The 144,179-nt window shown below is 40.2% G+C and overlaps 1 protein-coding gene across 1 annotated transcript in view; it reads left to right on the top strand.

Moving 5' to 3' along the window:
* The window catches only part of pxylp1 (2-phosphoxylose phosphatase 1), a gene marked incomplete at its 5' end in the record, with an annotated part of 12,880 nt that extends 11,041 nt beyond the window's left edge, over nt 1-1,839 (top strand). The window contains one exon of the mRNA XM_038272081.1: nt 128-1,839. Coding sequence (XP_038128009.1) covers nt 128-1,152 — 1,025 coding nt within the window. The remainder of the gene's footprint in view (nt 1-127) is intronic.
* Between the last annotated feature and the right edge of the window lie 142,340 nt (nt 1,840-144,179).

Genomic DNA, 144,179 nt, shown 5'->3' on the forward strand with positions numbered 1-144,179 from the left:
TTTTTATCTCGGCTGAATGTTTTAGTTTCTTCTTTGCTGCGAATCAATGAATTTCTTTGGTTTCGCTGCAGATTTATTTTCTCCTGAAACGGGAAAACCTTAAATCAAGCTTTCGTCTTTCCTTCAGGCGTGGTGCAGCAGCTGATCAACGGGCAGATCCTCCATCACGCCTACAAGCATCACGGCCTGCTGCCCTCTGATTGGTCGCCTCGCCAGGTTTGGATGGAGACGACGGGGAAGAGCCGAACCCTCCAGAGCGGGATGGCCTTCCTCTACGGCTTCCTCCCAGATTTCAACTGGACCAAGTTGACCGTGCGTCACCAGTGGAGCACGTTGTTCTGCGGCGCGGCGTGCGGGTGCCCTGCCAGGAACCGATACCTGGAGGAGGAGCAGAGGAGGCAGTATCGCCTCAGAGTGGCCGACGCCAACCTGGAGAAGACCTACGTGGACATGGCGCGGACTCTAGGCGTTCCGACCCGGCAGCTCAGAGCGGCAAACCCGATGGACTCGCTGCTCTGCCACCTGTGCCACGGCCTTTCCTTCCCGTGTGTTCCCAGCGGAGCCGGCGGCTCTGGCGGATGCCTGACCGTGGCGCAGTTCGCTGTGATCCGCCAGCAGCAGCTGGACAACGAAGTAGACAGGAGAAGAGTCGGCATTTACCGTAAATACGCCATCCTGGCCATGTACCCGTACCTCAACAGGACTGCCAACAAAATGGAGCGAGTCGCCAAGGCCAGCAAGGCCGGCCAGCGGCCTGCTGCAGGCGGGGAGGAGGTCTTCACCCTCTCCTCGGGTCATGATGTCACCATGGCCCCGCTGCTCAGCGCCCTAGGACTGGAGGAGGCCAAGTTTCCTCGATTCGCTGCCAGAATCGTCTTTGAAATGTGGAAAAGTCCGCCTACCACGAAGGGCCCGGTAAAGAAACGAGGGAAAGGAGAGAGGGCGAATTTGAAAGATGGCGAGGTGTTCATCCGAGTTCTGTACAATGGCGAGGATGTGACCTTTCACACGGCTTTCTGTCATCCCGCATCCCGCCACATCAGCCAGCCGCTCTGCCCGCTGAGAAACTTCCTCACCTTCATCAGGAAGGACATGTTCAGTATCCTTAACGCCACTTCCTACAAAGACGCCTGCTTCAAGCAGTTCGAGTGACGGACGGAGAGCGAGGGCGCCATGTTTTTGACGCCGCTTTACATTCCAACAGATTGAAAAAACGCACAATCAACCGACGGTTGTGGTTTACCGCCCAAACATTTCAGATCATCACGTAATCGTTTAATCAGCTGGTGTTTCTACTAAGACCTTCAATAATGGATCGTTACCTCAGCAGGAACTGAAAGGCACTTTATTCTTTAACGTAGAAACTAAAGGAAATATTTCTTTTTCTTTTTGTTCTTCAAGCTCAGAAAAAAGCTGCTGAAAATGTGTTGAAGAGAAAAACTGCGACATAAATACGGTTCTGGCTTGAAGCACTGAGTTTTTTTCTTTTTTAACATTTCATCTGATGATGTTTTGTCATTAAAGTTTTCTTTCCTTAAAGGAAAAGTCAGCAAGAAATAATCAATAGATCGTTATTTATACCTAAAATTAATAAGTTCGCAGTAATTTAATAAATTTAGTGTTAATCAGTGATCGCAATAAAACATTTTTTTTTTTTTTAATCAGTCTGGGAGCGGCCATTTTTGCCCAAATTGTTAGTCTAGAAATCACTGAATGGCTTCATTCTAAAATACATTACAGACTGGTTGGCAGTGGATCGACAGCCAGACCTCTCAGATCTACTGGATCTGATCTACTCTGCAGAACCAGAACCAGCCATGAGAAAGCACCTGAAATAAAACCTTTAAAGGAAAAGTCCGGTCAGTCAATAATCAATGGATTATTATTTATACCTAAATCTACTAGTTTGCAGTGATTTAATGGATTTAGCGTTAATCAGTAAAAAAAATAAAAACAACCGGCCATTTTTGCCCAAATATAGTAGCCCCTCCCTCCTGCCATCTTCCAGCAGTGACGTCACGGTGCGGTAAGCCTAGCGCCATTCTCCCCGCTTTACAAGCTAAATCAATGGGAACTACTAGACACATCTGCAATCAACAACAATTATTGAAGATTTCCAGAGGACTTCACCATTGAAATTCACCAGAGCTATAGTGAAACTGACAATGCCCACGTGCATGGCAGCTGGATGCTGGAATACATCGGGTAAAAGTGAAAAAAAGAGTTATTCCACCTTTCTGATTCCTGATCCTCCACGGACGGGTTGGTCGTTGGATCGCCAACTTGAAGAGGGAGGATTTGCCATCGAACTTCTGGCCAGAGAAAAAACCCGTAATATGTAGCCAACATTTGGAAGAAGAATGTTTTCAAGATGACTTGGATAATAGCGCGTTGTGACAAACACCAGATACAGCACTGGGACTTGATCAACAGCCGATACCGCACCGTGACGTCACTAACCAGTAGGTGGCAGTAGTGTTCTTTGGCAAACATGGATGCCTCCAGTAAAGCACATTCACATGAAAATTACTCTGAATAAAAAAAACAACACTTGAACAGGATGTAATAAATTCATATTTAAAGAACTTTTAGAAGTTAGAATTCTGAATCTGAGCGAACTTTTCCTTTAAAGTTGGTTTATGCTTGAAGCGTCCAGGAGGTCAGATTAGTTCTCATGTGGATGTAATTCACCACCTGCAGTTCTCCTCTAAACCAGAGGGTGGCAGCAATGATACCATTTTAAAGAATGTCCAACTTCCACATTTTAAAGTTAGTTTATTAACCAAAAGCTGACTATAAAACAACAGCAATAATTAATTGCAATAATACAACAGATTAAAGACTTTCTGCTCCTCTAAGATCAGTTTTAAGGTTTTTTTTTCTCTGCAGTCATTTAGGAATCCTTCATGTAAATAAAAATAAAGATTAACTGCTCAGCCTATTCAATGTGTATTTTATTTCAAAGCATAAATTAATCGAAACGGTACAGAAATTTCAGTGACTGTAGTCTGTAGGACCTCATGAACATCTGGATGTTCTGCTTCATTAGTTTTCCTGTTGGTTTACGGTGACCAGGAACCGCTTTCAGCTCCATTGGTTCCCCGCCTGGCCCCCTCCCTGAACATTTTCTGGAACCGCCACTGAGGACGAGCTCCAACTCCCGTCTATTCATCTCGACACTGCAAAATCTCAAAATGAGTAAAAATGTCTTAAATTAAGGGTATTTACCCTTATTTTGAGCAGGTAAATAAGATGATTTGCCAATGGAATGAGTATTTTTACTCTTAAAATAAGGTATCTACAGGTGCTGGTCATAAAATTAGAATATCATGAAAAAGTAGATTGATTTCAGTAATTCCATTTAAAAAGTGAAACTTGTATATTATATTCATACATTACATACAAACTCATATATTTCAGATGTTTATTTTGTTTAATTTTGATGATTACAAATGACAACAAATGAAAATCTCAAATTCATCATATCAGAAAATTAGAATATTGTGAAAAGGTTCAAAATTGATGGCCCCTGGTGCCACACTCTAATCAGCTAATTAACTCAAACCACCTGCAAAAGCCATTAAATGGTCTTTCAGTCTAGTTCTACAGGCTACACAATCATGGGGAAGACTGCTGACTTGACAGTTGTCCAAAAGACGACCATCGACACCTTGCACAAGGAGGGCAAGACACAAAAGGTCATCGCTAAAGAGGCTGGCTGTTCACAGAGCTCAGTGTCCAAGCACATTAATAGAGAGGCGAAGGGAAGGAAAAGATGTGGTCGAAAAAAGTGTACAAGCAAGAGAGATAACCGCACCCTGGAGAGGATTGTGAAACAAAACCCCTTCAAAAATGTGGGGGAGATTCACAAAGAGTGGACTGCAGCTGGAGTGAGTGCTTCAAGAACCACCACACACAGACGTATGAAAGACATGGGTTTCTGCTGTCGCATTCCTTGTGTCAAGCCACTCTTGAACCACAGACAGCGTCAGAAGCGTCTAAAGAGAAACAGGACTGGACTGCTTGTGAGTGGTCCAAAGTCATGTTCTCTGATGAAAGTAAATTTTGCATTTCCTTTGGAAATCAAGGTCCCAGAGTCTGGAGGAAAAGAAGAGAGGCACTTCATCCACGTTGCTTGAAGTCCAGTGTAAAGTTTCCACAGTCAGTGATGGTTTGGGGTGCCATGTCATCTGCTGGTGTTGGTCCATTGTGTTTTCTGAGGTCCAGGGTCAACGCAGCCACATACCAGGAAGTTTTAGAGCACTTCATGCTTCCTGCAGCTGACCAACTTTTTGGAGATGCAGATTTCATTTTCCAACAGGACTTGGCACCTGCACACAGTGCCAAAGCTACCAGTACCTGGTTGAAGGACCATGGTATCCCTGTTCTTAATTGGCCAGCAAACTCTCCTGACCTTAACCCCATAGAAAATCTATGGGGTATTGTGAAGAAGAAGATGCAATACACCAGACCCAACAATTCAGAAGAGCTAAAAGCCACTATTAGAGCAACCTGGGCTATCATAACACCTGAGCAGTGCCACAGACTGATCGACTCCATGCCACGCCGCATTGCTGCAGTAATACAGGCCAAAGGAGGCCCAACTAAATACTGAGTGCTGTACATGCTCATACTTTTCAGTTGGCCAACATTTCTATAAATCCTTTGTTTTTATTGGTCTTCAGTAATATTCTAATTTTCTGATATGATGAATTTGAGATTTTCATTTGTTGTCATTTGTAATCATCAAAATTAAACAAAATAAACACCTGAAATATATGAGTTTGTATGTAATGTATGAATATAATATACAAGTTTCACTTTTTAAATGGAATTACTGAAATCAATCTACTTTTTCATGATATTCTAATTTTATGACCAGCACCTGTAGATAAAATGCACTTGAAATAAGACAATGCGATTCTTTTTCTTATTTTAAGTGTAAATTGTCTTGTTTTGTTGGCAAAGTGTCTCACTTAAATCCTTAATTCAAGAAAAAATGCACTTAATTTAAGAAGAAATGACTTATATAGATTGTATTTTTTTGCAGTGGATTTATTCCCTGGATTGCTGATTGCCTGTTGGCAGTACGGGGTCGAAGTGAAGCCACCGGCCGCCATATTGGTACTCCCTAGTTAGACCAGTCGCCAGAGATGGGAAGTAACGAAGTACAAATACTTCGTAACGAAGTACAAATACTTCGTAACGAAGTACAAATACTTCGTTACTGTACTCATGTGGATTTTGCTGATATTTTTACTTTACTACTTATTTTTATGGCGACTTTTTACTTCTACTCCTTACATTTTTACACAAATATCTGTACTTTCTACTCCTTACATTTTAAAAAATTGGAATGTTACTTTAGTTTTGAATCATTTCAATGGAGTTACCGTTATTATTTTTCACGTCATCAATACCAAATTCAATCTAATTGGATGGGAATCTACGTTGCATTTGACGCACCACTACAAGATGAATCGACAGATTCGGCGGTATTCATTGGCGGCAAATCATTGCAGCTTGGTGGCGGTGGCGTTAGCATAGTAGCATGGACGATTGAAAATGAACACAACGGAGATCTAGTCCTATTGGCAGACATCCATTTAAAATGTAGGCAACGGCATGAAAAAAGTGGTTTCTACTTTTACTTTTAGACTTTAAGTAAATTTACAAGCCTGTACTTTGTTACTTTTACTTGAGTAAAGAAGTTTAATCAGTACTTCCACTTTTACTAGAGTATTTTTTAACACAAGTATCTGTACTTTTACTCAAGTACGGAAAGTGAGTACTTTTGCCATCTCTGCCGGTCGCAATGTAAACAATAAGTGCGCCACAGCATTGAACAATGATCTCATTTTCAGGGGGATTTAAGACTTTTAAAATAAAATAAATTCATCACTTTGACACACATTTGCTGTTTCATAGCATCAGTAAACTACTTTTAACTTAAAATAAAAATAAAAAAGACCCATCACATTGCATAGTCATAGTGTTCATGTGTATATATTGTCTTTTTTTATTTTAAGTTAAAGAAGTTTACTGATGCTATGAAACAGCAAATGTGTGTCAAAGTGATGACTTTCTCCTTATATTGAGTTACTATCTCATTATAATGGAATTATTATTATTATTATTTTTTTTTTACAGCGTGGCGGAAAGGGGCTTCCATAGATAGATGCCACTGAGGTAGTTTAAAGTTTATTTTTTGTACAAAACTAAAGGGATAAACGTGTTTTGACTATAGATTCGCTGGTTTAGAATTTTCCTCACTTTAAAACTTGGAAAGTTGAACTGAAATGATTTGGGAAAACTGATTTGCTTAAATCATTAAAGTTTATTATCTCATAATTAAAGAGAAAAGTCCTGTGAAGTAAATTTAATATTTCTATGTAAGTAAAATATTTAACATTTTAATGTATGATTTGATTCTCTTGATTGAACTTATAAGCGAATTTTAAATTGAAATGTATTGATATAACATTAGGCTAATGATATGAAACCTTTTTACACAAATAAAATAATTATCCAATACCTGGAGCTGTTATATTTACGCATCCAACCATCAGCGGTTCTAGACAGGGGCCAATGGGGGCCAGAGCCCCTGTAGATCATGACCTGACCCCTGTTATGGCCCCTGTACTGAAGACATTACTCAAAGAAATTCTAATGATGATGCGCTGGAACAGATATGATTGCTGATAGATCCTTTGGATCCATTTCCTTTTTTCTTTAAAAAAATTCTGTTTAATAATTTAAAAACAGTAAGGCGATAGCTTCAGTGGTATTGAGATAGGATCCCAGTTTTCATCTGCTAAATGTTTTTTTCAAAAAAAACAAAAAAAAAACAACTTATTTTTACAGCTGAATTTAAGGGACAAAAACCACTTGAACAGGATGTAATAAATTCATATTTAAAGAACTTTTAGAAGTTAGAATTCTGAATCTGAGCGAACTTCTCCTTTAAAGTTGGTTTATGCTTGAAGCGTCCAAGAGGTCAGATTAGTTCTCATGTGGATGTATTTCACCACCTGCAGTTCTCCTCTAAACCAGAGGGTGGCAGCAATGGTACCTTTTTAAAGAATGTCCAACTTCCACATTTTAAAGTTAGTTAATTAACCAAAAGCTGACTATAAAACAACAGCAATAATTAATTGTAATAATAAAACACAAATAAAGACTTTCTGCTCCTCTAAGAATCAGTTTTAAGTTTTTTTTTTCTCTGCAGTCATTTACGAATCCTTCATGTAATTAAAAATAAAGATTAACTGCTCAGCCTATTTAATGTGTATTTTATTTTAAAGCATAAATTAATCAAAACAATAAGGCAAGGCAAGGAAATTTTATTTGTAGCACAATTCAGTACAAAGACAATGCAAAGTGCTTTACATGATTAAAATACAGGAAGATAAAACAGAATCAAAGCAATGGGCTCTATGCACAGCTCCACTACTTCCTGAATTTAAGGCAGTGTGGTGGCTTTCAATGGTAGAATGTCAAAAAATCAGGACACCTTCAGTCGATCATCTGATTGCCCCAGGACGGGAGAAGAAGCATTTATTTTATAGATCAAATTGACATGCTGTCCTCAGTACAGGTAACACAGCGCTGAAACATCTGAACAGAATATATCTGTCTTTTCTCTCTTGCAAGTTCTCGACTCACATACCAATCCTCAGAGCATTTATAGTCTCATCTTTCCACTATGTGTATGCACATGCACAACGGAATATTGCCGACATCTTACTGGAATTCACATGTGCAGATTTGCGTCAAAGTCACTGCGACCCTCAAGGAATGTTTATACATGATGTTCTCTCTTTTTGCCAAACCCCCTCATGCAGCCTAGGAGACCATGCTGTTACTGAGACTTTCGCTGCTGAGACAGTGTACAGCCATGCAACAAGTCTATATAAGGCAAATAGCCTGCTTCAACATTCCCCCCTGTAGTTCATTGCAGATGAAGTACTTTGTGATGTTGCATGGTGATGTGAATACTACGCGACTAAGTGCACTTACATGTGTTTGAAATTTAAATGAAAAAAACAAATCTTAGTGAGACCGACACTGTGTGGAATGGGTGTGAGTCGGGAAACATCACATAAAATGAAAATCAAAAGAGTGACTTTGTTAAAACAAAACTAAAGTGAATAATAAAACAAGAGAATGTTACTGAACCTTCAAAGAAAGATCATCATTTTCACATGGCCATGATTCGATTAGTATGGGATCGAAAACCCCTTTTTCGTCCTGTGGGCATCTTTCTCTTTCATTTCATACTCATTTAAGAGGAAACTATCCCATCGACCCATGCTTCCCCCAAACATCCAGCCTTCCTCCGGCGTCGGCCGCAGCACAAATCGCATCTTGACCATGCTACTCACGATGATCTGTGAAACCAACACTGTTTGAACCATTCAACCCAACCTTGATATTACTTAATATGTGAAGGATGACTTTTCAAAACACTTCAAATAACTCGAACTTAGTCATAGTGTGTCGTAGTATATAAGGCTAGGTAAATGAAAGAAAAAGGAAAAAATTAAGTAAGTCAGTCAGTCAGTAGTCTGAGTCCCCTGTCCTCTAAACAGCCGCCCATGTATAGCTTACCATGTAAAATAAGAAGACAGCAATACAGATTATAATGCAGAATAATAATGGCATAATACAGATCATAATGCAGGATAATGGAACGTTACATCCATGTTGTCATCAGGATTATTTTACTGAATACAAAACGATTTATGCTGGTGATTTCTTCTTTTCTGTGAAAATCAAAAATATAGTTCTTTCACTTCAGGGACTTGTCCTTGGCTTTAAAGGCATGAACACAGGATCACCGGTTCCCGCCTTTAGTATTTAGTATTCCTGAATTCAAATCTTAAGGTGCTTTTCCAGTTGTAAAGCCTGTTTTTATTCAGTGTTTTACTGTTAGAAATGTATTAAGAACATGTGTGACAATCTGCGTTACGTATTGGAGACAGAAATTATGATTAACTTTTCAACTTATGTGTGTAAAGTTTGATTTCTAAATTAAACTAATCCTTGATCTTGCAAACTCTGCAGGGATAAATTTTTAACTTTTACTTATTATACTGTTCATCCTCTTATCAGATATTATTTGGCATACAGATAGCCAGGAATGTAACCTTTTTAAGATTGTACGTTTCGTCTTGGATATTCATAAACAAGTTAGTGTGTCCACTTTAACCTTAATCATTCCTGTAGTTCTCTGCCAAGCTAGAAAAAATAAAAGGTTGTCTTCCTGTGGACTTTGAATGAGTGTGTGTGGCAGTGCACAGAAGTTGTTTAATCAGACTGGAATGTGGAGTGACTGTTTCCTCTCTCCATGAAACAACCAAGAGAGAGGCGGACAGAAAAAATGTCTTTCGAAACACAAAGATATTTGAGTAAGTATTAACATACTTTATTTGGCTTTGAGCTAGAACTGTATTTAGTCTGTTTTAGCTTCTATTCTGTTTTAGGTCTTTTGTCATCTGCATTTAGGATTCTGATTCTATATTAATCCTTAGTGCAGTAAACAGTTTTCATTATACGCTTCACGTAGAATCATCTAATATAATTATGCTTTATTATCTAAAGCATAACTAACTTCTTAGGTCTCTTAATATAATCGGTTCTTCACTTCTTGAACCACATCTCAGTCTTTGGTTCTGTTTCAAGCATTATTTTTTAGTTTCCTCAAAAGGATAACTCCCTCATATATTGAAGTAAATACATGTTGCTTTTTACCTTTAGGATGTAAGAATTTTATTTAAAATCCAAGTAACATTTTGTACAAAAACATTTCAAACATTATTCTCTATTTCTATATCTTACTGAGTAAACAGCTAGTCCTGATGCTGGGGGAGAGAATATCTCACTTCAATAAACGTCCTGGATTATTATTGTGAAACTAGTCTGAATGTTGATTTCTTAGTTTTACTTAAAGTTTTTACAGAGGTACATCTAGTGCATTATTTAAGGATTCATAGAATCTCTTAGAATCTCTATTTTATGGAAATTTATTGTCATTAAATACTGCATAGGCTTCTGTTGATTTTCTTTTTATTTATTTATTTATTTATTTTTATGTTGTAGACAGTCTTAATTTAAGTTTTCCTGATTTATTTACTTTTAGCAGCTTCTTTTGCATTCTCTGATATTTATATTCCATATAATTACAGGTAAACATGTTAATCTTACATTGTACTTTGTTCCTAGATAATCACTAGGAGGTTCTTGTTAAATGTTTCTATTTAATTAATTTGAATCATGACCTATTCTAACATAGTCACATAATTTTCACGTGTCTCCATCTTCTGATTTAGTTCTTAATACTATAGACTGTTTGTTTTAAATCACTGAATTTGGGACCAGTTCCAAAGTATTAGCAGCTGAGCTCTATGTAATATCCATAAATAGTTTTCCTACCTTACTATGACATTTGGCACAAACCGTGAGTCTTCCTTCAGAAAAGGTTTCAGGTTTAGCAGCGTCTGTGAAGAGAAACTTAAAGCAGAATAATTAGTACGTTGTTAATGCAGAATGTGCGATTAAAACCTGGTCCACATTGTGTCCTGCATTAAGGAGGCTGAGCCTTTGTACTTAAAATAAAACTGGTCTGGAAATGTTTGATCTTTTCTATTCAAACCTGTGATCAATTAATACATCATATTTATCAACCTTAACAGAGAATATAGACATAATAAAGAAAACTGATTTCTAATATTTGAAATAACATCTGTAGATTCACTGTTGGCTGAATCTTTACAAATCATAAATGGTGTTTTTTCAACTTAACTGTTCCAAAAACAAACTAAAAGTAAAAAAGGTTCAAACAGCATCCCATAGGATTCAGGATGTAACCGTTGTAATGATTCACATAGTGGCAATTAGTAACATATTTTGAACATTTTGAAGCTTAATAATTACTGCTTATAGTTTTCCCAATTCTAATTCAGTCTTTGTAAAGTAAACATCAGCAGGTTTACACAGAATGTCAGTGTGAGTTCTGTCCCCCAAAGCTGGAAACAAGTTTTTCTAAGATGAACAGAAAAAAGAAAAGGAAAGAAAAGAAAGGACAAAATCTTACTCTAATGTTATTAACTTATCTAAATCTCAGTGTTACTTAATTCTAATTGCATGAACTGATCAGCATGTTTTCTCTAAGTCATAAAATGTCTCTGCTAAATGTGATATGAGATATTCTTCCTCATGCTGGTTCTAAGTCTCATAATGTTAGCAAACTTCACATCTGTCTATATTAAATGCTGACCATATTTTGTTAAGCGTTTGTTTTAGAAAGTATCTGAACCAGAACGTAATGCATTATGATGTTACAAAATAGTTTTGCTATAAAGAAAATCATGACAATCAAAAGGTTTGGAATGCAAGTTTATATTAAGATAATCACAACTGCTCTAAGACGTTGATTACAAATTTTGATTGTATTTAGTTTGCAATAGATGCTTTAGAATTAGAAGTACAGTTAAACCTATAGGTTGTTTTGTAAGACAGAATAGATGTTATTTTAGACACCATGTAAATGTTTTGCTGATCTCTGCTGTTGTACATAAATAAACCATAATTCACTTACTCTGACCATAAAGCTGTGTTAATTTGAGTATCTGATGTGTTTGGCTTTTTGCAGTGTTTGCTTCACGTCCAGCAACCAGCGACAGAAACATCTCCTATTTTGGCCGAGCTTAATAATTAATTGAAGTTTTATTGATCTCAGCAGTGGCTGCCATTGTTGGGCACCAGAGAGCAATCAGGGTTAAGGGTCTTGCTCAGAGACCCAGAGTGGCAGTCTGTGGAAGAGGGTTTCGAACTCCAAGCTCTATGCCCCAACCACAAGGCCAGCACTTCCCTCCAAGCTTTCCATGTTAGCTGCAGCACTTTCTAGTTCTGCCAGTGTTCTTTGCTCAAGCCGCTTCGGCTAGATGACCGTGATTCATCCAGTCTCCGCCTCATTCGGTCTCGGCTGCACGGCTTTAGTTCAACAGGCTCACCTCGGCATTTAGTAATCAGCTGGTCACAAGTCTGGAAGTCTCTCATGCAGCTCTGAGCCCCCCTGGGCTCAAGGCACCGTATCCTAAAATTTCAGCCAAACTCATCAAACTCCTATGTCTACATACCATTTTTCATTACTGTGTAAATAATAATGCATGTTTTTTATGACATTTTATGTTTAAGACAACCACAATACTGTTTTAGGTTTAATTAAATTCTCCATGTAAATAATTTGCCTTGTTAATTGTTTTATGAAAGAACAATTTATAAATCATAGTTTTCCAATAGCAAAACCCCTTTCCAACTTTTGCTTCAAGGTGTTAAAAGGACTTCATTTTATTTATCTCTTACCTCTAATAATTGTTGAGTTGTATTTTGTCTATCAAGTTTCATGAAAAGTTAATTACCTGAAGAAATCCTTAGCATAAATGTAACTTGCTCTTTTTGAAAATTCCCCTTTAAGTATTCTTAATAATTAGTGTTTCACTTATTCACTTAACTACAGTAAGACCAACATAACTCAGGAGTAATCTAATTCTGTCATCTATGTGCAAAGGAAGGATTTGTCTAATCATGTGGGGTTTATCATAATCAAATATAAGCTGCAAAATCAGTCCCTTTACATGCCGTACACAATATAATTCTAGTGTAACAATCTGTACATTTTTTCAGTTAAAAATGCTTCTAAACCCTCGGGCCCTAATTCTATTTTGATCGCCCCTGTGTTCACTCTGGTAACTGTGCTTCTCCTTCTGCCTCTCAGCGAAAACAAGCAGCTGTGTGTGAGTCAGGCATAATGTGTGTGTGTAGAAAATGTGTGTGTGTTGAGTTTCCGTTTGCCTTGGGACAGAACTGGGGGGGTTTACAGCACTTTTAGTACAAATTGATTTTCTAACCTTTAGCATGTTAATTTCAAGACATAGTAGGATGTAAATATATTAATCAATATATTTCTTATAAAATCGACCATAGTTTTTCACTTTTTATAAACATTTGAAAAAGAAGATCAACACTTTGCATAAATTTCAGCTTCTCTCAAGGTTCACCTCCAGAAATCACAGAAACATCGATAGCATTTGCAAACCAACATAAACAAAATATAACTAAACCCAAACACTTTATAATCGTCTAGACCAGATTATTCGTATTTTCTTGAGCAAATTATTTGTATTTTCTTTTTAGAAAGTCTTGTCATTGTTTGTCTTGTAGTATTTTCTGATGACTTTGGTCCTACTCATTACTGAATTACTCAAAATGCATCTTAATAGTAATAACGTGCAGATATTGGACTTTTTCAGCAACAGGTTTCCTGCATACCTTTCTCATCATATGTCCGGACGTGGATGCATAGAGAGAATCCAGTTCTTCATGGGATTTTATGCTTATTGCCATATTAATCTATGTTTTAACATAACTGTAATCTAATTATCTGCTGTTTAATTCTCCTATTGATCTGTTTATACTGAAACATAATAGAACAAATATTTTATACCCCAGACAGACATGATGACATTGAACAAACAACATAGAACAGACAGACAGACAGAGAACATAAAGACAGACAGACAGACAGACACATGCCGGCTTCGAACATAATTTTGTTTATAATAATATATAGTCCTATTTAACAGATACAGAACGTCCTGGCATTTTTAAGCTTCCAGCATGTGTGTGAGCACACACACAGACAGGCTCATAGGAGGAGGAGTGAAGAAGAGACGGGAGGGGGCTTTTACTAAAAAAAAATTGTTTTGAAGCTTTTAACTGTTGTCTTACAAAATTTGAAACTTCTCTTATTTCCACTGTTTATGTAACAAATTGTTCTGTAATAATTAACAACTTTTCAACCAAGTATAATTAAACATTGGGCACAATTAAACCTTTTCTGTTAGAACAAACGACTGGACACCTATTTTTCATGCAGCTCTGCTATTAGAAAATGTGACGCAGTTTACAATTAAAGTGAAAGCAGACGTCTTTTGCAGATATAAAGTGATCACTTTTTTCCTTTTGTTTAGTCTTTTATGTTTTTAGACTTATTTATATAATTATTTGCACTTTTTATGTTTTGTTTCCTTATTTAATGACTTTTATTACCTCCTTTTATTTTGACCTCTTATGTCCTCTGGGATACTTAGGAGAGGTTATTAAACATCTCTACATTTTGTAGGGAATAGATCTTACTTTAGACTGTTTTCAGTGTGATTAAATTACAGTGATTAAGCAGATCTGATTACAGATTCTGGAAGGAGGTTTGAATTTAAACAGATGTTTTTAGTGTACATTTAGATTTCAAACACACACATTTCAAACGGCACCGGTCAGACAGAATCACACAGAGCTCTTTGGACATTCATACCATTAAATGCCATGGCAATTAATTATTTGTGCACATAATTCTTTAACTTCATAGACCCAAGCAGCCAATATAAACTAATTTGCATGCACTTTAAACTCTTTTTAACAACTTTTGGTCTAACATCATCAACACAGAGCCAAACTGCTCTCTGTTGCTTCTTTCTCCGGAGATAAACAACAGCAACATACGAGATCTCAATACAGTCCCTCTGGACTCAGGCCTATTTTTCAACAACAACAGCCCTTCAGGCTCAGTCGAACTGCAACTCGGCGACATGTTCTAGGAAATAGAATTCCTCACTAGAATGAGATATATATAATAGTTGCATCATTCATAATGATACATCACTTATAATCCGTGACCGCCAGTTTCCACCAATTTCTATAAAGTTATGGTGCAATCTCGCTTCAGCAGATTACTATTAATCATCCAAAAAAAAAAAAATCCGAGCCAGTTCTTGACAGCTACTATTTATCTCAAGATGCCAATTTATGCTGCAGCAAACATCCGGTGGCAAACAGATAATCGCCTGATACAGTTTAAATGTCTGTCCAGCTTCCAAACAGCTTAAGTGATCTGCTTTATATCAGTCATTAAAATAGGAGCAAGGGATTTAACTCACCGTCTCCTGATTAACCCGGTTCTTTTCTCAGCCAGGCCAATGCATCAAATGTGGTGGCTTTCAATGGTAGAATGTCAAAAAATCAGGACACCTTCAGTCGATCATCTGATTGCCCCAGGACGGGAGAAGAAGCATTTATTTTATAGATCAAATTGACATGCTGTCCTCAGTACAGGTAACACAGCGCTGAAACATCTGAACAGAATATATCTGTCTTTTCTCTCTTGCAAGTTCTCGACTCACATACCAATCCCCAGAGCATTTATAGTCTCATCTTTGCACTATGTGTATGCACATGCACAACGGAATATTGCCGACATCTTACTGGAATTCACATGTGCAGATTTGCGTCAAAGTCACTGCGACCCTCAAGGAATGTTTATACATGATGTTCTCTCTTTTTGCCAAACCCCCTCATGCAGCCTAGGAGACCATGCTGTTACTGAGACTTTCGCTGCTGAGACAGTGTACAGCCATGCAACAAGTCTATATAAGGCAAATAGCCTGCTTTCCTGTCTTTCATTACTGGACAAACTGATTAATCCAGGTGTGTCTGGCCAGTTACTTAGGTCATACACACCTGGATTAATCAGTGCATCCAATCATGAAAGACAGAAACAAAGGAGCTGCCTTAAATTCAGGAAGTAGTGGAGCTGTGTATAGAGCCTATAAGGAAAAAAATAAAATAAAAAATGCAGAAACAAAAGAAGAATATTAAAAACAGTTGGAAGTTTTTGTTAGATTACATCTAACAAAAATTAGAATAAGGTAATAAAACTTATTTTTATAGCTGAATTTATCAGTTTTTCTTGAGGTCTAATTCAAATTTTAAAGAAAACGGTAATTTTAACTTGAATGAAGTCAAAAATCTGAAAAAAATCCAAAATTATGAACGTATATCGACCCAATAAGACAGAATTTTAATAAAACCTAAATGAATAGAAATTTCACTTCATGCAGCTATATTAATATATTTGAATCCCTTGCTCTGTTTTTTATTTCATATTTTGTTCTGTGCACACGCTGGCCCCCTCCTGCCCCCCCCGGTACATTTAGACAGATTAGACTTAAACAGATTTATTTTGTAATTTTGTAAACACGAGTGTAAACAAAAACAAATGTAGTTTAGAACAGCTCCAGATGATTTCACGTTATCAAGTGCAGCCTTGAAAACAGTAATAAACATAAAAAAAATAAAAAAATAAATTAGTGGGTCTAGAACCGCCTCTGCATCCAACAGATCTGAAGTTTTAATATTTGTATATGTATTCTGTATATTTAATACATTTTTTTAATCAATACATACATTTAGCAACAGTTATTCGATCTGCACTTTTAGTTTCTACTACAAGAATTCATGTTTTGTTACCTAATTTAAACCGGATGAGAAATAAAATGATATAAATTAGTTTTCTAAAGAAGTAGCAGCAAAAAGTCACAAATATTCATTTAAAAATATCTTAGCTCAAAACTATTCAGAAATGATTTTTCATTTTAGCCAAAGCTGGATTTTTAATCAAATTAAATTACTTTAATATAATTTTATAAAGCTAAATTAAATTATTTTTAGATGATTGAAACTGTGAACTAAAGAACTAAAGAGAAAACTAAGAGGAGATTGCTTTTTCGTTTTAATGTCCATCCCTGCAAAAAAAGTGTTCTAATTTGAATTTAGACTTCAAAGTGGTGCATTTCTAAAGTATAAGATATATAAATAAGTTCATGTCGTTCCTGAATTTATATCATAGATCAGTTTATGTATTTAAATTGTGTTAATGGAATAAAATAAAACTTGTGATGGGGTTCTAATTCCCTGCCCTGCTGGATGTGGAATAATCACCTAGTTTTCAGCCACTAGATGGCAGTCTAGTTCCACAGACCTGGGCCATTGGTCCAATTCAATCAGTTACCCACTTTGTCAACATTGCTACAGGGAAGCAGCTCACTGTACATTAATAGAAATGTAAAAAACCTTTTCTCCACCAATAGACGAGTCATGTGTCATCATCATTAGAGGAATAATGCAACGCTGACAACAGATCTATTGTGCAGCTCATTTTCAAAAGTGCTTCAGTCTGCTCAGCCTCCTTTTTCTGATTCAGAGTCCTCCAAATCAGGAACGTATTGACTGAAATAATGCAATAACAAGAGCTGCTCCATAAATTACGTTTGCAGCGTATAGATGTTATATCTATCCTGGCAGAATGGGCGTACGGTCCAACCTGGTAGTGGAAGAAAAGAAGGATCCTGCAGAGATATCACTAATGTGAGCCGTAGGCAGGGCAGGATTTATCATTAAGCAGCTGCTTGGGGCCCCCAGTTCATGGGGGCCCCATAAAAGTCTGTTTAAATGTACGGTTAATACAACTATTCCTTATTTGTGCACATTAATGATGTTTTTATAAAAATCTTTTAGTTTAAAAAGCCATCAGAACACTTATAATATTTTGTCTTCAGTGTCCACCATATTGGATCAGTCCATTTGCTGCACATGTTCAGAAAGGTCCAAACAGACAGCAGCAAACCATTTGAAAACAAACCATGCAAAGAGCAGTGTTGCCAACTTAGCGCTTTAGTCGCTATATTTAGCCACTTTTCAGACCCCTCTAGCACTTTGATTTCTAAAAAGCTCCTAGCGCCAAATCTAGAGACTTTTTTCTGCTGCTGGAGACTTTGGAGACAACATCTAAAAGCAGCGAACTCTGCTCTCCAGAGCAAGTAGATTGGTAACCCCGCCTCCTGCTCTCCTCTATCTTGTCTGCTGTCATGATTCATGCAGCTATTATTTCATCCAAATGAAAAATGGAGAACAGATAAGCAGATCATGGCTTGTCTACAGTGAAAAGAAGGACTGGGTTATTTACTTTGGCCTTTTTGGAAACAAAGGAAGGAGCAATCAGCTAAGTGAGAATGGGCTTAGGGAGGGACAAATCCTAGAACAAATACTGGATGTCTATTCTATTAACATTTCTCTATCTGGAGAATGGGTCTATTTTATTTGTTGTCTTCTCAGTTCAGAGGGCCCCCTGCCTGTTGTTGCCTAGGGCCCCAAATTTCCTAAATCCACCTCTGGCTGTAGGGCAAATAAATACGTTTAGTTTGGGGACAATCATGTTGAACTAAACATAAAAAAGAAATAAACTCACCGCTGCAGCATCTGCCAAGCTTAATGTGTTGTATTTAAAATTAAAACAAAAAACACCAAAGTTAAGAAAATTAACAAAGGTCTGTGCAAATGTAATCACCTTGACTGCTGTTTAGTCCAAGCTTCAAACTTTACTTTTTGTTCTAACTCATAGATTGGCTCATTTTATCCTCAGTTTCACAACAAACTGACAAAAAGAAAAAATATTTATCTATTTAGATCAATATTCTGACATTAAAGAATGCCTGCACGCTGTAGAACTATTTATTTGTGTGTTTTATCTGGGAAACAGTAACATAAACAAATTATGCAAGTTACCATTGTCTTGTAGGTATGGAGTGAATTTTTTTCCATTAATTGTGTAAGCAAACATGTTTGGAAATTATAAATATAGGAATTCTAGAAGTTAAAATTTTTGATTAAACAATGGTTTTGGCTGTTTTTTTTCTTATATTTCTGTAATTTTATTTCTTAAAATTTCTATTTTACAAATTGAGTTTTACGAATTGCTTTCTTCTCATATTGCGTTTTGTAGATCACATTTTCTTGACTTTAAGCCCGATCCGTACTCCCGCTCTTGACCAATAAAAATGTTGTTGCTGATGAGCAGCAGTCCAATAGAAACACGTCTTTATTCCTCACTCTAGACGGATAAAGAACGTGATTTGAAAAACGCAACTTGTAAAGAACGTAATTAGTAAAATTGAACTGAAAAAAAATAAATTTGCAAAAAAATTATAAATTAAATAATTTTCAAAAATAAGATATGGGAAAACAGCAGAGAAACTTTATTGATTCAGAAATTTCATTTCTGAAATTTCTCAAAATTCTATTCAAAAATACTTTTTCTTTGCTCGCAAAACAATGGAACAAACTTTGCTCCATACGTGTGAAAGCCCCGGTCACACTTTGAAGATTTAGACCGTTTAAGTTATGAGTTTGCTGAAACATGCTGCAAAAAATTTAAATCTTAATAAGTCAATTTTTCTTAAAATAAGTGTATTTTTTCTTGAACTGAGGAGGTAAGTGAGACACTTTGCCAATGGAACAATACAATTTACATTTAAAATAAGAAAAAAACAATCGCATTGTCTTATTTCAAGTGAGTTTTATCTAATTATCTTATTTTAAGAATAAAAATACTCATTCCATTGGCAAATCCTCTTACTTACCAACTCAAATTAAGAGTAAAAACACTTAATTTAAGACATTTTTACCTATTTCTAGATTGTTTTTGCAGTGCATGCTGGCATGTGTCGACATACAGCGACGTGTCAGTTACTCATAAGTCGTAGCATCTAGCTTATCCAAAACCTCTGAATAATTTGAGCATAACTTATGTGTAACTTATCAAGAACTTCTCTCCAAAGCATATAAACGTATTTGACTTCCCCCAAAAAAAAGTAAAGACAAAAAATCCACTGGACTTTGTGTCATGATGGGTTCTCTTAGAGTAAAGCCCAAGATGCAGAACACACACAGAGGCACTGGTAAAAAGTCCAAAGAGTTTATTTTAAGGCACAAGCACGTGAATAACTGTTCAGGCGGGGGGCTGGTTCACTGGGGTCCGAGCAGGGAAAGGGAGATGGTTGGTTTCAGAGTTCATGAGGGGCTAAGCCTCTAGCTGTTAGCTTAGCAAAGCTAACTAAGATCTGAGCTTCCAGCTCAACTCAGAGAACAACAGGGAAGACACGGGAAATCCACATGGGAACCTCTAGGGAAACTCCACATAGGGGTCGTCAGGTTCCAACCATGTAGGAATCTTAGGGTTGGCTCACCAGGGCAGCTTAGGTTTTCCAAGAGCTTCAGGCTTGAGACTGGTTTTCTGTGATGCAGCTCTCCCAGAGCTGCAGACCAGAGACAGGTTGCCAGGGAGACAGCTCTACCAGAGCTTCACGAAGGGACAGGAGGTTAAGCTCTTCCAGAGCTTCACGAGGAGACAGGAGGTTAAGCTCTTCCAGAGCTTCACGAGGAGACAGGAGGTTAAGCTCATCCAGAGCTTTCACGAAGAGGCAGGAGGTTAAGCTCATCCAGAGCTTTCACGAAGAGGCAGGAGGTTAAGCTCATCCAGAGCTTTCACGAAGAGACAGGATCCCAACTAAGATCAACACTGCGGCGTGGAATCAAGGTTTGAAGGCAGCTTAAATACTGTGGTCCTCCTGATTAGTAGATCAGCCACAGGTGTGTGGAAGGCTCAGCTCAGGAGGACCCACGGCGCACTCTGCTGGAGGCAGAGGGTAATCTCCAGAACCATAAAGAAAAGACAGAGAGCAGAAGAGGATCCTCGGCGCCCTCTGGTGGGCAAGCCTGAGGATCCCAACACTTTGTTTCCAAGTTTGAAGACGTTTCTTTTCCCATCCAGGAAGCTTTTTTAATTCAAAATGTGATTTAGCGGAGTGCGTATGACATCATCCGTGCGCCGGACTGAGCAGGCGGCTACGCTCTACCCGTTCTATTCATTCTAGCTAATCTGAATCTTTCATCTGGAGAGCGAGATCATCTGTGGTAGCAGCACTAGACATCTTCCAGGCATGTGAGGAAAACTAGCAGCAGTTCAGCGAAGAGGAAGAATGAACGGTAGCCGGCGCGCGGATGACATCATACACACGCCGTTTTAAAAGGATATAAATATAAAAAATATAACGGCGGATGTCTGGGGGACAGTGATTCGCCTGCATGTAATGAATGCTGGCGTACCATAAAGAGTAGGGGTGTAAATCACATCCATCATGACGATACGATTCAGTATCGATTTCCTGACCCAACGATTCGATTATTTTCGATACTCAAGAATACACCACGATTCGATTCGATTAATTGGTTAAAACATTTTTTTATCATTTTTTTTTACACCTTACAGGCTAAACAAAGTTTCAAGTTTGAAATAAATCAATGAAAGCTGTAATATCGTTATGCATTTTTTTTTAGAAACAACAGCAAATAACAGAAGTAGCAAAGTTGAATCAAAAAATCCTGCACTAAATCAGTGCAATGCAATACCTCGGCTCCAGACGTCCCCCCCCCTCCACAGACGCTCCACTGCTCCTCTCCCAGATTGTAGCTGACCGCAGACAGGAGGCCCGCTGGTTTTGTTTTTATGACCGAAATTGCGGAAAACAACTCGTGAAGTTTGACCCGCTAGAAGAGCGAGGTGCGCGAGAACGTTGGGACCCTTTTTCCACCTGGATCTCCGCTCTTTTTGGCCCTCATGTCCCTCCGTCGTCGGACTAAACTCGCCCCCACTTCCTCGCCGCCTCGGCCGTATCTAGACCCACAGCGTGTAGCACAGACCACGCTTCAATATTGAGCATAATTTAAAAATGTCTGCGTCAAGCTCACTGCAACACACTGCTGTAAGAGTATAACCAGGAAGCGAGGTAGGAGGGCAAAATAGGTTTAGCGCCACCGCAGCACGGTAGGGAGAATTACGCCCAGGAGCAAATGGATAAAAATAGACCGGAGGGGAAATAAAACATGAATCGATTCTCTTGCGGACGTATCGATGCATCGGATCATCGGCTGTTGGATCGATGCATCGATACAAAACAATTATTATTTACATCCCTAATAAAGAATAAATTATGAACAGTTTAATTTAGCAACCGGGTCAGCTGGCACATGGGGTGTCCATTTTTTTTTTTTTAGGGAGTTGGCAATCCTAGTTGTGCATCATTTCATGGGCATTACTCTGCTGTGCGTTATGCATAAGTCAGGCTGTCGTTAGATATAAGTTCTGGACTCGTTATCAATACTCTATGAATATGCCAGCGCTTAAGGAGATTCTGTGACGTCAGGCAAACGCTGGCTAAATCGGCAAGGTGTGACGGGGCCCTAAAGGGCTGCTCAGCCCATTGATTCTGTAAATCATCCAACATACAATACGAGTTTAGTATTGTATAAAATTATCAGTGTAAATCTGATCTTTTTTCAATTATATTTAGAAAGTGAGGATATTTTGCTTGTTTATTTTCCTGTAGATTTTCTCTGAACAGCAGTGAACGCTGTTTCACCCACGTAAAAAATTCTCGGACTCTGCTGCTGCGTGAAGGTAGACGATGCTCAGAGCGAGTCTCTCCAGCCGGCCACATTCCTCCGTTCTTCTCACCAACGCCTCGGTTTATTTCCCTAACAGCTGTGATGTCATCCTCCCCACAGTGAGATGAAGCAGCAATTTCCCTCCTGCCTAAACTTTGATGTTGCTTCGCTTCCAGCTTCAGCTGATTCACTCAAATCTTTTACTATGAGTGAGTTTGTGGGGAGATAGAATGGAGCCGTTCAGGTGGATTTAAGCCTCCAAGCTTGTGCTGGTGGAGTTTAACCCTGAAACAATGTCCACTTGACCCAGTCTGGGTTTAAAATTCCAGGAAAAGTGTTGTGGAGTAAAGATCAGCTGCACAAAGCCATGTTTGGACAAATTACAGCGAGAGAGATGACTGACAAGTAACATGGTAGGGGAGGGCTGTTCGGGGCAAACGCCAAGACGACAGGGAAATGGAAAGAAGGAAGAAGTAGTGGTTAGTTAGACCACCATTTAATTAATTAAATACATTTATTTTTGTAAAAGAAAGATATTTTGAAATAAATTAAAGAGACAAATGATGGAAAGAATGAAAGCTAAATGTGAGAACCTGAACCTGTCATGATTTGGTAGTGGATAGATGACCCAAAATGCAGAGGCAGGGAGGCAGAGGTGATTTTTTTGTGGGTTTAATAAAAGGTTAACAGAAAACAGAGGCAGGAAATCCAATAATCCAAACATGAAAAACTAAGTCCAAACAAGCTGAAAACCAGGAGACAACTATTCAAAATCCCAAAATCAAAACATGAAAACAAAGTCAAAACAAACCAGAAAACATGGAGACATCAGGGGGGAGTTAAATCTAGAAGAGGAAGGCTCAGAGAGACAGAAGTTAGACGAGGACCCAGCAAACAAGAACAGAACAGAGAGAGTATTTATAGGAGACTGAAACAAAGAGAGGGCTAACGAGCAGATTGGGAGCAGGTGTGCACAGAGCAAGAGAGGGAAAGAGCTAGGGAAAAAGGAGAACACAAGAGGGCAGCAGAGGGCAACAAATAATAACCTGAAAACTGAAAATAACCAGAAAAACTAAATAAGAATTAAACCACTAAGACTATAAAACATGGAGTAAACCAAAACTGAACACTCAAAAGAAAAACACAACAGAACCAAGACTGAAAAAGTAACTAAGAATAAACCAGAGAACACAGCAAATTAAAAATATAACCACTAACACTAGAAAACGAGGAGTAAAGCAAAACTGAACACTCAAAAGAAAAACATAACAGAATCAAGACTGAGACAGTAATTGAGAAAAACCCAAGGAACACAACAAAATAAGAATTAAACCATAAAACCTATAAAACAAAGAGCAAAGCAAAACTCAATATCAAAAGAAAAAGCAGAAACAGAACCCTAACAGAACCACGGTTAATACTGACACTAAAATTACTTTTCTCTGTGCTTTTGGGCAGTTTTATCTGAAAATGGATAATTCAGCCATTTCATTTTGATCTGTTGAAGCACTGATGCATTTAGAAGTTACTGTAGCTCTTTAGGGCCAGAGTTGCTTTTAGACAAAGAGACGGTACCTTCTAAAGTGTTATCAAATTGTTTAACACTTTAAACTCAAAAATTATTATTTTTTTTTTTTTTTGCTGATATTTGTGCAGCGCGTTACAGTCTTAAAGTCCGGTCAGCAAGGAATAATTAATGGATCATTAATCATACCTAATTAATTATACCTAATATGTTCACAGGGATTTAATGAATTTAGTTTTAATCAGTAAAAAAAATCTCTGAATCTAGGAGCGGCCATTCTCCCCGCTTTACAAGCTAAATCAATGGGAACTACTAGACACATCTGCAATCAACAACAATTATTGAAGATTTCCAGAGGACTTCACCATTGAAATTCCCCAGAGCTATAGTGAAACTGACAATGCCCACGAGCATGGCAGCTGGATGCTGGAATACATCGAGTAAAAGTGAAAACTACCTCGACGCCAGAGTGTTTGCCAGTTTTGGGTACTCTGGCCAAGCTGAGTTTTCCTGAGGCAAACTGAGTTTTTGTCTTCCTGAGTTTTAACCTTGTTCTTTTTTTGTCTTTGCGTCTCGGCAGGAATTCACCCTGCAAACTGGATGTTTTGGACCTTCTCCCCCTGGAAGGATCGTCTTGATTTCAAACTGAGCAGGGGATTCAAACTGGAGGTTTGGATCTACTTTTCCCCACGGATTGTTTGAGCTTCACACTGAGCAGGGGATTTATCTCCACAAGAGCCATTCAAGTACCAAGGGAAATCTAAGTTGCAGTCAGCTCCTCCGCTCCTCAAGGAAACACCTTAACCTGGGTAAACCCTGTCGGCCCTCCAACGAGCAAACCAATTTCTGGAACATCCCATGCCGACTGGATTCAGAGAAAGACACCTTTTTTGGAGACGTGAGTCCTGTTGCCTTTTCTGCCTTTAGCAAATCGAAGCTCAAATTTCCCACTGAGCCTGAACTAACACAGAAACTTCCCTTTCACTTTTCAGTCCCGGTTCGCCAGCGTTGGACTGGACCCATCTCTACTAATTTTCAATAAACGTGTTAAACCTACCTCTGGTTCTTCTGAGTGGTTCTCTGCATTTCGGTCAGATCTTTGAATACAATCATTACATTTTTTTGTATATGACTAAATGGATACACGTCCGTTGAGGTAGTTTAAAGTCTATTTTTCATAAAAAACTAAAGGGATAAACAGGTATTGACTATACACTCACCGGCCACTTTATTAGGTACCCATGCTAGTAACGGGTTGGACCCCCTTTTGCCTTCAGAACTGCCTCAATTCTTGGTGGCATAGATTCAACAAGGTGCTGGAAGCATTCCTCAGGGAGTTTGGTCCATATTGACATGATGGCATCACACAGTTGCTGCAGATTTGTCGGCTGCACATCCATGATGCGAATCTCCCGTTCCACCACATCCCAAAGATGCTCTATTGGATTGAGATCTGGTGACTGTGGAGGCCATTTGAGTACAGTGAACTCATTGTCATGTTCAAGAAACCAGTCTGAGATGATTCCAGCTTTATGACATGGCGCATTATCCTGCTGAAAGTAGCCATCAGAAGTTGGGTACATTGTGGTCATAAAGGGATGGACATGGTCAGCAACAATACTCAGGTAGGCTGTGGCGTTGCAACGATGCTCAATTGGTACCAAGGGGCACAAAGAGTGCCAAGAAAATATTCCCCACACCATGACACCACCACCACCAGCCTGAACCGTTGATACAAGGCAGGATGGATCCATGCTTTCATGTTGTAGACGCCAAATTCTGACCCTACCATCCGAATGTCGCAGCAGAAATCGAGACTCATCAGACCAGGCAACGTTTTTCCAATCTTCTATTGTCCAATTTCCATGAGCTTGTGCAAATTGTAGCCTCAGTTTCCTGTTCTTAGCTGAAAGGAGTGGCACCCGGTGTGGTCTTCTGCTGCTGTAGCCCATCTGCCTCAAAGTTCGAAAATTAGAAATTAAGTGTACCTAATAAAGTGGCCGGTGAGTGTAGGTATGCTGGTCTGACAGAACCCCGGCTCTGATGTTATAAATGAAGGGAAAATCTCGGTTTAATAAGTATTCAGAGTACCTATTGCTGAGCAAATAACTGCAGCCAATGTTTATATAGTCTAATCTAAAGGTGTCAACCAGGAAAAAGGTGACGTTCTTTATCCAAGGGGAGTTTCAGAAAACACTTATGTGAGCATAAAACAAAAAGATCTCCCTTATTAGTCTATAGGTCAGTTAATTAGGGTTTCCTGCATGTGTGTGTCCTGTCTACAGTCCTCCGCTGCTGTTTTCTCCGATGTGAGGAGGTATTAAACCCTTTAGGTCAGCAAACAGCCCCACTGTCACACACATCGATAAGAAACTCTGCGTACCTCATACTCTGTATTTTAAAGACGCCTCTTGTTTGATTATCCTTGCTTGTGCACTTGGCTGTCTATGATTTACAGAGATGGGAGAAAGTTCTAGTTAGCTGAAATAATCAGGATTTATGGGTCTGTTTGTGCTGTTAAGCGACCGGCAGAAGGCTCTGCCCCACAGAGGCGCACACTGCTGGACTAATTGCGTTTAGTCATTGCTGCCTCCGGTTGGTCGTCAATCACAAGCTCACTCTTTAAGTTAGGATTTTCACTTTAGTGTTCTTTGCACACAGTCAACCTTTTCTCCTTAAAGGAATAGTACACCCAAAACATGATTAGCCTTCATTTTCTACTCACCCCCATGCTGAACAACACTCTGGAGTACTTTTTTGATATCTCAAATGCATCTGGAGATCTGGGAGGCTTCTTGCTGTCTGCTGACATTCAAATAATGGAGGTCTATGGTGCCCGAGGCAGAAAGGTCCATAAAAGTCCACAAAAAACGTGTCAATATTCCTCCATACTGCTCGTCCAATGTATTCCAAGTGTCCTGAGTGGGTAGCGTCCAGAATTTACTCGAAACGAAGTCATTTAAAATGTTTTTAGAGCATAAACAGTAGTGTATAGGATTTCCTAAAAGCGCGTTCACGAGTCTACGGAAACCGCGGCAGACCAAACCAGATGAAAGTGCGCATTCAGCGTCTGCTCTGCCAATAATGCAAGCGTAGAAGAAGAAATGTGCTGTTTACCTGTGCAAAGAAAGAAACAACGGAAGAAAAATGTCTGAGGACTTCAGTGTTGAGGAAGAGCATGAGTTCTTTGCCGAGCTGAATGCGCACTTTCATCTGGTTTGGTCTGCTGCGGTTTCCGTAGACCGTGAACGCGCTTTGAGGAAATCCTATACACTACTGTTTATGCTCTAAAAACATTCTAAATAAGTAAGTAAGTAAGTAAACTTTATTTGTATAGCACTTTTCACAGACAAAGTCACAAAGTGCTTCACATGATAACATAAAAACAACACAAGTAAAAACAGATAAAATGCAATAAAAGCTATAATAAATAAGGGAATAAAACAACAGGCTATGTGCTTTGGAAGGCTAGTGAAAACATGTGTGTTTTTAGCCGTTTTTTAAAGATGTCCACCGAGTCCAGAGAGCGCAGGGACAGGGGGAGTTCATTCCAAAGACGGGGTGCCACGGCTTTAAAGGACCGGTCTCCTCGGGTTTTAAAACGGGTCCGAGGAACCATAAGCAGGTTTTGACCTGTAGACCGTAGACTACGGACCGACGTATACGGCTGGATCAGACCTGTCATGTAGCCGGGCGCCTGTCCATGAAGGGCCCTGAAAGTAAGGACCAGGATTTTAAACTTTATCCTGGAAGCAACAGGAAGCCAATGTAGGGACTTCAAGAGAGGAGTTACATGGGCTGTCCTATTTGTACGGGTCAGGAGTCTTGCAGCAGAGTTCTGGACAATTTGTAGGCGACCCAGCTCCTTCTTGCTCAGACAGGTAAACAGGCTGTTACAGTAATCCAGTCTTGAAGAGACGAAGGCATGGATGATTCTCTCCAAATCATCGTGAGAGAGGATTTTCCTTACCTTGGAGATATTGCGCAGATGGAAGTAACAGTTCCTGATCAATTGTTTTGAGTGTAGCGCAAGGGACATCCCCTCATCGAAAATCACTCCAAGATTACGCAGACTGGATTTGGCTGAGGAACATAGATCACCCAGGTGCTGTTTAATGTCAGGGATGGCACTGTCAGGAGCAATAATGAGTGTCTCAGTCTTTTCGGTATTCAGTGCGAGATAGTTTTTGTTTAACCACTGCTGAATCCGGGACAGACAGTTTATCAGAGAGTGTAATTTGTGGACCTCTGAGGTTTTAAAGGAGCAGTACAGCTGTATGTCGTCAGCAAAAAGATGGCATGCCACATCACTGTGCTGCTGGATAATCTGGCCAAGAGGGAGGAGATAAAGTAAGAAGAGAAGTGGTCCCAGGACAGCCCTGTGGAACACCATACTGGAGATCTCCCCGCTCAGACATCATGTCATTGACTGCCACACTGAAGCTCCTACCAGCTAAGTAGGAAGTAAACCACTCCAAAACTGGACCTGTCATTCCCACCCAATCCCGCAGCCGGTTTATCAAGATGGAATGGTCGACCGTATCAAAGGCTGCAGACAGGTCTAACAGGACCAGTACCGTACAGCTTCCGGAGTCTGCAGACATCATGATGTCACTAGACACTTTCAGCAGGGCTGTTTCAGTAGAGTGGTGTTTCCGAAACCCTGACTGAAACTTGTCGTAGATGTTATGGGTCTGAAGGAAGGATGTCAGTTGGTTAGCTACCACTTTTTCCAGTATTTTGCTCAGAAAAGTGAGCTTAGATATTGGCCGATAGTTTTTAAGTTCTGACTGGTCCAGGCTGGGCTTCTTAAGTCTTGGCTCTATTATGGCATGTTTAAAGGAGCTGGGGAACACACCAGAAGACAAGGACATATTAAACAGTCTGGTGACCCATGGTCCGACTGAGTCAAAGACATTTCCAAAAAGCTTGGAGGGGAGGACCTCAAGCAAATTAGCGGTGGGGGTCATTTTAGCAGATAATTCAGCAATGTCTGCCAAGGACACTGAATTAAATGAAGACCAGGCTTGTGAGGGCAGTGCAACACTAGCTGAGAGAGAGTAAGAAGAAGGTGGGATTTTGGTCTTGATGTTTCTGACCTTTTCAGTAAAAAAGTAAAGGAAGTCGTTGCTATCTGCTTGGCAAAGCACAGAGGTAGCAGAACTAGCATGAGACACAAGGGAGTTTATAGTGTCAAACAACACCTTCGGGTTTCCTTTATTAGATGCAATCAAATGCTGAAAGTACTTAGATCTTGCTTCTTTCAGCATATCGTTCAAAGAAGAAATGAGGTCTTTAAGATAAAGTCTGTGGACCTCAAGTCTTGTGGACTTGTTAAATGACTTCGTTTCGAGTGAATTCTGGACGCTACCCACTCAGGACACTTGGAATACATTGGACGAGCAGTATGGAGGAATATTGACACGTTTTTTGTGGACTTTTATGGACCTTTCTGCCTCGGGCGCCATAGACCTCCATTATTTGAATGTCAGCAGACAGCAAGAAGCCTCCCAGATCTCCAGATGCATTTGAGATATCAAAAAAGTACTCCAGAGTGTTGTTCAGCATGGGGGTGAGTAGAAAATGAAGGCTAATCATGTTTTGGGTGTACTATTCCTTTAAGGTGTGTCCGCCTTCCACTCGGGTATATAATCTTTAAAAAAGAGCATGCATCACTTCATGTCCTGTAACTCTGATGTACAGCTTACTTGTCTCCGCTGATGTTTTTCATGTTATTACCCTCACTGCTCTATTTATCTGCCTCTTTCATCTTCAGGTTTTACTTTCATTTATACCTGTTTAGGAGCTTGTGTAAAGGGCCTTAGCCAGACTTTAAGAAAAGCTGATTTCACTGAAATATTTTTGTAAAGGAACAAAAATATGAATAAGCCACAAATATTTTCTTCTGAAACTGTACATTTTTATTCTTTGCATGCACTTGTGATTTGGATAATTTTAATATATAATTCAACTATATGGGAAAATAGTCTGCAAGTGGAGAAGATTCAAAGCAGTAAAGTAGACAGCAAGATGCTAAAAGAAGTCTGTTAAACCTGTGAAATGTCATCAAGTGGCAGCAGTTGGCTCCTTCTGTTCATATGGAAGCTTAGTCAGAAACAGATACTCACTTTAATGGGGGTTGTGCATTATAGGTACCTTTGTTATTTGATGGTTTGTTCATGAATGCTCCTCTAGTGATTCAGTGGCAGGTAGGGTTGCCAAATCCTTGAGAAAAAAAGAGGCACCTCATGGGCTACAGAAAAAGCGCAGACATACCGTGCAGTGTGCTTTCTATTCATTATTGCAGACTTTTTCCACCCAGGTATTTGTTTTTTTCCCTTTCCTCCTAATATTTCTGCATCCTTTTTTTCCAGGAGGACGAGCATCGCTATGTGAAGGTGCAGTACCCCAGAAAGCAGAGTCAGCATTTAAATTCTTCCGTTCATCCCCCATACTGCTCTGTTGTCTTCTCAGTGAGCAACACTTGGCTCGACCAATAGGATGAGGGGATTCTGGATCGTTACATATATGAAGAGAAATATCAGCTGTGCTGCTGCCATCAACACCTTTGTTTCTAGATGTTGGAGCTTGGCCTGTTTTCCAGTGTAGTCCTGTTTCTCTGACTGCGACTAACTGGATGTGCTCTCTTCATCCTCTGACATGGGAGCTGGCTCGGAGCTCGTCTGCCTGGCTGTGTGTTTCCTGGACGGGGCCGCCTGTGTGCCTTGAGATGACTTGATGTGAATTGGAGCTATAGATATAAACTAGGGTGACCAAACGTCCGTATTTCCCGGGACATATCCGTATTTCACGTCCTGTCCCGGGCGTCCCGGGTTTTTTTTAGAAAGTGAGGAAATGTCCTGATTTCACTGCGCACGACGCTCCGTGTGACGTAATCCCTGAGCCGCGTCAGTGCGGGCAGCCCTGCTCTTAATCAGAGGCTCTGTTCGAAAACCTAGGACGCATCCTCCAAGGACGCGGTCTACCTAGACTGGATCCTTCGAAGTCCTTGAAAATAAGAAGGCCGGAAGAGTTTTGGCTGTGAACTCGAACAGGTCTACCCTTCGGCGGGTTTTACCGCTGTATGCTCTGTTGCTTAGCAACCGTGAAAGTTGACACACAAAGCAGGAAAAGAATGAAAACCGAGGTTTTCAAAACTGTTTGTTTATTTATTTATTTAAAAAAAAGTTAAAGTGAACAAAGACTACACTCACAAGAATCCAGAGTGGAATAAATGTTCCAACCACCGGGAGCAGGAACAAATAAAAGCAAATGTAATGATAGAAACCTTAGTCAGTTAAATAACCTGCTGCTTTCATTCTGCACATCTCTGGCTACGTTCACACTGCAGCCTGAAGTGACCCAATTCCGATTTTTTTGCCCATATGTGACCTGTATCAGATCTTTTTATGACAGTCTGAACGACACAGATCGGATTTTTTCAAATGCGACCCAGGCCACTTGGATATGTGGTCCTGAATCCGATACGAATCTGATCTTTTCAAATGCGACCTGTGTCTGTACGGCCAGGTCGCATTCATCCGACCTACACGTCATTGATACTTGACAAATGTTACTAAACGTTACTAATCTGCGTCCTACTAAGCGGAGGCGGGAAAAACTAACAACCATTGCGGAAGATAACACAGAGAGCAGTCAATGGAGAGAAAGTGAGGTTGCTGACTTAATTCATATTTGGAAAGATAGCTCGATTCAGACCAAACTCGAAGGGTCTTACCGGAACCGGGAGATATTTGAAATCTGGCTCTCTTTCTTTTTGATCTTCTTAAAAAGATTCCGTTCGTAATGTGCCTGCTCCTGTTGGAGAAGAACTTAAAGAACGCAATATACACTGCGGTATTACGAGTCATGTTTACTTCCGCAAACACTGAGGACGCTTGCTACATGTGACGTCATCGCGTCCTCGAGTGCGCATGCGGGACACTTCGGTTGAACGCTTTCAGTTCACACAGTAGATCACATACAAGTCGCATATACTTGGAAGTGTGAACGGACACGCAAAAAAATCCGATTTCACAAAAAATCGGAATTGAGCATTAAGGCCTGCAGTGTGAACGTAGCCTCTGATGTTGCTGCTATTTTCAAATACCCATTACTGTAAATGTTATATTGTTAAAACACTTTACAGAATTTTATTTTTTATATTTTAACTCTTCCCTATTATGTTATTCTTATACATTTTTCTAAGTTCCTCATTTGTGTGACAATTTTCAATAATCTTTCTGCTGCTGTAAATTTGCCCATTATGGGACAATAAAGGGATTTTCTATTTTATTCTATAAAAGGGGTAGAAAGATATAAGTAAATCTAAACAATGTATCTACAAAATGTATCTGCAAAATCTCTAATATTCAACAGCAAAAAATACTTAGTTAAGCATATTGTGCAAAACAACAATAAAAAAAATTAAACTCCTATAAGATTTATAGTCCCCAGTCTGCAGATTTATTAGAACCTGTCCTTAAATTACAGGCAAACTCATTTACAAAGTAACAGATAAAAACCTGGTAACAAGTAACATTTCCTCTCATCACCCCCCCCCCGCTGCAAGGTGTCCTGGTTTTCCCAAATGAAAATATGGTCACCCTAAATAAACTGAACAGAACTGAATGCTGTCAGCTCATTGGTAACAACGCAGGACAAGGCCAGGAACAAGTTTACCATAGTTTTTGTATCTATCGTGCCCCTGCTCTTCCTTTTCCATTCGCTTTTTACTAACATTGTTTTTTTACTCTCTCAGTAATGCGGGACAAATTGCGTTCCTTTTCCACTAAATACGGGACTTCTATTCTTCCATTTTCTACTTCTATTTCTAAATACGGAACGATTCCATTTTTCAAGGGACAGTTAGCAACCCTAGAGGCAGGAGTTACTAACTAGGTCTCCTGTGAGCTAAATAAAAACTTTTTCAAAGGTTTCCTACATACAACACATGAAACACTCAAAGATGTATTTATTTTAGGTAGTTACATCATTGCTTTCCTGGTCGTTTTTCAAGTCTCTGTAAAAAGTGAAGTCACCCACCGCCATGTTGGTACTCCCCACTCTCACGGAGTCGCACAGTTAAAATGCCTCCATGTGTAGAATTTGGCTGCAAAAAAGAGCAGTTTTCTGGCTCTGGGAAGAAATTTTAGATGTAATGTAACAGTCAGTAGATCGAACTAATCAATAAATCCAATGTCAAATCTATGTGCCGATGGATCCTATAGTATATAATGTAGCATAACAGTCTGGCTATCTGGGACTGACTGGAAGACATTGACTGAGTTAGCCATTGATATTGTGTCTAAAATAGAAAGTAGAGGAAATAGAAAGTAATTCACTGTGAAATGTCAATGCAGAAATGGTAAAGTCGATGATGCTCTCGTTTTTGTAGTGTTTGGTGTATATCTATCTATCTATCTATCTATCTATCTATCTATCTATCTATCTATCTATCTATCTATCTATCTATCTATCTATCTATCCATCCATCCATCCATCCATCCATCCATCCATCCATCCATCCATCCATCCATCCATCCATCCATCCATCCATCCATCCATCCATCCATCCATCCATTTCAGACGGTGGTTGTGGACAAAAAGCAGAGGAAAGCCATTGTGGTTGACAGCAATACTAACTGACTGCAACACCCGGAAAAAGAACATGACAAATTAGAGGAATACCAGGGGCCCAGAGAAGAGCTGGAGAAAACCTGGAATGTCATGGCATTAGTGTTACCCGTGTTCATTGGGGCCCTCAGTGACCCCCAAACATGAGGAGATGGTTACAGCAGATACCTGGAAATACATCAGACATCTCGGTTCAGAAGAGTGCAGTTCTAGGAACAGCAAAGATACTGGCAGAACCCTAAAGCTCCCAGGCCTCTGGTAGAGGAGCCCAGCTTGGAGGAAACGAGGGGTGAAGACCACCCGAGATGGGTGAAGAAGAGTTTAATTAACAGACTTGTACTTGTAATTCAGTTTTTATGTAAAGTAATATGTAATTACCAGAGATGGGAAGTAATTAAGTACAAATACTTCGTTGCTGTACTCAAGTAGATTTTTCTGATATTTTTACTTTACTTTACTACTTATTATTATGCCGACTTTTAACTTCTACTCCTTACATTTTTACACAAATATCTGTACTTTCTACTCCTTACATTTAAAAAAATTGGCTCGTTACTTTAGTTTTGAATCATTTCAATGGAGTTATCGTTCTTATTTTTCACGTCATCAATACCAAATTCAATCTAATTGGATGGGAATCTACGTTGCATTTGACGCACCACTACAAGATTAATGGACAGATTCGGCGGTATTCATTGGCGGCAAATCATTGCAGCTTGGCGGCGGTGGCGTTAGCATAGTAGCATGGACGACGAGATGATTGAAAATGAACACAACGGAGATCTAGTCCTATTGGCAGACATCCATTTAAAATGTAGGCAACGGCATGAAAAAAGTGGTTTCTACTTTTACTTTTATACTTTAAGTAAATTTACAAGCCTGTACTTTGTTACTTTTACTTAAATAAAGAAGTTTAATCAGTACTTCCACTTTTACCAGAGTATTTTTTAACACAAGTATCTGTACTTTTACTCAAGAACGGAAAGTGAGTACTTTTGCCATCTTTGGTAATTACCATAATAATGTAATAAATACATGTATATTACATGTACATCATCAATTTGTTTCGCTCCATTAACACATTAGTTTTATTGCGATGGATTTGTATATTATGTTATATTATATAATTTATAGACTTTATTGACTTCATACTGACCATGCAATTTGATGCGCCTATTTTTTATGAAACAGTGATGACATTATCTTTATTTTTAAAGTCTGAAGTCCCCCTGAAAATGAGAAAAGAATCATTGTTCAATGCTGCAGCGCACATATTGTTTACAGTGGTCTAACAAGGGAGTACCAATATGGCGGTCGTTGACCTCACTCCACCCTTCACCACCAACGGGCAATCAGCAATCCACCGAATAAATAGAGAGCAATAGTTCCAGTCGAGTCAAACCTAACCATGTTATCTACCCAGCATGCATTGTGCAGGTAAAAAAATGGTGATGTGTTTATGAGTTTTTATGTTTCCCAGACAGCAATGTTTAAGTTAATTAGTTAAAGTTAGAGTTTAGTAATGACAGTGTATTAATGTCATCAGTTCAATCATTAATGTATTGATTCATCTATTGATCCAGGCCTCAATTAGCTTCCAAAGAAGGAGCTCCAGTAGGAGAATGATTTTTTGTTAACCTTTATAGACTCTGGCCTTGTGTCAGACTCTGACCCATACTGGGTTCGTCTTAGCCGACTGTTGTTCAAGACACACCAATAATCTTTTATGGAGCACTGCTGGCTGATAAAAGGACACAGGGAGTTTGTTAGCTGAACTGAAACTGCATCAAAGAAAAGAGAGAGAGAAGAAAGGCGGAACAAGCACAGCCGTCACTTAAGTGAGACTGCTCCATGGCTGCCTGCCTAGAAGAGATGAAAGGGTTAATGTCATTTGACAACAGTCAACAGAGAATAAGGACACCCAAGGCTCTCTCTGTCTTCCACGTCCCTGATGCTGTTGGACACGTTTTTATGGCCTGTTTGTTCTGCTTTTGCCACATCCAGCAGCAGATTCCTCCTTTTTTCTTGACTGTTCCTAAGTAAACACGATCTGGGTGTAGCGGTTAATCCATCACTGTGCTGAAATATTTCTCCCTCAGGGTCTTGCAGAGTCGCCGTATCAGGTGGAAGAGCGACGCTTCCTGTCTTTTGTTGTCAGGTTGTCGGCCAAGGGAGAAAGTCTCCCTATTGGCCCCTGGTGGATTGAGCATACACCCCTCAGGCGACGTTATACGGTCCACATAATTCCTGGACGGCGCCACCACAGGTTCTGTGTGTTTCTGTGTACAGTACGTGTGTTGCAATGCATCATCTAACAAACTAAGAAACAATAGCTTAAAATAACTCTTTACAGCCGTCTAAAGTTCTTTAAAAAGCACTTTGTCTTCATTAGACCCAAACCTTTCCAGAAAAGCAAAGGGGCTCAACTCGATGTCATTTTCACACAGCCAGAGAGTGATAAATAGACCGAGAGTAATGGACCTGTTTTTTGTTTTTAATCCAGATGAGAAATTAGAGCTCTGATCTATAAAGCCTGAGCTAGAGTCTCTGCGTAGAGGAAAAGTCTATTTTCTTTCTGTGTATTTTGTAAAACTGGGAAGTAATGTTTGTTCCATTGGTTTTTTTAAACCATAAAGACCATTCGTAGATAGAACTTTAAAAAAGATACTGAATCGTGAAAAACAGGCAATTCAGAAATGAAACGATGAAAGGTTTTGAAAGTCAACATATTCTCATTACCAGTTCGTATGAAATCGTACGAAACGTTCTGCACAGTATTTCGTACGTTTTGGACGTTTTTCTCAAAATAAACTGATAAGTGCGCATGCGCAGCCAGACAGACGAAAAAAGCAGATCCGCGGACGGACGTAAAACTTGGAAAAACAGCGCAATAATCACTTCTTCATGTCTCTAACTACGTTGCTTGCTGTTTTGTGTCTTAGGGTTAGGGTTAATTGTATGTTAAATTCTATGTTATTGAATGGTGCGTAAGATGCGCATGCGCAAGGATATCTTGTCTCGAGGCAAGACGTAAAAATACGACGAAATACGCCAAAAAAAACGTCCAAAACGTACGAAATTATGGTGCATAACTTTTCGTACGATTTCATACACTGAATACACTGTGAAAGTAGGTTTACTATTTTTGAAGATTTTTTTCTTTCAAAATGTTTCAAATATTTTATTTTTTATGATTTCCTCCAATGCTGGTGAAGATTCCCAGTCATCCAGGTCATAGTCATTCCAAAAAAGTAAAAAACAAAATCAATCCACTGGACTTTGAAGACGTTTCTCTTCCCATCCAGAAAGCTTTTTTAATTCCAAATGTCAGAAATAACGTTGAGTTCCAGGCTGTATCCAGTAGCCCAACAAAGCATTGTTTTTGTTTAGAAAACAGGCAAACTGAAACGGACGAACGGGTCCACCCTGTCATGATTTAATTAAAGGTCTGACCCAAAAAGCAGAAGACCAAACAGAGAGACCAGGGAAAAGTTTAACCGGTTTATTAAGAATATAGTGATGAGTCCAGCGCTGCTCTGAACACTGACAACCGGAACTGGAAAGTGAGAGGAAGACACTGCGGTTAGTTCAGGCTCAGTGGGAAATTAGATTCTTTGGTTTGAATTGGAGGAATAGGTTGCAGAATCACTTCTCCAGAAAAAGGATGTTCTTTATGGAATCCAGTCTGTGTGGAATGTTCCAGTGATTGTCTTGTTTGGTGTTGGGCGGACAGGGTTACTCAGACTGTTGCCTTGTAGAAAGCAGGTTCCAGGTTCGATTCCCAGGCCGGGGTCTTTCACCATCAAGTTCTCCCTGCCATTCATGTTGCCCTTCATTTCCTATTTAATTATTCATTTATTTTACTAGACTACATTAAAAAGGTCACTTCACATCCCATTGCAAATGAGATAATAGCGTATAATGCATGTATGCCATCCATTTTCAAGAAGCTCTTAGCACAACGATCACTTTAAATAAACCCATTCTGTATTGTTAAGTATAGTTAGTGTATGTTTTAATGATATTTTATCACACTTTTTATCACACTTAAATTAAATGTTGGAGTGGAGCGAAATCCTCGCTCCGGCCTTTGAATTGAAAACCGCTCTGCACTCCACCATGTTTCTTCCACTCCGCTCCACCGCTCGCTCCACGCTCCGCTCCGCTCACATGCTCTGTTCCCCTAGCCTAGTAAACTAGTCCCACCCGGCCAAAATTATTTTTGCCAGCTAGTGGTCTAGCCTCGATCAGTGCCCGAGGCACTAGAACTGGCGGGCCAATCACAACGCAGAGATGTGTTTTGAATTTCTGGATGCAAAGCGGGCGGGGTTTTTAGGGCGGGAAGATAAAGCTGCGCAACACAACAAGGAAGATGGCAACAACTATTGAACAGTTCTGGTTTGATTCCGCTTTGGAATCAGTTTTGGAAGGATTAGGCTTGGGGTTTTATTTAAACGCGAGCAGGAAGAGGCTCTACGCTCATTCATTTTTAAGGACGCATTCACCGTTTTACTGACAAGCTGTCTGTTTACGCTCCCCCACCAGCTTTCTGTCGCACTTAATACGTCACAGTCAGTTGCTCATTGGTCAGAGCGTTGGCCAATAGGCACAGACAGCGGTTTGAAAAACAACAGGTTGTTCTCATCAACAATCTTCCGATGTCTCCTTCATCAGGGCCACACTAAGGCCCCGTCCACACGAAGTCAAACCCTGGCCTAAACGCACAAATTTTTCACCAAACCAGCCTCTCATCCATACGAAGCCGGCGTTTCGGGGGTCTGTAAACAATCTTTTTTTTATCAGGCCTTCAGAGTGGGAAGACTTTGAAACGCCGTTTTCACGTTTCCATCTTTAAGCTCTAACCGCATTTTTTTTTTTACACGCATGCGTCATAGCGTCGCCTCTAAACACGCATGCGCGACACAGTATCACAACAACAATGGCGCCGTAGTGTGTTGAATGGTTGCTGCTCATGCTACTCACCCTGCTGTCGGGCTTACAACAGAATCTTCTTCTTCTGGAATATCTCCAGGAAGAACAGAGCAATATCGACCACATAGTTCATCACCTGAATTTGACTGAACCACGAAAATGGACCCGCAGGGCAACCATGTATAAATATTACTGCGCATGCCCAACATTTCGTCGCCTATTTTTGCTTTGGCACCACAGCGCCACTTACAGGCCTGGCATACATTTTGCAGCGTTTTCATGCATTCGTGTGGACGATCACATTTATTTTACGTCTCCGTCTTTACGACAAACGTTCTGGAAAATATTAGCGTTTCGTGTTTGTTTTGACTTTGTGTGGACGATCACATTTATTTTACGTCTCCGTCTTTACGACAAACGTTCTGGAAAATATTAGCGTTTCGTGTTTGTTTTGACTTCGTGTGGACGATCACATTTATTTTACGTCTCCGTCTTTACGACAAACGTTCTGGAAAATATTAGCGTTTCGTGTTTGTTTTGACTTTGTGTGGACGGGGCCTTAATTATACATTTAATCTCATTTATCAGGCTACTGTTCTCCACCATGAACAGAGTCCAAAATAAATCTGCATCCAGGCTCTAAATGAGCACCTTGATATGTGCTTGAGAATGGCTTAGTCTCCATTCAAACCCAGGTTTAAAGCCTTGCAGGGCAGCCTAAAGCCCACTGCCAACACTAAGACAGAAAAAAGAAAGAAAAATGGTGAGTTCAGGTGTTTTATAAAATATGGGATTCAGGAAACTGTTTATATACCAAATTGAACAGTTTGTCTCTACTTCAAAAAACACTTTAGATTTTAAAATGGAAAAAAAATTCAATTCTTTCATAAAAGCCTACATTTTATTTCAGTGTTAAATTCTGTTTCAAGTAACAGTTTATAATTAAAAATGTCTTTACTAGTTGATTATTTTCTTTATTCAGACCCCAATGATTTTTAATTGGTTACCGCTGCAGTAGAGAACCAGAGTAAAACCTTTGTTCCCTAATATTGGCAGTTTGTTGCCACTTTCTTTGAGCGTTCGGTAACTTTTTAAGATACTTTAATCTTTTCATTTTTTTATTTTTATAAAACCCAATTAGATCACGGCAGTTTTACAAACGTTTAGTGTTCTGAGTCAATATCTTCTTGGCGCTGTATGCTGGAAATCCCCCCCAACCCCCAAGAGGATAGATCTTGTCAGCTGTTGGTCTTTGAGACCAGAAATAAAGTAAAAACAATGCACATTGTTTGCAGTAGTGCAAAGCCTCTTTTCTTTCTCTTCCTTGCCCAGTATGCTGTGGTTAAATAATCCGTTGCAAGAAGCTTCAGAATCTCCCTCTTTACAGACTTTCAGTCTTTGCCAGCAGAAAACAAGAGACTTGTCCTCCAGGACTGAACTGATGCTTTGACAAATCAGTGCCTCATGTTTTTTTATTTTATTTGAGACAATAATGAGTTTAGCTTCTTTTTAAGGACTTGAGAACTCTTATACATAAAAAAAAAAAACTAAAACAGCAGACAAATCTTTAGAGATCACTTTGTTTTAGCTGCCAAACTATGATAGCTGGCTCATTAGCTGCCTAATGCAGAGCTGGCTGCTGAGAAGAGGCAGCGTAAATCCATCTGTGCTGTCTGTCTGTCTTCTTCTAGGAAGCAAAGTGTTATAAAGTATTTTGTAAAAACAGTTAAAAACAGAAAAACAGTTACATAAAACATTGTTGCTTTTAAAACTGATCTGTTTAGTGATTGGCTCCTGAAAGCAGCGACTCACAGGACAATAACCTTCTCAGGTTGGTTCCATCCTCAAAGTGATCAAAACTGACATGATGGCACGGAAACAGGTCTGCAGAGGGCATGGACTCCTGCTGGTGACATATTGGGGGCCTCATCTTCAGGCATAAATGTTCAAAATGCAAATGTTGTAGTGTGCAGCTGCACATACGATTATTTATTATGTGTGTGCACTTTTAACAGAATTTTGAACTTTAAAAAAACATGTATATGTCATGTTTCTATCGAGGAAAAGAAGCTGAATAATCAAAAATCATAATCAAAATTGTACAGATTTTAATGTTTAGTATCTTACACATGAGGTTTATTACATCTATATGTCAAGAAACGGGACAGATGGACCCATTATTCAAGGTGAGGCAGGCAGTGGGAACATTCTAAATGTTAATTAATAAAAGCGGACATGTGTTTATATATTATATCTGTTTTTTTTTGCTGTTTGTTTACTTTATGCTGTACTTTTGGCCTGTGGGTGAGCACCCTGGAGGGGAAGGGCTGTGGGTTTGTGCGTATGTATATATACATATGGCAGTGTGTATGTGCAGTTTTCTCTTTTAGGGTATTCAAAGTTTCAGGTGATCTGGTTTATTGTGCTGCATTTATGTTGAAATATTGTATATGTGGCATCAGTATTTCTGTTATTGATTTCATTGCTCGTGGCTCAGGGAATGATCTTTTGTTGTATGCTCCGCATATCCATCTGGAAACCTTCCGTTGAAGTAATTTTGGGAAGGGGTGAAAATACTGGTTAGCCGATTGGCCTATGTTGGTGATAGACGGGCCAAATAAACCAATCAGATCAACGAAGCATATGACGTACTAACAGAGCGACGACGAAGAGGAGCCAATTGATAGATCAAACTCTTGCCGAAACCAGTCGGGAGAAGAGCAAAAACATCTTTTCCTCTGAGAAAAGCCTCCAGAGCAGTGTTTTGCTCTTCTTTCAGTGAAGAAATACTCTGTAATTCCGATAAAACTTGCTCGATAGCCACGCTAACGCTAGTTTCATCGGCTGAAGCCGCCATGTTCTTTAGACTGAACTGTCGCGCTTCTCGTTGCGTCACACCTCAACCCGCCTCAAAGCCAACGCTGATTGGACGTTCGTTTGGTTTTCTTCAACGGAGAGTCTCCAGACTGATTACGAGTGAAATCTTGAAAGCTCGCGAGATCAGGATGGTCTCACGAGGCTGGCAATTAATGCCATGCAGTCTGATACATTGTAGCCACAGCTTTGTTGGGGCACGCCGACCAAAACAACGCTGCTGTAAACAGGAGCTACAGGTAATTCTGAATACCATCAACACTTTGCCAATGCGAGTCAGGAGTCTTGCCTAAGAATGAGCTTGGATTTGGGACCGACTACTGCAGGATGAACGTTAGATCCCGCGCCATGCCATTTCATTAGCGCATCTGTTTGCAGAGATAAAAGTTGGCAGAAACTCTGCTAATTTTTCATGTTGAAATCAACACTAAATAGAGATGCTTAGTTTAGAGCTGCTTTGCCGCAGATTAGCAACAACTCTTTGGATGAACTAAATCTTGCATGGGTGAATTAACACTACATTCAAAATAGAACACCAACACTGGAAATTTAATACATTTGATTTTTCTTTGGAGGTAAATGCCTTTTTATTCTGACTCAGTTTTCTATTGGACTTGTACTTATTTATTTCTCCATAAGGTTTAGAATGTATAAATTCTGCATAGACTGACAATGATCTTTAAATTTGTAAATATTTCTAAATATTGCTGCTTCCTCCAAAGTGGATTTTTCATTGGGTTAAACTTTGTCTCCAGGATTTGTGCTGTGAAGCTGATGCGTTTTGTCATTCTCACTCCACCCACAGTGATAGAAGTGAACTTTTGTTAAAGTGCGACTTTGGTGTGAAAGCCATCTGTGGGAAGGCTGTTCCACAGCAAGGTGGGTGTTTCTTCTCCTGTGATTTTTCTGCAGCCACTTTGGTGTGAAAACAACACAAAGGCCCTGTGTTAGAATCTTTGTACATTGTGTTTTGGATGCATAACAGATGGTTCATGTTACAGAGGAGTTCAGGTGAAAATGCATCTAAAGGACAAACCTTCCTTTATGTTACAAATGACTGATGAAGTGAATATTTCAAAATGTGATTCTAGCTAAAGCCCCTATCACACCTTGACGATTTAGAGCGTATGCCTAACGTATGGAAAATCTGGTAAAAATACTGGCATACGTTGGATAAGTTAAAGGAATAGTACACCCAACACATGATTAGCCTTCATTTTCTACTCACCCCCATGCTGAACAACACTCTGGAGTACTTTCTTGATATCTCAAATGCATCTGGAGATCTGGGAGGCTTCTTGCTGTCTGCTGACATTCAAATAATGGAGGTCTATGGCGCCCGAGGCAGAAAGGTCCATAAAAGTCCACAAAAAACGTGTCAATATTCCTCCATACTGCTCGTCCAATGTATTCCAAGTGTCCTGAGTGGGTAGCGTCCATAATTTACTGGAAACGAAGTCATTTAGAATGTTTTTAGAGCATAAACAGTAGTGTATAGGATTTCCTAAAAGCGCGTTCACGACGCTACGGAAACCGCGGCAGACCAAACCAGATGAAAGTGCGCATTCAGCGTCTGCTCTTGATAATGCAAGCGTAGAAGAAGAAATGTGCTGTTTACCTGTGCAAAGAAATAAACAACGAAAGAAAAATGTCTGAGGACTTCAGTGTTGAGGAAGAGCATGAGTTCTTTGCCGAGCTGAATGCGCACTTTCATCTGGTTTGGTCTGCCGCGGTTTCCATAGCGCTGTGAACGCGCTTTTAGGAAATCCTATACACTACTGTTTATGCTCTAAAAACATTCTAAATGACTTCGTTTCCAGTAAATTATGGACGCTACCCACTCAGGACACTTGGAATACATTGGACGAGCAGTATGGAGGAATATTGACACGTTTTTTGTGGACTTTTACGGACCTTTCTGCCTCGGGCGCCATAGACCTCCATTATTTGAATGTCAGCAGACAGCAAGAAGCCTCCCAGATCTCCAGATGCATTTGAGATATCAAAAAAGTACTCCAGAGTGTTGTTCAGCATGGGGGTGAGTAGAAAATGAAGGCTAATCATGTTTTGGGTGTACTATTCCTTTAAGAGTACGCTGAAGCATATGCTCATCAAAGTCCATATGTTACAGGTCAATTATCTGACCTACGTTAAGTGTAAGTTACTCTTCGACTTAGAAAGACTTTATTGTCCTTTTGTACACAGAGTGAATACAAAAAGAAATTTCATTCAGTACAGCTCTCAAGAGATTTTCATTATTTAAAGTACAGCAGCGATAAATGTAAACATACGACTGTATATTAGGTACAGTTTCCAACATTTAGGTTTTTGTTTTTTTTAATGATCACATTTTATACAACAGTTATCAGTGTGATGGCGGTGGGGAAGAAGCTGCTGCAGAACCTGCTGGTCCTGCATTGAATGCTGTGAAGCCTCTTCCCAGAGGGCAGCAGGGAGGGGGGGGGGGGGGGGGGGGGGGCTCAGGTGGGCCCTCCTCATCCTCCGCAGGAAGTCCAAGCACTTCTGGGCCCTTTGGACCAGTGAGGTGGTGTTTCCAGTCCAGGTGAGGGTGTCTGTGATGTGCACCCCCAGGAATTTGGTGCTGTGCAATGAGTTCTCTCAGGGTACCCCTCCATGGTTGGTAGATTCGGCCTGTCTCAAAAGCCCTTAGGAGTGATTTGGTTTTAAACCAAGCCCCCCAGCAACCCTTCACTGACAGAAAATCCAAAAGGTATACAACTAGTTTACCTGAGTGAAGTTGCCCCCCCCCCCTTCTTCAAATCAGACAAAATTAGTGTCAAACGTTTGTGCAGCAAAAATTTTTGTTTGTGCCGCTATCATTTTAAAGCTGCAGTGTGTAACTTTTAGCGACATCTAGCGGTCAGACTGCAGACTGCAGCAACATGAACATCTCCCCCCCACCGCTTTTCCCCCCCAACAGTACGGCGAGCGTTACGGGACAAAATGTCTTCCACGACGTCCGCATCACCTACCTTCTCAAGTGATGAGGTTTGTTTACATAGATAATTTTAATACTGCCATCTATTGTTCAGTACCGTCTCAGTTCATCTCTCTCAACTTGCCGTAGTTACTTTCGAGCGTAATGGGAGATCTCGCAATCGCTAGTTTGTTGGCTCTGCGCTGCCATAGCGCAAAGATGTCTGCCTCCATGGCTGCGAGACCCGCTCCTATGTAATTATAAATAACGAATTCTAAGGCAACGCAAATATTAAGGTTAAGAGGCTGAGCTCGTAGATGATGATAAATAACATAGTTATGTATAATATATTACATTTCTGACTGTATATCCCTGTAATTATTACACACTGTAGCTTTAAAGATATAAAGAAATATTTCTAGAGGTCATCAAAGGTCAACCAGCCCCCCCCACCTTATTCAAATCAGACGAAATGGGTGTCAATTAACTCAGCTCCGTTTGTGCTGGTTTGTGCAGCAAAAATTTTCGTTTGTGCTGCTTTGGATTTTAAGATTTGAAGACAGTGGGGGGGCTGGTTGACCTTTGATGACCTCTAGAAACATCTCTTTATATCTTTAAAATGAAAGCGGCACAAACGAAAATTTTTGCTGCACAAACGCAGCACGAACGTTTGACACCAATTTTGTCTAATTTGAAGAAGTTGGGCGGGGGCTGGTTGACCTTTTGACCTTTACATTTTCATTAATGTTTTCAAAGCCAAAGCAGCACAAACAACAATTTTTGCTGCACAAACGGAGCTGAGTTAATTGACACCCATTTCGTCTGATTTGAAGAAGGTGGGGGGGCTGGTTGACCTTTGATGACCTCTAGAAATATTTCCTTATATCTTTAAAACGATAGCGGCACAAACGAAAATTTTTGCTGCACAAACGTTTGACACTAATTTTGTCTGATTTGAAGAAGGTGGGGGGGCCAACATCACTCAGGTAACTAGTTTATATAAAAACATGAGGCAGAAAATGAACATATAAATGTGAGAATTATCGGCAGGAGTCAACGGCGCTTCTCTACTCGCCTTTAATTAAATTCTGTTTGTTTTTCTTTTGCTGAAGCTGATAGCAAACACTGTGTGTTTGATCAATAAGTTTCAATTCTGCCCGTGAGGCGAGTTTTACAGCGTAAATCCATGCTGCTGTTTTGAATTATTATCAAAAATCCATCTTTCTTGTTTGGCCTGGCCCTGCTAAAAGAGGTGGGAAGGTTGTTGAAACAATGAGAACTAATCAATAGCTTCAATAAACAAAGCAGCCCTGTGGAGCCGCCAGCATGTAGGTCAGACTAAAACCTAAAATAAAAAATCCCTCCTCTGTATTATGATTAGTGTGATTCAACAGTTCTTTGTCTGTTCGCTCTGGACGCGTTAGAGGACACAGATGGATGTTTCCATGGATCCTCAGGAGGTAATGAAGTCACCGGTGGATGCGTCCTGATGGTGACTCACCGCCTGTCAGGTCGGTCAAACGCCGCAGACTCAGGCTTTGCTCTGCACACTCAAACTCACCCCCCCCTCCCCCTTCCACTGTTTACAGCTCCATCATAACAACTGGCTGATATTTGACATAACACCATTACCAGAGACACACACTCTGTGGTAATATGGCGGATAATTTAGGAGCACAGGAAGGTGACGCGGAGCGTTCAAGTCCAAACACATGTTAGCGCTGCACACATGGTGCCTTTCAAAGCCTGAACATGACATTATTTGGACTCCATGTAAACCTAACGGAGCTGAGAGAATCCTGCTGATCCGGCTGGCCTCAATAATAATAGTGAAAATATGGCCAGCTGTCACTGGATGTTATAAAGAACGCTGGATGACTTGGACTCAGATACATCCGTCTGGGAATGTTTTGTTTGATTTGGGAAATTGTAATTAGCCAATTTACTTTTGTTTCATTTCCTTTTATTTATTTTTAAACAGGTTTTTGAAAAGCTAGTCTGTTTAAATGTGTTTGGTTGTTTGGAACTCGTTTCCTCCGCTGCTGCTTGGCCAAGAAACCATTGGAAGATATTTGTAATCACATTAGGGCTTCCCTGGTGAAAAAAGGATGGTAAATTCCTATCTCACAAAATTAGCATATTTCATCCGACCAATAAAAGAAAAGTGTTCTTAATACAAAAAAATCAACCTTCAAATAATTATGTAGAGTTATGCACTGTATAGCCTTGCTGCTAAATATACTATATATATATTTATATATATATATATATATAAATATATATATAGTATATTTAGCAGCAAGGCTATACAGTGCATAACTCTACATAATTATTTGAAGGTTGATTTTTTTGTATTAAGAACACTTTTCTTTTATTGGTCGGATGAAATATAATAATTTTGTGAGATAGGAATTTTGGGTTTTCATGAGCAATATGTCAAAATCATCCATATTTAGACAATAAAAGACCTGAAACATTTCAGTTAATATGCAATGAATCTAAAATATATGAATGTTGAAGTTTCATCATCACATTATGGAAAATAATTAACTTTATCACAATATGCTAATATTTTGAGAAGGACCTGTACAGTAGCCCCTCCCTCCTGCCATCTTCCAGCAGTGACGTCACGGTGCGGTAAGCCTAGCGCCATTCTCCCCGCTTTACAAGCTAAATCAATGGGAACTACTAGACACATCTGCAATCAACAACAATTATTGAAGATTTCCAGAGGACTTCACCATTGAAATTCACCAGAGCTATAGTGAAACTGACAATGCCCACGTGCATGGCAGCTGGATGCTGGAATACATCGGGGAAAAGTGAAAAAAAAGAGTTATTCCACCTTTCTGATTCCTGATCCTCCACGGACGGGTTGGTCGTTGGATCGCCAACTTGAAGAGGGAGGATTTGCCATCGAACTTCTGGCCAGAGAAAAAACCCGTAATATGTAGCCAACATTTGGAAGAAGAATGTTTTCAAGATGACTTGGATAATAGCGCGTTGTGACAAACACCAGATACAGCACTGGGACTTGATCAACAGCCGATACCGCACCGTGACATGTCACTAACCAGTAGATGGCAGTAGTGTTCTTTGACAAACATGGATGCCTCCAGTAAAGCACATTCACATGAAAATGACTCTGAATTAAAAACACTGATCATTTATTGAACAGGATGGAATCATTTCAGATTTAAAGAACTTTCAGAAGTTTGTATTCTGAATGTGAGCGACTTTTCCTTTAAAGAACAACACAAAAGTGTGAAAGTGAAAAAACACAGGTTTCCTTAAGCCCTACCCTGATCACGCCTACCGGCATTCACCAAGTTTTTGAAACATTTCTTATTATTGGCGACGCTTCTATTGTGTTCTTCCTCTTCTGTCCACAGGGGGTGCAGACAGGTCCGTAGGCTCAGGACAAGGAAGGGGTTAGCTTATGGTAGGGGCAGGTAACCTGACTCCGCCATATGGATTTGCTCCGCATATCCATCTGGAAACCTTCAGTTGAAGTAATTTTGGGAAGGGGCGAAAATACTGGTTAGCTGATTGACCTATGTTGGTGATAGACGGGCCAAATAAACCAATCAGATCAACGAAGCATATGACGTACTAACAGCCAGGCTACTCTGAGAAAAGCCTCCAGAGCAGTGTTTTGCTCTTCTTTCAGTGAAGAAATACTCTGTAATTCTGATAAAACTTGCTCGATACCCACGCTAACGCTAGTTTCATCAGCTGAAGCCGCCATGTTCTTTAGACTGAACTGTCGCGCTTCTCGTTGCGTCACACCTCAACCCGCCTCAAAGCCAACGCTGATTGGACGTTCGTTTGGTGAACGGCTCCAAATTTTCTTTAACGGAGAGTCTCCAGACTGATCAGCGAGTGAAACCTTGAAAGCTCGCGGGATCAGGATGGTCTCACGAGGCTAAGGGGAAGGTGCCAGAGAGCCACTTGACTCTGGTATTAAAAAAGGAACAGATAAAAGGCCTGTGAGCAGAGACACCACAACTGTTTAAACTGTTTATTTTGGTGTTTTCTCGCTGGTTGCAGATATAGCGTATATTACGGTTCATTTCAGATTTCGGATTTTTACTCATAGTTTTGTTATTCGTTTATTCGAGATTTGTAATACATGTTTATATTTTTTTTTTATTTGATTAAATTAATCAAATGAAATTAAATCATGTATTGAACAGTATCTAATAATTTCATATTTAAAGTACTTTCAGAAGTTTGAATTTTGAATATAGCGGACTTTTCCTTTAACTAGTGAAATTATTACCTTTAAAAATTGTTAAGCTGGGGCTGAACTCAGGTAGCCTGGAAATGTTTTTTGATTTGAATTTAAATCAACACAGAAAGAATAAAATCATCTAAATACTGGATATGTAAGAAAATATGATAAAAAGAATAAGCTAACGCTGAGGATAAAGAAACACAATCCTGGAACATCACTCAGGATCCCAGTCGTTCCCAGTTCTTGGCAGACTTGTTGTGTACGGAGACACAGATGGGGACCCTGGAAAGCTTGAGAAGCAGAGAACAGCTGAAGCCTAAGTTTGACAGATGCTCAGGCTCTCTGGGGAGCAGAATAAAATCGCTGACCTTTTTTGGACAGTGGACATTTACACCCTTTTACTGAGACCCACTCTTTCCACTCATGCTCTCCTTCCCACAGCAAGCTGTGTGACAGAACATAAACACGTATTAACTGTGCCATCTCTCATCAAAGCTCAACGCCACGGCGTTGGGTGTTAACAGGCTGCTAGCCATGCTAATACACTTTAAGCCGCTCAGCCTAAAGTGGCACCTTTTAATGTACATAAGGTTATATTTCTGCAGACTCATGCAGATGCAGAAAAACACGTGAATTTTTTTCGTCTCAAATAAAGGAACTAAATCGCTTACTTATGGAGGATTAGCTTTGATTTTTGCCGTCATTCATTTATTTGCGAGCTCTAATTTCTTATATTCAGATTTTATGTGATAAAGTAACAAAAAGTAGAACAGTTTATAAGAGAATAAAATGTAATTTACAATCTGCTTTTTAAAAATGCAACTAAAACCTGTGCTGTGTTATTTATTTTAATTACAACTGAAGAACAAGTAAAGCAGCAACCAGATTAATGGTGTAACTTTTAGGAAGTTCGGGGGTACAGCTGGCTCAGTGGTTACCACGTCCAGTGTTGGGCACATTACTTTGAAAAATAAATTAGTTATAGTTACTAGTTACTTCTCCCAAAAAGTAACTGAGTTACTCCACAATAAAAGCAACTATTTACTAGTAAAAGTAACTATTGCGTTACTTTTGCGTTTCTCGCCCCCGTAACCCTCACCACCCAGCCCCCACCTTCTCGCCGTGTGTTTCAAAGCCAGCTGAATAGAGCGGACGACAAAGATAAGAACCTGCAGAGAGTTTAGCATTTATTGCAACTCAACGTAAATGACATCAGGGGGGAACGCCATGTGAAGTTTTTTAACAGGGCGTTCAGATCTGGTGAGTGAATGAAATTAATAACTGGGGATGTCTGATTCTGAAATCCTGTGTGTTTGGGTTGTTATAGATACTGCAACATCTATAAATCCATCTATCTATCTAGATCTATACTCTGTGTGTGACATAAAATATGGATCTCTATCCCTGCCACAAGGGCCATCAAATAATGTTTAAATCCATCATGGATCCATCCATCCATCCATCCAAAATCCATCCATCCATCCATCCATCCATCCATCCATCCATCCATCCATCCATCCATCCATCATGGATCCATCCATCCATCCATCCATCCAAAATCCATCCATCCATCCATCCATCCATCCAAAATCCATCCATCCATCCATCCATCCATCCAAAATTCATCCATCCATCCATCCATCCATCATGGATCCATCCATCCATCCATCCATCATGGATCCATCCATCCATCCAAAATTCATCCATCCATCCATCCATCCATCAATCCATCCATCCATCCATCCAAAATCCATCCATCCATCCATCATGGATCCATCCATCCATCCATCCATCCATAATACATCCATCCATCCATCCCTCCATAATACATCCATCCATCCATCCATCCATCCATCCATCCATCCATCCATAATCCATCCATCCATCCATCCATCCATCCAACCATCCAAAATCCATCCATCCATCATGGATCCATCCATCCATCCATCCATCCATAATACATCCATCCATCCATCCATCCATCCATCCAACCATCCAAAATCCATCCATCCATCATGGATCTATCCAACCATCCAAAATCCATCCATCCATCCATCATGGATCCATCCATCCATCCATCCATCCATCCATCCATCCATCCATCCATCCATCCATCCATCCATCCATCCAACCATCCATCCATCCATCATGGATCCATCCAACCATCCAAAATCCATCCATCCATCCATCATGGATCCATCCATCCATCCAAAATTCATCCTTCCATCCATCCATCCATCCATCCATCATGGATCCATCCATCCATCCAAAATTCATCCTTCCATCCATCCATCCATCCATCCATCCATCCAAAATCCATCCATCCATCCATCCATCCAAAATCCATCCATCCATCCATCCATCCATCCATCCAAAATCCATCCATCCATCCATCCATCCATCCATCCATCCATCCATCCATCCATCCATCATGGATCCATCCATCCATCCATCCAAAATTCATCCTTCCATCCATCCATCCATCCATCCATCCATCCATCCATCCATCCAAATCCATCCATCCATCCATCCATCCATCCATCCATCCATCCATCCATCCATCCATCCATCCATCCATCCATCCATCCATCATCCATCATTTGATCGTTCACGCTCTCCATAGTTCTTCTGTGGCGCGAGCACAGGGCGACTGTTGCGCGCCTTTAGCGAGCATGCGCGTTTGCGAGAGATGCAGGGGAAACCGTATCTGATGGGGAAACGCAGCTCGACGTAACACCGGTATTTCCATCTGGAAAACGCTGTTTTGCTGCGGGAGTCCTCCTGACTCTCCATCTCTCTGTGTGTGCTGTACGTTAACACCCGCAAGCAGAAACACCCACCTACCCAACTGACAGACGGAATCTCACTATACATCAGCCATTCTCATCCTCCCCTCTCTCATGACAAGGCACGCACGAGTCCTAGCATGAAAAAAGGTTCATTGTGCGACCTGAGTAACGCGCAGTAACGGGGTGTCTGCAATGGTAACTGCGTTAAAGTTACAGTAAGAGTAATTAGTTAGATTACTCGTTACTAAAACAAGGTAATGGCGTTAGTAACCCCGTCAGTCCCATCACTGACCACGACGACCCGTATACGGAGGGCTTAGTCCTTGACGCGTCCCACCTGGATTTGAATCTGACCTGTGGTCCTTTGCCACATGTCTTTCCCCCTCTCTCATACCCCCTTTCCTGTCAGCCTACTGTGGAAAAAACTAGCCACTAGTGCCGTAAAAACTAAAAACAAACAACTACTTTTGGTAAATGTTTGTTAAATAGACTTTTATGTAATAATAAAAATCAAGATATGGACACTTTTGTCTTGTAGGTAGGAAGACGATGTAAAAAAAAACATACCAAACATTACAGGTAAACATAATAAATGTGCACAAATAAGGAATACTTGTATTAACCATACAAAGAGAGTTTTATGGGGCCCCCAGGAACTTGTTTACTGATTTTCATGATCTATTTAGACTTGGACAGACTTTATTGTCATTTTGTACACGCAGAGTGCATACAAAAATAAAACATGTAGGGGAAGATACTCTGCTTAGATCAGCGCAAAGTACTGATTTATTTGAGTTACATTCAAAACGCTGTGATGAGAAACTGCTCATGACCCTAAAGGAACCATTTCTATCATTAAACACGGCGGTGGCAGCATGATGCTGCAGGAATTGTATTTTCAGCAGGGAGAAGGAAACTGGTCAGAGTAAATGAGAAGATGGAAGGATCCTCAGGTATACGGCGAGGAAAACCTGTTCCTGGGCTGCAGAAGACACGGGCAGAGGGCTGTCCTCTGTCTGGACAACAGACTAATTAAAGGCCGGACCAAAAAACAGTTTAAAATCTCTAGCATGGCTTATCTTGTGCATCCAAGTCTTATAGTCGTAGAGAAAACATATATAAATGTCAAATCATTCTGGCTTAAATATGTATATAAATGTACTCTTTCTCTTTTAAAACAAAAATCCTATCTTTTTCTGTGTTTTTTTTTCGTTATCTTCTGCAGGCCAGTTAGTTATTCGTCAGCCTGAACGCCTAAATTCGGCCAATCAGATATCAACGGTCATCTGTCAATCTAATTTTTTCGGTCATAGCATCTTGATTCATATGTCGCAGCTAATATACGCAACGGTTGAAATCAGAATCCTTTCCTTTCCCATTGAGTTGCGTCCCAGTGTTCACGGGGATGGACGTCTGTGTCTTCAGCAGGCGTAGAGCTAACAGAACTGGCAGCGTTGCGAGGCAAGGGCTCAAACATGTACGGCTGGAAGCCTTCTACACCAAACCAAGCTTCTGCCGCCCTGGCGTCCTCTTCCACAACATCTTCGTCCCCGCTTTCCTCCTCTAAATAAAAAATGGATGACGGAGGAGACTCATCCACGACCTCCGACACTAAACTCTCCTCCTCTTGCATGTTTCCGCTGTCCATAGCGTTCCTTGACAGTGTCGTTTCTAAGTCACCAATTTAGTGCTAATTGGTCCCAATGGAATTTCCCATTGGGAACCTGCTAGCACTAAGATGCTAACTGGTTAGCAAGATGCTTCCGACAAACCGACCACGACCAAACTTGCTTGCGAACCTTCCACCACAACAATCCCGCCCCCTTGATAATCGACCAATCACATTCATGGAACAGCCGCTTCCCCACGACTTTAAGATTAAGAAAATATTTTAAACAAGTCTGCAGCTGTTAATGTAGTCAATACTTTTTGTTTTTCTTTCACACAAAATCGCTGTTTTAAAATATTTAATGCATAGTGCCTGATGAGGCGTCCATTACCATAAATGATTGGAGGTGAAGCGAATTCCGTTCAGTTCTGATAATGCAGCTCTAGCTCAGCTTCTATCCCATCTCTCTATGGATCTTTGTTAACCTTGCTGAAAGCTTTAATCTCTCGGTTTCTTCCTCTATCGATCGACCGTCTCTTCAGCTGGATTTACAGTGAAGACGTCTTGTCCTGTCTCATCCATCCACCCTTTTTTCCCCATTTCATTTGATAATCTCCGCCCGTGAAAAACATTTTCAAAAATCTATCTATCAATCATCTATCTATCATCTATCTATCATCTATATATCTATCTATCTATCTATCTATCTATCTATCTATCTATCTATCTATCTATCTATCTATCTATCTATCTATCTATCTATCTATCTATCTATCTATCTATCTATCATCTATCTATCATCTATCTATCTATCTATCTATCTATCTATCTATCTATCTATCTATCTACTCCCTCTCTCCTCCGTCTTGTCTGTTCTCTTCTCATCCCCCCCCCCCCCCCCCCCCCCACCCCCCCAATCCTGCTCTGGTATTGATTGAGTCCTCACAGCTTCATTAGGATTCTCCCACTCACCTTGTTGGATGCAGCTCTTCCCATATTTCACTTTAAGCAGACTTACTCGTCTTATCTGCTCATTCCAGGCAGCTAAATCCACGCTTCCAGGGTGTTTCCAGCCTAAGCCGCCCCCTTTCCCATGTTGGGGGCTTAACCTTCATGAATATGTGTCACCGCCAAACAGGAGGTGACGACTCTATTTGGCGGTCGGTATCTGGGGTGATTTGCATTTAGCCAGCTTCAACAAAGTTCTAGTTCAAACACTTTCCCCTCCCTTCTCCTTCTCCTGGTGTCCTAAACCTGTGACCTTGGTGTTAAATATCAAAGCTCTGCAATAAGAGAAAATCTTTCACTTCAATCAGATAGACTTTAGAAAATATATTAGGGAAATGTTAGGATAAAACTAAAAACAGGTCGCTGGACTCCCCTTCCACATATGTGACCATCAGGCTTCATGTGATGCAAAAATCAGCCGAATGCCACGTTTAAGTTATTAAATTACATGATGGCGGTTCAGATTTCCCCACAGCGTAATGAGATTGTAGCGATGCCACTAGAAGTCATGTAGATCAAATGAAAAACAGTCTAATTCAGACCAAATAAAATGAAACACGGGTTTAACTATGACTTTTTTTTTTTAACCTAAATCCCAGTCTGCCAACAGGAACATCTGTTTAAATAAAGGATGACAGATAAACCATGATGGACGGCTCAGTGAAGTAATCTTTAAAGCAGTGCTACGTAACTTTTAATTCAATTATCAGCCTAATTAAATATATATTCAATTATTTCTCAGCTCTGATGCTCCATGCTGGCTGCTCTTCTCTAAACTCTCCTATGAAGCTTCAGAGAGTCGATCCAACGCTGAATGAGTCATGTGACCCAGAGCGCCACTTTATAGCAGTCTGAGCTGCTTAAACATCAGAGCTAAGCTAACAGCTGATGTTAGCCAACCAAACACATCGCCATTTCTGCTCTATGATGTAGGACTTATAGCAGAGGGGTCTGCTTCATTTATTGACACTGAAGTGTTTCCAATTTCATTTAGGGAAGCTAAACCAGGAAGTTATAGATGTAGCCCCCCCTACTGGATAAAAGTTATACAATGTTTTGCATTGGCATTCATTGTGTCGTTAACTCTGCAGCAATCCCTCACAACGAGCATGCATGCAGCAACAGTGGAGAGGAAAACTCCCTTTTAACAGGCTGAAACCTCCAGCAGAACCAGGCTCAGTGTGAGCGGCCATCTGCTGAGGCCCACTGGGGTTCAAGGAGACAGAAGCAGACATAGAAAAAGAAGCATAGATACAAAAGGCAACTGTCAACCAGCTCCACAGGCGGCCCCGTCCAGGAAACACACAGCCAGGCAGACGAGCTCCGAGCCAGCTCCCATGTCAGAGGATGAAGAGAGCACATCCAGTTAGTCACAGTCAGAGAAACAGGACTACACTGGAAAACAGGCCAAGCTCCAACATCTAGAAACAAAGGTGTTGATGGCAGCAGCACAGCTGATATTTCTCTCCAGGATGGAGTCACAGCCAAACAGGAACAGACCAGATGAAGCTACTATGAGAAAAAGCAGAGAGAGCAGAACGTTAGAGATTGAACTAACAGATTCTGCAGAGTGGGAGAATAGAGATAGAATGAAGCAGAATGATGAAAAAGGGGTCCCTATGTCCTCCAGCAGTCTAAGCCTATAGCAGCAGAACTATAGAGATAGCTCAGGATAACCTGAGCCACTCTAACTAGAAGCTTTATCAAAAAGGAAAGTTTTAAGCCTAGCCTTAAAAGTAGACAGGGTGTCTGCCTCACGGACTAAAACTGGTAGTTGGTTCCACAGGAGAGGAGCCTGAGAACTAAAAGATCTGCCTCCCATTCTAAAGCTTGTAAAAGGGTAAACGGGTGCATTAACTTTACCTCTAAAGCTTTAAATACATACAGAGTGCTGTAGCAGATTATTAGTCCTCAAAGTGACTATTTTTTAAAGCACAGACATTTTACAAATGGCTACCGTTTCCAGAATGATGTTTAGACTCTTTCAGAGCACTTAACACCTGAAAGGACACCAACACTTCAAATATTAATCCCTACTGCAGCTGTTTGGCTAAAATCCTTCATTTCTCCTCCTTCAGCTTTTTCCCAATTTTCGGTAGAAGTTTCCAGAAAAGGATTTGTCTCGACTTTAACTAAATATGTCAGTGGAAGGCAAGGAGACATGAAGCAGAAGCATAAAAAGCAGGCAGTCAGTCATGAAGGAGTCAACTTTAAGAAAAGTAGGAGATCCTGATGGCCAGGGGCTCCACACACACACACACACACACACACACACACACACTAATAACCGCCTGCATACCGTAAGGCTCATGCCTCCAACACTATCGCACAAGTGTGTGAAACTCGACTACATGTAGAAATCCATGTGCGGACAGAGGTTGTGGAAAGACAACAGTGAGTTTGCATTTTCCCTCTGCCGCCCGCCTCCACTCTTCACTTTCAGGGTAAAGATGTTCTGCAGACCATGTAACAGAGATGGGTCTGATATGGACCACTGCATGTTTTCACAGTGCAGCTGCTGCAGCGCTTCATGTCCAAACCCCACGACGGTTTAAGGTGGTGCTGAAACAGTTAAGTGGACAAGTTTTTTGTGAAAATATACAAAGACCCATTAATTTAAGAGTCATATCCTGCTGCTTTACATCTTCAAACATTTTGAAATTGTCTTTAATTCATGTTTAATTACTTTTAGCGGAAAAATGAAATCAAATGCGCTTCATTCAGACTCCTTTTCATAACCTTTTTTTCTTGTGAGCATACACTCAAAAACAGTACTTGGACAGGGTTAGCAACATTAGCAGTTAGTTAGGCTCTATTTCGCATCGTTTTAAGGGTCTCTTAAACAGTAAGTAGAAAGTAACACAAGCAGTAACATTTACCAAATGCCTGCAGTGGTGATAGCAATGCAGGCTAATATTAGGATCCCTCCACAAGCATATAACTGGAAAAACGATCTAAAAATAAGTAAATATTTCTTAAATTAAGTGCATTTACCCTTAATTTGAGTAGGTAAATGAGATGGTTTGCCAATATAACAAGTATTTTTACTCTTAAAGTAAGGTAATTAGATAATATGCGCTTGAAATACAACAATACAATGTGTTTTCTTATTTTACGTGTAAATTGTCTTGTTCCATTGGCAGAGTTTCACAATAACCTTCTCAATTCAAGAACAAATGCCCTTATTTTAAGAAAAAAATACTTATCTAGATTTCGATTTTTTTCCAGTGTACTCTTGTGGGTCCGTCTACAGTGTTGTGCTTGGATATGTTCAAGGAACGGCGTTCACTGAAAATGTTCCTATTTGTAGTGAACGGTGAAATGAATAGATCAGTTTTGAAGTAACGAATGAGAATGAGGGCAAAGTTCAATCTGAGAGGAATGAGCAACACAAACAGCTCACTTTTCATTGGATAGCAACAGGTTTTACAGCACTTATTATGGCAAACAGCCTGACAGACCAGCATGTCTACCATGTGCCCCAGTTACACTATCCTTTTGGAACCGTGCCGAGATCGGTCCGAGCACGATAACCGAGGTAACCGTTGAAACGCATACCGAACCGAACTGTGCCAGACACAACCGAACCGCGCTAAAATGCTTCTAGTTCAACAGTAGGCCTCACTTGGGCCTTGGTTTTTTGATAGCAAAGAGCGCTAAGCAGACCGCGTCATCTCAGACTAGCTTCCCTACCGTGCCACATGATTTCTAGTGATGATTCTGCTTAGCAGGGCGATGAAGCTCAACGTCTGTCATTGTTTCCTGCGTCTGTGAGCCCTGATTAGACTATCATTTGTCGTATCCACTTCCCAAAGGCTGCCTTCTTTGCCTGACTGTCTGCCAGACAAGTCATTTTTTGCAAGACCAAGTCAAGTCTCAAGTCTTGAGAAGGCCTGTCACAATTATCAATTAATCGCACAATAAATTCTAATCACTCGATTAATTAAAATAAGTGCAATAATTTGCGTGCTTGCTTGTTTCTCTTTGTGTTTTCATCTCCGTCACTGAGACGGTATAGCTTAAAGGTTGCTATTATATCTATGGAATGATCATTATCTTCAACTGGTAAATGAAAAATACAATTTAAAAAAGCACACACGCAATTTTTTTTCCAGTTAAATTTTGCATCTTTATTTTTTTCTTTCAAAAACAACAATTTTCTTGCAGTATTTACCTGACATTTATGGTTACAACCTTTTCTAGTTTTAGGAGTAAATGTCTGCTGTTTTATTTTTAAGTGAAAATGAGGGCTGTGGAAAAAAAAACAATCACAATCCTGCCTTTTATTAATACATATGAAGTTAGCAACTACAAGAGATAAAGAAAAATGCTAAATAAATACCAGGACAATAACAATTCTTTCATAAAAGAAACATTGTGGCAATAACTTTTTGTAACTTAATGCTCTGGAACAGACAGAACCGACTTGGCGGGCAGGATTTTAAATTCAATTCAGTTTATTTATTTAGTGCCAATTCACAACATTATTCACAACATATTTCTCCTCTACGACTGCTATGAAGTTTTTAAAGCTTGGCTTGTCGATCATGCATGCATGCGCACGGGCATATATGTCACGTAGCGTTGCGTCAGTGACGTCAGTGCTACGTGACAGTTTGACAGCCACTCTGCCGTGTATGGGTAAGGCGAGCGGCAATCTGTCAAGTTAAGTTAAGTTAGCACTTAAAAATAAAAAATTGTTCACAAGTCAGAAATCACGAGTCTCAGTCGAGTCTGAAGTCCTTCAAATGCAAGTCTAAGTCGAGTTTAAAGTCATTAAATATGCGACTTAAGTGCGACTCGAGTACGAGTCACAAACTCGAGTCCCCATCCTTGCTCTCCTCAAACAACGAAATATCACAATGACAACAACACTTAACTTGCTGAATGTTACGGAAGCTGGCATTTTAATTTGATTGATTCCTCCTTTGATCCTAGAGAGCAGTAGTACCTTAGATCGTCACTAGGAGGCGAGGAACCGTGATGTGTCAATGGTCGTAAGGAACAGAGTTCGGCACGGTTAACTGATCCAAGAACGGTCGGAACTCGGCACGGATCGGTTTCAGAGGCTAGTGTAAATGGGGCTGTAGACATAGATAGATAGAACCCGCATCTTTGGGTTAGATGCGTGCTGACAGAGCGGCCATCTTGGGTCAGACCAAGCTGCCCTCAGAGACAATACACGTCTATTGAGGCTAATCCAAGTTTATGACTTTAGACACTGAATCTGGTGAACTCTTAACTGATTTCCAGATAAATTGGCTGACTGAAAATAAGAACGTTTCACACATGGGACCAACTGATTGATCTGTTTTTTTGTTTTAATACATCATTTTGATTTTTTTATTGACAGTTTGCAAACTGCCAGAGATTCCTCTCAGGATGCCTGACTTTTATTCCGCCTATGGGTGCACAGGACTACAAACCAGATCCAGTTTAGACAAAAACCCTTTAGTTAGACCCAACATGAATTTATTTTTTACTACGCTTTGACAAAAAAGCCTTGACTATGGCAAAAAAATAAGTGTGTCACAGTTTCCTTTAAAGTGAAACTGTTAGCTGAGGTATTACTATCATGTGTATCATTTTAATCTTTATTTGCTTTTATTTTGCTATTAGTCAAGGGTGTACGTTTGATCACAACTTTAATAGTGACACTATTGGTCGTAAGTTGAATTGGTCTGATGTCATTGGTCCTACTCATTATGCATGCTCCTATTTTTTATTTTTTTTTATGCTTGACGTCATCAGAGCGCACTTCGTTTAAAGAGAAAAAAGCCTGTTTTGCTACATTTATACAAATTTTTATTAGCACTACACACACAATATGCTGTTTATCAATGTTTGAAGCATCAGTGGCTCGGAATGATGTAAAATTGGGACAACTTAACACTTTGAAAAGGGTTACATTTAAACTTACCGGTGACTAAGATGGTAAATATGTGCCTTTTTAACCAAAAATAGTCTAAATATGTCTCTCATTTAAGTGTAAGTGTATAAGTGTATTTTGTCTTGAATTGAGGAAATAAGTGAGACACTCTGCCAATGGAACAAGACAATTTACATTTTAAATAAGAAAAAAACAATTTCATTGTCTTATTTCAAGTGCATATTATCTAATTATCTTATATTAAGAGTAAAAATATTCATCCCATTGGCAAATCATCTTATTTAACTACTCAAATTAAGGATAAAGACACTTATTTTAAGAAGTTTTGTTCCTATTTCCAGATGTTTTTTCCAGTCAATATCCAAGTTGTGAGAAAAGAAGCAACTGCTGCAGCAACACTGTATTGTAAATTATAAACATGTTATTCACATAGAATTATTGGTAGGGACAAGTAGGTCGGGCCAAAATTTTGGTAGGGACATGTCCCTATGGTCCCTATGCAAACCTACACCCATGCTATTAGTTTTCTTCTATTTGATTACCTAATTACGGTGGCCCTGAAGTGCAAACTGCAACTACAAATCTAAAAGCGCAACTACATTAAGGAAATCGCAACTACATTAAGGAAATCGCAACTACATAAAGCAAAGCGCAACTACATTAAGGAAATCACAACTACATAAAGTAAAGCGCAACTACATTAAGGAAATCGCAACTACATAAAGCAAAGCGCAACTACATTAAGGAAATCGCAACTACATAAAGCAAAGCGCAACTACATTAAGGAAAACAAAACTACATAAAGTAAAGCGCAACTACATTTAGGAAATCGCAACTAAATAAAGCAAAGCGCAACTACATTAAGAAAAACAAAACTACATAAAGCAAAGCGCAACTACATTAAGGAAATCGCAACTACATCGCAACTACATAAAGCAGAGCGCAACTACATTAAGGAAATCGCAACTACATAAAGCAAAGCGCAACTACATTAAGGAAATCGCAACTACATAAAGCAAAGCGCAACTACATTAAGGAAAACAAAACTACATAAAGCAAAGCGCAACTACATTAAGGAAATCGCAACTACATAAAGCAAAGCGCAACTACATTAAGGAAATCGCAACTACATAAAGCAAAGCGCAACTACATTAAAGAAATCGCAGTCTACATTGCGTCGTCTGAACAGTCCAGCTTCTTTTAAGTATGTCTTCAGTGTACGCAAACTAACTGAAATTTCGTGATTAGTCTTGAGCATATCCAGTATCACCTCGTACGTATGTCCTGATTCAAAATATTCCTGGATAACGGCAGCTATGTTTGGGGCGCCGACAATATCCATGTTTTCAAAAGCCGCAGCAGGCAGAATGACTTCTGGTTCAAGGGTCAAACGGTGCCGTCGTCCAATCAGCGATGTCTCATGTTTCCCACTGGTACCTACCTTTTCCGGTAGGTTAATGTAATTGTGTTTTCCTTAATGTAGTTGCGCTTTGCTTTATGTAGTTGCGATTTCCTTAATGTAGTTGCGCTTTGCTTTATGTAGTTGCGATTTCCTTAATGTAGTTGCGCTTTTAGATTTGTAGTTACAGTTTGCACTTCAGGGTCACCGTACCTAATACATGTGAAGCACTGAATTGTATCCATGTACTGAATTGTGTTATACTAATAGCCTTGCCTTGCCTAAAATAAGTCTGTTAAAACTGTGAGAAACTCAGACCTGTATGTTTCAGAGCTGCTAAGCGGTCCATTATTGATGTTTTTAGTCCTAGAGTAGAAACATGAAAGCTTCATGTCTTCTTGCACCGGTAACTGGCAGGTATGTCTAAATATAAAGTGCTGTTTAGTGTAAAGCACCCGTCCCTGCAGGCCTCATCAGTCTGCTCCCATGCTGAAGCTAGAGGAGTGAGGAGGGCTGGTTCAGTTCGCCGGCAGACACCCTGTTTATTTAGCCTGACATTCCTCCACTGCTCTCTGAATCAGAGCGCCTGCCAACCTGCCGGCGTTCAGGCTGACTCACCAGCAGCCTGTCAGAACCAATGCGTCTGTGTGCGGAGCTGCTGGGCTCTCAGCGGGGTGGGAGTCCTGGGATCGTTGCTAGTTTTTACAACCTTGACGGTATTCTAGGAGCAGTCTACAGGAAGCTGTTATTTCAAATGCATAATAATAATTGTATTTTAAGAGAAAAACTGCAACACTGGGAAAAAATCAAAATCTAGATAAGTCATTTTTATCTTAAAATAAGTGCATTTGTTCTTGGATTGAGGAGATAAAAAAGACATTTTGCCAATAGAACAAGAAAATTTACACTTAAAATAAGAAAAAAACAATTGCATTGTCTTATTTCAAGTGCATTTTTATCTAAATATCTTATTTTAAGAGTGAAAGTACTCATTCCAGTGGCGAACTATCTCATTTACCTACTCAAATTAGGAGTAAATACACTTAATTTAAGATTTTTTTACTTATATACAGTGTTACTGACAGATAATCTTACTTACCGGCTCAAATTCAGAGCAAATACACTCAGTTCAAAAAAATATAACTTTGCATTTAGATTACTTTTGCAGTCTGCAGGTCAGAAAAGCTTAATTTGAGATTATTTTGTCTTAAAACAAAAGAACAAAAAACCTAAAAATCTAGATCACTGCCTGATTGTGTGACTAAGCTTATTACGACTTGTTTCCAGATTTCCTTAATCATGTAAAATGTCTTATTTCTAGAAATCTTTTAAAGTAATATTTCACTTGTTCCATTGGCAGATTGTTTTGTTTATTTTAAGCCAATAATTCTCAGTGTACACTGCAAAAACACTGCCTCACTCTGATCTGCCTCACCTCAGAAGGCGTCCGTTCACCCTTCCCCTCTAATTAGGCCACTGAGCGGCAGCCATTTTGGATGGTTAGGTCTACGGGGGCCTGTAACGACTCATCAGAGCTTCTGTCGATAACGCTCCGCAGACGACTTCATCGGCTCCTGTTTACGGTTTGGGCTAATTGAAATTGAGTGCTGACTTGCATTTCGTTTAACACGGGCTCCACCATGTCACTCACAATTAGCCGCTTTCACACGGAGTATCAGAGCGCAGATATGTATACTCGGATACGTCCTCCTGGAGCAGTTACCGACAATTTACGATTAATTTCTGTTTCCAAGCCAATCTGCTGCACTATTAGGTTTCTCCGTCTCTTCTGGGGGAGACCCTCCGACTCTCTTATTCCCTCCGGGAAGCTCGGTAACACCCGCCCGGCTCAGAGCCAGAGGGTCGGCTTTCTCATTATAAACGCCGTCATTTCCTCCTTCCGTCTGCGTTTTGTGTGAAAACATCTCGTGTGGTTTTGACATCAGCGTGGTTCTGTCCAACCCCAGCCTGAGGCGCGAGTTTGTGGCAGTTCGGCGTTTTGCAGATGGGATTCTTTCTCTCTGTGAGCGTTTGCTTCTGGCTTGTCTCACTCGTTGCCCTGTCATAACAAGCGCCGCGCCGCCGTATTTCACCTTACATGCACGCCAACCCACACACTTAAACACAGCTTACACACCCGGCCTTTTCCTCACCTCATTAAGCTCCAGGAGAGGAGGACGGATAGAAATACAGAACAAGAGAGAAACAGAAGGGATAATCTGAGATATGCTGTAAAGGGCTGGTTTTCTAATACGCTTTTCTAGGTTCTGTTCAAACGCTCCAGCCGGCAGCATTTTCTTTGTTCTTTTTTTTTCTTCTCAGGCCTCATCTGTCAGGCGGTTCGACAGGAGAGTCGAAGCGGGAGCTAGGGAAGTTTTTGTGTCCTTTAAAGCTCCTACTCTGCTATGCACGTAGACCAGGCATCCACGAAGTCGGTCCATGAGGGCCGCTGTCCTGCACTGCAAAAACTATCCAAAAAAAAAGTGAAATGTCTTAAATTAAGTGTATTTACCCTTGATTTGAGCAAGTAAATAAGATGATTTGCCACTGGAATTAATATTTTTACTCTTAAATTAAGACAATTAGATAATATGCACTTGAAATAAAACAATTCAACTGTTCTAATTTTAAATGTAAATTGTCTTGTTTCATTGGCAAAGTGTCTCAATTACCACCTAAATTCAAGTAAAAAATACACAAATTTTAAGAAAAAAATATTTAGATTTTTATTTTTTGCAGTGTAAAGGTTTCCTGCTCTAAAACAGCTGGTTTTCAGTAATACCTGATTAACACACTGGAAAAATTATCTAGAAATAAGTAAAAATGTCTTAGATTAAGTGCTTTTACCCTTAATTTGAGTAAGTAAATGTCATAGTTTGCCAATAGAATGAGTATTTTTACTCTTAAATAAGATAATTAGATAATATGCACTTGAAATAAGACAATGCAGTTGTGTTATCTTTATTTTAATGTAAATTGTCTTGTTTCATTGGCAAAATGTCTCAATTAAAATCTAAATTCAAGTAAAAATACATAAATTTTAAGAAAAAAATATTTAGATTTTTATTTTTTGCAGTGTAAAGGTTTCCTGCTCTAAAACAGCTGGTTTTCAGTAATACCTGATTAACACACTGGAAAAATTATCTAGAAATAATACATTTGAGTAGGTAAATGTCATGGTTTGCCAATGGAATGAGCATTTTTACTCTTAAATATGATAATTAGATAAAATGCGCTTGAAATAAGACAATGCAAATAGGTGTTCTTACTTTAAATTTAAATTGTCTTGTTTCATTTGCAAACTTTCACACTTACCTCCTTAATTAAAGAAAAAATGCATTTATTTTCAGATTTAAAAAAAGATTTAAATGTTTTGCAGTGTACAGGGTTTACACTGCAAAACCAATGTAGAAATAAGTAAAAATTTCTTAAACTAAGTGTATTCACCCTTAATTTGAGTAGGTAAATGAGATAGTTTGCCAATGGAATGAGTAATTTAACTCTTGAAATAAATTAATTGGATAAAATGCACTTGAAATAAGACAATGCAATTGTGTTTTCTTATTTTAAGTGTAAATTCTCTTGTTCCATTGGCAAAATGTCTTTTATCTCCTCAATTCAAGAACAAATGCACTTATTTTAAGAAAAAATGACTTATCTAGATTTTGATTTTTTGCAGTGTAGTTTTGCTCTTAAAAAAGATAATTAGTGCACTTGAAATAAGACAATACAATTGTTTTTTATTATTTTAAATGTTAATTTTCTTGTTCCATTGGCAAACTCTCACTTACCATCTAAATTCATGAAAAAATGCACTTATTTTAAGGAAAAAAAGTTACTTATTTAGATTTATGTTTGCAGTGTAAAGGTTTCCTGCTCCAAACAGCACTAAATGAAGTAGTTTACATTAAAATGAGTATTCTTACTGATAAAATACAATAATTAGATAATATGCACTTGAAATAAGACGATGAAATTGTGTTTTTCTTTTCTTTTTTTTTTTGTAAATTTTCTTGTTCCTTTGGCAAAATGTTTTTTTTTCCTCCTCAATCCAAGAACAAATGCACTTATTTTAAGAAAAAATTACTTATTTGGATTAAATTTTTTTTTCCAGTGTGAGATTAGATCAGATTAGATGAGCTTTATTGATCTCACAGTGGAGAAATTCACTTGACAGATATTGGCATAGAAGTTAAAGAAGGTGCAAACAAGGAGGGAAAATGGTGCATTAAGAATAAACAGTATAAATATATACAGCATATCCAGGTATATACAGTATATCAAGATTAAAATAAGCTTTTTGTTTCTTTTTTTTTTTTTTTTTACACTGGATCTTGGACATTTGCTAAGTGTTTGGCTTCTATCTTCATTTTTATGCAAATATATATAAAGAACTTTATTTACTAATAATTCCAATTATTAGTAATAATATATAATATATAACTGCAATCATCACAATCAGCTGTGCTAAAGCAGGGAAACCAGTAAACCTTTGAGGACCGACTTTCGGTATGCCTGAACTCATGTACGGATGAACGTACAAGACACAGCATGTCCTACCCTGGAGATGCACGCACGTAATCACTCAAAACCTTCAAACAAACCTGCTGGGATTTCCCAGCGAATCCCTTTTCAATGCCGGTGACTCAGTTACTGCGATCGGCCGATGCGAGGCCCGGGAAAGACGAGCCACCGGGTGAGACGCGGCGGCGGCAGCTGTCCTTCCTCGGCCTCAGACGGGGATTTGACTACGGGGAATGCGATAGCGACCGTCTCCTGTTACTCTTACACTGCCTCTGCACTCGCAGGATGGATAAACCTGCGGCTCCAACTGGAGCGCCGCTAAAAACATATCCTGCAGGAGGTTTTATGAGCTTTACCAATTTTCATGGCCTGTACTTAGAGGGTGGTTATTGAGGGGGGGCTCTACAGACATACAGGGGAAAGGATTCTGTTGTGTTTTTAGAGATATGCAACGCAGTCTGGCCTCAAGGTCGAGCCCCCCCCTTTCCCAAAAGGTCTGTTAGACTGATTGAGCTGTAGCTACAACCCTCAAGTATTCCCCAGGTTAGGAGGACTGAAACACTTTAAAGGTCGAGTTCCCTCTGAGGTTACGCATTCATCGCTGTGTAAGCTATCAAGTCATAACCACTTACATCGAACGCTGACAAATGTTCGTTGATTAGGAGAATGAAATTTAAAGTGGTCACGGATCTAAATATGCTCTCCGTCTGCAGAAATGTCATTTAATCTAAAGGCTTGATTGAACCATTCAGGTTCCAGAGAGGAATATATGTATACAGCATAACTTTACACCATTTGCACTGCAAAACCGATCTACAAATAAGTAAAAATGTCTTAAATTAACTGTATTTACCCCTAATTGATAAGGTACATTAGATAGTTTGCCAATGGAACATTATCTATAAATAGATAATATGCACTTGAAATGAGACAATGCAATTGTGTTTTCTTATTTTAAAAGTAAATTTTCTGTTCTGCTGGCAAAATGTCCCACTTACCATCTAAATTCATGAAAAAAATGCACTTATTTTAAGAAAAAAATGAAACCAAACCAGATTAATGCAAAACCCATAACTACACTGCAAAAATGATCTAGAAATAAGTACAAATGTCTTAAATCAGGTGTATTTACCCTTACTTTTAGTAGTTAAATGGCATTTGTCAATGGAATGAGTATTTTACTCCTAAAATAAGATAATTAGATAATATGCAGTTATAATAAGGCAATGCAATTGCTTGTTCTTATTTTAAATGTAAATAGTCTTGTTCCATTGGCAAAGTGTTTCACTTACCTCCTCAATTCAAGACAAAATGCACTTATTTAAAAAATAAAATGCTGATTAAGATTTCAATTTTTGCAGTGTAACCAGCCTGCACTGGAAAAACAATCTAGAAATAGGTAAAAATGCCTTAAATAAAGTGTATTTACCCTGGTTCTGCTGGAGGTTTCTTCCTGTTCAAAGGGAGTTTTTCCTGTCCACTGTCGCTACAAGCATGCTTAGTGTGAGGGATTGCTGAAGAGTCAATGAGTCGATGCAATCAGCTGGTTTTCCTTAGATAGAAAACTTTGAATCAAATGACTGGATGATCTGGTAAACTGTCGTGTCAAGTGCCTTGAGATGAAATGTCTCGTTAATTGGCGCTATAGAAATAAACTGAAATGGACACGTCAGCAGCCCATCGCAGAGACAAACAGGTCAAACAACTATTCACACACTCACACACAGAATTTAGAGAAGCCAAATAACCTAACAGTCATGTTTTTGGACTATGGGAGGAAGCTGGAGTACCCAGAGAGAACCCATACATGCTCAGGGAGAACATGCAAACTCCATGCAGAAAGAACCCAGGTGGTAAATTTTAAAAGCCAGACTTTTTCCAGGATCCAAACCGATTCAAACCAGTTTAACCCTGTAATGCCAAATGTATCATATTTGATACATACGGTTTCTGAAATGTTTTGCGTCTGACACCTTTTGCATAATTTAATGGTAAAAACTTTGCTCAAAATCCTATTGTACACAATCAGATATACCTGATAACAGCCAGTAGAAGACTACACAAAAAATAATCTTGACTTATCGCATAGTAATAAATTATTAATATCAAAATGTATTTCTGTTTTTTTCTTTTTACATATTTTGTTAAAAGGCCAAGGACTTCAAAGCAAAAAAAAAGTAATTTGCTGTTTTGTTTTATTCTTGGATCGGGCTTTAAAGGGTTAAATGGCAACCTGACTTATTCCCCTTAATCTAAGTCGGGTATAGATATACCCGACTTAGATTAGGGGGAATGAAAACTCCCTGAAGAAAAAGGGACACCTCATGTATGACCAGCTGACCCCATTGCCTTTACCCCTCCTGGCGCGGAGATTGTTTTTAGCCACCATTTGTGTGTGAAATAATTTTACTCAAATCTACATTGAATCAGATGCATATTTGCAGTGTGCTTTATTTTCATTATCGTAAACTATTTCCACCCAGGTATTTGTTTTTTTGCGTTCCTAACTATATTTCTACATTTTTTTTTTTTTTCAGAGGAGGAGCATCGCTATTGGTCACACCGCAGGACAGGGACGGGAGCCAGTTTAGCTGCGTGAAGCTGACACCCCACCCACGTCAAAAAAACTGCAAATAGACTGAATGGTTAGTGCAACGTTAGTGCAGATTTGTGCACAAAAAAATATTGTTTGTGCTACTTTTGTTTAAGAGATATTAAAGATTATTTTTTAGGTCATCCAGAGGTCGACATCCCCCCATTAAACTCCAATTTGAACCAAAGTGGTCTCCTTTTTTAGTGCTTCGTTTGTGCTGATTTGTGCCGTTTAAACCAACATTTGTGCTGCTTTGCTCTTTAAGATATAATCATTTTAATTTTTGGCTGGTGACGTCACCATCCCCCCATTAAGCTCCGATTTTATCCAAACTGGTCTAAAAAAAAAAATTGGTCAAAAAATTAAAATTATTATACACTATATTGCCAAAAGTATTTGCTCACCTGCCTTGACTCACATATGAGCTTAAGTGACATCCCGTTCCTAATCCATAGGGTTCAATATGACGTCGGTCCACCCTTTGCAGCTAGAACAGCTTCAACTCTTCTGGGAAGGCTGTCCACAAGGTTTAGGAGTGTGTTTATGGGAATTTTTGACCATTCTTCCAGAAGCGCATTTGTGAGGTCGCACACTGATGTTGGACGAGAAGGCCTGGCTCTCAGTCTCCGCTCTAATTCATCCCAAAGGTGTTCTATCGGGTTGAGGTCAGGACTCTGTGCAGGCCAGTCAAGTTCATCCACACCAGACTCTGTCATCCATGTCTTTATGGACCTTGCTTTGTGCACTGGTGCACAGTCATGTTGGAAGAGGAAGGGGCCAGCTCCAAACTGTTCCCACAAAGTTGGGAGCATGGAATTGTCCAAAATGTCTTGGTATGCTGAAGCATTCAGAGTTCCTTTCACTGGAACTAAGGGGCCAAGCCCAGCTCCTGAAAAACAACCCCACACCATAATCCCCCCTCCACCAAACTTTACACTTGGCACAATGCAGTCAGACAAGTACCGTTCTCCTGGCAACCGCCAAACCCAGACCCGTCCATCAGATTGCCAGATGGAGAAGCGCGATTCGTCACTCCAGAGAACGCGTCTCCACTGCTCTAGAGTCCAGTGGCGGCGTGCTTTACACCACCGCATCCGACGCTTTGCATTGCACTTGGTGATGTATGGCTTGGATGCAGCTGCTCGACCATGGAAACCCATTCCATGAAGCTCTCTGCGCACTGTTCTTGAGCTAATCTGAAGGCCACATGAAGTTTGGAGGTCTGTAGTGATTGACTCTGCAGAAAGTTGGCGACCTCTTCGCACTATGCGCTTCAGCATCCGCTGACCCCGCTCCGTCAGTTTACGTGGCCTACCACTTCGTGGCTGAGTTGCTGTCGTTCCCAAACACTTCCATTTTCTTATAATACAGCTGACAGTTGACTGTGGAATATTTAGGAGCGAGGAAATTTCACGACTGGATTTGTTGCACAGGTGGCATCCTATCACAGTTCCACGCTGGAATTCACTGAGCTCCTGAGAGCGACCCATTCTTTCACAAATGTTTGTAAAAACAGTCTGCATGCCTAGGTGCTTGAATTTATACACCTGTGGCCATGGAAGTGATTGGAACACCTGATTCCAATAATTTGGATGGGTGAGCAAATACTTTTGGCAATATAGTGTATCTTAAAAAGTAAAGCAGCACAAATGTTGGTTTAAACGGCACAAATCAGCACAAACGAAGCACTAAAAAAGGAGACGACTTTGGTTTAAATTGGAGTTAAATGGGGGGATGGTGACCTCTGGTCCCCGGATGACCTAAAAAATAATCTTTAATATCTCTTAAACAAAAGTAGCACAAACAATATTTTTTCTGCACAAATCTGCACTAACTTTGCACTAACCATTCAGTCTATTTGCAGAGTTTTTTGATGTGGGTGGGGTGTCAGCTTCACGCAGCTAACCGGTTTACCATTAGTTTTCTATCTAACGTGCCTTTGTTCTTCATTTTCCATTAGCTTTTTACCAAATATTTTTTTACTCTCCCTGTAATACGGGATAAAGTGCGTTCCTTTTCCACTAAATATGAGACAGGTACTTCTATTTCTAAATATGAAACAATTCTGTTTTTCAAGGGACGGTTGGCAACCCTAGATATACGTGACATGTAGTGATCAAGGCAAGTTTTATTACAAAATAAAATAGAAGACAGTAGCAAAGAACTGTCCTTTATTTCTCACACAAAATATTCTCTATAGAAGTTGTAAATCAGAAAACTATGTGAAAAGAAAATACTTCTAATTATTTCTTAAATGTATTAAAGTACAAAAAATGTGTGAAGATTTTCTTTCTTCTTTAAGAGCTTCTAAATCTGTGCGCCTGTTAAGCTGTCCAGTAGTTAGTCTTCTTTTGAGGTCAGTCCATACATTGGTGCTGATGTTTTTCTCAGAGCTGCAGTAAAACCGTCACTTTTCCCTTCATGAGGCAGTTTTAGTGGTTTGCTGAGAATCTCTGCACCGTAGTAAAAACTACCTACTTTATCCGCAGCTTTTAAAAGCTGCATCTGATGCTGACTTCATGCATTTAAATTCATTTTCTTTTTTTTTTTACCAGATCCAATAAAATATGTCCTTTTTCATGAAGATTAACCACTAACCTTAGCAAACTGCATGTTATTGTTAAATATGTTTACTGTTTTATTTCCAGACATCTGGCTTCACTGTAGCTACAGTCATACTTAAACATCTATATAGTTTTTTCTTTTTTAATTATTTTTCTATAGAGATATGTAACGTGAAACAGTGAATAAGTCTAATATAATTATTTTCTACTGCGGCTTTTCTAATGTTAAGACATTTATTGGTCTTCCATACCATAATTCCACCTCCTCTATTTGTCCTCACGGCCATTTCTAACTTCCTTCCTTCCTTCCTTCCTTCCTTCCTTCCTTCCTTCCTTCCTTCCTTCCTTCCTTCCTTCCTTCCTTCCTTCCTTCCTTCCTTCCTTCCTTCCTTCCTTCCTTGCTTCCATCCATCCATCCATCCATCCATCCATCCATCCATCCATCCATCCATCCATCCATCCATCCATCCATCCATCCATCCATCCATCCATCTTCTTCCTCTTATCCGGGGTCGGGTCGTGGGGGGAGCAGCTTCAGTAGGGAGGCCCAGACATCCCTCTCCCCAGCCACTTGGTCCAGCTCCTCTGGGGGAATCCCAAGGCGCTCCCAGGCCAGCAGAGAAACATAGTCCCTCCAGCGTGTCCTGGTTCTCCCCCTGGGCCTCCACCCGGTGGGACATGCCTGGAACACCTCACCAGGGAGACGTCCAAGAGGCATCCTAACCAGATGCCATGAGCCACCTCAACTGGCTCCTCTTGATGAGGAGGAGCAGCGGCTCTTCTCTGAGTCCCCCCCGGATGACCGAGCTTCTCACCCTATCTCTAAGGGAAAGCCCAGACACACAACGGAGATCTCGTTCTTTCGGTCATGACCCAAAGCTCATGACCATAGATGAGGGTAGGAACGTAGATCGACCAGGAAACCAAGAGCTTTGCTTTTTGGCTCAGCTCTCTCTCCACGTGCCCCACCTCCAGGCATGGCTCTAGAGTCGGGCCCCGGTGACCCGCGAGGGAACACTAGGTCTATTTGTCTTACTCATCATAAGAGGTCTTTTTTAACTTATTTTACAGATAAAAATAGCTACATACGTCTTTTATCTTACCATTCTTTATAGCCCTGTTTACACTACGCCTCAGTTAACCGTGCCGAGCTCGGTTCCATACGAGCGTTTACACACCATGCTAGCACGGTTCCCTGCCTCCTAGTGATGATCTATGGTACTACTGCTCTCTATGACTGAAGGAGGGAATCAATCAAATCAAAATGGCAGCGCCCGTAACTTTATAGGAAGTTTGGTTATAATTGTGATATTAGGTTGTTTGCGGAGAGTCAGGCAAAGATGGCAACCTTTGGTGAAATACTTGACAGAGTCGGTTTTTGGGAAGTGGTTACGACACATGATAGCATAATCTGTCATGATCTGGCCTTATAGCTTCACCCTAATTGTTAATTTCACTCACCTCCCTAGTTCATCTTCCTAATTTTCCACCTGCATCTGTGCTTTATATTCGTTTGAGCCCATTCGTTTTGCTTCTTGTGTTCTGTTTGTTCATTTTTAGTTTTGTTCCAAGGCTCATGTCCTGGTTCCTGGGGGCCAGTGAATAGAAAGGGTTTTAGTGTTTTTTTTGTAATCTGATCATTTCCTGATCCTTCTTCACGGAGCTTGTCTACTGTTCATGTGCTCTTTGTTATCAGAAAACCGAGCTTCATCTGAACCACATCGAGCCCTACTGATGAACTAGTACCATGTTAGCACTGTTCGGTTGTGTCTGGCATGGCCCGGTTCATTTACCTTGTGGCTAAAATGCTGGATATAATTTGTTAGACAGATTGCTGCAGCAAAGCCACCAACAGCAACTCTTTAAAGTTATTTATTCACATTTCTTTTACATGTATAAACTAGTAATTCACTCTGGTTTCTTATGATCACTATCTACACACACAAACTGATTTTATTAGTATCAAATATGTTGTAAAGCAATATAATTTGTCTATACACTTTTAAAGGACATTTAACTTTTGTTGAGATTAATTGATTCAAATCGAAATTAAAGTTAAAATAATATTAACATTGTATGTTAAAGCCCCTGTGTGTGAGATTTACTCCCATCCAGTGGTGGACTCAATGAATTACCCACGACAGAGAAACGCGCTCCTATTTCTCGCCATTATGCTGATAATAGCTACAGGTTGTGGTGTTTTATAAATCTGACATTACCAACATCCTGCAGGAGTTCAGTTGCACTATTAGGTAAAAAGGTACAGAAAAATATATAATCCTTTATTTTTATTGATGCCATTAAGTAACAAGTTTGACCTCTATGTATTTAGTAGCAATATGTTGCTAACAGCTCATAGCTATGGCCTCTTTCAGCGAACAGTAACAGCACCTAAAAATGCTGCAACATAACTCACCCAGAGTAGGCTAACAAGTAACCTGCCCTCTCTGCCAGGAGGAGAGGCAATTGCTGGGCAACACCCAAATAAAAGTATCTGTCCATCAGAAAGGCTGAAACATCTGTATCCGTTTAGAGGCCCCGCCCTCTCATCACTTGACTCCATCAGGTTAAAGCTATGCCTTGGGCTGGGCAATAAGGCTAAAAGATATAATCTTCTGCATTTTTCCTACCCAATTTGAATTATCTTTCTTTTTCCTCATTTCATAGTGTTACTACTGCCACCTACCGGTTTGTGACGTCACGGTGCGGTATCGGCTGTTGATCAAGTCCCAGTGCTGTATCTGGTGTTTGTCACAACGCGCTATTATCCAAGTCATCTTGAAAACACTCTTCTTCCAAATGTTGGCTACATATTACGGGTTTTTTCTCTGGCCAGAAGTTCGATGGCAAATCCTCCCTCTTCAAGTTGGCGATCCAACGACCAACCCGTCCGTGGAGGATCAGGAATCAGAAAGGTGGAATAACTCTTTTTTTTTCACTTTTACCCGATGTATTCCAGCATCCAGCTGCCATGCACGTGGGCATCGTCAGTTTCACTATAGCTCTGGTGAATTTCAATGGTGAAGTCCTCTGGAAATCTTCAATAATTGTTGTTGATTGCAGATGTGTCTAGTAGTTCCCATTGATTTTGCTTGTAAAGCGGGGAGAATGGCGCTAGGCTTACCGCACCGTGACGTCACTGCTGGAAGATGGCAGGAGGGAGGGGTTACTATATTTGGGCAAAAATGGCCGCTCCCAGACTCAGTGATCGCAATGCAAGTTATTTTTTATTTTTTTTTACTGATTAACTCTAAATTTATTAAATCACCGCAAACGTATTGGTTTTAGGTTTAAATAATGATCCATTGATTATTCCTTGCTGACCAGACTTTTCTTTTAATGCTATTAAAACCTATTTGCCAGAGGTTAATCTTAGTTGGATGAAAACGCTGCCCTGTAAACAGTCATTTTCAGCTGTCAGAAATCCAAATGTGGCTGAGCCAGTTTGAGCCAGTTTGAGCCAGTTTGAGCCAGTTTGAGGAGCACAGTGTGAAAACGAGCCCATCTTCCCCACAGTTAGATTGATCAATCAACCTCGTCCAGAGTTTGTCCCCCATGGCTGCAGGGACAAGCAGTTCTTCCTCCCCGGTGATAAACGAATAGCTTAAAAGCTCATTAAATGAAATCATTATGACCGCATCCATCTTAATGAGCCTAAATGCTGGCAGACACCCACGAAATAAAAACAGGACTAAAAGCAACTTTAGATAAATGGAGGAGACAGAAAAAAAAGTTCACTTTGAGTGTGAAACTCGCTGTTATGCATGATTTTAACCTCTGTTGACCAGGAAGGGGTTCACCCTCACACCTTCACACCAGCTTCACACGTTTTCCCACTAAGAGCGAGGAGGCACAGGAGAGCAGACCCTCCCAAACCAAACTCTTCAGTCTTCTCTGGTGTCTGCTCGCTCCCCAGGCTTCCTTTGCTTTCTTCCAATCATAACTACAGGAAAGAGAGGCCACAAGAGGTGATGGATGGTTTTTCCAACCCCATGTTTGCACAAGGCATAGCTGTAACTGCTGGTGATCGTCCACCGGCGATGAAAGATGCATGGAACCAATAGGAAGTGAAATTAGGACCATATGCCTACACCTTTTAATTACACCAATACTGGTACTTAATAACCTGTGTTTTTACATCTAAGCTTGCGATCCATTTGTCATGCGGGATGCACCACATCTATCTGTGGATATCGTAGAGTCAGAACAAACTACACAGACTCCAGGTCCAGCCAAAGGTAATCCATCTCCTTGCTTTGGCCCAATGACTGGTCAGCAGGGGTCTAATGCCTCAGACAGATGTGGAAGCTTCCCACTTTCATGACCTGACAGATACCTTTACCCTCATTTTATTCTGTTATTGCCTCTGAATCTGTGACGCGCAGCTGAATGCAAGGTTATTTAAAAGGAAATTAAGATGAACTTCCATCTTATCAAGGACAATGGTCTGTAGACAGTGTTCTTGGACAAATTGACGACACACGTAACTAATGCTCAAATGTCAGATTGACTTCCATGTAGCTCCAGCCTCTGATGTGACCCTCTGCTGAAATGTTTGTCTTGTGTTTATTTGTGCTTTTCTTGTGCTGAGTTTTTTTTTTGATATTTTAAACTGTATTCTGTGAAGGATAAAGTGCAAAACATGTGGCTCCTATCTTTCCACAGAGATAAAGGCAGCGCTATAGTGAACCGCCTCACGGTGGAGTATTGGCAGCCATAAGAACACGGCCTCGGTAAATCGTTCCCCCTGTCAGACCCCGCCCCCATGTATGTAATGAACGGTTTGTACTTTAACTGAAATCTTGATTACAATGTAGATTGTAGTTGACATTAAAGAAATTGATGGAATTAGATAAAACTGATGTTTGTGGCTGCTCAGTGGCGCAGTGGGGAGCAGGAAGGTTCTGGGTTCGATTCTGGGGCTGGGGTCTTTCTGCATGGAGTTTCCATGTTCTCCCTGAGCATGCGTGGGTTCTCTCCAGGTACTCCAGCTTCCTCCCACAGTCCAAAAACATGACTGTTAGGTTAATTGGCTTCTCTAAATTGTCCTTAGGTGTGAATGGTTGTTTGTCCTGTGTTGCCCTGCGATGGACTGGAGAACTGTCCATGGCGTATCCCGCCTCTCACCGATTGACTGCTGGAGATAGACACCAGCACCCCTGTTTGGACCTGTTCACTTCCTGTTTGGATTAACTGAGTGTGCAACTGAGTGTGCAGCTGTTCAGAGGATCTCCATCTGAAGTTAAGTTATTTTCTCTGTGATATCTCTGTATCTAAGTAACTCTAACTGACTACTTTAAAACATAGCACCTTCTGCTGCACTTTTCTACTGAGCACTTGTCAGTTTCACACGGTTTTATTTCTGATAGCAAGAAGTAGCTAGCCTAGGCTAGCGCTAGCTTAGCATTGCTATGGCTTCTCTCTCTCCTCCCTTGACTCTTTTCCAACTCTTCCTTCTTCCTCTCCTCTCTCCTGCTCTCTGTGTCAGATGTTCAGTTATTCCTCTGCCTCCTTTAGTGATAATGGGATGTGTAATAAGTGTAGTATTTTTGTAGCTTTGGAGGCGAGGGTGTCAGAGTTAGAATCCAGGCTTCAGGCTGTTGAAGTAGGCCCCCCACGTAGCTGTCCTCCAAAAGTGCCTGAGCAGCCAGGCGATTGGGTAACTGTACGCAGAAAGCGTAGTCGTGGATCTCTGCCCACTGGTCACCACCAACCCGTTCACGTTTCTAACCGGTTTTCCCCACTCAGTGACACACCCACTGAGAAGCCCACTCTGGTGATTGGCAGCTCCATAGTCAGAAACGTGGCATTAGAGACACCAGGGACCATAGTCAAATGTTTGCCGGGGGCCAGAACGGGCGACATCAAATCCTACCTGAAACTACTGGCTAAGGATAAGGTTAAATACAGTAAGATTGTTATTCACGCTGGTGGTAATGACACCCGGTTACGCCGATCGGAGGTCACTAAAATTAGTGTTGCTTCGGTGTGTAAGTTTGCCAAAAAAATGTCGGACTCCGTAATTTTCTCTGGTCCCCTCCCTGATCTGACCAGTGATGACATGTTTAGCCGCATGTCGTCATTCAATCGCTGGTTGTCTAGGTGGTGCCCTGAAAACAACGTGGGCTACATTAATAATTGGCAATCCTTTTGGGGAAAGCCTGGTCTGATTCGGAGAGACGGCATCCATCCCACTTTGGATGGTGCAGCTCTTCTTTCTAGGAATCTGGCCACATTTATTAGTCCTCCAAAACCCTGACCACCCAGGGTGCAGACCAGGAAGCAGAGTTGTAGTTTAACACACATCTCTGCAGCTTCTCTACTGTTACCCACTCTTTACTCCATCCAGACAGTGTCTTGCCCACGACCAAAATCTAATAAATTAGCAAAGATTCCCAAAGGAGTAAATCATGATAATCTAATTAAAATCAAAATAACTCCAATTGGGGAAAAAGTTAAAACAATTAAATGCGGTCTGTCTAACATAAGATCGCTTTCCTCTAAAAGTCTACTAGTTAATGACTTGATTTGTGATAATCACATTGACTTGTTTTGCCTTACAGAAACCTGGCTGCAGCAAGAGGATTATGTGAGCATAAATGAGGCAACTCCTTCAAGCTATTTAAATTTTCACATCCCCAGAAGTTCTGGGCGAGGAGGAGGAGTAGCAACAATCTTCCAGTCTGACTTACTGATTACTCCCAAAACAATTAATTCCTACAACTCTTTTGAACATTTAACCCTTAATTTCCCTGATCCAAATTTCAAGGCAAGAAAACCTCTTCTTTTTGTAACTTTGTATCGTCCACCAGGTCCTTACTCTGAATTTTTAGATGAGTTTTCAGAGTTCCTTTCTGATTTGGTATTAAATACTGACAGGGTCATCATAGTGGGAGATTTTAACATCCATGCTGACATTGAAGGCGATAGCTTAAGAGCAGCCTTTAATGCTATCTTAGACACTATTGGCTTTGTTCAAAATGTGAATAGTCCCACGCATTCTCATCTTCATACTTTGGATCTTGTGCTGACATACGGCATAGAATGTGAAGAAATAACAGTATTTCCTCACAACCCTGTCCTCTCTGACCACTTTCTAATAACCTTCAGGATTACTTTAACAGAGTTCTCCTCCCCCAAAAGAAGGTTCAATTTTAGTAGATCTTTATCAGATAGTGCAGTTATAAATTTTAAAGAATCTGCTTCACTTTCTCTCTGCTCTGTGTCACTGAGCAGTGCTGCAGAGTGCAAAAGCTTAGCTTATTCCCCTTCACAGGTTGATGATTTTGTTGAGGGGGTTGCTAGTTCTCTGCGTATTGCCTTAGACAACGCAGCTCCTTTGAAAATGAAAACCGTTAAAAATAGAAAGCTTGCTCCTTGGTTTAATGCAGAGCTGCGTACTTTGAAGCAAAATGCTAGGAAACTGGAGAGAAAATATCGCTCCACAGGCCTGCGAGAGTCCTTCCTAGTCTGGAAAAATGGTTTACTGCTGTATAAGAGGACCCTTTGTAAAGCAAGAGCAGCATACTTCTCCTCATTAATAGAGGAGAATAAGAATAATCCTAGATTTCTTTTTAATACAGTTGCCAAACTCACCCAGAGCCATAGCTCTGTTGAACCGTCCATTCCACCTGCTCTTAGCAGCAATGATTTTATGGGATTCTTTATAAATAAGATTGATCTTATTAAAAATAAGATCATAAGCACTCCTCTATCCGCGATTGTACCTGAGCTAGTCATGGAATCTGAACCGGGTTTAGACTGCTTTGATCCAGTTGAACTCTCTGAATTAGCAAAATTATTGTCTTCATCTAAGCCTTCAACTTGTATGTTAGATCCAGTTCCAACCAGGTTATTTAAGGAGGTATTCCCTTTGATCTCCTCCTCCATTTTAGATGTGATTAATCTATCTCTGTTACAGGGATATGTACCTAAAGCTTTTAAGATTGCTGTAATTAAACCTCTGCTTAAGAAACCGTCTCTTGACCCAGATGACTTGGTCAATTATAGACCTATATCCAATCTTCCTTTCTTATCCAAAATTCTTGAGAAAGTAGTTGCCAAACAAGTTTGCGATCACTTCCACCATAATGAACTTTTTGAAGAGTTTCAGTCTGGCTTTAGAGCTCATCATAGCACTGAAACAGCTCTGGTGAAAGTCACTAATGATATTCTCATGGCCTCAGATAATGGACTTGTATCTGTGCTCGTCCTGTTGGATCTTAGTGCTGCATTTGATACAGTTGACCATAATATTCTTTTAGAAAGACTTGAATATTTTGTTGGAATTAAAGGAACAGCACTAGACTGGTTTAAATCTTATCTATCTGATCGAATTCAGTTTGTTCATGTTAATGATAGATCTTCAACACGCTCAAAGGTTACCTGTGGAGTACCACAGGGATCAGTGCTAGGACCTATTCTCTTTACTTTATACATGCTCCCAATTGGTAGAATTATTAGACAGCATGGGATTAATTTCCACTGTTATGCTGATGATACCCAGCTATATCTGTCTATAAATCCAGATGAAGCTAACCCATTACATAGATTACAGGCATGTCTTGAAGACATAAAAACCTGGATGACTCTTAACTTTCTGCTCCTGAATGCAGACAAAACAGAAGTTATAGTCTTTGGACCAGAGTCTCTTAAAAAGAAACTGCTTAGCCAGTCACTTCATTTGGATGGGATTAAACTGATTTCAGATAATAAAGTAATAAATCTTGGTGTTATTTTTGATCAGGACCTGTCATTTAAATCCCATATCAAAGAGGTTTCTAGAATTTCCTTCTTTCATCTGAGGAACATTACAAAAATTAGAAATATCCTGTCCAGGGGTGATGCTGAGAAACTAGTCCATGCATTTGTTACTTCAAGGCTGGACTATTGTAATTCTTTACTATCAGGAAGTCCACAAACTGTAGTTAAAAGCCTTCAGCTGATCCAAAATGCTGCAGCCAGAGTTCTAATGAAAATGAAAAAGAGAGATCATATCTCTCCTATCCTGGCTTCTCTTCATTGGCTTCCTGTTAAATCAAGAATAGAATTTAAAATCCTCCTTCTCACATATAAAGCCTTAAATGGCCAAGCTCCATCTGATATCAGAGATCTGATTGTTCCTTATGTTCCTAACAGAGCACTTCGCTCTCAATCTGCAGGTTTACTAGTGGTTCCTAGAATTTCTAAAAGTAGAATGGGAGGCAGATCTTTTAGTTATCAGGCTCCTCTCCTGTGGAACCAACTACCAGTTTTAGTCCGTGAGGCAGACACCCTGTCTACTTTTAAGGCTAGGCTTAAAACTTTCATTTTTGATAAAGCTTATAGTTAGGGTGGCTCAGGTTATCCTGAGCTATCTCTATAGTTATGCTGCTATAGGCTTAGACTTTTGGAGGACATAGGGACCCCCATTTCATCATTCTGCTTCATTCTCTCTCTGTTCTCCTATTCTGCAGAATCTGTTAGTTCAATCTCTAACCTTCTGCTCTCTCTGCTTTTCCTCAGAGTAGCTTTGCCTCGTCTGTTCCTGTTTGGCTGTGACGTCATCCTGGAAAAAAACATCAGCTGTGCTGCTTCTATCAACACCCTTGTTAATAGATGTTGGAGATCGGCCTGTTTTCCAGTGTGGTCCTGTTTCTCTGACCGTGACTGAGTGGATGTGCTCTCTTCGTCCTCTGGCATGGGAGCTGCCTTGGAGCTCGTCTGCCTGGCTGTGTGTTTCCTGGACGGGGCCGCCTTTTACAGCTGCTTTTTGTATCTCTGCTTCTGTCTCCTTGAACCCCAGTCGGCCTCGGCAGATGGCCGCTCACACTGAGCCTGGTTCTGCTGGAGGTTTCTTCCTGTTAAAAGGGAGTTTTTCCTCTCCACTGTCGCTACAAGCATGCTTAGTGTGGGGGATTGTATTTGAGTCAATGAGTCAATGCAATCAACTGGTTTTCCTTAGATAGAAAACTTTGTATCAATTTGACTGTATGATCTGGTTGAACTGTAAAGTGCCTTGAGATGACATGTGTTGTGAATTTGGCGCTATATAAATAAACTGAATTGAATTGAATTGTGACCCCACTTGCAACAATCGTCTCAGATAATGGATATGTTTGTATTTTTTTCTAAAAAAAATGCACCAAAGGGTTTTGATTATTTAATGCTATTGGTGAGATCACAACTCATGTAAGACCCTTATCCCACTGGCCAAAAAAGCCCTTTAAACCTGGGAAAAATGGGCTTTTAGTGGCAGCGGGAACAGCTCACTGACGTGTGTCTACCTGGTTGAAACGACTTTTGACACTTAGTATTATAAGCTTTCTGATGGATTTTTACCAAAAACATAATCAATGTGCAGAAATAAGGAATAGTTGTATTAACCATACATGTAAACAGAGTTTTATGGGGCCCCCAGGAACTTGCACCCAGCACTGAGAGACTACAGAGGTGTTGTATATAAGGTGAACAGAACAAAGGAAGTGCTAATGTGCTGAATATGAAGCAGGTGTGTGTGGAACCAACTAGAAGGAAGCCAAGGGGAAAGGAAACAAGCACAAGAGGGAAAAAGAGAGTAACTAAAGATTGCTTGAATCTAATGGAAAATAAACCAAAGATGGTTCTGCTGGAGGTTTCTTCCTGTTCAAAGAGAGTTTTTCCTCTCCACTGTCGCTACAAGCATGCTTAGTGTGAGGGATTGCTGAAGAGTCAATGTGTCGATGCAATCAGATGGTTTTCCTTAGATAGAAAACTTTGAATCAATCTGACTGGATGATCTGGTGAACTGGAAAGTGACCTGAGATGAAATGATGTGAGCTGGTGATTTATAAATAAACTGAATTAAATTTAGTTGAACAAAACAGAATTAATTAGTGAAAACTGAAAACTATAAAACTCAAAGTTTCATAAGGGGGAAACTGTGACAGGTTTACACAAACTCACAAAAATAGGATTATTCTGACAGGAAACTGTTGCTCTTCTTTTGATTGCCTTGCGAGAAGAAATGCCACGCGTTTAGCGTTTGGCATTTTCTTCCATTGGCGGCTGCATGGTGTCTGTGCGAGCTTGATTGAGGGCCGCTTGGCGTATAAATGGGTTTCATATAGCCCATGCAGTCAAAACAACTTTATGAAGAGAAACAGCTATTGATCTGAGCGGCAGGCGGCCGCATGATATCAATAATGACTCCATCTAACACACAAACACACGCACACATCCGCCCCATTCAACATGGAGGCGCACACACTCGCCACATTCAACATGGAGGCTATCAATTCTCTGCTGTTAACCACCAACTGATCAGAGTCCAGCGGCCGGTACACCCTACACTGGCCGTATGCGTGTGAATAGCATTTCCTGCCTGATCGTGTAACCATGACCCCGCTGTGCTACGAGCCACATGCTGCCTGTCAATGCAGCATGCACTTTATTAATAAAGCTTTGGTGCAGAATTTATGCACTCATTAGATTCACACCACAGCAGGTGGACGAAAACAATCCAGGTTTAAAAGGAAAGCGGAGCTTCTGGTGGGAAAATAAAGAGTAGAGCGTGATTTTTATTCCATTATTATTGCAAAAACGCCACATATTTCTAAACGTCAATAAAAAAATAATAATTTTGTCAATTGAAATTTGAAAAAAAATTATAATTCAGAAATAAAACTTTGAAAAAAATATTTAAGTTTGAAAGATTTTACCTCTAACCTTTTTGCCCTTTTTGCATATTTTTATATGAAAAATTGTTTTATTAATTATTAATTAATTAATTTATGCGTTTTCAAATTTTTTTGGAACTTCTTGTTTTTCACTGGTTTTATATCTTTACTATTCTTTTACTTCATTTTGAGCTTTTCAAATGCCCGTTTGGATTGGGCTTGTAGTGAAGATAATGTGATCTGGAAAACACAGTTTGAAAAAGATGTAGCTTTTTAAAATGTATTAAAAAAAGAAATTGTGAATAATATTTGACAAAAAAATAATAGAAAAAATTGAGAGGCTTATATTTGAAAAAAAAAAATCTGAGAATTTTTTTTTTTCAAACTCCCATTTACATGTTCTGTGTTTCAAATAGAGCTGAAACAAAATTCCCTTCCCTTCATCTTAGAGGTTAAGAGGAGGCAATTAGATAATAAAAGGAGAAAATATTCATCTTTAAAAATTTAAATTAGTTTTCAGGTGGAATTGAATCATTTTAAGGCTAGGCTTAAAACTTTCCTTTTTGATAAAGCTTCTAGTTAGAGTGGCTCAGGTTATCCTGAGCTATCTCTATAGTTCTGCTGCTATAGGCTTAGACTGCTGGAGGACATAGGGACCCCTTTTTCATCATTCTGCTTCATTCTCTCTCTATCTCTGCAGAATCTGTTAGTTCAATCTCTAACGTTCTGCTCTCTCTGCTGAGTCGGCCTCAGCAGATGGCCGCTCACACTGAGCCTGGTTCTGCTGGAGGTTTCTTCCTGTTCAAAGGCAGTTTTTCCTCTCCACTGTCGCTACAAGCATGCTTAGTGTGAGGGATTGCTGCACTGGAAAAAATAGAAATCTAGATAAGTCATTTTTTCTTAAAATTAGTGCATTTGTTCTTGGATTGAGGAGGTAAAAGAGACATCTTGCCAATGGAACGAGAGAATTTACACTTAAAATAAGAAAACTCAATTGCATTGTCTCATTTTAAGTGCATATTATCTAATTATCTTATTTTAAGAGTAAAAATACTCATTATATTGGCAAACCATCTCAATTACCTACTCAAATTAAGGGTAAATACACTTAATTTAAGACATTTTTTGTTATTTCTAGATCGTTTTTCCATTGTGAAGAGTCAATGAGTCGATGCAATCAGCTGGTTTTCCTTAGATAGAAAACTTTGAATCAATCTGACTGGATGATCTGGGGGACTGTAAAGGGCCTTGAGACGACATGATGTGAATTGGTGCTATAAAAATAAACTAATGAATTGAATTTTATCTAAAATCACAGAGATACCACTACGATGATATATGCACATGTGGTCAGCTTGGTGCTGCAGCTCTCCAGTGAAAGGGTCCTGGGTTTGAATCCCAGCAAGTTGAGGTGTTCCTTTAGGATCAAGTTTTCTGTATTCCTCAAACATGGCTGCTGCTGAACTGTTCTGTCTAGGTTACAGTGAGGAACGGCCTCCGGCTCGCATGCTTCTCTGTTCTGTGTTTCTGTTGTCGTGCTTTTAAAGATGCAGCACCTGCTCGGCATTTGAAACCACCCATGGTTCTGGTGCTAAGCTGTCTGTGCATGGATCAAGCTAAGGTCAACAATATCGATTACATGGATGATTTTTTTCCCCTACTGCTGCAGAATTACTTTGAACTGAGAAGTAATGAATATTATAGCAGCTTAAAGGAGCAATAAGTTTGGAATGGAAGCAACATTCCCCAAATGACCGGTCCTCTCTGTCAGCAATGTCTTTGTCAGGTTTTTTTTTTTTTACGGAATAGTACACCCAAAACATTATTAGCCTTCATTTTCTACTCACCCCCATGCTGAACACTTTTTTTGGAGTACTTTTTTGATATCTCAAATGCATCTGGAGATCTGGGAGGCTTCTTGCTGTCTGCTGACATTCAAATAATGGAGGTCTATGGCGCCCGAGGCAGAAAGGTCCATAAAAGTCCACAAAAAACGTGTCAATATTCCTCCATACTGCTCGTCCAATGTATTCCAAGTGTCCTGAGTGGGTAGCGTCCAGAATTTACTCGAAACGAAGTCATTTAGAATGTTTTTAGAGCATAAACAGTAGTGTGATTTCCTAAAAGCGCGTTCACGAGTCTACGGAAACCGCGGCAGACCAAACCAGATGAAAGTGCGCATTCAGCGTCTGCTCTGCCGATAATGCAAGCGTAGAAGAAGAAATGTGCTGTTTACCTGTGCAAAGAAAGAAACAACGAAAGAAAAATGTCTGAGGACTTCATTGTTGAGGAAGAGCATGAGTTCTTTGCCGAGCTGAATGCGCACTTTCATCTGGTTTGGTCTGCCGCGGTTTCCGTAACGTCGTGAACGCCCTTTCAGGAAATCCTATACACTACTGTTTATGCTCTAAAAACATTCTAAATGACTTAGTTTCGAGTAAATTCTGGACGCTACCCACTCAGGACACTTGGAATACATTGGACGAGCAGTATGGAGGAATATTGACACGTTTTTTGTGGACTTTTATGGACCTTTCTGTCTCGGGCGCCATAGACCTCCATTATTTGAATGTCAGCAGACAGCAAGAAGCCTCCCAGATCTCCAGATGCATTTGAGATATCAAAAAAGTACTCCAGAGTGTTGTTCAGCATGGGGGGTGAGTAGAAAATGAAGGCTAATCATGTTTTGGGTGTACTATTCCTTTAAACCTTGAGGTGCTGTAAGGAACTGCTCCGGTTATGTGTGCAGCACATGTTTAATTCCTGCTCCTTGAGCGAATAGACTTAGACTAAGACAAGCTTTATTGTCATTATGTATCCAGAGTCTAAACAAAACTATTTTTTTTTTAGCTTACAGCTTCCAAAAGTTAATAATATTGCAGTTGGTGTAAAGATAAACATTACCGATATAAAGTGCAGCAGGTAAACACTAGTGATGATGGAGGGGGGCGTTTCCCCGAAGCTTGTTTTGAGGCGTGATTCATTTAGGGGAGGGGCCAAAATAGATGACGTCTGAAGCTACCGTGATAGCGGGTGGCTGCATCGGGAAGCGGTTCAGAAAGATCAAGACCTTCGATAGGCATCTAAACAGCCTCAGTACTCAGTGAAAATGTTTGTAGGAGAGCTGCTGTCAGCTGGATAGAGTTTGGAGAGATTCTAAGAATAGATTGGCTGGAAAAACAACCAATCTAGTTGATTAAAACTAGTTTGCGTAGATCAAAACATGTAATGATCAAAATCTGAGCAAGCCACTGGTTACAGTTGTAACATTAGTTTTAAGTAGTATTGCTTTCTGCTAAGCAGTCACTGCTGGTTATCCTCCAGCAGCAATTCAATTCTATTCAGTTTATTTCTATAGCTCCAATTCACATCATGTCATCTCAGGTCACTTTCCAGTTCACCAGATCATCCAGTCAGATTGATTCAAAGTTTTCTATCTAAGGAAAACCAGCTGATTGCATCGACTCATTGACTCTTCAGCAATCCCTCACACTAAGCATGCTTGTAGCGACAGTGGAGAGGAAAAACTCCCTTTGAACAGGAAGAAACCTCCAGCAGAACCAGGCTCAGTGTGAGCGGCCATCTGCTGAGGCTGCTTATGGTGATCTGTCCATCTTAAATAGTTTTTTTTGTACATGACTAAAGGGATACTTGCCCTTCGCGGTACTTTAAGGTGTATTTTTCTTACAAAACTAAAGGGCAGTGTTGGGCACGTTACTTTGAAAAAGTAATTAGTTATAGTTACTAGTTACTTCTCCCAAAAAGTAACTGAGTTACTAACTGAGTTACTCCACAATAAAAGTAACTAGTTACTACTAAAAGTAACTATTGCGTTACTTTTGCGAGTGTATGAAATTAATAACTGGGGATGTCTAATTCTGAAAACCCGTGTTTGGGTTGTTATAGATACTGCAACATGTAGATCCATCCATCCATCCATCCATCCATATATATATATATATATATATATATATAAGCTAATGATCGTTCACGCTCTCCATAGTTCCCCTGTGGCGCGAGCACAGGGCGGCTGTTACGCGCCTTTAGCTAGCATGCACGTTTCCTGTCGCTTGCACGGTGAATCGTGCCGCCTGCGCTGTGCGGAGATGCAGGGGAAAACGTATCTGATGGGGAAACTAGGCTTGACGTAACACCAGTATTTCCATCTGGAAAACGCTGTTTTGCTGCTGGAGTCCTCCTCACTCTCCATCCTCCCCTCTCTCATGACACGCGCACGAGTCCTATCATGAAAAAAGGTTCATTGTGCGACCTGAGTGAGGTGCAGTAACAGGGTGTCAGCAATTATAACTGCGTTACAGTTACAGTAAGAGTAATAATTTTGATACTTGTTACTAAAAAAGGTAGCGGCGTTAGTAACGCCGTTACTTTCAACGCCGTTACTCCCATCACTGCTAAAGGGATAAATGCATATCTGATGTTTCTCACATGTGTATTGACTATAGGTATGCTGATCTGACAGAACACCGGCACCAGAAAAGGCAGAAATTTAACCCTTCCATCTCCACATTGCAGCCAAAATTTAATCAGGTCACATTCTCTCAAGTATTTTATTTACTTTTTTTCATATTCTTACTCTCTTTTTTTCATTTTTTTCACAGATTTAATTGGCTCATTTTTATTCTATCCATCTTTGCAGTTTTATGGATGGCATGCGTTTCCAACTGCGTTTTCCACATCAGATTCCCTTCTGGGGGAGTGAGGAGCATTGCATCAAGAGTAAGAAGAAAAAAAAGAAACTCAGCTTGTAAGAATATGTTTTAAAACCAGATATTTGGGGAAAAAAATTGTAATTTATAAATTTAAAATCAGTAAAAAAAAAAAAAAAATGATAACAAAATCTAAGAAAACAGCAAAGTTTCTCTCAAAACCTTTTTTTTTTGTCATTAAATAATTTTTCAGGGTTTAGTTACTGGATTTCATTTTTATTTTCAATTGATAAAACATGTTTTTTTGCTCATATCAATAAAGGAAGAAACTTCCTTCCAGAACAGAAACTCTTCATGAATAAAACCATCAAACCAAACGAGGATCCCTCTGCTGCTCAGACCAGTTATTTGCTCATCAGCTGCAGTAAAGTTCTTCTTTCTTATCTCTGGGTTTTCATTGGGTACATTACCTCTCATCTACATATTCAGCTCTTTAAGTTGCTGCTCATCTTCTGACGAATAATTCAGAAAGAAGCTCTAAAGCACCGGCCCTGCCTCTACCACACATAAACACATTAGCTCTCTGTTCAACCTTGGGAATTTTCTCTGAGAGGTAAACATGAGAAGGATGTGGGCGCAGGAACGGAAAGGATGACCTCTTCTGTCTCTTGGTTCGTAATTACCTGCTGAGTTTGGTGCAAACCACTGGGGGGGGGGTTCTGCTGGCTTTGTGCAGATAAAACGCTGATGCGGAGCGAAACCAGCTGGTTAGAGTGGAGCTCAGGTCATTTAAGCTCTACAAGGAACAATCATGCTCACATACATGCTCACTGCAGAGCTCAATGAGGGTTTTATTTTGAAAAACAAACAAAGGAAGCTAGAAAAAAGGGGAATGAAAACAGTGCTTGTTACAGGCTCGCTGTGGGGTTTTAGGTCTGAGGGAAGATGACAAGAAGGAAGAAGGTGTCTTAAACAGCAAGACACTCTGAGAAGTGTATATTTGTTCAAGCGAGAGCTTTCGAGAGGCTCCAAAACAAAGTAGGGGATCAGAAGGGAGTCCACGGCCGCCACCTCTTCCCACCCCCTCCTCATTTCTTGGCTGTCAGCATGCATGTCCAGTGCACACACAGGGGTCCTGCAGGATCTATGGGCCTTTGTGCTGCAAGGAAACACTTAAAAAACAGACTGATTGCAAAAACATCCTGATGTAAGTACAGTCTGTGGCCTGCTGCACTTTTCCACAAGGACTCCTAGAACTGGATGTTACAGATACGCCTCCATACTCCCACATCAATCTGTAAAAAAAGAATGCCATACTTAAACTTAATCTGAAAATCTGAAACATAAAAAAATTAAAATCATAAAATTTTATTTTGTGTTTTAAAAAAAGGTGAAAAAATGAAATATAAAAAGAAAATGAGAACAAAAATTTTAAGTAAACAGTAAAATTACTCTCAAAACCTTTTTTTATTTAAAGTATTTTTCAGTTTCATTTCTAGATTCAATTTTTTTTTATAATTCAATTCACTAAATGTGTTTTTAACTAGAAAAAATCAGTGGAAAAAAAAAAGGAAAATAAAATATGTTTAAAAAATTTAAAAGAACAAAACAAGAAAAAAGCAAAATTATTCCCTAACTTTTTTTATCATTAATGTTTTTTAAAGTCTCATTTCTGGATTCCATTTTTTATTTTTTCCTTCAATCTACAGAATGTGTTTTTTAGTTTGCAACAATAAAGGAACAGAATCCACTCTAGCTGGACCCTGTACTTTAATTTGAAAAACTTACCTTTTTTATTGTTGTTTCTGTCCATTATATTGTTACAGTAACATGGATCAGAAAAACACCTTGTGTGCAATTATCAGCAATTGCCCAGCTTTTTCGCTTCCCTACGCAAATAATCATAAAACAAACAAGGCGATAATAATAAAACAATAATAATTACAAAAAAGAAGTCCAGCAATAATGTTAAAAACAAGGCAGACCTAACATCAAACACTAAAACACTCCAGAAAGTCTATTATAGCAATTTCGTTCCTGTATCTAATAAAATATAATTAGAAGGAGACATCTTTATGTCCAGCAATTGAGCTCGGAATGGGCCCCAAACTTCATTGAATAATACCGCATTTACACTACTGTTGAAAAACCGCGCCAAGACCGGTCCGAGCTCAGTAACTGAGATAAGTTATCGTGTGTAAATGGAAAAAAAACTGAACCAAACCAAGCTAACTGCAGACCAGTTCCAGAGGTGGGCTCGGCTCGGTTCTTCCCCGGCTCGGTTCTCTGATAACAAGAGCGCATCTCCGTCTGGCTGCACATCGCGATTCACACTCCATTCCAGTAGTTGGCGCTAGTGCCCCTCCAGAAACAGAAGAAGAAGAACAACTTCTTCTTCAACTATAAACAACAATCGAAATCTTCTCCACGCAACATTTTAAATAATAACACCGAAGTACAGCAATGATAATCAAGCATAACTTTCTGAATGTGACGGGCGCCGCCATTTTGATTTGCTTGATTCCCTCCATCTTCGTCTTCTTCTTCTTGTGTTTTATGGCGGTTGGCAAACAACTTTTGGTGCATTACCGCCACCAACTGCTTGATTTCCTCCTTCAGTACTGGCAGTAATACCGCAGATCGTCACTAGGAGGCGAGGAGTCGAGGAACCGCGATAGCGTGATGCGTAAACGGTCATCAGAAGCTCGGACCGGTCTCGGCATGGATCGGTTTTTCAAGGGTAGTGGAAATGGCGTATATGTCTTCCCTCCCAGCCACCCTGTAGGTGACCGGCTCGTGTATCCGCTCTTTAAACGTGGACCGTGTGCGAGAATTCCAGTGGCGTAAAATTATCCTGCACCCTGTTGTCATAGCTAAAGAGCACCAAGATTTCTGATGTTTTGACATTTTAATGTTATCTGGAAGTAATGCAGGTTTTTTTGACCAAATGTGTTCCCAACACATACTTCATTACTGTACTTAAGTACAATTTTTAGGTATCTATACTTTACTCCATTACTTATTTTTCTTCCTACTTCTGACTTCTACTCATTACATTTTCACACCAGTATCTGTACTTTCTATTCCTTACATTTTTAAAACAAACGTTACTCGTTACTCTTGGCTTCGGTTTAATGTTTCTAAATATTTATTTCCCGTCATGTGCTCCATCCAATGCAGATCATTGGCTCCACCCACATCTAGTGAAAACTAGTGTGATTGGATGAGTCATAGAACGCAAACACTCATTGGTTAGCTAAAGGAAATCATCAGAAGCAAGCAGGTGTTCTTCAAACTGCTAACGTGAATCGTCTATGCCATGCTACAATGTGGGATTCAGAAAAAGATGTTGAAATGTCAGAAAGGTCGGACACAGGCGAGAGCGTATCGGGAGACGGAGACCAAGCAGACCTCCCTCAGCCTTGGACCTATCTCAGAGAACTTTTAGAAATAGTCCAAAAATTGAGCTTTCAGTTCATATAGAAGCATCTGGCTGTTTTTATTTAAGTTTACTTTATGATTTTATACTTTAAGTAGTTTTTGGAGCTCATACTTTTTCACTTTTACTTGAATAAAGAGGTCAAGTTGATACTTCAACTTTTACCAGAGTGTTTTAAACTGCAGTATCTATACTTCTACTGAAGTAACAATTGTGTGAAGTTTTGACACCACTGCCAACATTCAATTTCAATTCAATTCAGTTTATTTATATAGCGCCAAATTCACAACACATGTCATCTCAAGGCACTTTCCAGTTCAACCAGATCATCCAATCAGATTGATTCAAAGTTTATATCTAAAACCAGTTGATTGCATTGACTCATTGACTCTTCAGCAATCCCTCACACTAAGCGTGCTTGTAGCGACAGTGGAGAGGAAAAACTCCCTTTGAACAGGAAGAAACCTCCAGCAGAACCAGGCTCAGTGTGAGCGGCCATCTGCTGAGGCCCACTGGGGTTCAAGGAGACAGAAGCAGACATAGAAAAAGAAGCATAGATACAAAAGGCAACTGTCAACCAGCTCCACAGGCGGCCCCGTCCAGGAAACACACAGCCAGGCAGACGAGCTCCGAGCCAGCTCCCATGTCAGAGGATGAAGAGAGCACATCCAGTTAGTCACAGTCAGAGAAACAGGACTACACTGGAAAACAGGCCAAGCTCCAACATCTAGAAACAAAGGTGTTGATGGCAGCAGCACAGCTGATATTTCTCTCCAGGATGGAGTCACAGCCAAACAGGAACAGACCAGATGAAGCTACTATGAGAAAAAGCAGAGAGAGCAGAACGTTAGAGATTGAACTAACAGATTCTGCAGAGTGGGAGAATAGAGATAGAATGAAGCAGAATGATGAAAAAGGGGTCCCTATGTCCTCCAGCAGTCTAAGCCTATAGCAGCAGAACTATAGAGATAGCTCAGGATCTTATTCCAAACAAAATTATCGCATTCCACACGTCTTTAGTTGTGTCACACTGACTAATATAACATATGCAACGGAGTTCCAACCTTTCCATTGCATTTCCAACATAAGTCGCTGTTTTTGAGTTAGTCTTGCCAGTTTGGAAGCGGTCCAGTAGGATCTATTTAATATCTTATAAACATTAGTTGAGATCGTGCTTAACGCGAATAACAGTGCCTAAACGTACCTCAAATATTGTCCCTAAGGAGACACTTCTGCCAGCAGTGAAGCTGACGTCAAAGATGCATTTTTCCTCCTCTGGATCATCAGAGGTCTGAAGAGTCGGTCAGGTGGTCGGAGAGAAACTCAGCAGCAGCAGCTGTCAGGAAACCGCCCTCCGATTGGCCTCCGTCCCAACTTCATTTCATTAAACCTGTGATTTGTTTCTGTTTCGGAGCCGCAGCATTTAGGAGGCGGGGGGGGAGGGAAAGAAAGAAAGAAAGATAAATGAATGAGTGAAAGTGAAGTAAAGTATGTGTGAGAGAAACAGAAGGCATTGGAGGAGCGATTAATGCAGTGGTATCCATCATTGGAGAGACGCTGCTTCGGTCGATTCCCACAGACTCTGAGGAATACTTCATCCGCTTCCACCGAGAGAAACACACACAAAAACACACTCATCCATTATTTTGTCGTATCACCATCCAAATAATCTCATTGCTTCCTTTTTCTCTTTATTCTACCCTAATTATACACCATTGCACTATTACTACATTTCTACCACTTAAGCCTCCTTTTAGCCCAAGCAGACGTTCCCTCCTTACTTCCTAAAGTCTCTCTATTGTAATCCACATTCCCAGTTCGATTTATGATGCATAAAAGCATAATGCTGTGATTGTGTTGCACTTTTATATGAGGCCTTAGTTTCTGCACTGATATTTATGTCCCTGCATTAGCTGGCCTGGAAGTCTTTTTCAGTGGCGCGTGCCAGCTGGAGGCAGATGTCCAAGTTCTTATTCATAAACTTTCATAAAGTTTTTCACAGAGTTCACCTAGGCTATCCAAACACAAAGCGAATCACACTCAACCCCTGGGCTTTATTTCAGAGTGTAGGCTTATTAATGTGGATTAAAACAGTAAGTCAAGTAGAATTGGAGCCACTGGGTACTGAGCTGACTTTTTCAGACCAGTTAAAACCAGAGGGGGAGCACTGGTGAGGCCGTTAATCTGCTTTCTGTACCTATTTAATCCTACGTGTTTTTGCAGAGATGGGAACAGGTTCAATTCAATTCAGTTGAGTTTATTTCTATAGCTCCAATTCAGAACACATGTTTTCTATCTAAGAAAAGCCAGCTGATTGCATCGACTCATTGACTCTTCAGCAATCCCTCACACTAAGCATGCTTGTAGCGACAGTAGAGAGGAAAAACTCCCTTTGAACAGGAAGAAACCTCCAGCAGAACCAGGCTCAGTGTGAGCGGCCATCTGCTGAGGCCCACTGGGGTTCAAGGACCCAGAAGCAGACATAGAAAAAGAAGCATAGATACAAAAGGCAACTGTAAAAGGCGACCCGTCCAGGAATCACACAGCCAGGCAGATGAGCTCCGAGCCAGCTCCCATGTCAGAGGATGAAGAGAGCACATCCAGTTAGTCACAGTCAGAGAAACAGGACTACACTGGAAAACAGGCCAAGCTCCAACATCTAGAAACAAAGGTGTTGATGGCAGCAGCACAGCTGATATTTCTCTCCAGGATGGAGTCACAGCCAAACAGGAACAGACCAGATGAAGCTACTATGAGAAAAAGCAGAGAGAGCAGAACGTTAGAGATTGAACTAACAGATTCTGCAGAGTGGGAGAATAGAGATAGAATGAAGCAGAATGATGAAAAAGGGGTCCCTATGTCCTCCAGCAGTCTAAGTCTATAGCAGCAGAACTATAGAGATAGATCAGGATAACCTGAGCCACTCTAACTAGAAGCTTTATCAAAAAGGAAAGTTTTAAGCCTAGCCTTAAAAGTAGACAGGGTGTCTGCCTCACAGACTAAAACTGGTAGTTGGTTCCACAGGAGAGGAGCCTGAGAACTAAAAGATCTGCCTCCCATTCTACTTTTAGAAATTAATACAAGCATGCTGAGGGATTACCTTTGAGTCAATGAGTCGATGCAATCAACTGGTTTTCCTTAGACAAATTTGATTGTGTGATCTGGTTGAATGGTTTCAGTAAAGTGCCTTGAGATGACAAGTGTTGTGAAGTTTATATAAATAAACTGAGTTGAACTGAATAAGAATCTAAGAAAGAACCGCCAGATTGTTCAAGAAATCTAACTGCCTCTTTCCTTGCTGGTGAAGATTCATCCAGGTCAGAGTCAGTCCAAAAAAAAGTTAAAAACAATTCAGTGGACTTTGTTTCCAAGTTTGAAGACATTTCTCTTCCCATCCAGGAAGATTTTTCAATTCAAAATGTCAGGAATAGCGTTGAGTTCCAGGTTTTATACAGTAGACCAACAAACCTAGGTAGCGGGGGTCTTCTGTTGATGGAAAATAATTTCACAGACAGTTAAATGGCCTTAACCCCAACGCCTTTACAGGGAAAGAGACGACCCCGCCTGTTTAGCCAGGCCAACAATTCCCTTTAAGGATCCCCTTTCAGAGACATAGACAGGTATGGGGCAACAAAAGAAGCCCAACGACCCCCATTCCGTTTCAATTTGCATGTTTTCTAAACAAAAACCAGGCTTTGTTGGGCTACTGCATAAAGCCTGGAACTAAACGCTGTTTCTGACATTTTGAATTGAAAAAGCTTCCTGGTGTTAGGAATCCAGTTTGTGTGGGTTGTGTTTTTGGTGTTCTTCTCTCCCTCCACCACCAGGTGGTACCCTGTCCTCGTTGTTCCTCCTGCACACCTGCGGCTGGTTGGCTCATCACTAAGGATTATGTGAGCGACTGACTGTCACTACCTCGAGTGTTTGCCAGTTTGGGGTACTGTAGCCAAGCTGAGTTTAGCTGAGTCTAACTGAGTCTTTGTTTCTCTGATTTCTAACGTTGTTTTTGTCTTTTGCCTTTCGGCAGGAAGTCATCCTGCATACTGGATTTTTTGGCCTTCTCCCCCCAACTGGAAGGATTTGTTTGAGCTTCACACTGAGCAGGGGATTTATCTCCACACGCCCCGTTCAAGTACTCCTGGAAATCTAAGTGGCAGTCCGCTCCATTGCTCCTCAGGAACCAACCTAACCAAAACCTGTCCGCCCTCCAATGAGTCCCTCTATCTCTGGATAAACCCTCACTGACTGGATTCTGGGAAGAAATCTTTGTCCGCATAACGTGAGTCTCGTTTATCTCTGTTTTGAAAGACGTCGTTCAAATTCCCACGGACCCTGAACTAACCTCAGTGAACTTCCCTTCTTACTTCCAGTTCCGGTTCACCAGCTCTCTGAGGCCCCGTCCACACAAAGTCAAACCCTGGCCTAAACGCACAAATTTTTCACCAAACCAGCCTCTCATCCATACGAAGCCGGCGTTTCGGGGGTCTGTAAACAATCTTTTTTTTATTAAGCCTTCAGAGTGGGAAGATTTTGAAACGCCGTTTTCGCGTTTCCATCTTTAAGCTCTAACCGCGTTTTTTTTTTTACAGGCATGCGTCATAGCGTCGCCTCTAAACACGCATGCGCGACACAGTATCACAACAACAATGGCGCCGTACTGTGTTGAATGGTTGCTGCTAATGCTACTCACCCTGCTGTCGGGCTTACAACAGAATCTTCTTCTTCTGGAATATCTCCAGGAAGAACAGAGCAATATCGACGACATAGTTCAGCACCTGAATTTGACTGAACCACGAAAATGGACCCGCAGGGCAACCATGTATAAATATTACTGCGCATGCCCAACATTTCGTCGCTTATTTTTGCTTTGGCACCACAGCGCCACTTACAGGCCTGGCATACATTTTGCAGCGTTTTCATGCATTCGTGTGGACGATCACATTTATTTTACGTCTCCGTCTTTATGACAAACATTCTGGAAAATATTAGCGTTTCGTGTTCATTTTGACTTTGTGTGGACGGGGCTTGAGTTCACCTGAATCCTACCTATGTTTTGACTTCTAATAAACCTGTTAAACTTTTACTCTGGTTTCTCTGAGTGGTTTCCTGCATGTGGGTCAGATCCTTTAAAAACATCATGACACCTGGATGGAAAGAGAAGCGTCTTCAAACTTGGAAATAAAGTCCATTGGATTGTTTTTAACTTTTTCTGGAATGTGTCTTTCCTTCTGTGTGTAAATCCCTCCAGGGTGAAACAGTTACAGTCTGATGCTATGAGCTTAAATCTTTCCTTTGTGTTTTAGCTCAGAAGCTCAGCTCAGCAAATAATAACCAATTATCTGTGTCAGGATTTGGTGTTGGATTGAGGACTTAAAAGCAGAGGCAAGTAGGCAGAGGTGAATTTAGGTGGGTTTAATGAGGTTCACAGGTACGAAGGCAGGAATCAAAGATCCAACAAAGATAACAACGAACCAGAACCAAGGAGACATCAGGGGAAACCAAACTCTAGGAGCCAGGGAGAGATGAGGTAAGCAGACAGACGTTCGACGAGGATCCAGCAAACAGGAACTGAAGAGGGAGGGATTTTAAAGGGGCCAGAGACAAAGAGACGGCTAACGAGAGGATTGAAAACAGGTGTGGACAGAGCAGAAAACAGAGCTAGGGATAGAGGACACAAGAGGGCAGCAGAGGACAACAAATGGAAAACCTGGAAGACAGGAACTAACAAGAAAACAACAAAATAATAATTAAACACTAAAACAAGAAGCAAAGTAAAGCTGAATACTCTAAATAAACATAACAAAACCAAGGCTGTGACAATCTGTTATAGCTCTTTTTTCCTAAATTGCAAAAAAAGAGTTGGAATAAATCAAGTGGAAGTGTAATACAAACTAGGTGTTTGGTGTTATAGAGACAATAAGGGAGTAACAGTTTGTTTTTTTGAAGTCAGAGGAGGATTTATGTCCCTCTGGAGGCCAAGCCTGGCAGATAGGAGGCAACAGCGGCTTGGTAGTAATTTGAGGGGGATCTCAGTGCCACGCATAAATCAACCACCTGGGGAAAAAAGCCTGGGACTGTTCTGTGGCGCTCGGCCACCGGTCGAAAAAAATGAGAGGAAACAGAAACTCAGATAATGGGAAAGAAATCTTTTGTTTTTCTCAGGGTTTGCCACGTTATGGCGTAGGAGTTGTGAGGGATGAAGTGTAAGAAAGAGGGCCGGACGTCGTGGTGATGCGGTCACACACAAACGCTTTGAACGGCTCCATAAGTCACTGGCCGACGTCAAACAAGACGAATGTGCAGTGATTTCACCTCGGTGTCTAAAAGTGTGTCACACAGCCTGAAGACAATGGGAGCGTTTGTGTGTTTTTGCTAAACTTTGGTCCAGTCTCCTGACAAGAGGCCTGGAGAAGGAAAAAAGTTGGATGCAACAAAATATGTGGTGTGATCCAAAAACGTTTCCCACCTTTTCACAAAGCTGGGAAAGGAGGTAGTGAACAGGCACATGTGGAAGACGTCAAATCCACCATTGCCGCTTGGGAACAAAAATAAACGCCCAGATTGATTGGAACGGTTCTGCCTGATTGTCAAAGGTCTGTTGTTTGTGTATTTTTAAACTTAATCATATTAAAATAATGATTCCACTGCGTCTGACGTTAATCGGACGCAGAAACGTCGTAACGATGTAAACACACGAGGCGGTGGGGATCATTTACAGTAACTGAGGGAGAACGCTGGTGAGGACTGTCCATGTAAAGGTGAATTTACACCATTATTACCACGGATCTGGAATTTAAAGGAAAGGTTTGGTCATATTCAGAATTCAAACTTCTAAAAGTTCTTTAAATATGAAATTATTACATACTGTTCTATAATTCAGAGTAATTTTCATGTGAATGTGCTTTACTGGAGGCATCCATGTTTGTCAAAGAACACTACTGCCACCTACTGGTTTGCGACGTCACGGTGCGGTATCGGCTGTTGATCAAGTCCCAGTGCTGTATCTGGTGTTTGTCACAACGCGCTATTATCCAAGTCATCTTGAAAACATTCTTCTTCCAAATGTTGGCTACATATTACGGGTTTTTTCTCTGGCCAGAAGTTCGATGGCAAATCCTCCCTCTTCAAGTTGGCGATCCAACGACCAACCTGTCCGTGGAGGATCAGGAATCAGAAAGGTGGAATAACTCTTTGTTTCACTTTTACCCGATGTATTCCAGCATCCAGCTGCCATGCACGTGGGCATTGTCAGTTTCACTATAGCTCTGGTGAATTTCAATGGTGAAGTCCTCTGGAAATCTTCAATAATTGTTGTTGATTGCAGATGTGTCTAGTAGTTCCCATTGATTTAGCTTGTAAAGCGGGGAGAATGGCGCTAGGCTTACCGCACCGTGACGTCACTGCTGGAAGATGGCAGGAGGGAGGGGCTACTATGTTTGGGGAAAAATGGCCGCTCTAAGAATCCCAGACTTTTTTTTTACTAATTACAAACATATTAGTTTTAAGTATAAATAATGATCCATTGAGGATTCCTTGCTGACTGGACTTTTCCTTTAAAGGTAAACACTTTAAGCTCTAAGATCTAGGAACATTTGGCAAGAGAGGCATTCAAGAACTGTCAAAAAGCTGAATTTAGGATGTCTGGAGGAAAATGAAACCATTCTGCGCAAATTCATACCAGGAGGCCGAGCGATCAGTAAACTGGCTTAAATCAGAGGCGACTCGAGTTTCATTCAGTTTTTATGAAAATGTTTCAACGCCTATCCAGATGTATGGAGTGAATTTTGTTCCATTTTTCTTGTAAGGAACACGTTTTCCATATGGAAATAAATAAAATGAAATCCAGAAAGTAAACGTCATATTAAAAATATGTAATATTAAAAATGTTTTGTAAGTAACCTTTTTATATTTTTCAGATTTTTTTTTTCTTCAATTTTGTTTCAGCGTCAAATAGAAAATCAGCGCTCCTCAATCTAAAGGAAAGTCTGCCCCCACAAGACAAGGGAATGCAAAAAATGCAACAAATAAATAAATACAATGATTTAATCTGAAAAAAAGAAAAAAGTGAAAAAAGTTTGAGAAAAAGTTGAAAGTGTCATGATGGGATTAAGGTTCCTAACCCACATGCAGAACACAATGGAGACAGATGAAAAGTTTGACTGTTTATTAATAAAAAGACAAAGTTAAAGCACTGATGCTGGGAAACAGATCCGGGACTGGTCACACAGGGTTCTCTGCAGAGGGGGACAGTTTGGTTAGCCAGGATGCAATTGAACTGGTCAGAGGAATTGAGCAGGTCTGTACCTGTGACGTGATTCAGGCTGAGCAGCAGAGGGAGGGAACCAGGAGGGTCCAGAGGCAGGTGGTTGGCAGAGGGCTAAGCAGCGGCAGTGCTCGACTTCAGACTTGTAAGTGTCCAGGTCCAGGGTTTTCTTCCAGTTCTCTTCTTAAGAACGGGCAAGCAGGTTCAGACAGCTTGATTGTTCAGATGTGCTTCTGAGAGCAGGCAGGCAGGTTCCAGCTGAGAAACTTTCTAGAGTTCCAGGGTTCAGTCAGGTTTCTTCCTAAGAAGCAGAGAGGACAAAAAGCTGATTAGATTCGGATTCAGGTTTCAGGGGAGTCAGAGAATCAGACAGGCTGGTTGGCTCAGGCTTTGCTAACCATAACTGGCTTAATACTCTGGCGCTGGAGTGTAGTCCTGCCTGTCATTACCCGATCCGTACCGGAAGCACGATCCGTACCATCAGCACATTTGCGCGTGCGCAAACAGAATAACTTCCGGTGGCCTTTTTCTTACTTTTTTATTCTTTTGTATTTTTTAGAGGCATGGGTTTCTTTTTGTATATCTTTGTATTTTCGTCAATATTGCATTTTCTAAAAATAAAAAAACAGAAATACATAAAAAAGTTCAATCGCCTTGTGATAGTTACTTTGACTGCTCTGAGCATGCGCAAATATACGTCACACAGCGTTTATATTTAAATTTGTTTAAATATTTGATTTACTCTGTACTTAACTATCCACTCCAGCAGTACTGATCCCACAATGGATTCATTTGCTACCTTTCGTGACCTGCAGTTTTTCATTGATAAGGGAACATTTCCCGAAAATTTGGATTTTTATTCCAGAAAAATGACGTCAAGCAATACAATGGATTGAATTTAAAAAGCATCCATTTCTTCCAGAAAAGTCTTCAATATTGTCTTTACGATGTAGTTTAGTATTCTTTAATTATTTAAGGATATAAATAAAGTTTTTTCAGTACCGTAATTACATTATTTTTTGGCGACCCGGAAGTTATTCTGTTCGCGCAGGCGTAATGAGCTGATGGTACGGATCGTGCTACCGGTACGGATCGGGTAGCGACACTGCCGCTGCTTATATGCTGGTGTCCTGATGACTGATGAGCCGCAGGTGCGGTCGTCAGCTCAGCTCCAGGAGACCTAGGGCGCCCTCTGCTGGAGAAAGGTGGACAGAACTCCAGATCCCAACAGAAATAATTTTTTCAAAAAGGAGAATATCTAAAAAGGAAAAAAAAAATCTCTCAAAATATTTTTTGAAGATAACATTTTTCATCTCTGGATTTCATTTTTGTTCATTGCAACAATAATGAAACAAAAGTCACTCTATACATAAAGCACACATAAACCCTTGCTAACCTCAAAGCAGGTTTTGAAATAAAAAAAAAATATTGCAATTCGTAGTTTTCTGCGTGCAAACAAGTTTTAATTGCACTACTTCAGCATTTTGTTAAGGTTTACTAGCCTTATATACACTCACCGGCCACTTTATTAGGTACCCCATGCTAGTAATGGGTTGGACCCCCCTTTGCCTTCAGAACTGCCTCAATTCTTGGTGGCATAGATTCAACAAGGTGCTGGAAGCATTCCTCAGGGAGTTTGGTCCATATTGACATGATGGCATCACACAGTTGCCGCAGATTTGTCGGCTGCACATCCATGATGCGAATCTCCCGTTCCACCACATCCCAAAGATGCTCTATTGGATTGAGATCTGGTGACTGTGGAGGCCATTTGAGTACAGTGAACTCATTGTCATGTTCAAGAAACCAGTCTGAGACGATTCCAGCTTTATGACATGGCGCATTATCCTGCTGAAAGTAGCCATCAGAAGTTGGGTACATTGTGGTCATAAAGGGATGGACATGGTCAGCAACAATACTCAGGTAGGCTGTGGCGTTGCAACGATGCTCAATTGGTACCAAGGGGCCCAAAGAGTGCCAAGAAAATATTCCCCACACCATGACACCACCACCACCAGCCTGAACCGTTGATACAAGGCAGGATGGATCCATGCTTTCATGTTGTAGACGCCAAATTCTGACCCTACCATCCGAATGTCGCAGCAGAAATCGAGACTCATCAGACCAGGCAACGTTTTTCCAATCTTCTATTGTCCAATTTCGATGAGCTTGTGCAAATTGTAGCCTCAGTTTCCTGTTCTTAGCTGAAAGGAGTGGCACCCGGTGTGGTCTTCTGCTGCTGTAGCCCATCTGCCTCAAAGTTCCACGTACTGTGCGTTCAGAGATGCTCTTCTGCCCACCTTGGTTGTAACGGGTGGTTATTTGAGTCACTGTTGTCCTTCTATCAGCTCCAACCAGTCTGGCCATTCTCCTCTGACCTCTGGCATCAACAAGGCATTTCCGCCCACAGAACTGCCGCTCACTGGATGTTTTTTCTTTTTCGGACCATTCTCTGTAAACCCTAGAGATGGTTGTGCGTGAAAATCCCAGTAGATCAGCAGTTTCTGAAATACTCAGACCAGCCCTTCTGGCACCAACAATCATGCCACGTTCAAAGTCACTCAAATCACCTTTCTTCCCCATACTGATGCTCAGTTTGAACTGCAGGAGATTGTCTTGACCATGTCTACATGCCTAAATGCACTGAGTTGCCGCCATGTGATTGGCTGCTTAGAAATTAGGTGTTAACGAGCAGTTGGACAGGTGTACCTAATAAAGTGGCCGGTGAGTGTAGATAAAAAACATATGTAAATTGAAACGTATCTGTAATAAATATGGTGTAACTTTAACTTCCCATCCTCTTTTGTTCACTCTTTTGACGATGGCAAGAAATTTCTGCATTTTTACTCATTTCCTAAATTCAGTCGTTGCCAAACTCTGATGCTGAGTGTGGTTTAAAAAACGCCGTATACGTCGACTCAACATGGCGGCGTTCCCACGTCTGCACCTCACTTCTGAAATTCCATCAAGCATGTGCAGAATGTGGGAAACCTCATTTACATTCAAGGGAGGGGGGGGCTGGGTCTGCTGTGCGTCTGTCGGTGCAGCACTAACATCAAAGAGACAAAGCAGGAAGGGGAGAAAGGGAAAAAGGAGAGAGAGGGACTGAGAAACTGACAAAAAGATGGATAAACAGAGAGCTTGGATGAGGGGAAACATGGCGGATGGTAGAAAAGGTGGAAAAGACTGACTGCAGCCCTGCGTACAAACACAGCACTGCTGTTTCTCTATTAATATTTACAGAAATAAAGGGACAGCCAGGTGGCTCAGAGCAGGAGGAGAATCCCAACACAAGGTGTGAATCGCTGCAGTTCCTTTAGTTTGTCAGACATCAGAGTCACTCATCAAAGACGCCTCAGTTAGCAGCGTGAGGAACGTCACATTGAAGGGTTGGAGGTTTTCAGGCGGCGGCGCTTGCATAACAGGTGTGTGTGTGTGCGCCTCTAAATGTGACAGCAGAGCCAGACGCAGCGTCTCTCTGTCAGCTCGTCACCCAGATGACGCCACCTGTCTGTCTGTGAGCGCGTGTCTGTTTGTTTGTGCAGGTGATGCCTGCAAAAGAGCCTTTTTCCTCATTCGAAGCAAAAGAGTCAATTAGACAAATGGAGACAGACGTGTCGTCCAGGAAGATTAAAAATCCTTTCCATCCTATTTCCATCCTCAGCGTGAATAATGACAGCAGGTAAATGGACAGAGCGCTGCCAAACTTCGGCTTCAGGAAAAATGTCAGTTTTTACTCAAAATATCTTGATGGATGCATAAACCTTTCGGAGTTTGTGACCAATCCTAAGACATGGCAGTTGCAGCATGATGCTGAGGGGATGCTTTGCTTCAGCTGCTCGTCAGAGTATAGATGGAAGGAGATAAATAAAAGACAATCCGGGGAGAAAACCTGCAGGCGGCCAAAGTTGCAAAGAAAAAGTTGAAGTTAACACGGTTCTGTCATGTTAAAAACACTAAAACACCTAGAAAGTAGTTTTCCAACCAGTTCTCTCAGTCTGCTGCAGCTTCAGCTCTTTAGCAGAAACAATGAGCCGCAGTTTCAGTGTCTTCACTGCAAAAAATGGAAATCTATATGAGTCATTTTTGCTTATATTAAGTAAATTTTTTCTTGAATTGAGGAGATACGTGAGACACCTTGCTAATGGAACAAGACAATTTACATTTAAAATAAGAAAAAAACAATTGCTTTGTCTTATTTCAAGTGAATATTATTTAATTATCGTTTTTTAGGAGTAGAAATGCTCATTTCATTGGCAAATCATCTTATTTACCTACTAAATTTAAGGGTAAATACACTTATTTTAAGAAATTTTGTACTTATTTCTATATGGTTTTTGCAGTGTTGCTGCATGAAAGTTTTTTACACTGCAAAAACGATATAGAAATAAGTCAACATGTCTTAAATTAAGTGTATTTACCCTTCGTTTGAGTAGATAATAAGATGATTTGCCAATGGAGTGAGTATTTATACACTGTAAGTAATTGTCCTGTAAAATAACAGTAAAGAGCTGGCAGCAGAGACGCCAGCAATATACCGTTATTTTTAAGGTATTCATCCGTAAATTGATTTTACAGTAGTAGACCGTAAACCAGAAATACGGTATATTTCTGTATTTCTATGAGTTACGGTAAAGAGCTGGCAGCTAGGACACCAGCGATATACTGTAATTTTAGGGTTTTCATACCGTAAATTGACTTTACAGTAGTAGTCTGTTTTCTCACTGTTAAATGATTTCACTGTCTAATACATAAAAAAATAAATGCATCATATTTATATTATTTGGAAATTACAATAATATTCTGTTTAAGTTTACTGTAGAGGCACAGTAGATACACAATACAACAATTCAGTTTAGCAGTTTCCTAAAATATCAACCTTGAATACATGCAATCAATATAAGAGCTTCATTATTCAACAGACAGTTGCTCAAGCATTATTATGAATATTGTGCAAAATAAGCAATCAAATCAAAAAGAATCAAAATAATTTATTTCAAAAGGCAATATAATACTGAATATTGCTACTTTCAAAAAATTGAGAAAAACCTCCCCAGAAAATAAACCGTGGTGGGTGATGCTGAGAAGATATTTCGAGTAGCAAACAGAGACAGCTGACTAGCTGACTTTGAGCCAATGTCAATATTATTTAACATTGTCTTTTACACACCAACACAACAAATACAGAGGAAATAAGAGTTTAAACATTATTAAGACTACTTCAAAGTAGGAACATTAAGACCTTTTTTATCATGAGTAAAAACATTCAGCAAACCAGCATGTGTTTTTCCTCTTAAAATAGCCCTGTGAGATAGATTACAATTTTCCTCTAAACTCCACTTAAAAGATGTATATTATGTAATCTGCAATGTATTTTCTGATGTCTGTGAAAATGCAGAATACTGTATGCAGAATTGACAACATGTGGAAAACAAACGTAAGAACATTTTGAAAAAGTGCATCAAGGCCATTTCAAATCTATTACAGTACAGTTAGAACATGTGGATTTATACATCATTACAGTAATATGGATAAAAGAGAACATTTAGGGAAGAAACTGTACTTTACTTCTTAAAGTAGTCCTGTGAGGTAGTAGTATTCCCGGGAATCTGGGTGGGTGTGAACCACCCTGATTCAAATCTTGTGGATCCAGGAAAGATTTTCCGTTTGTTAGCCACTGTTCTTCTGCAGTATTATTCTAGTGGAGCCACTGTCAAACAATAACAAACAAATATTATACAATCAGGAATGTGCAATATACTCTCCAAGCTAATGCTTATAAAACTAATAAATTGTTGTGGCTTAATGTGGCAATGCCAGATTGTCAAAACAACACATGGACAGACAGCAAGATTAAGGAAAACTCACTGATCTATGTGAAGTCCTATTCGAAGTCAAGGAGTTTCTTCAGGAGCATGTGTGGAGGAGACCTGTGTGTTGACTGTGGAAAACTTCTTCTGGAGGATCACACTTTTCTTCTTGGAGACAACCTTCCCCCTTTTGGCCTTTGTCCTTCTCTCTGGATTTATACCAATGAAGCGCCTAAAATCGTAAAAATAGTCTAAGATCAGAGTGGAGTAAAGTGACAGCAAATGGGATTCTAATGAGGTCCAATACCCTGTGTGTGTGCGTGTGTGTGTGGGTGGGTGTGCATGCCTGTGTGTAAGCTGTCGTCCGGCTACTGTATATTATAGTTAACCAAGATTTAACAAAAACAAAATAGTAGAGAAGTAGAGTAGAATATAGTAGAATATTGACTACCCTATTCAAATCTAAGCATCACTGATAGCTTACATATAGCCTAGCTAGACAAACTCCTGAGCGTTAGCCTATATCAAACATTCTTGGCAATATAAATAAAATAGGAAACACAGAGGCAAAGAAAAAAAGATTTTGATTTACGTACCGTTACATTTTTTAGATGCAAGGCTGGAATCGTTGTGATGAAGACAGATGGTAGCACGTTGTGTGTTCTCTAGTCGTCTTCTGGAAATTTTTTAAGAAAATACTGTAGTATCCCGTTATTTAAAACAGCCGCATACCGTTTACGGCCTCTGTCCTGTTGCTCCAAGTTAAGAAGCCCACAATGCATTGCCTTTTACAGTACTGAACTGTTAAACAAGAAAACAGTATTTTAGTGTTGAAAATTTGCTGTAAATTTACAGCAATTGCTTACAGTGTACTCTTAAAATAAGATAATTAGATAATATGCACTTGAAATCAGACAATGCAATAGTTTTTTATCTTATTTTAAATGTAAATTGTCTCGTTCCATTGGCAAAGTTTTACATTTACCTCCTCAATTAAAGCAAAAATTAAAGTAAAGAAAAATGACTTTATGAGATTTACATTTTTTCCAGTGTATACATGACAAAATACAACATCAGCACAATAAAAACTAGAATATAATAGCAAATAAAAATGTGATATGTATGAAAGTTTTAAACCCCAAAACCTGCAGCTGCTGCACTGCAAAAATAATCTCAAAATGAGCAAAAATGTCTTATTAAATTAAGTGTATTTACCATTAATTTGAGCAGGTAAATAAGATGATTTGCCAATGGAGTGAGTATTTATACTCTTAAAATAAGCTATCTAGATATTATGCACTTGAAATAAGACAATGCAATTGTTTTTTTCTTGTTTAAAGTGTAAATTGTCTTGCTCCATTGGCAAAGTGTCTCACTTCAATCCTTAATTCAAGAAAAAATGCACTAATTTTAATAAAAAAATGACTTATTTAGATTTTATTATTTTTGCAGTGTGTTTTGCAAACACTTCTGACTGCTGCATGTATCAGCATAACATGACAGCGCCGTTGTTCTGTCAGATGAGCAGACCAGCATACCCATAGTCAATACCCTTTTATCCCTTTAGTTTTGTAATTTAGTGTATTTCACCCTTAATCTAAACAAATAAATAAGATGATCTGTTGATGAAATCATTATTTTTACACTAAAATTAAAATATTAGGACTTAAATAAGACAACAGAGTTGTGCTTTTCTTATGTCAAATGAATATTGCCTTGTTCTATTGGCAAAGAGTCTCACTTACCTGCTTGATTCAGGACAAAATGCATTTATTTAAAGAAAAATTGACTTATTTAAATTTACTTTTTTGGATTAGAGTACGATCTTATCTAGGTTATATCCCAAGTTTTTTCTAGAAATATTACAAATTTAACCTCACAGTGTTACTAATTCATTTTGGTATTATTACGACTTAATTCTGTTTTATTTGTTGTATTTATTCTAGTTTGTTTTTGTTTAAGCTGTAAGAGCTAGGAACGTTTGGCAAGAGAGGCATTCAAGAACCGTCAAGAAAAGCTGAATTAAGGATGTCTGGAAGAAAATGAAACAATCCTGCGCAAATTCATACAAAGGGGGAACGAGCGATCAGTAAATTGACTTAAATCCGAGGCGACTCGACTTTCATTCAGTTTTTATGAAAATGTTTCAACGCCTATCCAGATGTATGGAGTGAATTTTGTTCCATTATTCTTGTGCAGAACACGTTTTCCATATGTAAATACAGGTGCTGGTCATAAAATTAGAATATCATGAAAAAGTAGATTGATTTCAGTAATTCCATTTAAAAAGTGAAACTTGTATATTATATTCATACATTACATACAAACTCATATATTTCAGATGTTTATTTTGTTTAATTTTGATGATTACAAATGACAACAAATGAAAATCTCAAATTCATCATATCAGAAAATTAGAATATTACTGAAGACCAATAAAAACAAAGGATTTATAGAAATGTTGGCCAACTGAAAAGTATGAACATGAAAAGTATGAGCATGTACAGCACTCAGTATTTAGTTGGGCCTCCTTTGGCCTGTATTACTGCAGCAATGCGGCGTGGCATGGAGTCGATCAGTCTGTGGCACTGCTCAGGTGTTATGATAGCCCAGGTTGCTCTAATAGTGGCTTTTAGCTCTTCTGAATTGTTGGGTCTGGTGTATTGCATCTTCTTCTTCACAATACCCCATAGATTTTCTATGGGGTTAAGGTCAGGAGAGTTTGCTGGCCAATTAAGAACAGGGATACCATGGTCCTTCAACCAGGTACTGGTAGCTTTGGCACTGTGTGCAGGTGCCAAGTCCTGTTGGAAAATGAAATCTGCATCTCCAAAAAGTTGGTCAGCTGCAGGAAGCATGAAGTGCTCTAAAACTTCCTGGTATGTGGCTGCGTTGACCCTGGACCTCAGAAAACACAATGGACCAACACCAGCAGATGACATGGCACCCCAAACCATCACTGACTGTGGAAACTTTACACTGGACTTCAAGCAACGTGGATGAAGTGCCTCTCTTCTTTTCCTCCAGACTCTGGGACCTTGATTTCCAAAGGAAATGCAAAATTTACTTTCATCAGAGAACATGACTTTGGACCACTCACCAGCAGTCCAGTCCTGTTTCTCTTTAGACGCTTCTGACGCTGTCTGTGGTTCAAGAGTGGCTTGACACAAGGAATGCGACAGCAGAAACCCATGTCTTTCATACGTCTGTGTGTGGTGGTTCTTGAAGCACTCACTCCAGCTGCAGTCCACTCTTTGTGAATCTCCCCCACATTTTTGAAGGGGTTTTGTTTCACAATCCTCTCCAGGGTGCGGTTATCTCTCTTGCTTGTACACTTTTTTCGACCACATCTTTTCCTTCCCTTCGCCTCTCTATTAATGTGCTTGGACACTGAGCTCTGTGAACAGCCAGCCTCTTTAGCGATGACCTTTTGTGTCTTGCCCTCCTTGTGCAAGGTGTCGATGGTCGTCTTTTGGACAACTGTCAAGTCAGCAGTCTTCCCCATGATTGTGTAGCCTATAGAACTAGACTGAAAGACCATTTAAAGGCTTTTGCAGGTGGTTTGAGTTAATTAGCTGATTAGAGTGTGGCACCAGGGGCCATCAATTTTGAACCTTTTCACAATATTCTAATTTTCTGATATGATGAATTTGAGATTTTCATTTGTTGTCATTTGTAATCATCAAAATTAAACAAAATAAACATCTGAAATATATGAGTTTGTATGTAATGTATGAATATAATATACAAGTTTCACTTTTTAAATGGAATTACTGAAATCAATCTAATTTTTCATGATATTCTAATTTTATGACCAGCACCTGTATAGTCTAAAAAGAGGAGCCAGCAGTTTGAGGAAATAAAGGTGCAGAAGTTAATTAGTTGGTTAATTAGTGGTTGCACAACCAATGCGACCGCCGCTGCTAAGAATTAAAATGAATTCTCCCTGTGGTTAACTAACGATCAGGAGCGCGGCAGGTATAACATCTGTCCATTTTGGCGAATCAAAACCGTGCAAAAAATAAAAAATCCTCGTTAAACGCACGCCCAGACCGGGCTAATTTCAACACAAGTTGTGTTAGGTGACTGTTACTCACACTGACGTTTCTCTTTTTAAAAAATCTGAGTAAGTCCTACTGCTGTTTCAGCCTTTTAGTTGGTGGTGGCATTGTACTGAAATGAGATATAAAAAAAAATATATAAAAAAAACATTTTGGCTAGCGTAGCAAACGTCTAGAGAAAGTTAGCAGTTAAATATTGGATGAGTGATCGGCCCAAGACTACGGAAGAGGATAGGGCCATTGAAAAAAAAAAAGTTGAGTGATTTTTACATTTTATTTCAGTTTAATACGGGAAAAAAGTCTTTTATTTTCAGAATTAAGACTTTTTTTCTCAGACTTGTGGATCTTAATGTAGATAGGCACCATGAAGGCAGAGATGTGGAGCACTCAGCTTCACTGACAAAGATGTGAGTTGTTTGAGAGAGCCAGTGACACATTGGTGGAAAATGACAGAATTAGTTAACTTTTTACGTGCCCGAGGGGTCCCCTCATTAATGGAGGAGCAGAAGGTCATTAAAACAAGAGAGCTAGTCTCTAAAATAGACATGGCTACGGCTTGATGCTAACATTTTGTTATATTACATTTGTGTTGTGTTTTCCAAATAGAGTAGAAAATGAATGGTGGGTTTATAATGTTTACCTTTTATGAGCAGGACAGGAAGCAGAGAAGTGTAGCATTACCTCCAACTAGTTAAACTCATAATTATGAAGTTATTCAACAAATTCCTCAAGTAAAAAAGTGCAACTTTTTTATTTATTTATTTTTTTTTTTTTACCAGATTTGTGGATTAATTTCAAAATTATGTATTCCTTCCAAATTTCCAAATCTGAAGAATTTTTTAAACCAATATCTACATTATTTAACATTTAGTTTATGTTTTAGCGCTACTTCCTGTTATATTTCTTTATACGTATATTTTACATTTTCTTGCACAGCAAGCTCAGCAGATTTGAAATTGTGTGCTTGTGTAAACACAAGTAGTCAATCTTTACTCTAAACATATATCCTGGTTATTTTTTAGGTAGACCTTCTTGTTTTTATATATCTGTATAGTCCCCCCTCCCCCCACCAAAAAAAACTGTAAACTGATTAGAAATATTAATCATCTGTCAGATTTCTGAGAAAAAAGTCAGAATTCTGAGATTAAAGTCAGAATTCTGAGAAAAGTCAGAATTCTGACTTTTCCCCCAATGTTAAACTAAAAAAACATTTAAAAATCAGTTAACGTTTTTCAGTGGCCCTAATCCTCTTCCTACAAGACTAAGATGCCTAAACCAAAAAGATTCAGTTTCTATATATGAAAGTGAACTGACAACAAGACGTTATAAATAGGCAATATTCATAGCAGCATCCCGACAGACCATTTTACCTCATTCACAAGTTTCTGACTTTCTGTATCGCTGTTTCCCTCTGAGTGCTCAAACACTCAGCAGCTCACAGAGGGGAGGGGGAGTACAGTGACGTAACGCTATGCTGCGCCTTCAAAATAAAAGCACGATAGTTAAAAAATTGTCAAAATCTAATATTTTGCGGTACAATTTTTGGGGGGGACATATCCACCTGGCTTTTATATTGGGGGGGACATGTCCCCCCCGTCCCCCCCGCTTCCTACGCCGCTGATCAAACCTCCATCATAGCCAGCGGTCCTTCACACACGGCTATGCAGAGGGCTGCTGCAGATGGGCTAATATTAGCCCTGGCTGCTGCAGACGGGCTAACGTTAGCCCTGGCCGCTGCAGACGGGCTAACGTTAGCCCTGGCCGCTGCAGACGGGCTAACGTTAGCCCTGGCCGCTGCAGACGGGCTAACGTTAGCCCTGGCCGCTGCAGACGGGCTAACGCTAGCCCTGGCCGCTGCAGACGGGCTAACGTTAGCCCTGGCCGCTGCAGACGGGCTAACGTTAGCCCTGGTTGCTGCAGACGGGCTAACGTTAGCCCTGGTTGCTGCAGACGGGCTAACGTTAGCCTTGGCCGCTGCAGATGGGCTAACGTTAGCCCTGGCCGCTGCAGACGGGCTAACGTTAGCCCTGGCTGCTGCAGACGGGCTAACGTTAGCCCTGGCCGCTGCAGACGGGCTAACGTTAGCCCTGGCCGCTGCAGACGGGCTAACGTTAGCCCTGGTTGCTGCAGACGGGCTAACGTTAGCCCTGGCTGCTGCAGACGGGCTAACGTTAGCCCTGGTTGATGTTAGCTTCGGAGGTCCGCTGGTTGCCGTGGTCAACTTCGGCCTTTGTTTTTAAAATTACGGATTAAATCAGTAAATGTTCCATATAGTGACGCTTAAAAGTATAATATTCTCGCCTCAAATGATCTTAAAACGTAATTTTATTGAACAACAGCAACAGAAAAGAGAACCTTTAACTGCTGTCAAGCTCAAGAACAGACAAGTCTGCTCTGATGCATGCTGGGTAAAGAGGGAGGGGCTGTTCTAGGTCTGAGGATGATGACGTTTCTCGAGCAAATAAGAACGCACAAATTGATTAACGGACATAGACAGGTATGGGGCATTGCAGGCTAACAAAAGAAGCCAAACGACCCCCTTTGCAAAGGGGTGGACCCGTTCGTCTGTTTCTATTTGCATGTTTTCTAAACTAAAACCAGGCTATGTTGGGCTGCTGCATAAAACCTGGAACTAAACGCTATTTCTGACATTTTGAATTGAAAAAGTTTCCTGGATGGAAGAGAAATGTCTACAAACTTGGAAACAAAGTTCAGTGGTTTGTTTAACTATTTTTTTTGGAACTCATCCCATTGGCAAATCATCTTATTTATTTACTCAAATTAAGGGAAAATACACTCAACTTTAGAAATGTTTACTTATCTCTAGAACGTTATTAAGTTTCGCTGCATTTAGAGGAGCAGCTCGCAGAATAAACAGAAAATAAACACTTTGCTTTCTGGCTCCTTACTGGAACATCAAGGTGTTATACTGAAGTTTGCCAACAGAGGGCACTCTTATCCCTTTCTAAGGAGACTTTCCCCATCCTCTCCTGCACAGAGTCACACACTGATCTCCCTCAGCTTTCCTTCTTCAGCTCCACTTCTCCATTTTCTCCTGTTTCATATCATTGTTTGCTGAGACGCTGGTTGTGTTTCTTCTCTACTAAACTGTTTTTTTTTCTCCTGCATGCCGGGATTCTGTCGGGATGTCATTCATATCTCGCAAAGTCGTTTAAGCTAATGTGTTTGTCATAATGTGGCATTGTTTGTACAGGTGGCGATAAGGGACAATCTCCACAGGTCTGGTGTTGTTTACCGGCTATAAATAGCGGTGCATTAGGCGGTGTGATGGGCTGTTTGCTGGGCATCCATTAGGACCACTCTGTGCCCGTGTGTGTTCCAGGGTAGGGGTGTTTAAGGCGATGGGGAGGAGATGTGTTTTCGCCCTACTCCGAAGCTTATCTGCTATGGGAGTGTGTGTGGCTGCACAACTGGGACTGAATTCTTCTGCCAAAAACTTCCCGTCCTGCGGCGTGCTATCGCAACTCCCGATCTGCATGTGTGCGTTCAAGTGTTGCCACAAAGTGCTTTCCAGCTTCCCCCCCCCCCCCACTCTCTTCAGCGCTCCTCTAAAACCCGTCCTCCTCTTCATCCATTGTGGCAGGAGAAGATCCTTCTCCCTTTCAGCCACTTTCACTCACCCTCTCCTGCTCTCCAGCCTCCCTAATTACCCAGACTCCTCGCCGTGGCCCCTCCTTCAGACTCTTTGAAGTTATTTTAGCGCAAATTCTACTTAGCTACCCTGCAGACAAAACAAGGACAGGCCTGCGACGGAGAGCCTGTGGAAATGTGTTTCTTTCTGTTGATTGAATCACCAGTGTCTCTTGTTTCATCTGTGTTTACATCTGAGTCGGTGTGAGTACAAGAGAAACCAGCAGGCCTGACTTTCAGGGAGTGTTTAGAAAATAAGGATAAAATTGTGTCCGTACCTTGTTTCCAGATAGTATCTGTATATATATATATATATATATATATATATATATATATATATATATATATATACCCAAATGCATTTATATATGTGTGTGTTTGTGTTTGCATATGGTTTATGTTTGTTTTTGTGCGTGTGGGAAGTTAAGCTGCAACAAAATCACTCGCCAACCTCCTCCACACGGAAACAACACATTGTTCTTTCTAGGTGTTATTTTTAAAGGACTCCCTATAAGCACAGTACACTGCAAAAACAATCTAGAAATGAGTGAAAATGTCTTAAATTAAGTGTATTTACCCTTAATTTGAGTAGGTAAATGCGATAGTTTGCAAATAGAATTGGTATTTTTACTTTTAAAATAAGATAATTAGATAATATGCACTTGAAATAAGACAAAGCAATCGTGTTTTCTTATTTTAAGTGTAAATTGTCATGTGCCATTAGCAAAATGTCTCTTTTACCTCCTCAATTCAAGAACAAATGCACTTATTTTAAGAAAAAATTACTTATCTAGATTTTGATTTTTTCCAGTGTAGGATTTCTGCAAATGTCTTTAAAGGAAAAGTCCGCTCATATTCAGAATTTAAACTTCTGAAAATACTTTAAATATGAAATTATTCCATCCTGTTCAATTAACATGTGTTTTTAATTGAGAGTCATTTTCATGTGAATGTGCTTTACTGGAGGCATCCATGTTTGTCTAAGAACACTACTGCCACCTACTGGTTAGTGACGTCACGGTGCGGTATCGGCTGTTGATCAAGTCCCAGTGCTGTATCTGGTGTTTGTCACAACGCGCTATTATCCAAGTCATCTTGAAAACATTCTTCTTCCAAATGTTGGCTACATCGGCGTCGCCAGACCCCATTTACTGGGGCACGTGCCCCAGTATAAATCTCATGAATATTTGCAACAGTGATACATTTTTTTAATGCATCAATTTAGATAATTCCAACGGGAGGAGACGTATATTTCTACTCAAATGCGCAGCAAGTGTGTTGGTAACTCCAAATTGAGGATGTAATAGCGCCCCCACGTCAGCGCATGTCACTGCATGAACTGCAGGTAAACTAACACGCTGCTCTCAGCTGAGTTGGATGGGACACTGTGCGGCCGTGACGCATTTTTAGTTCTGGTAACGTTTCTTACCTGTCAATTTTATTATTTTCCCAGTGAAACCACATGATTTATAGGCTACTAACTGAAAATGACTGCATTGGTTTGTAGATGGATATCAGGAAATTCCTCACACGAAGCAGAGACAGGGAAGCAGTAAAACAAGATGAGAGAGGGAGGTAAGGTCCCGTAATGAATTAGTGATTTAAGCTAACTAGTTACATTAGCAACGTTATAAGTAATATGATAGATATTTACATAAATATAAATTTACGTTTTTAAATGTTTGCTGTAGAGAATGAGAATGAAGCAGTGGCGGCCGGCCCATAGGGGGCGCTGGGGCACCGCCCTCCCTGATAAGAAGAGAGAAACGTAAAATATATTTTTAGAAATTAACTCATAAATGTCTGTTTTACTCTCTAGACTGTGTAACTATAAGCAAAACAAATTATATAAACTACATTTCCCTATCTACTGTCATTAATTTGTGGATTTCCACAGACAGACTCCTACCGTCTCTGTTCTGGGGGCGCTGATCAGACTGACCCACATTTGCAGAGAATCTGTCAATCATGTACTATTGCTAGGTGAATTTAATGGCCAATCAGCGTCTCGGAACTTTATGGTATTGGGGCGCTGAAAATACTGCGCTTTAACAGGCTTCTGAACCCAAGCGCAGGTGCAGACAGTTAGAGGGAAGATGGCGAATGTAACGAGCGAGATGCAGCTTCCACCAAATTCGGTGAGATCCTTATTTATCTACCCGTTTGCCAGAAGAACATCCCTGTTGTAGGATATGAACATTTCATGTCATGGTTATTGTGACTGTGACGAATCCACCTCGTCGCTTAAAACAACCTCTCTAACTTTGCGCGCCACACACACATTCCTGTTATACTGTGTTTGTGAGGACCAATACACTCGCGCTGAGACCAGTAGCTCCATGAACTTAAAACACACAAGCTGTTCCTGGTTACCTGCTGGTGTATTGAGGGTGCACACTTAATATTTCAGTGGGGTTAGCCGTGTGTGTGTGTGTGTGTGTGTGTGTGTGTGTGTGGGTGTGTGGGGGGTGTGGGTGTGTACGTGTTTATGCTACGGGGACTTGTCATCTTCAGTCTGGCTGCGTCTTTGCTGGGTTCAAACCCAGTTTGGTGTAATTGAATAAGTCAATGAATCTGTGTAAAAGAATTAAGTTGTAAAAATTATTTGTTTTTGTACATCAATTGTTTGTGGAGGTAATATATGGACAAAACTGATTAATGAGAAGAAATCAGAAATAAGAGAGCCTGAGGTGAGGGGCTTAAACTATTTAATGAGGGCTGTGGGAAGAAAAGCGGCAATTTTTGTTTTCTGTTTCTTTGTTACATTGCTGGTAACTGGAGGGAGGCTGAGGCCCAGAGGATCTTGTATATGTTTAGTTTCTTTTGCACCCTGTTTTGAGTTTTTGAGCTCAATAAATCACCAACACCGGTAACCCGACTGAGACTGGATTCTTGGAGGCCAAAGAACCCCGTCACAGTGACCCAAATCATCACTGTTACTGTTATTATATAGTAAATTAAATCATTACTGTTAAATTGTATGTATTGTCCAATTGTTTATTTGAATTCTTATTCCGGGTTAGTTGGAGACATACACTAGGCTATATCAGCCCCACCAAAAATATTTTTCACCAGCCGCCACTGGAATGAAGGTGCTGGAGTAGGAAAGGGAGGAGGAGGCGAGACTGACAGGCAAGAGACAGGAGAGAGACAGGAGAGACAGGACCATGAAGGTGATGAGGGAGCAACAACCAGCTTCCACAAATAATAAGGGGACATTAGTGACTTAGGGGGAAAGCATGATGGTCCTAAACAAGTGAAGTTGTCCCACCATCCCCAGGACAAATTTGGAGTAAAAAAAACTTTAATTTAATTCAAAATGGTTTGAAAGCTTTTCCTGGTTGAAAAGAAAGCCTTGTCATCAAGGATATGCAGTGTTTTTTCAACTTGCTTGATAACATCATATTCCCAACACTAACGCAGGTCATCCAGATCTCCATCACAATCACAACTAACAGCTGGAGTTGTGAAAGGTCATTCAGTGTGTTGAGAAGGATCCACACTTGGCTGAGGTGCACAATGGGACAAGACAGGCTCCATCATCTTGCTATTTTATCAGTTGAAAAGGAAGAACTTTCTAAGCTGAGTCACAAGTGATTGACCGCTTTGCAAAAATGAAAAATAGGAGGTACACTTTAATGCTCAAAAAATAAAAGAAAAACTTAGTTCGGGTTGAGTTAATCTTTCCCCTGAACTAAAACTCTGAAACCTAGGAATTAATGATTACTTCAGAATGTGTATAAGGAAACTTTTTATTTGTCAAAGTTGGTGATGTCTTATTTTTTATAGCTGCAATGTTGAAAATGTTCATGTTTGTTAAAACAAATATGCTCTTACACTCATTAATATCTCAACTGGTAATTTTGGTAGGAATGTATCAGGGTGGGGCAGTGTGCTTGTCTGTATTTGTGCATGGAAGGAGGGGCATATGCAGTAGGGGGCCAGTGCCCCAGTAAAGCTTTGTGCCTAGCAACGCCCCTGGTTGGCTACATATTACGGGTTTTTTCTCTGGCCAGAAGTTCGATGGCAAATCCTCCCTCTTCAAGTTGGCGATCCAACGACCAACCCGTCCGTGGAGGATCAGGAATCAGAAAGGTGGAATAACTCTTTTTTTCACTTTTACCCGATGTATTCCAGCATCCAGCTGCCATGCACGTGGGCATTGTCAGTTTCATAGCTCTGGTGAATTTCAATGGTGAAGTCCTCTGGAAATCTTCAATAATTGTTGTTGATTGCAGATGGACTAATGGTGAGTCGTGCACACTAAACATTGCACCACCTGCATGCCGCTAGCTTCAGTTAATCCAGCTAGAACCCTGCAGTCAGGCTCTAAATCTGGGTGTAATGATGGGTATGTTCATAAAGAAAGGAACAAAGTGGAACTTCTATCACTTGAAGAACATCTCCAGGACTAAGGACTAATGTCTCAACAGGACCATGAAAAACTACTTCCTGCTTTGTTCATCTTTAGTAGAATTGATCCCTTCAGCTGACAGTCAGACAGCTGCAGCTGATCCAGATTCTGCTGCTCGCATCCTCACAAGAACTAAGAAAGTAGAACACATCCTCCCAGTTATTAAGTCCTTTCCTCTGGCTCCCCTTATCTCAGAGAATAGACTTTAAAATCCCCCTGTTAGTCTAGAAATCACTGAATAGATCAGCTCCAAAATACGTTACAGACTAATTGGCAGTGGATCGACAGTCAGGCCTCTCAGGTCTACTGGATCAGAACCGGAACCAAACACGGAGCAGCTGAAACCCTAAGTTAAAAAAAGAATTTGTTTATGCTGAGCTATGCAAACATAATTTTTTTGTTGTTTTTTACTGATTTACTTTTACTATCTTTATTTTTATAGCCTTTATGCCACTGCAATGTACTTTTCAATTTTTTCCCCCATGTGCAGCACATTAAATAGTCTGGCCTCTGAAACGTGCTACAGAAAATAACTAACTGGCCTTATAAAAACCTTAATAAAAACGCTTGATAAAATAATTGTCAGCTGCTGTAATCAAAGACTGCTGTATATCACAATATCAGAAAAGCAATGTCTTTATTGTCACTGAATAAAATAATATAGCTGTTAATTTCAACACCGATTTATTTTCCATGCCATGTCAACATGTTTAGTGTATATTTTTAGTAAATTATGATGTTTCCTGTTTGTAAAGTGAATATTTTTAGAGGCAGGATGCAGAGATTCTCCAATCATAACTGAACTGAGCTTTAAGTCAATCGTCGACTTTGCCAGAGGCTTTCACAAAGCTTTATTTACAAGAACAGACACTTAGAGCACATGTTCGTATAACGTTCAGCCTTGACTGCGTTTTAGCGACTGAACAATTTCAAAGATTAAAAAAAGGGCCATAAATTATTGAAAGTTTGCTCTTCTTTTGGGTTTCTGAGCTGATGAGGAAACTTTCTAAACAATAATGTGACAAATTAATTTGCAAAAACTTGAATAAGAAACAGATCTCTGCCAAAAACTCGCTGGTGTGTCATGTGATAAAAAGGTAAGATTATAATGGCTAAAAGCTGCTTTTACATTAATATTTCTGCAGATGGTTGTTTTTATTCTGCTGCTTTTACAGCTGAAATATTACAGGTGATTTTTCTTTTTACATGGGACACCTTTTCTGGCCAATTTAGATCAAATCAAACACATACACTGAAAAAAAAGATCTAGAAATAAGTAAAAATGTCTTAAATTAACTGTATTTACCCCTAATTTCAGTAGGTAAATTAGATAGTTTGCCTATGGAATGAGTATTTTTACTCTTAAAATAAGATAATTAGATACTAGGCACTTGAAATAAGACAATGAAATTATGTTTTCTTATTGTAAGTGTAAATTGTCTTGTCCCATTGGCAAAATGTCTCTTTTGCCTCCTCAATCCAAGAAAAGTTCACTAATTTTAAGAAAAATTACTTATGTAGATTTAGATTTTTTCCAGTGTAATTACACAGAATAAATAGTGTTATAGATTTAATGTCTAATGAGACTATGTTTCTTACATTGGTATGAGAACTATTTGATTATCTAAAACATTTAAATGAGACAATCAAATATACGATATTGAAAACCCGAAATCTGTGCAGGATGCTGGTTTTACCAAAATCAGCTGTCTGCCCCAGTGGGTCGTATTCATGTAAGCTTCGATAAAACAGGGCTGCTTAGTGCTCATCATGTCTTAAAATGAGACAGATGGACCAAGTATTCAAGCAGAGTAAGACAATGGGACCTTTCAAAATGTTTGATAACAGAAAAACAATAAAAAGAATGGGACTACAGGAGGGCGGCGGGGTACCGCCCAATCATTGACACTCTGGAGGGAAAAACACAAGTAAGTGACCACGATCATCTGATGGGAGATGACTATCAGAGTGAGTCACTTACCTGGTTTAACAGTTTAGTCCATCCTCTCCAAGGAAGGCAGGACTGCCAAACGAGATGAGCAGTAAGCAGGCAGGAGACAGAGAAACAGTTCAGAACCGAAAAGTTCTGAGATCCAGGAGTTCGTAGCCTGACCAGGGGTTACCTGTCGGAACAAGAACAGACAGATCCAGGGTTCCAGGAATCCTCAGAGCGATCAGGCAGGTTCAGAGTTCTATGAGTCCAGCAGCGAGCTCAGACAGACACGCTCAGATGGAGACAGGCAGGTTCAGTGATAGAGAGGAACATAGACAAGACATGGTACCAGAATTACTGCAGAACTTTAAACTGATCTCCACCATGGAGCCAGGATTACGGGAATAAAAACTGACCTCCCCCGCGTTCAGAACCAAAACCCCGAGGGCTCAGCGGAGAGGAGCCGGGACACGATCAGGAGACAGGAGACAAAAACCAAACCCTCTAAATCCACCGGCCTCAAGAGTCAGGACATTCACCAGAAACTTAACTCTCTTGAAACAAAACAGCGAATAACTGAAAACATAACAAGAATAAACTAAGAAATAGACCAATAATGATCTGGCTGGGCTGAACCGTATGAATAGCAGAGGGAGCAGGTGAAAAACAATGATAATTAGAGATAGGGGAGGGAATGGCAGGTGAAAAAAGTGAGTAATCAGATACGCTAGCAAGCTGGTCAGAGTCCTTGCCTTCACATGTGGGTCAGAATGCATTCAAAGTTACCGTTAATATGGAGTTTTCCAAGCATAAATATTCCTGAACGAATATTTGGTTTGTCTTAAACAAACTTCAAAAACCTGAAAAGAAAAGATTTAAGCCTGATTCCTTCCTGATGATCACCTCTTAATATGTAATACTAAAAAAAGTTCTAAAAAGCTAGCATCTTCCAGCTCAGCGGAGCTTCATGTGGTGTAAATGACTTCCTAAAATAGCTGAAGTGTTGCTGTATTTGTTTCTTCTTCACAGCTTGGTTGAGAGAAACTCCAGCGTGGAGGAAGAGTAACAACTCTCCGAAGCAGCTGAGAAACAGACGAGGGTGTTAATGATGAGAGAATTTGTTGTTTTTGTTTTAGGAGTTGAAGCATAGCAGACAAACGTGGGTGAATCAAAGTAAAAAGGAATCCACAGAAAAGCGAGGAAACTCAAGGAAGAGCTTGAAACAGTGGATTTATGAGAGAAAAGGGAAGGAGAGGGATCAGTACCTCCCTTCTGACTCAACCCTGTACTCAAACCACTCGCAAATGAGAAACACAAGCACTCTCACTGTGGTCCAAAACGCATACGGTGATGCTTGCTTTGTAAAGCTGGAGCTTTTCCAGGGATTTTGGCTCGCTGGATCCACCTCAACAGAACCGTGCCCGCAGTAACATGAACGACGACCTCAACGAGCACGACCGTGCTCAGCCATGACTGCAGGGACTATCCAGAAATAAGTCAAAATGTCTTAACTTAAGCATATTTACACTTCATTTAAGGAGGTAATTGAGAAAGTTTGCCAATGGAATGAGTATCTTTACTCTTTAAATAAGATAATTAGACAATATGCACTTGAAATAAGACAATGCAATTGTTTTTTCTTATTCTAAATGTGATTTATTTGGTTCCATTGGCAAAATGTCTCACTTTTCTCCTCAATTCAATGAAACATGTACTTGTTTAGATTTAAATTGTTTGCAGTGTCGCGCCACAAGGCTGAAGCAGCCCAGCTGCACTGGAAAAATTATCTGGAAATAGATAGAAAATTCTTAAATTAAGTGTATTAACAATTAATTTGAGTGCCTAAATTAGATACTTTTGTAATTGGAATGAGTATTTTTACACTTAAAATAAGATAACATACACGTGAAATAAGACTATTTAAATGTCAATAGTCTTGTTCCATTGGCAAAATGTCTCTTTTATCTCCTCAATCCTAGAACAAATGCACTTATTTGAAGAAAAAATTACTTATCTAGATTTCGATTTTTTCCAGTGTGTTGTCTGATCTCATTCTGATGAACTGCTGATCTTCCCATAGTTTGTGCACTGGAAAAATGATCTTTAAATAAGTAAAAATTCCTTAAATTAAGTGTATTTACCCCTAATTTGAGTAGGTAAATGAGATAGTTTGCCAATGGAATTAGTATTTTTACTCTTGAAATAGGATAATTAGATAATATGCACTTGAAATAAGACAATGTTATTGAGTTTTCTTATTTGAAGTGTAAATTGTCTCGTTCCATTGGCAAAATGTCTCTTTTACCTCCTCAATCCAAGAACAAATGCACTTATTTTAAGAAAAAAGACTTATCTAGATTTCGATTTTTTTCCAGTGTAGAACATGTTAAAGGTTCCCCTCACCAAGCGTCTTCCTCCCCCCGCTTTGGTCTAAAGAGTTGAGTCTGAACCAAAGTTCGACACGCTGACTGCTTAATGCATCACAACCTCATGCGCTGCTTGTAACAAGATGCAGGAAGAGCGATGGTGTCTCTGCTTCGAATTAAAACAAGGCACAGCTGGAGGTCATGGCAAAATGATGACTGATATCATTCATGCTTCATGAGGTAACGTTTTTTATTACGCTTCATGCACAGAAACAGGCTTCCTGTGTTTTAGGTACAAACAGTCATTTGAATTCCCATCTGTCTTACGTTCACAGCTTATGTACTTCCAGTTGACAAAAACAAGTTGTTTTTGTTTTGTCATATGAGGGAATCGGTATTGAAATCATTTAAATTAAAATAAACAAATATAGACATATCTATACATGTGGCTGGGGGCCCATGGGGGCTATGGGTGATAAGTGAGGTTAGGGGGGGGGGGGGGGGGGGGGGCAGTCGGCTTCTTAAGGCCCAATCCCAGTGTTCCCCCTACTTACAACCACTAGCCCTCACCCACTACCACTACACAGGGGGGGGTACCATTAGGCAATATTAGGCAGTTCCTTATTTGTGTAAATTAATTATGTTTTTGATGAAAAAACTTTTACTAAAATGCCATCAGAACGCTTATAATATCAAGTGCGTGGAAATGGGACATCACTACCCTCATGAGGAGTAGGGCTTAAAAGTAGGGCTAGGGGGGGTATAGAGACTGGCCCTAAATTGGCTCCTAAATGAACAGCCTGCTGTCAGGACTCCTGTCTGAGTGTTTGTGTTTCTGTGTTTGTCTCTCTTCATCCACCAGGAGGCGCCTGGTTCTGATCCACCTCCTCACACACCTGCTGATGGTTACCGCGTTAACGGAGTGTTCTTAAGCTGCTGACTGCCACTACCTCGACGCCAGAGTGTTTGCCAGTTTGGGGCAAGGGCGTAGGTTTGATTCGAACTTTGGTAGGGACACTATTGGTCTAGTGTCATTGGTGCTATGCAATATGCACGCCCTTTTTTATGCTCGATGTGAGCATCCGTACTGATAAGAGGAATTCATTGTTAAAAGAGAAAAGCAACATTTTGCTCCATTAATAAAAATGTTATAAGCTCTACACTCATTAGATGCTGTTTATCAATGTTTGAAGTATCACCGGCTCTGATCAATGTGGAATTAGGACTGTTTTCCACTTTGAAAACGGTTTCATTTGAACGACTAAGAGAGAAGGTAAATACAGTATTTTCTTCTGAAGATATAGAATTGTGCAGAGTTAAACCCCACTCTAATATTTGTACCTACTTTTCTCTAGCAAGCAAAATAATACATTCATTAAAATATTAACTTCACTATAAAAGTTGAACATCTGGGCTGTAGGTACTCTGTGTCGCCCATTTCATGTATTTAATCTGGGGCTGAAAAAAATTAATCATATTAATTGATTATTTCAATAATCATCAACTAATTTAGTAAGTGATTCATCATTAACTGGAGTATAGAGACTTTAAAACATACAGTAATATAAATGTAAAATGTGCCTTTCCCCACAGAGCAACCCACTTAGATCAGTTATTATATCAAAATTGTAAAAATAAAAACAAAAAATGAAAACAGTAATATCAACTTAATATCGGTAAAAAGGAAACATTGTCTCTTTTAGTTGGCTGTGGCTAAGAATCAGAAATGTTGATGGCTTACAGCCTTTATTTGCCCATTTTTCCAGCAGTCTTCAGAACTCCTGGCTGACTCAGAATATTTCGTTTTATAAAAGAAAAAAAAAAGGATTTTGTTTTTTAGTGCACATGATATTCATTTTTTTTATTGGGACTAGTTTTGTAGCCTGATATTAATTGTAGTAACCGCAGCATTCTAGTGTGAATACATTTTCCATTTTGTGCTCCAAGCACACGCGGACTAGAAAACAGCCAATCAGAGAGAGAGAAGGCGGAACTTAAGGCAGAACAACCAATAAGAGTTGAGTTAAACAGCGCAACGCAGTTCCATGCGCTGCTATGTGAAAGGGACAGGAGAGAGCAGGCAGAGGAGCTGCGAGAGGAAAAGAAGCCACTGCTGCTATAACTACTGCTGTAAATTATAAACATGTTGCTCACATCCAATTATTGGTCGGGACAATTAGGACGGTTCAAAATGTTGGTAGGGACATGTCCCTATGGTCCCTATGCAAACCTACGCCCATGGTTTGGGGTACTCTAGTTTTGCTGAGTCAAACTGAGTTCTTGTCAACATGAGTTTTAACATTGTTTTGTCTTTGCCTCTCGGACCTTCTCTCCCTGGAAGGATCATCTAAGTTACAAACTGAGCTGAGGTTCAAACAAGAGGTTTGGATCCACTTTCCCCAAAAGATCGTTTGAGCTTCGCACTGAGAAAGGGAATCATCTCCACTACGACCCGTTCAAGTACCGCAGGAAATCTGAGTGGCAGTCAGTTTCTCCGTTCACCTACAAACAACTGCATTCTGGGTAAACCCTGTTCCGCCCTCCACCGAATCAGACAAACACTGGAACCACAGAACACAGACTGGAGTCAAGGATTCAACAACTTCTCTGGAAATGTGAGTCAGCAACCAAATCCTCTTCTCCACACTGGAAAAAATGGAATCTAGATAAGTAATTGTTTCTTAAAACAAATGAATTTCTTCATGGATTGAGGTGGTAAAAGACGCATTTTGCCAACGGAACAAGAGTATTTACATTTAAAATAAGGAAACACAATTGCTTTGTCTTACTTCAAGTGAATGTTATCAAATGATCAAATTTTAAGAGTAAAAATATTCACGCCATTGGCAAACTATCTCATTTACCTACTCAAATTAAGGGTAAATACACTTCATTTAAGATATTTTTATGTTTTTCTAGATTGTTTTTTCAGTGCAAGTTCACGAGTCAAATTCCCCACTGAGCCTGAACTAACCGCTGTGTCTTCCCCTCACTTTTCAGTTCCGGTTGAGCAGTGTTCAGAGCAACACTTCTCCCTCTGTTTAACTTCTTCAATAAAACCTGTTAAACCTTTTCCCTGGTCTCCCTGTTTGATCTTCTGCATTTGGGTTTGAACTTTAGTAAAATCATGACACCTGCAACGGGAAATCAATTCTCATCATTCACCCTAAAGGCACCGTTCCAATAAAAGAGTCTTTCACAAATTTCTAAATTTTACAGAAAAAGTTCCTCCGGCTGTTAAGGCCTCAGTACAAGTTGTTCCATCTATCATCATGAGTGAATGAGAAAGAGTCAGACGTCTAAAACCCCTTCATCCGAGGACTGACCAAGAATTACGCTATTAGGTGGACAACCATCCCTGCAGCCAATTTGCTAATCTATGTACTTCCTTAAAACTAACTTCCTACATACTAAACTGTGACATATTTCTCCCATTAACTACTGTGAGTTTTTAACGGGCGTATGGCAGCCCTAAAATGTCCGCAGAAGAACAAACAAACAGACAGGCTATAAAACAGAGTTCTATGGTTTAATCCAGTCCTTGTTATCTCTCTCTAACCAAGAACAGGCTTCTCACGGTTTCCTAAGTGATTGCTGGCTTTAGTTTTCCATCCTGATAGCATCTTCAGCCGCAACATCTCATCTTTAACGATGCTTAATTTGCTCAGTATGTCTGAGAGCTCGGTATGGAGACCCTCCCAGGCCTGGAGTGTGTCGAGATGGAAGGAGATAGAGGGCTGGATGTGCTGTAGCGCGACCATCCAAGAACATATGATGTAGTAAAGAAACATTTATGCTCCACTTATCTCTCCTCTCCATCCATATCTCTGCTCCTCTCAGGCAGACAGCTGGGGATGAGACGGGATTTTGGCACGTCAAACAGAATGGCGTTCTCCTTTCGCCCCTGCCAGTTGCTGTCACTTGGATGTTTTATCAAAAAGACAAGCAAACACGCCGGAACGCGCCGATGAACATTTGCACAAAGCTCAAAATCAAATAGGACGAAGAGACACTGTGCAAACTTTCATACAAGTGGGTAAACACGTAGACATGCAGAACAATAAAAGTGCTATAAGCAGGCAGCAGCACCGAGCCCAGCCAAGACTCTGTTTGATTATGCCAGTGTTGTTTTAATTTATCAGCATGTCGGTGACAACTATTTGACAGGGTGTCGCTGCATGAATTCCTCCCCCAGCACGACTGCAAACACTGCCCTGAATTATCTCAGCAAAGGAGCCTCATATGTTTAAGAGGAAGCTTTGAAAAAAAGTCTTCCATCTCCAGTCCTCTGATAAATATGCAGATGCAGCAGTCAGCTCAAGGCTCCTCCAGAGGTTGTTGCATGAATTAGGTCAGAGGCATCAGGATTTAAAATGTGTAGCAGAGGGAATCTGTGGGTCAACAGTTTTCACACAGTGCTTTAGGCTTTTATACCCATCAGACCTTCTTAATACTCTTTATTGATTTCACTGATGCAATCAATCAATCTGGATATGTTATAATATTATGCACATCACATGTTCAAATAATAATACAGTTCAGGCTTTACCAGGTCATTAAACATTAAAATTTCAATTCAGTTTATTTCTATAGCTCCAATTGACATCATGTCATCTCAGGTCCCTTTCCAGTTCACCAGATCATCCAGTCAGATTGATTCAAAGTTTTCTATCTAAGGAAAACCAGCTAATTGCATCGACTCATTGACTCTTCAGCAATCCCTCATACTAAGCATGCTTGTAGCGACAGTGGAGAGGAAAAAACTCCCTTTGAACAGGAAGAAACCTCCAGCAGAACCAGGCTCAGTGTGAGCGGCCATCTGCTGAGGCCCACTGGGGTTCAAGGAGACAGAAGCAGACATAGAAAAAGAAGCATAGATACAAAAGGCAACTGTCAACCAGCTCCACAGGCGGCCCCGTCCAGGAAACACACAGCCAGGCAGACGAGCTCCGAGCCAGCTCCCATGTCAGAGGATGAAGAGAGCACATCCAGTTAGTCACAGTCAGAGAAACAGGACTACACTGGAAAACAGGCCAAGCTCCAATATCTAGAAACAAAGGTGTTGATGGCAGCAGCACAGCTGATATTTCTCTCCAGGATGGAGTCACAGCCAAACAGGAACAGACCAGATGAAGCTACTATGAGAAAAAGCAGAGAGAGCAGAACGTTAGAGATTGAACTAACAGATTCTGCAGAGTGGGAGAATAGAGATAGAATGAAGCAGAATGATGAAAAAGGGGTCCCTATGTCCTCCAGCAGTCTAAGCCTATAGCAGCAGAACTATAGAGATAGATCAGGATAACCTGAGCCACTCTAACTAGAAGCTTTATCAAAAAGGAAAGTTTTAAGCCTAGCCTTAAAAGTAGACAGGGTGTCTGCCTCACGGACTAAAACTGGTAGTTGGTTCCACAGGAGAGGAGGATTTTACATCACATGATTATATTTCACTCTGTTGTGATTTAAGATATAATAAAGAATAACTGCGATCTAAAATGGATGCATTCTTCTGTTAAAAGTTGACAGTCAAAAGTCAAATGATATTAAAGGAATAGTACACCCAAAACATGATTAGCCTTCATTTTCTACTCACCCCCATGCTGAACAACACTCTGGAGTACTTTTTTGATATCTCAAATGCATCTGGAGATCTGGGAGGCTTCTTGCTGTCTGCTGACATTCAAATAATGGAGGTCTATGGTGCCCGAGACAGAAAGGTCCATAAAAGTCCACAAAAAACGTGTCAATATTCCTCCATACTGCTCGTCCAATGTATTCCAAGTGTCCTGAGTGGGTAGCATCCAGAATTTACTCGAAACAAAGTCATTTAGAATGTTTTTAGAGCATAAACAGTAGTGTATAGTATTTCCTGAAAGCGCGTTCACGAGCCTACGGAAACCGCGGCAGACCAAACCAGATGAAAGTGCGCATTCAGCGTCTGCTCTGCCAATAATGCAAGCGTAGAAGAAGAAATGTGCTGTTTACCTGTGCAAAGAAAGAAACAACGAAAGAAAAATGTCTGAGGACTTCAGTGTTGAGGAAGAGCATGAGTTCTTTGCCGAGCTGAATGCGCACTTTCATCTGGTTTGGTCTGCCGCGGTTTCCGTAGCGTCGTGAACTCGCAGGTGCGCGCTTTCAGGAAATCCTATACACTACTGTTTACGCTCTAAAAACATTCTAAATGACTTTGTTTCGAGTAAATTCTGGATGCTACCCACTCAGGACACTTGGAATACATTGGACGAGCAGTATGGAGGAATATTGACACGTTTTTATGGACTTTTATGGACCTTTCTGCCTCGGGCACAATAGACCTCCATTATTTGAATGTCAGCAGACAGCAAGAAGCCTCCCAGATCTCCAGATGCATTTGAGATATCAAAAAAGTACTCCAGAGTGTTGTTCAGCATGGGGGTGAGTAGAAAATGAAGGCTAATCATGTTTTGGGTGTACTATTCCTTTAACAAAGAGGGAAGATGGAGGTGCTTTATTGTACCAACGTCATTCCTAAACAGTTCAGGTAGATGACATGTTGATCAAAAGCAGCATAATGAGGTAAAACGTGGCATTGTTGCTTATTCACAGAAATACTGCAACATCGGACATCAGTTTGAACAACTGTTGTGGAGCAAACAGCATGCGCGCTGCCTGGAACGGAGCTGTAAAACGGACAGGGTGGCCTACAGCTGGTTTGGTTGGATGGAGCTCAGCTTGTTGTGATCTGAGGATTTTTCTGGCTTGAACAAGAAACATCTGAATTCCCTGGAGGAGTTTTGTCAGGGGGGATAATATTTCACAAAAAAAAGCAGGACCTTGAAGGGAGGTGCTAGTTTTTTTACGTTTTAGTGGATCTAATGTGAAAAGTTTGCCAAAGACAAGGTTGGTGCCAAACAAATGAGGCTCAGCAGGTAAGAATATATAAAATTAACCCCAGATATTGGTAATTAATTAAGGGGGTAGGAAAATTACCAAGTAGATGTTAATTTACTTTAATTTAATAACGTTCCAGAGCCTTGACAGTTTTTCTTTAATTCTTGAAAGTTAAAAGAATTAAAAGATATTTGGAAACCCTGAGGAATATTCACAGTTTCACTGAAAAACAAACTTTTCACTGGTTCTATGAACAATCAAACATCTTGTTCTAAATATGTTCTAATTTTTCTATTGACTTCAAAACTGCTGTTTGTGATGCATAAAAAAAAATCCAAATTACCTCAAAAGTTCTTTATCCCATGTTATATTTTTCACTTATAACAATTTTTTTCACCTGTGCAATGCAGGCTGGTCCATAGACATTATCTACACAGACATAAATTGGACGCTGGTAGACGTGCCTAGAGGGCGGCCATCTTTGATCCGACCACAGTTCAGACAGCTGCTGTCAGAATGAATCAGAGACGCCTTAGATCTCATTTTAATCACATGAAAGCCGATTCAGAGATAATATTATTGTGACATGTTAATCTCTAACATATCACAACCTCTTAAAAGATGAAAATAAATGTTATAATTACCTTTATGTCAGATTAAACAAATTTATTCAGATTAAAAACTATTTAAACTGGAGGAAATATATAGAAAGTTATATATTTTTCAATTAAATAAACCTCTGCCTTTGTGAATACAAATGATTTTGGAGTTAATAAGATGGATTCATGCACCACAGTATGCAGTTATAAAGATTTACAGATTTGTTAAAATAGAAAAGTATCATCTCAGAGACTATATGTATATAAAGATGCTCCTCCATGAATCATTTTTTCCAGTTTTCCTTTCTTGCTTCCAGCAGTTAGACCCTTCCACCTCATAAGGGCCATCCAAGATAAAAACAACATCTCTTTGAGATCTTGAATTAGCTCGCTGAGTCAACGGCGCAGTGCCGCCAAAGGTGGAACTCAGTTGTTCTTTCAGGAAAGCGTTTCCAGCAACAGAAGCCTTGCCCTGTTTTGACATCACCCGCCTCCAGCTGCGGAGCTAAACGCGGCCCAGCTGCAGCGCTCACTCCGCTGCATGAATTATGGATCGCAGAAATATTCCTGGACCTGCTTTGTTGTGTTTTGTTTTCTTTTCCGTTGAGTAAATTGTTGCTCTGGAGTCCGTCTGGTTCTTTGGATCTGAGCTGAGAAGAACCAGATGGTCCAAAACGATATCAGGCCAAACCAAACAGCAATCTTAGAGCTGCATAAATCCCGGTCCTCGGACCCCTCAGGGTCACCGCTCCACGTTTTTTCTGTTTTCCTTGTTTTAGAATTTGTCATTCATTTTTCTGCACTTTGTAAAATCTACAGCCAACATTTCCTCTCCGGCTCTGGTGTCTCTGCTTCACTTTCCGTCATCCTCACTCTGCTCCTCTTGGTTTCCTCTACAGTTCCATCATTCTCTATCTTCACTGTAAAAACTAAACTAAAAAAGTACAAATTTCTTTAAATAAGTGTAAATCTGGAAGGAAAATTTTTACCCTTAAAACAGATTAATCAGATATTATCCACCTTAAAGAAATGGATTTGTTTTTTCTAATTTTTAAAATATTTATCCTATTCTATTGGCAACTGTGTCACCTGGTTAAAACTGGATGCTGTCATGACCCAATATCCAAACCTGCAAATGTAGAAATGTTTAAACACTAAATTTTGTTCATTACTGAACAGAATTAATAAAATAATGTCTTTAAAATGATCCTCTGGTGCTGATTACAGAAAATGATGCATGTAAAAATCTGATCCATCCATCCATCCATCATCATCCATCCATCCATCCATCCATCCATCCATCCATCCATTATCCATCCATCAATTATCCATCCATCCATCCATCATCCATCCATCCATCCATCCATCCATTATCCATCCATCAATTATCCATCATCATCCATCCATCCATCCATCCATCCCTCCATTATCCATCCATCCATCCATTATCCATCCATCAATTATCCATCCATCCATCCATCATCCATCCATCCATCCATCCATCCATCCATCATCATCCATCATCCATCCATCCATCCATCCATCCATCCATCATCCATCCATCCATCCATCCATCCATCCATGCATTTTCCATCCATCCATCCATCCATCCATCATCATCCATCATCCATCCATAATCCATCCATCCATCCATTATCCATCCATCCATCCATTCATCCATCCATCCATCCATCCATCATCATCCATCATCCATCCATCCATCCATCCATCCATCCATCCATCCATCCATTATCCATCCATCAATTATCCATCCATCCATCCCTCCATTATCCATCCATCCATCCTCCATCCATCCATCCATCTGTTATCCATCCATCAATTATCCATCCATCCATCCCTCCATTATCCATCCATCCATCCTCCATCCATCCATCCATCTGTTATCCATCCATCAATTATCCATCCATCCATCCCTCCATTATCCATCCATCCATCCATCCATCCATCCATCCATCCATAATCCATAATCCATTATCCATCCATCCATCCATCCATCCATCCATCCATCCATCCATCCATCCATCCATCCATCCATCCATCCATCCATCCATCATAGATAGAAGCTCCATGATGCAGTCAATCACCTCAACGTAATGTTTTTTTGTTGCTGAAACCACGTTCGCTGTGAACGCACCATAAAAGGACACCATTCATCTCATGCTGCTGGAACTCATAGAATTCCACGGCTGGAAGGGAATGTCTGTCCTTCTCTTTCTTTGCCCAAAGGTCTCCTCATTGTGCATATGCCCAACAAAGGGGCACATTTCTCCCATTCAGCTATTTGAGGAGATGAATACCTTGGCACAGAAGCTCTACTCTGAGATCCCATTAATTACAGCGCTCCAAACCTCTTCACTATGGCATGTATCCTTGTTTCTTTGGTTAGGCTGAAGTTTCTGAAGCCTGCTAGGCTCTACTCTGCTGGGGTTCTTATTCTGATTTCCGCTGAGCTCCAGAACACCGTTTCACCTTCATCCGTGATCCAGATGAGATACTGGAAATGTTTTGTTCTTTTTCCTAAAAATTGCAAACTCTTACAGCATTTTTCATCATCTTACCAACCAGCTGCTGTAATCTGAGAGTGCACAACATTTTAAATTCACATAACCCCGCCATCATGGTAAAGAAAAAACACCCAACAGGTGTTAGAGTTCTTCTAAAGAATTTCACAGAGCGTATTAAAGAAGAAATGAGATGTCAAAACACATGTGCTTGTTTGATTTGCAGGGTGAGAGACTAGGTAAGACGTGAGTTCCTCTATCAATCCAAACATAATGACTTCATGTTCCTCGCTGACGAAGCCAGCTTATAAACAAGCTGGAGAAAATTAAGCAGACAATGTTAAAGCGGCTCCAAGACAACCAGGACCACTTGTCCTTCCTCTTTGAAACACACTCTGCTTTGGGAGTAATTAATGCAGCTTATGGTGGAGTACAAAGGCAGGATATTGCCGTATTGTGCTGCTGTCTGTGTGAATGAGAGAGGAAGAGAGCCACCTGTGTTATATTCCCAAAAAAAAAAAACACTGTTTGCATTTCAATGCAGCATAGATGCTGTGGTGTGTTTGCAGCCTGTCTTTCTCTGAATCTTTGTATTATTTTTAGCGTAATTCTTATCAATGTGAGCTACTGGATACGAGAGGGAAAAGAATGAGCGCATCTCGGTTTAAGAGCATTAGCGGCGAGTCCGTTCTCTGTATGTCAATGAGGGGATTAGAGGACAATTCATTAGCCAGCCTTTGATAGGTGGCTGGCTGAGTCTGTCCTCTGCTGTTGCTCACATACTGGCAGGCAGGGAGGCCAGGGGTGGAGGAGGAAGCCTGGATGCTAGTCTCTACATCCTCCTTCGACTGTTTTTTACTCTAACATCTCGTTTCAATCATCACCAGCCTGATCTATTTAGAATCATGTATTCATACCTTCAGAATATAATCATAATCGCTCTGTAATCACAAAACGACGAATTCTACAGCTGTGTATTCTACCCAACATATTCTCATTATCAGTTAGTATAAAACCGTACGAAAAGTTATGCACAGTATTTCGTACGTTTTGGACGTCTTTCCTCGAAAAAACAGATCAGTGCGCATGCGCAGCCAGACAGACGAAAAAAGCAGACTGATGTAAAACTGGGAAAAACAATGCAAAAATTACTTCTTCATGTCTCTAACTATGTTGCTTGCTGTTTTGTATCTTAAGGTCAGGGTTAGGGTTAATTGTATGTTAAATTCTATGTTATTGAAGATGCGCATGCGGAAGGATATCTTGTCTGGAGGCAAGACGTAAAAGTACTGTCAGGATTTGGTGTGGATTGAGGACCCAAAAGCAGAGGCAAGTAGGCAGAGGTGAATTTAGGTGGGTTTAATGAGGTTCACAGATACGGAGGCAGGAATCAAAAATCCAACAAAAATAACGAACCAGAACCAAGGAGACATCAGGGGAAACCAAACTCTAGGAGCCAGGGAAAGACAAGGTAAGCAGACAGACGTTAGACGAGGATCCAGCAAACAGGAACTGAAGAGGGAGGCTTTTAAAGGGGACAGAGACAAAGAGAGGGCTAACGAGAGGATTGGAAACAGGTGAGGACAGAACAGAAAACAGAGCTAGGAAAAGAGGACACAAGAGGGCAGCAGAGGACAACAAATGGAAAACCTGGAAGACAGGAACTAATAAGAAAATAATAAACACTAAAACAAGAAGCAAAGTACAGCTGAATACTCTAAATAAACATAACAAAACCAAGACTGTGACAAATACAACAAAATACGACGAAAAAAACGTCAAAAACATACGAAATTACTGTGCATCACTTTTCGTACGATTTCATACGAACTGATAATGAGAATACACTGTTCTACCCCTCAAACACCACACATCAATGAAACGTTGGTTTTCAGGCTATATCTGGTCCGTATGCATTGCATTTGTTCTGCATTTGTTCAGCATTTGTTCTTGAATTGAGGAGGTAATTGAGACACTTTGCCAATGGAAAAAGACAATTTACATTTAAAATAGGAAAAAGCAACTGCATTCTCTTGTTATAAGTGCATTATATCTAATAATCTTATTTTAAGAGTAAAAAAATACTCCCTTCATTGGCAAATCATCCCATTTACTTACTTATATTAAGGAGAAATACACTTTATTTTAAAGAACAAGTCATGTAAGAACCCCTCCCCCCTCCCCAACCTGTTTGTGTTTGATGTTTCCATTGAACAGGCTTTTGGCTTTACACGAAACATCACTGACGCAAACGGAACAATAATAGTTGCCTGCGAACGCTCCTGCTCACCCCTCACGTTGACATGTGGTTTAGATTTCTCTACAAAGGTTTGCCAAAAATAAACACGCTGATGTAAAGAATTATAAGAAAATTAAAAAAATAAAGCCCAGGAAAGAAAAAAAAGTGGCAGATTTACGAATGTGTGTATGGTTTCAATACGGCGTGAAATAAACGTCCATCTTCCTCAAATCTTCTTCATCATTACCTTCTTCCACTTCGGACTCTGGAAGTCAGATTTGGGTCTCGGGGAGGAGAAAGATGGAGTCATATAGGATGGAGGAGAAGATGCTGACAGTTGAAGGAGGAGAAGAATGAGCTTAGGAACTGTTTAGATCCATGCCTCTTTTTAAAAAGCTGATTCAGACAGAAGGCAAAGAGAGAGAAAAAGACACGGATCGACTCCCTGGATCAAAACCAGGACACTAATTTATCCTATGATCCTTTTAGCATGTTATAAAGTGATTCCAACATAAGGATTAGATTTATTCTCTTTACAAGCAGTTCAATCTGAAAAACTCACACAGAAAGAAAAAGATAATTAGAACAATTTCATTGATACAATTACTTTTACGTTTTTGGCGCTCAGACCACGGCAGGAAACATCAGCGCGGAATTTGCTTTGATATGAACCAACAAGAGTAGAACAGGGATTTTTCCCCCCAGGCCTGAAACTGGTGGTGGAGTGGAGATAGATGAAGGTGGTCAGTCGATGGCTCTGTTCGAATTCATGGGCTGCGTCCTCCGAAGGCCAGATTGGAAGACCGATTACGTCATAGCACGGCGCCGAGATCTGGTTGGGGGACGTTTGGGCCCAACTATTGTGATGCTAGCAGCGCCTTTAAAGTTGTAGGGAAGCGGCTGTTCCAACCTTTGCAGTTGGAATTCTCCCGAGCGGTGCACGACTTTACACGAGTGAATAAAGTGAATGTGATTGGTCGTTTATCAAGGGGGCGGGATTGTTGTGATGGACGGTTTGCAACCAAGTTTGGTTGTGGCCGGTTTGTCGGAAGCATCTTGCTAACCAGTTAGCATCTTAGTGCTAGCAGGTTCCCAATGGGAAATTCCATTGGGACCAAGTAGCACTAAACTGGTGACTTAGAAACGACACTGTCAAGGAACGCTATGGACAGCGGAAACATGCAAGAGGAGGAGAGTTTAGTGTCGGAGGTCGTGGATGAGTCTCCTCCGTCATCCATTTTTTATTTAGAGGAGGAAAGCGGGGACGAAGATGTTGTGGAAGAGGACGCCAGGGCGGCAGAAGCTTGGTTTGGTGTAGAAGGCTTCCAGCCGTACATGTTTGAGCCCTTGCCTCGCAACGCTGCCAGTTCTGTTAGCTCTACGCCTGCCGAAGACACAGACGTCCATCCCCGTGAACACTGGGACACAACTCAATGGGAAAGGAAAGGATTCGGATTTCAACCGTTGCGTATATTAGCTGCGACACATGAATCAAGATGCTATGACCGAAAAAACTTGATTGACAGATGACCGTTGATATATGATTGGCCGAATTTAGGTGTTCAGGCTGACGTATTTTTATTTGAAATAGAAATTTTCCAACTTTTAAGACAATATCGTCTGATAAAAGAATACATTTAAATAGATGTTTAAGCCAGAATGATTTGACATTTAAATATGATTTCCCTACAATTTTAAACAGGTGGTTAAAAGGCTTCTTTTTAAGTGAGAACCGAAGGAGATTATCCAGAGTTTACATATTTATAAACGGAACCACATAAAGTTCATTCTGCATCCTTGTTGCCGTTGAACTGAGAAAATAATCCCAAACTGTTTACAACGAGAAATTAATTCTTTTTAAATTGACATTATCAATTAACAATTGGAACTAATTAAATCTAAGAAATTGTCAATTAATTATAAATGTGTTATTTGTTTCAGCCCCTATTTATTCTTTAGTATGAAACCAGGCTCCTAATGGGAACGCCGTCGGGCCCTTGGCCCCTAACCCCCTCCTTTCTCCGCTCCTCCATGCTTTCCACTCATCCCAACCATCTTTTTAATCAACCTGGCAGCTCTTTTCATTTTTTTAATAAATCCAAACCCTCTTATAACTTTCCACTCTAAAAGATTTTTTTTCTTCCACTCATCATACTCTCCTCTTCCACCTTTCCTTCCTCCTCGTCCCTCTTATCTCTGGTCTGTGAGAGCGATGCTGGTCATTAGCGCCGTAGATGGGCCTCTTCAGCGCAGGGCCGCCACCCTCTCTGCCGGGGAGAGAGGCACAGAGGGAGAGAGGGAGCATGGGAACTGTTTGGCACTAAACTTTTACAGGAGCGTAGGAGACGGCCGACCCGTTATCTACAACATCGAAGTAAATCAAGTCATAAAAGCTTAGCCTGGCTGTCATCTTCTCATTTTTATTTCCCTGTTTCTTTGACCTTTTCTATATTTCTCTGCGTCTCTCCAGGAGCCCCCCCACCCCCCATCTAACTTGGAGACACTCAGCACTTTTATGCCTTCAGTCGTATCTCATTGTCTCCCATGGGTGCAATGTAACCCTATCTGTCTCAGCCACTCTCTGGTCCTAAGAGATTTCTCCATGTCTCCCTCCCATGCTGCCATTTTCTGTCCACAGGGACCAGAAACTAAACATGAGACCTACAACAGAGAGACGGAGAGGAATGTCAAACCCTTCCAGTCAAAATTAAGCCTTCCTTCATATTTCGTGTCTTCAAGTCTGAGTCATTTTGTTATTTAAAAGCTGCAAAGCCTTTCTGGAAGCAAAGGACCATAAAACACCTTAAAGCTGAACATTTAGTGACTTTCTTTACACTTTCAACATTCCCCTACGACTTTAATGATCTTTTTTTTATTTTGGGGGTTAATGCATCTTATACCTGCATCTTAAACACCTGCCTCTAAGGCGTCGGAGGCGCTAAGACGCACGCTCAATACCTTTAAGGATCAATCGCTGTTAAAAAGAAACTGAAACAGAATAATAAGACAGAAATACAAAAATGGACACACTCAATTTCAATTAGTAAACATAACATAAGTTTATTGATCTCACATTGGAGAAATTTACCTTAGCATTTAGTCAGTCCCTTTGGGGAGAAGTGGGCTGCCATTGTGCGGCGCCTGGGGAGCAGTGTGGGGTTAAGGGTCTTTGCTCAGGGACACAGAGTGGCAGTCTGTGGGAGTGGGACTCAGAACCTCAGGATTTCAAGCTCTAAGCCCTAACAACCTGGCCACCACTTTGCCTTTTTTATTTAAAAATGCTTTTTCAATATGAATAAATTCAGATTTCTTTTCGATTTAGTGAATTTTCATAAATATAGATTCAGTTTCTGATGGTTCTGTAGGTTTCTTCATAGCAAAACTGTTTCAGGTCAATATTTCTCCATTCAAAATGATACAAAGCCTCTAAAAAGTGCTGCATCCTAGTGAGAGGAAGTCAGTTTTATCTTAAAATAGTTCCTCTGGGAAATTTTTCAGATGTGGTAGCTGGTCATGAAATAAAATATCTCAGTATCCTTCATTAGATTGTCTTCTCTCTCTGAAACAACCTTAAAACTATTTAGTTCATCACAGTAGGAGGTTTTTGTTTTTAGCACAATGAATCCACACACTATCTGTGGAAACTTAGGAAAACAAGGATTCATTTTCTCCAGATAGAAATATACTGAAAAGGAATATATCAGTGTATTTTATCAACAGTGATACGGATGGAGGAGCTCATCCCCTCCAGGGACGGGTAGTTTGCAGATGACAGCCAGTAGTAGGGCTGATTAGCGGAAACAGTGATTCAATGTGCAGGAAGGAAGCTGAACACCTGGAGGGTCGGAGCACAGAGAACAACCTGGTGCTAAACATAGAAAAACAAAGGAGATGATTATTGCCTTCCAGAGGAAACGGCGAACAAGCTCCTCTCTGCATCAGTGAGTGGAGGACATGGAGGTCGTAGGTGTGCAGATCTCACAGGAAGTTAGCCGGCAGCGATTACCAGTCACGCCATCATGGACGGTATGGAGTGAATTTTGTTCCATTACTGTTGCAAGCAAAGAAGACATTTTATAAATGGAAATATGAAAAAAAACAACAAAAAAAACACATTTTATTCATAAAAGGGTTTTGTGAATACCGTATTTTCCGGACTAAAGAGCACGCCTCACTATAAGCCACGCCAACTAAGTTTTTGAAAAAACTGGAAACATACATATTGTAAGCCACAGCTGGCTTTAAGCCGCTGATAACTACTGAACTAACCAACAAACCTAGTATGAGGGCCAGGCTAGAGATTTATTTTGTTCTATTTCGAGAATAAAGTCGTAAAATTACGAGAATAAAGTCGTAACATTGTGTACGTACTTTGTTGCTGCTTCTACTGCGTGTATCTGCTCACCACCTCCCGCCACAGCGCAGATGTTTTGCAGGTGATTTACAGGTCGAGTCTTGAGAGTCAGAGACGCATTGGAGAGAGAGAGAAAGACGTCCTTTTCCAGAACCTGGTTTAGCTCCAAGGCTAGGCTAACTGCATGCAGCGAGGCTAAGGCTTTATTCTGCTTTCTCTGCTTCCTTTTTCAAACGTCAGGATCTGAGCCAGCGTGGATAAAGACAGCTAGGACTGATTTAAAGCACTTTAAGAAAAGGCAAAGAAGAATGAAGCAATCTGGGATTCACATGGAAAATAATAGAATCTAGTCTACTTTTTTCTATGTTTGTTAATTTGCATAGTTGCTCCTAAATAAACACTTTATCAGAAAATAACTAGTTTTTATATATGAAAAAATATAAAGCTGACTAATAGCTTCTCCGTTATTTTTTTTTTTGGTTTGTGACACAATATTGGACCATACAGAACACAGATTTACCTTCACGGCGTCAGAAGGGCAAGATTTATATAGAAAAAGTAAACCTGTACATGAAATTGTTTTTTAAAGTGTTTTTATAATGTATTTTGTTGTTGGCATTCATATAAATACACTGATGTGATAACTTAGTGTACGTTTGATTGGTTTTTGCTATACATCTATTTTCAATTTATAGTCTCCCCCCTGGAGAAAACTCCACCAGCCGCCACTGGCTTTTTTGTTTTTTCTGGACTTTTTTTCTCTCCAAAGGAGTTTTTTGGCAAGTTCAACACCCGAAAAAAAAACAGTGGAAACTTTATCAATTGTTGATTTTCAATACAAATTCTTGTCATGATTTTATTCAAAGATCTGACCCACATGCAGAAAACCAAACAGAGAGACTGGGGAAAGGTTTTACAGGTTTATTGAGAACTGGTAGTGATGGGTCCAGTGCTGCTCTGAACACTGGCCAACCGGGACTGAAAAGTGAAGGGGAATAAAGGCAACAGGACTCACGTTTCCAGTAAAGGTGTCTTTATTTGAATCCAGTCAGTGTGGGTTGTTCCAGTAAAAGACTTGCTCGTTGGAGGGCGGACAGGGTTTACCCAGGTTGAGGTGTTTCCTTGAGGAACGGAGAAGCTGACCGCCACTTAGATTTTCTGCGGTACTTGAACTGTTTCTTGTGGAGATGAATCCCCTGCTCAGTGTAAAGCTCAAACAATTCTTGGGGAAAAGCAGATCCAAACCTCCAGTTTGTATCCCCAGCTCAGTTTGAAGCTCAGACGATCCTTCCAGAGAGAGAAGGTCCAAAAACATCCAGTTTGCAGGATGACAAAATCTGGCAAACACTCTGGCGACGAGGTAGTGGCAGTCAGCAGCTTAAGAGTCCTCCGGTAATGAGGCAACCATCCGCAGGTGTGTGAGAAGGCCAAGGAGAACCAGGCGCCACCTGGTGGTGGAGGGAAAACAAACAAAAACACAACCCACACAAACTGGATTCCTAACAATTCTTATTTCATCAAATGTATAATTAATACTTCATGTTGATACTATGCAACATAAACTATGTGCATTTTAATAGTTTATGTTGCTGAAAGGAAAAAAGCCAAACAGATTATTAAAACTCCAAATGTTTTTCTGCTCATATGCAGGATTATTGCTTCAGTTTTTTGTCTTAAACTTGAGAATATCAAAGAATGAGAGACTGGAGGAAGAGAAGAAGGAGCTTTGGCCACACATGCAGATCCCTGCAGCTGGAAAGGACCTCGCCGACACGCACTCTGTTTGTTATCCTCTCACATCAGTGCTAGTTTACGGTGACACCCTGACTCCCAGTTGGAGGGTAAATACTGCATAAGATGGATGTGTGGTCGCATGCCAGTGTGTGTGTGTGTGTGTGTGTGTTTTTGTTATGGCACTTCCCGTTGGCAGGCCGTATAACTCAGGTTAATGTTATCTTATTTCACACAGCTCAGAGACAGCATCAGGGAGGAGATCATTTGGAGCACTCTTATTACTTTTCATTAGGCTAATGTGATGGATGCGGGAATATTTACAATGGGGGGAGGGGTGCTCACACACTCACACACACAGTGACACTTTGCTACAGGCTTCACATTGCTATGAGTGGGAATTTGTAGTCCATTTTAGAGTTAACCTCAGTGTCGCTTTGGATGAGAAAGAACGTTCAAATTGTCCACCCACGGCCGGTACCGCATAAATAATCCACCTGATGTATCGACCGGGATGTTTGCACGTTGACTGCAGGACTGTGGGTGTGATCAATCACAGCGGGACTCACCTATATTAATGATATCATCCTATACTCTACTGCTGGGATCTTTACCTCTGACAGGGAGGTTATGTTTTAAGGAGAGTCTGTCTGTCTGTGTACAGGATAACTTAAAAAGTTATGGATGGATTTTCATTATTCATGATATATTTCATTATTTTATCAGACGGATAAACCAGAATCCATTAGAGTTTGGTAAAGATCGAGATTGAAATCTGGATACAGGAATTGTGTCCATATGATCCCACTAGGTGCCTCAGGACAGCTGACCTGCTGCTTCCTCTTTTATGTGTTTGTGGTTTGTTTTATTGTCTTTATTTTTTTTTTACCGGGGCGACAGTGGCGTTGGATGTAGGAGTTCAAGCCCCGGCTCTGACTTTCAGTGTCGTTGTGTCCTTGGGCAAGACACTTCACCTGCATTGTCTACTGATGGTGGTCAAAGGGCCCGGTGGCGCCAGTGTACGGCAGCCCCGCTTCTTTCAGTGAGCCCCAGGGCAGCTGTGGCTACAATGTAGCTTGCCACCATCAGTGTGTGTGTGAATGGGTGAATGAATGTAGTGTAAAGCGCTTTGGTCAAGTCTCCTAACTTGAATAAAGGCGCTATATAAGTACCTACCATTTACTTTATTTGTTTTAATTCATGTATTGTATTATATCTGCTTTATTCCTTTAAATTTTTATGTTGTTTTTATACATAAAGGACTTTATAAACATTTGAGTTGAGATCCTCCTGTCAGGCTAAATGTTTTCTATCTAAGGAAAACCAGCCAATCGTATTGACGTTGCAGGTTTTACTTCGCCTAAATAAGAATGTGGTGACTGTGGGCTTTAGCGCTGGCTGAGAGGCATTTTTAACAATTCTGTGTAGGTCTGGTTGGATTTTCTAGGTTTTTACTTTTTTGGTTCTCAAGACTGCTTTGTTTTGTTCTGGGTTCTTAGTTTTGTTAGTTTCCTTTCCCCTTAGCTCCTTCTAGTTACTTCTGTCCACACCTGCTCCCTTTTAGTCAATTATTCCTCCCCTTGTTTCTGTCTCCCATATATATGCCTTCTGTTTAGTTGGTGAATCCTTGTTATTTCTTAGGTTTATTCCTCCCTAGTGTTTCCTAGTTTTTTGGTTCTCGAGTTTCTCGTCATTCGGTTCTGGATTATGAATTCTGTATTTTTACTTCTTGTAACATTTTGCACTACTGCCTCTTCAGTAGTGATGGCAAGATGAAGCTTCATAAAGCACTGAAGCATTCCATCCAATTGGTGCTCTCATGTGCTGAAGCTTCAAGGTGCTTCATTGGCTCTATTGTGAATAAATGTAAAACATGCAGTGTTGATAATGTCACTATAGCGTTAGTGTCTGAAGCACTCAATTAATTAATCAATGATATTTGGGATGCTTTCACATAAATTATAAACTTCTATAAGTTGTCTGTCTTTATGATACAATGATACAGTCACTATTTTATTCATTTGTATTCAAAAATAATAGTTTTTCCACAGATTTTGGTTTTAATCTGGTTGAAAGTTATGTGTCCAATCAATCTTTTTGTTGAAACAACCAATCTAATTTAGTAGCGTTGTTAACTAATTTAAATTGGTTTAAGTGCAATCAAATACAAATTGGTCACTTTGACCAATTATCAACTTTCAAAAGCCAAAACCAGTTCTCAAACCACTAACCGTTTGTTTGAAAGGCCAACTCCTACAGCTAACATCATTATCACTATCCCTTATAGGGATAATGATGAATAGGTTGGTTTTGCAACCAATCTATTCTTAGAATCTATCCAACTGACTGCAACTCTCCTACAAACTCCCACATGTTGAGGCTGTTTAATGCCTGTGGAAGTTCCAGGCAATCTGAACCACTTTCTCGAAGCGGTCACGTGGTATGGCGGTAGCAAGGCTTCAGACATCATTGATTTTGGCTCCTCCCCTACATGAAACAAGTCTCAGTTTTTCCTCTCTACTGTCGCTACAAGCATGCTTAGTGTGAGGAATTGCCTTTCAGTCAGGGACTCAACGCAATTAACTGGTTTTCCTCAGCTAGAAAACTTTGAATCAATTTGACTGGATGATCTGGTGAACTGGAGAGGGCCTTGAGATGACATGATGGGAATTGGAGCTATAGAAATAAACTTAATTAAATTTAATTTTGGGTTTCTTTTTTAACTGTGAATTTGAGACAGGCTCATATTTACTTCCAAATATTATTTCATTCAAATTAAAAATGGAGAACAGATAAGAGGATCATGGCTTGTCTACAGTGAAAATAAGGTTATTCACTTTTGCCATTGCTTTTTTGGAAACACAGGAAGGAGCAATCAGCTAAGTGAGAATGGACTTAGTGAGGGACAAAACCTAGAACAGATAACGGATGTCTATTCTATTAACTTTTCTCTATCTGTGTAATGGGTCTGTTTTATGTGTTTTTTGTGTCTTCTCACTTCAGAGGCCCCCTGCCTGTCTTTGCCTAGGGCACAACATTTCCTAAATCCGCCCCTGGCTTTAAGAGAAATTAATGAGCAAAACATCCATATTTTATAAATAAAGAAAAACTATACTTTCCCACAACCTTTGCTAAGAAATAGAAGCATATATTTAAACATCTGTGCTTTCTAGATAAATGGGACAGTGGATAAAATTCTTTCAGGTTTTCAGTTTTGAGCGATTATCTTTTCCACTGTCGTTATTTACCTACTTTTATCAGTAATCATTCTGTATAGAATTGATATTTACAAGTTCTAATACCCCAATAAAATGATAATAAGTTTGTAATAATATGGTTACTTATAATTTCACTCCTTGATGACTTGCAGAGACACATCATTTTTTGTTTACCCCATAAAACACAAAATCTAGTTCTGAAAATAGCATGAATTCTGTACTTATCATCTTTAATGATAGTATATTGATGTGCATAATTAACCACAGGGTTTTTGTTGTCAAGTAACTGTAATATATTTAAATGAATATGTTTTGAATATTCCACCTGAGAGTATTACTGCTGCCAATATCTATATTAGAGGGAAATAAAAAGTAGGGGTGGCCAATGATTGGCTAAGGGTGGCCATGGCCACCCCTGGCCCCCCATCTAGCTCCGCCCCTGTGTGTTCTCAATTCAGAGGGTCCCGTGCCTGTCTTTGCTTAGAGCCCCAAATGTCCTAAATCGGCCCCTGTTACTCTGCATTTGGATTCTCATCAAACATCTACCAACCGTGACAACCAGCTGGTTTTCTATGCAGCATCCGCCCTGATTTAGATTTAGCTGTGAAAACAGACAGAAAAAGAAAAGCAGAAGATGGTTAGCTGAAAATAACAGGAACATTTATTCTGTGGCACAAAAAGGTTCGCTGTTATTTTATTTGGCCATCACCGTCAGGAACCTGCAGCAATCTTAGGAAAATGAGAGGAAATTTATCAACCAATCATGTAATCACCGTATGTGATCACGGAGAGGGCAGTTTTTTTTCTCTACTTGCCTCATTTCACAGTCGACCTGCTGCCGTTTGAGATCCCATCAGTTTCCTCCTCTGCCTGTGTGACCTTAGCCTGGTGCAAAGGTGAACCAAACAGGTAAGAGCAACATGCCCTATTTTACAGGGACGGATATCTCCATGCTGTTTGAGGTTTTTCCTGTTGGTTTCCCTCGTGGGAAAGAATATTTTCGCTGCCTGCAGGATGGTAAATCAATTTGAAATCTCGCTGTTTGCCTTGGAAGACCGTTAGTAGGAACTCAAAAACAGAAATGATTTGCACTTAATGAGCTGAAACGCATAAAAACAAAGAAACAGTCCTGTTGGCTTGCAGAAAATGATGTTTATTAAAAGGCAATAATAAATCAGCGACATTTTGCCTGACGATGGTGCTCAAGGTATCCCTCATCGAAACGTTTAAAGGTCTTGAGCTAAATGGGGAAAAGAAACATGACATTAACAGAACTTTTGATTTATGGCGATAACTGAAATGTTACCACAAAAATCTTAATGACTGATAATGATAGAGACTGTTTTCCATCCCAAGCTCCTGCTCCAACGCACACAAACACACAGATACAAGTTTACAGAGGCCTGAACCCCCCCCCCACCAATTCTCAACATTTGTTCCTGTGAAATGGATCCGTTCAGAGCTGTCAGCGTTCTCTCAGCAGAGCCATTCATCCTGTTTTTCCATTCAAAGACGGTTACAGGTGTTTACTGTAAGTCAGAGAAAGGAAATGAACATCAGCGATCTCCTCGCTGCCTGGACGGCAGATGGAGAAGAGCGTGAGGACAGAAAGGCAGAGCGGAGCGGCAAAGCAAAATAAAGTGATTAGGTTCGGTTATGGTATCATCTTTATAATAGAAATTTTAATTGGAAACAATCTGATCCATCTAGGAAAG

The sequence above is a fragment of the Cyprinodon tularosa genome, unplaced genomic scaffold (genome assembly GCF_016077235.1).
Source record: "Cyprinodon tularosa strain WSP-4 unplaced genomic scaffold, ASM1607723v1 ctg817, whole genome shotgun sequence".
NCBI classification, from domain to species: domain Eukaryota; kingdom Metazoa; phylum Chordata; class Actinopteri; order Cyprinodontiformes; family Cyprinodontidae; genus Cyprinodon; species Cyprinodon tularosa.